The sequence below is a fragment of the Sarcophilus harrisii genome, chromosome 3 (genome assembly GCF_902635505.1).
Source record: "Sarcophilus harrisii chromosome 3, mSarHar1.11, whole genome shotgun sequence".
NCBI lineage: Eukaryota > Metazoa > Chordata > Mammalia > Dasyuromorphia > Dasyuridae > Sarcophilus > Sarcophilus harrisii.
In genome coordinates this window covers 207,148,649-207,292,827 of record NC_045428.1, presented here as the reverse complement: position 1 = coordinate 207,292,827, position 144,179 = coordinate 207,148,649, and the positions used below count along the sequence as shown (strand labels likewise).

Here is a 144,179-nt window from a genome sequence, read left to right as displayed (position 1 = left end):
ATGTAGCTTTTCCAAATCCAATAGCACCATTCCTTCTACTACCTTGCTGCCTTCCTTTCAACCCTTCAATCCATCCTACAATTCAACAACCTATTCGTTATCTATGGGGTGCAAAGCACTTTATTAGGTTCTAGGATATGTGTGGAATAAAGAAACAAAGTTTAACAAGCCAGAATAGGTCTCTAACTTACTAGAGCTTACTTATTGTCAAATAAGATAAACTCAGATAGTGATCATATACAATCTAATAAACATATTTGGAGCAGTTCTAAACCTGAACTATCCATTCATAGATTACTTCATTTATGAATGGAGATAAATTCTGAGAAGGAAGCCATAAGTTTCACCAAACTGCCAAATTTGTATAAAACTCATGCAAAAATAAAAGGTTTTTATTGAAATTCATTTTAAGTTCCATATAAGATGTTGTATGTGTGTTTATGTGTGATTTTTCCCCTCCTTCCCACCCCCTCCCCCAAGATGGCAAGCAGTCCTATACATGTTAAATAGGTTACAGTAGATCTTAGATACAATATATGTGTGCAGAACCGAACAGTTCTCTTGTTGCTCAGGGAGAATTGGATTTAGAAGATATAAATAACCCGGGAAGAAAAACAAAAATGCAAATTGTTTACATTCATTTCCTAGTGTTCTTTCTTTGGGTGTCGCTCCTTCTGTCCATCTTTGATCAATTGAAACTAAGTTAGATCTTCTCTTTGTCGAAGAAATCCACTTCCTTCAGAATACAACAGGCATGGTCTTAAAGAGGATGGGTACAAGTTTATTGCTGCTCATAACCTTGATTTAAATAAGACATAAAAGAAAAGAAAATTCATAGCACAAAAGTAATATACAATTAACAAACACAGTGACCACCATAACAAACAAACAAACAACATACAACATATATCATCACCACTCCGAGGAAGTACCAACATCTGAATACCTTGACTGGAAGGACTCATGGTCACAGCTATTCAGTCTCTAGTGGGAACCATTGTTGGGCAAGTTTGCACAATACTTCCTAATCCAAATCTTCAAAATCCCTTTCTACTAAAGATTATTTATAGACTGAGAACAAAGGAGGTACTACGTTAAGTATGACTCTGAATATGTAGCAGCCTCCCAGGTATAGGATGCTTCATCACAAGAGGCCTACTAAGGAGAGTATTTGTCCAATCTTTTAGGGAGACTATGTTTACTACAGGAACTGACCAGGTTTCCAGTGTAAACACATGGCTACTATAAAGGATATTCATGAATTAAGGTATCAGAAGGGTGGCCAACACTTCTTGTGCTTTCTGAAATTATATCAGATAACTGCAAGCACATTGCAAAGATCTCAACAAATTTATACGAAGGCATGCCTGAGACTCACTATACTTCAAGCCTCGTCTTCATTAGGACTTATTAATCAACAAGTTGCTTTGAGCCCTTCTGGCTTCTATCTTCAAGAGGGAAAATGGATGAAGGATGCTGATGGTAAATGACTCTGGAAAGATATGGGAAGATCTAGAAGGCACCATTATGTTGCTATTGTCAGTTTGCTATGCTAGAGATGGGGAAATATCTCCTTGGGTGAGAGGGAGGTGAGATTCCCTCTTTTTATAGTTGAGTTGTTACATTTCTTTCAATGAAAAAGTTATTTCACTTTTTGGTAATGAATTGGTAATGGCTTGGGATCCTCCTTCTCCTAATAATCGTAACAGTTATGAGAAGCTAGCTTGAACATAATTATATCCCTTAGAATAAAAATATTTAAGTCAGCAGATAGATATAATTTTAGCTTGGTATTATCTCTCTCTCCTTTTATCTCTTTCTATATGTATCTGTGTTTGTATCTGTATCTCTCTGTCTCTTTTTCTGTCACTCTCTGTCTTCCACTTCTTTTTCTTTCTCCGGGCATGGCTTGAAGCCTCCCTTGGAAAAGGGTGGGGGGAGAAGAGGCTAGAGATGACTATTTTGCCTTCTTTTAAGCCACAAAATAACAGCCTACATTAGATATAGACCCTTCAATATACATGGATGTCTTTTGCTCCCTATTTTTATTCCTAATTACTTAGAAGGCTTGAAGAATTCATTTTAAAACAAAGTTAACAAGGTAACGTCATGTTTTTCTTCTTTTATATATGATTTTTGCAAACATTATCCCCCTCTACATATTTTTCTCTTTTTTCTTCCTAACTGAAAGAAAAAAAAAAACTTTTAAGACAAACATGAATAACAAAACATATCCTGACAATGACTACTAGATAAAACTTTTTGAAGAGTCTGCTTGCTTTTTTTCTTGTCTAAACATTTTCAAATATTATATTAATGTATATTTATTCAGTTACTCATTGCTTCTCTCACCATCCACAACTGTTCCTCTCTTCTTCTGACTAGAAATATCAATTTTAACACAATGACATAAGAATATTTTTGTTGTTAACTGGGGATAGATAAAAGCTGAAAGAAGGCATGATTATGGATGACTTTTCCCATGAGGCTTGGGACTTTGAGGGCAAGCTTTATGGCTGTTTCTAGACATTGAATTTTCCTAGTGGATAAATGTGGTGATAGAGGTGATAGAGGTGAGTTATCTAGGTGATAGAGAAGTATGTATGGATTAGCCTTTCTCCTATCTTTCTAACCATTTCTTGTTACTCTTATTGCATAATCCTTTATTGAAAACATATAGTTCCACAATAATGAAAGTCTTAGAAACTTCCAGTAGGCTTTCTCATTTGTCCTGAAGAAACATAGAAAATACAATCCCAAATCAGATGACTTACCTTCGTTACTTCACAACACATTATGAAATATGTTTATTCTTGTTTAAACCCTATTATAGCCTCAAAAGAAGTATTTATATTGCATTTGAAGCATTACAATTAAAAGGCATGTTTCCTTCTTACTTATTTAAATTTCTTTTCATGACTTAGATGCCAGTTGTATTTATGTAAAGTGGATTTATATTTTGGATGTAGCACTGCTGCCTTGGCTCTGAAAAAAATTAAAAATTCATATTCATATATACATATATATAAACATGTACATATAAAAAGTTATAACAAATTATATGTTTATTATATATTATTATATGTGATATATATTTATAAATACATTTTTAAAAAGTCAAATAAGATTGTTAACTTGATTGTTTCCAAAGCATACCCACATCTGTTCCTAAGCCTGTGGTTAAGTTTGTATATGTCCCCACCATATAATAACTACTAGCTTTAAATAGAATTTTACTATTGGCAAGGAACGTTAGATATGTTGACTTGTTGAATTCTCACAACAATTCAGTAAGACAGATGTTATTATCATTTACATTTTACAGAAGAGGACACTTAGGCTAAAAACATTAGTCACTTAACTTCATTCATATAGCTAATAGTATCTGAGGTAGTATTTGGAACTCAGATCTTTATTATTGCTGCTTACTTTTTCCCCAATGTTTTATAGTTTGTTACTAGTATATGAGATACAACAGAAATAAATATAGTCACATTCCATAAAATGTCTTGAAACTTTTTATATATAAATTTTCAAGTTAATCTACAATCCAAATTGCATTTTGTGTAGTATTCTAAGTATACGTACATCATCTTTGGCCCCTTCCCTTTGCTTTTCTTTCTAAAAATAAATAAATCAACAGACCTGTCTTGACTCATTCTTAGATAGATATGTAGAGGAATGAGAGTATCTCTGGGGTCTTTTAAAGGTAATTTTAGTGTTAGGATTCCACTCATAAACTTTTTTTATTTTATTTTTTTCTTTTTTATTATACCTTTTTATTTACAAGAAGTATGCATGGGTAATTTTTCAGCATTGACAATTGCAAAACCTTTTGTTCTAATTTTCCCTTCCTTTTCCCCACCCCCTCCCCCAGATAGCAGGTTGACCAACACATGTTAAATATAATATATGTATACATGTCCATACAGTTATTTAACTGCACAAGAAGAATCAGAATTTGAAATAGGGTACAATTAACCTGTGAAGGACATCAAAAATAGAGGGATTGGGAATTCTATGTAGTTGTTCATACTCATTTCCCAGAGTTCTTTCGCTGGGTGTAGCTGGTTCAATTCATTACTGCTCTATTGGAACTGATTTGGTTCATCTCATTGTTGAAGAGGCCCCCGTCCATCAGAATTGATCATTATATAGTATTGTTATTGAAGTATATTATGATCTCCTGGTCCTGCTCATTTCACTCAGCATCAGTTCATGTAAGTCTCTCTAGGCCTTTCTGAAATCATGCTGTTGGTAATTTCTTACAGAACAATAATATTCCATAATATTCATATACCACAATTATTCAGCCATTCTCCAATTGATGGGCATCCACACAATTTCCAGTTTCTGGCCACTACATAGAGGGCTGCCACAAACATTCTTGCACATACAGGTCCCTTTTCCTTCTTTAAGATCTCTTTGGGATATAAACCCAGTAGTAACACTGCTGGATTAAAGGGTATGCACAGTTTGATAACTATTGAGCATAGTTCCAAATTGCCCTCCAGAATGGCTGGATGTATTCACAATTCCACCAACAATGTATCAGTGTCCCAGTTTTTCCACATCCCCTCCAACATTCCACATTATTTTTCCGTCATTCTAACCAATCTGAGAGGTATATAATAGTATCTCAGATTTGTCTTAATTTGCATTTCTCTGATTAATAATGACTTGGAGCATCTTTTCATATGGCTAGAAATAGTTTCAATTTCTTCATCTGAGAATTGTCTGTTCGTATCCTTTGACCATTTATCAATTGGAGAATGGCTTGATTTCTTATAAATTCGAGTCAATTCTCTATATATTTTGGAAATGACGCCTTTATCAGAACCTTTGACTGTAAAAATGTTTTCCCAGTTTATTACTTCCCTTCTAATCTTGTCTGCGTTAGTTTTGTTTGTACAAAAGCTTTTCAATTAGATATAATCAAAATTTTCTATTTTGTGATCAATAATAATCTCTAGTTCTTCTTTGGTCATAATTTCCTTCTTCTTCCACAGGTCTGAGAGGTAAATTATCCTATGTTCTTCTAATTTATTTATAATTTCATTCTTTATGCCTAGAATTTGAACCCATTTTGACCTTATCTTGTGTACAGTATTAAGTGTGGGTCATTTCCTAGTTTCTGCCATACTAATTTCCAATTTTCCCAGCAGTTTTTGTCAAACAGTGAATTTTTATCCCAAAAGCAGGGGTCTTTGGGTTTCTCAAACACTAGATTATTAAAGTTATTGACTATTTTGTTCTGTGAACCTAAGCTATTCCACTGATCAACTAGTCTATTTCTTAGTCAATACTAAATGCTGCTTTATAATATCATTTTAGATCTGGTATAGCGAGGCCACCTTTGTTTGATTTTTTTTTCATTAATTCCTTTGAAATTCTTGACTTTTTGTTTTTCCATATGAACTTTGTTGTTATTTTTTCTAGGTCATTAAAATAGTTTTCTGGGAGTCTGATTGGTATAGCGCTAAATAAATAGATTAGTTTAGCTAGTATTGTCATCTTTGTTATATTTGCTCTCTTTCCAAGAGCATTTAATGTTTTTCCAATTGGTTAGATCTGATTTTATTTGTGTGGAAAGTGTTTTGTAGTTTTGCTCATATAGTTCTTGATTTTCCCTTGGCAGATAGATTCCCAATTTTTTTTTTACTATTGGTAGTTACTTTAAATGGAATTTCTCTTTGTAACTCTGTTGGATTTTGTTAGTGGCATATAAGAATGCTGATAACTTATGTGGATTTATTTTGGCTTGATTTTTTTCTCTAAGTATACCTAAGTATACCTAAATATACCATCTCTAAGTATACCATCATATCATCAGCAGAGAGTGATAATCAGATTTCTTCATTACCTATTCCTTTAATATCTTTCTCAACTCTTATTGTCAAAGCTAGCATTTCTAATGCAATATTGAATAGTAATTGTGATAGTGGGCAACCTTGTTTCCCTCCTGATCTTAATGGGAATGGTTCCATTTTATCCCCATTATATATGATGCTTACTGATGGTTTTAAATAGATGCTATTTTATTGGTTTTTTCATAAAACCAACTTTTAGTTTTATTTATTAATTCAAAAGTTTTTTTTTTACTTTCAATATTATTAATCTCTCCTTTTAATTTTAGAATTTCAAGTTTAGTATTTGATTGGGGATTTTTAATTTGGTCTTTTTTCTAGCTTTTTAAGCTGTAAGCTCAATTTATTGATCTTCTTTTTCTCTATTTTATTCAAGTAAGCCTCTAAAGAAATAAAATTTCCCCTTATTACCACTTTGGCTGCATCCCACAAATTTTGGTATGATGTCTCAATGTTGTCATTTTCTTGGGAAAAATATTATGTCTATAATTTGCTGTTTTACCCAATCATTCTTTAAGATGAGATTACTTAGTTTCCAATTGCTTTTTGATCTATTTACCCGTAACTTTTTGTTGACTGTAGTTTTTATTGCAGCATGATCTGAAAAGAATACATTTACTATTTCTGCCTTACTGCATTTAATTTTGAGGTCTTTATGTCCTAATATATGGTCAGTTTTTGTATAGGTTCCATGAACTGCTGAGAAGAAAGTATACTTCTTTCTGTCTCCATTCAGTTTTCTTCAAAGATCTATCACACCTAATGCACTCATAAATTATTTGTGCTATGCATATAACATGCCCTTGATGGGAGTTGAGGTTGAAGTTGTTACCAAGTGTGATAAATATATGTATAGAAGGAATTGGGGGATGAGAGTGGAGGGCTATGAAATCTTATATTAGTGATTATTTGAGATTGTGGTGTGATGACCACGTATTTTAAAATCAGCCGGAGTCAGGAATTTAGGTTAGGGGAAAATCGTCAATCTTTATTCTCAGTGAAGAAAGATAGGAGGAGGAAGAGAATCGGCAATAGCAATGTGTGCAGCTGAGTCAAGAAGCTAGCTAGACCAGAAGCCACAAGACCAGCACCACCAGAATAGAACCCAGCCCCAATCTCTCCAGTCTCTCTTCCTCTCTCTCTGTCTCTACCCACCAAAATCGTCATTTCCTATACAACACATCAGGACTTGCACAGAGTGGTTGGGGGGCATTCTTTCTCCAAGCATGTATATTAATAGAGTATAGTCCAATTACTATTTAGCTTCACATGCTTGGGACCTCAGTGCATCAACTCAAGCCTCAGCCCATTACATTGTGGCACAGAGATTTAAATAAGCCAGTTAGCCTCTTGGCTAAGAAAGAAGTGGAAATCATGATGTAAGCTCAATTGGACTTGGGAACATGATTGATGCCATAAGACTGGGTTATATGAGAACATTCTCTGATTATTTTGATTTCCCCAAGGTACCCTAATCATGCCTAAACTCATTTCACCTATCATAGATCAGTTTCATTCTATTAGCCTTTAATAAGTCTCAATCTTGCAATTGATGCTTCAATAAATATTGGCTAAATTTAACTGATTTAAGCTTAATGACACTTACTCCATATTAAAGTGAGTGGTCATGGTCCAAAAAAAGATCTATTACTGCCAAATAATGCAGTGGATACAACCATAGCTAGAAAGATCTGAGTTCAAATACAGCCTAAGATACTTAACCGGTTGTGCAACTCTGGGCAAGTCATTTAACTTTTGTTTAACACTTACATCCCAGGTCTATTGTGAGAATTAAATGAGATATTTTTAACTTAGCATAGGGCCTTGTTTAAAGTAAGTGCCAAATAAACGTTTTTTTTTTTTTTTTTTTTTACTTCTTGACAAAATGCTGCACTTTTCACTATATCCATGACTCCATTTACCTAGTCTTTCTTTTCCTTTACCATGCATACAATTTGTTGTTGAAAATGATGATTTTGGAGATCTTTTTTTTTATTCATAAACAAAAGAGTAAATTCAGAAATTGTACATAGGATATAAAAAATTTTTTTTGCTACCAAAAAAATCAGCTCAATGTTTCTTAAGCTTCATTAATATACTCTTGTTGAGGGGTTCTTAATCTAGTGTCCACGAAGTTATACTATATTTTGATAACTATATTTCAATAGAATTGGTTTCTTAAAATATTCTGTAATATATTCTATTTTATGTATTGAAAAATCTTATTCTGAGAAATAATCTTTAGGGTCCATCAGATTTGCAACAGGGTGCAGGATACAGGAAAGGTTAAGAACCCTTGCCCTAGTCGCACTAGTTTGTATAATAAAGCACTTTCAATTAGCTTACCTTAATGGAATGAACTGGTTTCTCCTACTCCTTAGGAGCCTGGTTATCTACTGTCTTACAGAATGTTTAGTTCAGTTTAGTTTTCCTCCTTAGCACATGTACTTGCTTTGGTTTTGCCCTAATTTTCAAATCACTGATTTTAGCATAGTATTTTGTTTAGAGACATCTGCCATTAAGGTACCACAGTGAAATGGGAGAAAAAAGGCTGAATTTCAGGCCAAAAAACCTGAGTTTGAATAATCATTGTTATTTACTGCCCAAGTGACTTTAGGCAAACTGCTAGGATTCAGTTTTGTTATTTACAAAAAATTCTTTTTTGGACCCTGAGCAGATCAATTAGAGATACAGTTATGTCATACACACAAACCTCTGACTCCTAATTATGTTATCACTTCCTTCTTTAAGTAAGGAAACATGATTAACATACACAAATTAAGCAGATGATTTTTAAAAAGTAGCTTTTTAAAGAGTCCCTTTCCTTTATAAAGTTTTAGCATGATATCAGTACTTTCTAAAAGGTTTAGTTCTTATAATTCTACTTAGTCAATAAGCATTTATTAAGTCCTTCCTAATAAGTCAGGCACTATGTAAAGAGTTGGACATACAAAGCAAAATAATAATAAAATAAAACAAAAACTTGTTAAGGAATAGGTCAATTCTACTAGAGCTTCTACAGCTGTGGATCATAACATCTGAAGGAGTGGCAGGACAGCCTTTGCTGATACAGGTGTTGCAGACTGTGAATGAGATAAATTGGGAGGCAGAGGCAAGAGGAGAGAGGTCAGACAACAAACACAAGGGCCTCTCAGTCAGAGAGGTCAGAGAACAACAACTACCTGTCAATCTCCTTGTATCATCCTCTCACAAGAGGATATCCATTCTGCAGGTCTGGGTTGGATTTCCAGCAGCCAGTCAGGTGGCTCCCCTGTATTCCAACAGCTCTCCTGTGTATTCCAACAAAAACTAATACCAAAAACCAAACCAAAACAATCAGCCCCAACAGTCCCTATCCCCAATGATTATGTATTTCAATAGGGAAGACATGAATAATTAAATGCAAACTATATGTATATGTGTATACCCATATATACATCCATTATATATGTATTTGTATATAAACATGTAGAGTTACACACCTACACACACACACACACACACACACACACACACTTATAGCTAGAAATTCTAAGTCAAAATGTTTTGTGCTTTGTTGTTTTTCATAGCCAGTGTTTCACTTCCTGGCAAATAGGAGAAAAAATGTTTCCATTCCAGGTCAAATTTTACATTCTAAGGCTCAAAAATCACTGCAGACGGTGACTGCAACCATGAAATTAAAAGCCACTTGCTCCTAGAAAGGAACACTGTGATAAATTTGTACAGTACACTAAAAAGCAGAGGCATCACATTCCTGATAGTCCTTTACAGCAAAAGCTATGGTTTTTCCATTAGCAATGTATGACTGTGAGAATTGGACTATAAGGAAAAGTGAGAGCTGCAAAATCGACACTTCTGAATCGTAATACTAAAAAAGACTGCACAATTCTTTGGACATCAGAGAGATGACATCCATCAATACTTAAAGAAATTAATTCAGACTATTCATGGAAATGTCAAATACTGAAACCCAGTCTTCAATACTTTGGCTACATAATAAAAAGATAGGACTCAAAAAATGGGACACATTGGAATAGACCTTGATGATGGGAACAACTGAAGACAAAAGGCAAAGGGGGAGAGCAGAGGATGAATGGATAGATAGTGCCATGGAAACAATGAACATGAACTTGGACAAACTTTGGAGGATAGAAAAGCCTGTGTATAATGGTCCATGGGACAAAGAGTCAGACACAACTGAATAACTAAACAATAACAAATATATATATATATATATATATATTTATGTAAATATATATATATATATATATGTCAATAAATAGTGTACTTGTTTATTCTTCTTTCATGGGACTATCTACAGTATTATTCAACTAATTTCTTTTGTTTCCCACTTAATTTTTTAGAAGTTTTAAGTTTAGTGAAAATTCCAGTAAAATAACTAATAAAAATTAAAATAAAATCATTTTATAAAAATAAAGGCAGGACAAAGAAAAAATGAAGAAATTTTATAAACTCAGTTTCTTTACTATTAAAGTCATACACTGCTGATTTACTTTTCATGCAAAGCATAAAACTTTTAAGTATTGAGTGCCATCTTATTGAGTTTGTCACACCATTTCCACATGTTTAGTTCTTTGAAAATCTTGATTCGGTCTTCTACCATATCGGTTGTTTTTTCCGCTTTTATGTCACTTGAAAATTCAATAAAAATATACCTTCTCTGTCTTCATCTGAGACACTGATGATTACATTGAACAGGAAAAGGCCAGATCAGTCCTTTGGTATGGCACTAGAGATTTCTTTGCATTTTGACAATAATCCATTAATCAAAACACTTTTGGTAGAGTTGTTGAACAAGCTGTAACTAAATGAAATGTCATCCCCATCACATTTTTAAATTTTGTCTACCAGGGAGTCATAAGAGACTTTGTCAAATGCTTTTTTTTTTTTTTAAGATACAATATATTCAAAGTATGCCTCTTATGTATCAATCAAGGAGAGACTGTTTTATTTTATATCTTTGAGCAACTAGTTCTTTCTGAAGAAACTTGTGCAGATGCTTAAAAATGTTGAGTTAAATTAAAATAAGTAGAAAGGATGAAAAAATATCATAAATGTTAAGTAATCTCCTTCATTAGAATGCAGCCATCATACAGGTGCGTATTCTTTCAGTCTTTGCATTTGTATCCCCAGGGTTCTAGCATAGTACTTGGCACAAAGTAGATCTTAACAAATTCTTGTTAATTGATTACACATAACAATTGTATGAAATATTGTTTTTATTTTCCACAAAGTATTTCAGAATTGTGGTGTTTTTATAAATGGTGTTACAAACTGCTATTGTAAAAGGCGAAAGAAATAAGTTCCTAATGAAGAAATCCAACAGATATCTATAAGAGATTTTAATGACAGTGTTTATCATGATTATGTAGATGTCAGTGGTATAAGCAGATTCACAATGGAAGCAAATAAGCACAAAAGTAACATGGAAAATAGAAGTTTTAAATGAGTGCAATAATTAAGTATTTTAAAACATTATATTGGCTCTTTGGATATATAGTGCTCATTAAAATTCAGTATAAATTATTTTTCCAGCTCTCTACCTTCCCCAACAATATTGTATTGATATTCATGGATTATTTAGGAAGAGAAAGATAATAGCTATCTATTTTGGAGTACTCATCTTCATTCTAAACATTCCATCTGTCTAACTATATTTACACTGTGTAAGACACCTGTTTTTATTTTCATGGGACCAATACAGCTCAAAAGTCACAGCTGGTAGCAATCTGAATGGATGCTGGGTACTAGTTCTTCAGCAAGGACAATTGGCTTTCAAAAACACCTTCCTAGTTTTCTTTAGCATTTCCTTTAAAGAGTTTGGACAGGCATACAAGAGTGACATGTAGGCACAAAACCAACTTGTTACAATATATGAATTAAGATGGGCTTGTGAACATTCAATATTTGAGATGAATGGGTTAAAAAAAAAGATAAAATCATTGGTAGATAAGGTAATTGTATAGTTGTAATGCAATGAGATCTAGATATGAGCTCAAATCACTGCTTGGACATTTATTAGCTGTGTGACCATACCATGGGCAAGTCACTTATCACTTAAGAACTTCAGTTTCTTAACTGTTAAAAAGGGATCTTGGATTTAGTGAACTGAAAAGTCACTTTCAGTTCTAAATAAAAATCCCTATGTCAAAAAATTGACACATTAGATCTCCAGGGTTCATATTGTAAAGCTCTCATTCAATGAAGAATAAATGTCAACTATGTGCAAGAAAATGTACAAAGCAGGTTTTTGGAAATAGGGACTCTCCTAGATGATAAGCTCCTATGAGAGCAAGAACTATTATTTATTTTTGTCTTTGTGTCTCTAACACAATGATGTCTGAATTGAAATAAATGTTTAACAAAGATTGATTGATCCATCCACCTTTCCCATTCCTCTATTACTAATAAACGTTCTTTCTTTTCATTATATTCATCTGTCCACTGACCCCATATTATTCTCTCATGTCATCAGTCCTCTTGCAATTTTACTTATATCTCTACCCAGACTGGATTCTACAGTCAATGGTTTTGGTGATACTCTCTCAATCATCCTAAATATCATTTCAAAGAAAAAACATTTTTGATATGTACACTTGATATGTACTTGATATGTATTCTCTACTTCTTGACAAATATCTATAAAAAGATTTGAAAATTTTACTCAAATATGTATTTTAACACACCCACTGTTTGAAAGCAGGATGTTAGCAACCTGAATAGTTCTATGTATTTTTATTCTCTCTCTTGATTATGAGTAGGGGAGAATTCGAGAAAACATAGATTAATTTAGCAATATATTGAAATAGGAGGAAAAATTATTTAACAGTTAGTGGTCTAAAACTTTTGCAATCATTAAAAAAAAACCAGGCTTGTGCCACGGTTTTTGTTCTAAATGGGGGAGTGAGAGTGTGCTTTTTTCTCTCATTGTGTTGAAGAGCTCTACTTTGAAATCTCTCTTACATAGGAGGGAGATAAAAATGACTCCATACAGATCCTAAAAGAAACTGGAGAGCTGGTCGAAGTAATCTTCTCTAATTGCCTGTATATCCTGTTTCCTTTTTTTAAAGTATTTCAGAGTATGAGGTTTTTTACAAATCAAATCAAATCTCCGAGCTGAGATTCAAGTGTTTTGTGCTGTCACGCCATGCTGTTTCTTTACAATTATGCTACCTTGACCTTCTACTTCAAGCCAAATGTGTCCAAAACTAAAATCAACATCTTTGCTCAGCTAAAATCCATTTATTTCTGTTCCTAACTTTCCTAATTTTTCATAACATTCTAAGAATGGCACAAGTATTCTCTAAATTATTTATCCTTAAAACCTTGCAATTCTCCTTTTCCCTTCTCCCATCCGATCCACTGGCAGTGTCATTTTTAAAATTCTTATTTATATCTATCATGTCTTTGTTATCTGTCATATGAACTACTGGAATGATTCCTTAAGATTTCTAATCTCTCCATTTTCCAACTCTCCCTAGAAAGCATTCTGTCTGATCAAGTTTTTTTTTTCTTATACAAACTTCTAATCATTCAACTATTCAAAAAAAAAAAAAAAACTTCATAACTTTCTAATGCCTGCCAAACTACAAATATTTAAATTAGCACTCAAAGTTCTAATCTGACTCTAACTTTTCCAGCTTTCATTGACACTACTCAGTTATAGTGACCTATCCTTTAGGCAAACTAAAAAATTCACTTTTCCTTTTCCCATTTCATTTGTTCACATTATTTCATTTGACTGGAATATTCTCCCTGTGATCTTTTATCTATAAAATTTGTAGTAATCTTTTAAAATTTTCTTTTCAATTCCAAATTTTCTTCTTTCCATCCCTTTCCTACCCATTGAGGATGTTAAAAAGACATATTCATCACACAAATTAAGTTATGCAAAAACATATATGCATTGAGCATATTATCAGAAAAAAAATGTTTCAATTTGCACTCCAAGCCCACTAGTTATCTATCTGGAGATAATGTTTTTTTCACAATTTGGAACTGTGAATAATTATATTGATTAAAATTTATGAAATCTTTCACAGTCGATTATTTTTAGAATATTGATGCCATTATCTGAACTGTTTTGTTGATTCTGCTCCCTTTGCTTTTTATCAGTAATATGTCTTCTCATCATAACCTTAGCAATCTTTCAGAAATCAACTAAAATGTGAAAAACATAAATGCATACTTCACATGTTATTATTTACTTAAGGGCAACAAAAATATTTTTCCATGAGATATTTGGTAATCTTACCTTATAGTTATTATAAATAAAATGAAGGGTCAGGAAGAAAAATTCAATGTATGACAATAAGTCTTGTACAGTATGAGTATATAAGTCCTAAACAGAAATTTACAAAATCCTTCAAATCAAAGCAGCAGACATTGTGAGATGCCATTATTACAACATCAAAAACCAGAAAAGGATGGGGAAAATTCTATTGGAAAATAGGGTTATTAAGAACTGAAAGAGATCAAAGGTTTATAAACTAAACAGATATTTCACAATCTATATCACAGATGTTTTTCATGAGAAAAGTATTGGAAAGCAATGAATGTAGAGTGAAAAATATTTATCATCATCAAATATGAATCTGACAATGTTTTAAAGGACAGAATTATAGTAACTGCTCAATAATTTTTTGGTAAAATAGAACTCATTTCAGTATTGTTAATATGTAGTCAGATTATTGACTTGTATCTTTTGCCTTTCATTGGAGTGATAAGGAACTGTGATTCTGAGATATTACATATATTTTTAAAAGATAATGGTTTGTTTAGCTATTTTTAAAATTTTGTTATTAAAAATGGCTCATTAGGTAGTGAAGAATAAAAGTTAGATTTAAATGATTATAATATAAAATTTTTTAAATTAACTTTAAAAATTGGCTGATAAAAGCAAATATCAAGATGAACATCAAGTTAAAAAAACATATAAATATGAAAAATCACAGATCTGAAAAACTTGTTTAAATAAGTGATGAACACCTCAAACCTGGGAAAAGACAAAGTAAAAATAATAATTATATCACAAATTCTTTTTTATATTTTTAATATTTTTTTATAATTTTGAATTCCAAATTTTCTCCTCCCAACCTTTTCTCCCAACCCTTCATTGAGAATACAAGAATATCAATTATATACATGATATGCAAAAATATGCAAAAGATTTCCACATTAGTCATATTATACTTCAATTTGTACATCATTTCTTTCTGGCAGTAGACAGCATTTTTCATCATGCGTCTTTTGGACCTGTCTTGGATCATTACCTTGATTAAAGTAACTAAGTCATTCACAATTAAATTATCTTTACAATATTGCTGCTACAATGTTCCCTTAGTTCTACCCAATTCTCTTTGTATCAGTTTATATAAATCTTTCCAGGTTTTTCTGAAACCATCCTACTCATTATTTCTTATAGCACAATAGTACTATCACAATCACATCGTATAACTTAATCAACCACTCCACAGTTGATGGGCATTCCTTCACTTTTCAATTCTTTTCCATTACAAAAAAAAATGCTATAAATATTTTTGCACGTACATTTTCTTTTCCTTTGATCTTTTTGGGGTACAGATCTATTCGTGTTATTGCTGGATCAAAAGATATGTGCAATTTTATAGCTCTTTAGGCAAAGTTCCAGATTGTGAAAGTCATAAATATACTGAAGATATCTGTAGATTATCTGAAGAAGTCTGTAGATTACAAACTATCCTAAAATATTTCAAAGTGTCAGAGAGTAAACCAGAGAGTAATTCTGCAATTTCTCCAAACTTCCCTATTTCTTTTGATGGCATTAAAATCTTTCCAGAAAACTGGGCTAGAAACAACTCCCTTTTGATTTTTCTAGTTGTCAATTGCTGGCAATTCTATTTCCAATTTATATTTTAAACAGTTCTCTCTCTTTCCATTTATTGCCATCACTTTGGTTCAGGCCCTTCTTACTCTCCCCCACTTTCACTATTAAGAGTCTCTGAACTGGTCTGTACCTCCACTCTCTCCTATTACTAATACATTCTTCAAATAGCTGCCAAAATAAATTTTCTAATGCATAGGTCTAACCATATAATTCTCCTATTAAAATGCTCCATGGGCTTCCTACTGCCTACAGTATAAAAATGCAAACTCCTAATTCTAACACTTAAAGCTGACCTGCAATCTACTTTCCTGTTTTATTTCTTACACTTTCCCTTTATACTCTCCAGATTCTTGACAAACTGGACTACTAGCTGATCCCCAATCTCATGCTGCCCTCTCCTGCCTCCATGCATTTACATGGGCTGTTTCCCATGCTTAGAATTTATTTCCTTCACATCTTTGCCTATTGAGATCCTTCTCTTCCTTCAAGGTCAAGTAACCATTAACTCCCCAAATCCTTCCCTGGTACACCTAGCTAAAAATTATCTTTTTCTACTTATTTTCTTAGTTTTGTATTTTTATTTCTCTTTTGCTCTCACCATATTGTAATTTATAAATTGTTTATTTGTTTGTATGTCCCTCATTAGATCTTTCTATAGGTAGGGAGAATGTTACTTTTAATTTTTGCCTCCTTGACCTAGAATACTACCTTGCAGACTTCAATATTTTCAAAAGAATTATGATCTCAGGGCAGCTAGGTGGCACAGTGGATAGAGCACCAGTCAGGAGGACCTAAGTTCAAATCTGGCCTCAGACACTTAACATGTCCTAGCTGTGTGACCCTGGGCAAGACACTTAACCATTTAACTTCAATTGCCTCAGCAAAAAAAAAAAAAAAAAAGAATTATGATCTCACTGATGGGGTTATTACCTAATCATCACATGACAATCTCCACAACCTATTCAATTCTTGTCCATGTTTTCCCACAGATTAGCCATAGAGAATCTATCTAAAAGGTTAGAGATATTTCTCTGGGTCTGTCTTTTTTGCAGGCACCAGAGTAAAATTTAGGGCCATTCCTTTTTGAATCCCTAAATATAACCTCATTACCATAAAGAATTCATTCCCTAAATTGCCATCATCTAATAAGCCCATAAGTAAATACTCTCTTAGACTCTAAGCACTGAAATCAAATACTTTACTGTGTTGATTTGAACTAATGATGATGATGATGATGATGATTACTAAATGTATCATTTCACTCTATCCTCAGGTATATGTTGGAATAAATGAACTCTGAGGTTCTTTTCAAGTTTAATATTTTATGAGTAATGACACAGCTGGAAAACATTTCTTAGGCTTATTTGATTTGAAAATATATACCATTTTTGTGAGTATTTGTGAGAAATATTACTCTGGAGTAATAATTTGTTAAAGCAATTCCTGCCCCCTGAGTGAGATAGACAGGTGAAGCTTTCTCAGAAAGTCTATGAAACTAGGCCTAAGTCATGGGATCCCTATTTCCAGAGATCTTTAGAGCCAGAAGATCAGGTGGACCCAGGTTGCAGGAAATCCTGTGATCTCTAGACCTAGAGGTCTCTAAAGACCAAGACTGAAGTCAGTGACAGGAAGTGATGTGAGTCACAGGAAACAGACAACATTGGTGACCATTGGCTTGGGTCTTTTGCTATTTAACCAACTTTACTGTTTCCAGCTTGTCAGGTCCAGCACATGTTGGGAGCTGAGATGCTTCCCAGGCTTGCTGGGTCTCTTCCTACAGGGACTAAATAAATGCTTTTCTTTTGTATCTGAAGATGTTGCTGATTAGTTAATTTGGGGAAGGGGGTCTAGCCCCTGTCCCACACACCCCAAAGAGGGGACTTGTTTTGTTTACATTTTAAAGGGACACTCAGAGTGTATCCAGAGCAGAGGTGTCAACTTGGTGCTGTGTACACTCTAGAGTCCAACTTTAACCACATTAAAATAACATCAGGAAAAGTTTAACAAAATTTAAAAAATTACAACATAGGTAACGTTAATTTGTGATTTTCTGAATCAATATGCTAATGCAAGGATCTGTTTCTATTTGAATTTGACATCATTGTTGGAGTACTATATATTTATAGATGTATTTAAATACATATTTAGGATCTTTTTCCTATTTTGGATTTATTTCTACTCTTTGGAAATCTTTTGCAGGATTTCAAAATAATTATTTTCCCCCTGCTTTGTACAGTTTTAAGTATGTATTTTAGCCATGTTGTATTTATGAATTTAATCAGCAGTATCTATTTAATATTTTTCTTTTTTATGGAGAGACTTTATAAAGTCTGGGCTAGCTCTCCGAAAGGCCTCAGGATCAGAGTCAGGATCAGTCAAAATTCTTGGTCTTTAGGAGAAGAAGTGAAGGAGGCAGGCAAGCTGCCATGTGGCTTGTCAAAGATGGATCCTGGATTCTGGAGTCTGAAGCCTGGAGCCTGAAGTCTTCCCTGCTGAGAGACTCTGTCCTCCTCCCTCAGCCTTCCAATCCTTCCCTACCTCTCATCACACCACATTCAGCCATCCTGAGGAGAGCCAATCCATCACCATATCATCTAAGTATTTGTTTATAGAATCATTATATCACATTGAGTAGGTACTTGGCCTTAAGTACTCTGCTGTTCTGGATTAAAGTACACCTTTTCAGAGTTCCAGCCCTCTGCAATCATTCCAGCCCTCTACAGACTTGACCTTGAATGGTCATTCTCTGGAGTTAACTGGCTTATTGCTGTTTAAATAGAAAAATAAACCAAAACAACTTCTGTTCTAGGACTCTCAAAGTCTAAACTAAATGGAAAATAAGTACAATCAGCTTCTTTCCTCTTAATTTCTTAGTTATGTGGTTAAAATAAAAGGAATCCACCAAATTTTTCCTCATTATCAACAGCAAAGTGAACAGCTACAGAAAGTTCCTGGTCCATAAAATTCAAAGCAATTTAAGATATAAATATAACCCTGTTCTTTATTCAGAAACAGAAAGAAAATCCACATGGGCCTACATCAAATTGCAATGCAAATGAGACTCACTGATTTCAAACACAGAGGGTCAGAAGGAGGCTTAACTATGTGGACCCTTTATTATGTTTTGCTGTTGTATGTTTTCAAGAATAGATCTGAATAAAAGTAACAGAATTTCAAGGAAACATCTATTTACAACAATATAATAGCTGATTATTACAACAGACAACTGTCCCTCAGGCTACACCATGAATTTGCAGAAAACTTTGTGTACTTGCAGCATGCATTATTTTTCTGAGGAATGCAGCAACAGAAAAATAATTCAGGTTAATTTTGAGAACAGAATGGAAATTTTTAGATATCTACAAAGTCACTACAAATTATAAATCTGAACATTTATTATTCCATGAACTACCAGATGCCAAGATTAACACAAAAGGATTTTTATGACCCAAATGCACCCATCTCATCCTGGTAGAATCTGAATCTATCAGTATACTGTGCAGTATGAAAGAGACCATTAGTGTTCATGGGAGCTGTAGCATCTGGGACAATTCTTGTGGGAAGATAGGTATTCATCAAAGTATAGATAAGAAAAGAGTACATTTTGAATATACAAGACTGTCCAAAAGCATAGTGGCAGAAAATAGACTGTTGAGTGCAAATGTAATGTTGGAGAAACTGAGGCAAGATAGAGATTAGAGAGTATTTAATAATTTATTTAAAAAAGAGCTTTACTGGGGCCAAATGGATCCATGATTTGGTCCTAGGGCTGATTGAGACTATCATCTCCAAGAATCCAGCAAACAATGTGAGTTCTTAATGACCTATATACACATGGCTCAGATTCAGGGGGTAGACTGAGGCAGGGGCAGAGACAGGGTGCTGAGAGCAGAAAGGAACTCTGACAGTGTGGGGTGAGCCATTAGATATGGGATAACATAATGGGGGGAGGAACCCCAGAGATGGGGAGAGGCATGTTGATAAGATGGTATTTGATATTCTGATAGCTTGGGATAGGAGACATTCTGATATTCTAAAACAAGATTTTTTATCCTTATTAAATATTCTGATTCAGATGGAGAGGTGGTTTTGCAGGATTAAGCAGAACAATTATAAACTGAGGCAGAATAGGGAAACTGAGTCAGGATAATTAGGGAAACTAAGTCAGGACAATAAAAGAGAACTGTGGCATAACACAAGAGACAGCCAGCAATCCATTTTGACTTAAATAATATGAAAGGTGTAATCTGAATAGTTATAAAGGAAGATTGTGGTCAGATTGTGAAGTTTTATGACTGGGTCTTTTTTTTTTTCCTCCTAAGCTAATGGGGTCCTGAGTTACTAGATGGGGTTGGCAGAGAGAGCCTTGTGTGGGGCAATATCCACAAAAACAGACACTTTCAAAGTAAGAAAAAGCAAAAAGAGCTTTATTATGATCTTGCAAGAAAGAGCATCACCTATCTAACCAGGTGTTTGTCAAAAGGAGTACAAAGAAAAAACTGCAAAACACAAAATTTAAAAAGCCTGAACTCAGAGGGCCCCACCCCTGCCTGGTCTTTTCTTCCACTATTAGGGGGAATCTGGGTTTACATTCTAATAACAGAAATCTAACCCAGAAATAAAAGAATAAATTGCTTTTAAAAGAGGTACTTAAATGTTAATTAAGAGATGGTGGGAAACAAGAGGGGATAAACACTTGGAACTTTTTAGCTATACTTCTACTTATTATAAAGTTTCAAGTCACAATTAAATTATAGTTTAAGACTATATTTCCATGAAAGTGTCTTCACTCAGTTAGTTACACATAACCTGAATTATAAAATTACTCCCTAAAACATGCAAGGAAGGGCACTGATGGGGGTCAATTTAATCTTAACCCTCTGTGGAAGTCATGAATAGCCCAATGTGCAATAAGAAATCCAAGTTATGCCAAACCTCTTGAGGTTAAATTTTCCCCAAAATATTTGCCTTAGGGTTGCCCATTTTTAATAGCTGATGAAATTGCTTACTATATACTGAAGCAGCATAGCTTTCAAACTGAATTTTGAATCAAAAGATTTGGGTACAAATTCCAAATATGCTCCTTGCCTATGTGACAGAGTAAGACAATTAAACCTCTCTTTACTTTAGTCTTCTTGTCTAAAAACATAGGTGCTAAAACTAGATACTCTTTAAGGTTCCTTCAAGCATGAAATCTTGCAATGATGAGCACAAAAAATGTGCTACATATTTTAAACAGGAAAATATCTTTCCCTTGCTTAATTCCTCTAAAATCTATTGTCTTCACCACAATTTCTGGTCATTCTACCCCTCCCTTTTTTTGCTACATTATAACTGCTCTGGCCTCTCTTCAACATCTTGAACCTATAATTAACCAGTTCAATTTTATCCTCTGCTTTCTAATATCTTGCTCATTTACCCCTGTCCAAACCTTGATCTGTTTTTTGCTCCCACTCTTGCTGCTATGACAATGAATGTTAATGAAATCACAAGACCAAACTGGCTTGGTTCTACAAATTTACATTTCAACCAGTTCTTCACTCTTCCCTAATTGCCATTTTATCAAATTGCTCACAGCATCAGTTACAAATCATCCCTTTTCTTAAGTCACATGTAACCCTTTCCCTCTCCCTTTGAACAGTGAGTTTTGTATCATACTTGGTCAAGAAAATTGAAGACATGTTCCCTATTCTCCCCAATTCGACACTTTAATTTACTCATTATCTTTCCCTAGTTTTACTTCTTGTGTTTGTCTTGCAGAAACCCCCCCCCCTTTTGTTTTATCAAGGTCAACCATTTTATCCCCTCCCATCTCAAAGCTGCCTTTTGGTTTATCAGTGGTAGACCCCACTGACAGTCTCTTTTAAACCACTAGCTAGGTCTTTTAATTTTTCTCTACTAAATTTCCAGATTATCTCCATCCTTAAAGCACTTGACCCTATTATCATCTTTTAAGGTCATCAAAGTTCTTTGTACAACCAAATTTCTATAAAAAAGGCACTTTGCATATAGTAGATTTTCAATGTTAAACTGAAATGTAACCTATTCAAAGATAAACACATAGAGAAAACTACAAAATAATGTCATTGAAAAAGTACTGAATAAGGAATTAAAAACCTTTAAGACTTTCAGTTTTTTAGTCAGGTTAGAAATCCCCAAATGGCAACTGGTTAAAAAATGACGAAGTGATGAGGAATGAGAAGAAAGCAATATAGATAATAGTTTTTTCCTCTCCATGATATTTTTTAGTCTTGTTTGGTTTTTTAGTTGTACCGGAATCTGATAGCATTTAGAGTTTTCTTTTCAAAGTAGAGATTTGCTATTTCCTTCTTTAGATCATTTTACAGATGAGGAACTGAGGAAAATAAGTTTAAGTGACTTGACTAGTGTCACATATTAATTTTCTATGGCCAGATTTAAGCTCAGGAATATGACTCTTCCCTGACTCTAGGCCTGGCTCTCTATCTGCTGCCCTACCTACATATCCTCTGGATGATCAAATAGATATTAAATGCACAGCTACTTGGAAGGTTCAAATAGAAAATTGTGATGGCTACGTCTGTTATTCAAACAGAAGTAGATAAATTTGAGGAAGTTAATCTTTAGAATGATAATCACTAGGTGATATTCTTTAAGTCACAATAGCACATTAAGATTCTATGGAGGAGCTGTGATCTGCATTACCAAAATAAGTGGCTACATCAATGAAACCTATATCTTAGTGCTCCCAACACAATTCTCTCAGACTATAAATTGCAGAAAGTTGCTGATCTTTATTGATGAGTTCTTTAACCTGGAGTTATCAATCAGGTCCAGACTCAAAATACTAGAAATCACTAATATTATTCAATCATCATTTCTATCAACACAAAGTATATAATAAATTTGTTTAATATAGATTCTTATTTGTTCAGTTATTTAAAAGTATTTAAACAATTGAAAAGTAAAATATTGGTAAAGTGAATTTCAAAAATTATTTATTCATAGGTGATTAAATATTGATAAATCAAGCTGTAAGGCCAGTTTCATATATCGAGATTAAAACTACTCTACCACCACAAAATACCAGTAATAGGAGAGTAATAACAAGCATTGCTAGAGGAACATTTTTGACTGGGAGTTCTCTAGAAACTAGGAATCTAGAAATATGGAATTATATCAAGACTGCCAAAAAAACAATAACTAGAATTTTAGTTTTTTTTTTTTTTTTCAAGAATTAAGAACTGGATTAGGAGTCATGAGGACTGGGGCTTAATCCTATCCCTGATATATGACTTCAATTTAGTCACATGTAAAATAGATTACCTTCAATTTACCTTCCAGTTTGATTTCAAAATATTCTTATGATCTTTTGAAATCTGCACATATTTAGATTCTTGGATGTATTTCTTCTTCCTTTTGAGGACTACTGAATTTAAAACCAATTCAATTTTCTCCATAAAAATGGCAAGTTACCATGGTAACAGAGTGAAGAATGTTACTGAAAAGCAATTAAAAAACAACTAATGATATTTTAAAAGATAGATATGAAGATATTAGAAAATTATCCCAACAGGGAACCAGAAACCTATCAAACTTCGAATTATAAAAAATCATAATTATCATAATATAGTAAATAATAATCAAAATGTCTAGATCAGAAGTGATGTGTAATTAGATTTTCTATGCAATGTCATTAAAGACTTTTTGTCTCAGATATAGATAATAAAAATGCACATTTTCCATCTACATTTATCTGAGAGTATTCACAAATGTACTGAGAAATTTAAACATTCCTAGGCATGCTTCATATAATATGTTGGTATGCAGTACCTTAAAACAATGTCTCTACATGTCATTACAATGGTATTTTAGGGTTTTTTTAGGGTATATTTCCCCCTTCCCTCCCCAAAAATGGATGTAAACTGATATGCCTCTTCATACTAAAATTTCCACTTTTTCAAGAAAAAGTAATATTTACCACAATGATTAAAGATTAAATTTTCTTTGATAACCATTAATAACAGCATAAAAATATCTCACACATTTCCAAACATTTAAAGATTTAATTAAATTACAATTAAAGAGGGAAAAAAATAACAAAATATAGGCAAAATGGACCAATTTTACATAGCATGCTTAACGTAAAGATGGGCATACTACTTTTAGCCTACAAATGGTATTATTTTAATATTTTAAAAGCCATAAAATTGATTTAAAGAGGAATTTCAAATGATATAAAAATAAATGCACAACAATTAAGGATGAGCAATTCAGTTGTTTGTTTCTCACTGTCTCCTTGTAATTAAGAGTCCATGCCTGACAAAACATCATAAAACCAGATTTAAAAAACTGTTCAAATAAATGAATATAAATCAAGCAAAAGTTTTTGTTACCAAATCTGGCATTATCAAATGATTTAACACTAGAAACCTATGATTTTGTCAGTAGAAATTACTTTAAAGAAGCATTACTCATGAGGGAACCCTGAAACTGTCCTCCTTGAAACTGTCTTTCTTGACCTTTGGGATGAACCCTGAAACTCTCCTGACAGGAACCCACCCTTCAGGGCAGTTAAGTGGTTTCATTAAGATTGGCTCAGGACCACTCCCAGTAAATGGTCTCATTCAACCAGAAATCTAGACGTGGGAGCAAAGACAACATTGAAGTAATCTCTTTCAACTGAAACTTTAGTCTCAGATTTCCTATTTAAAGGGAAATTCGGGGGCTCATTTCTTTGCAGAGGCCCAAAAGCAGGACCATGCCTTGTCAAGGAACCTCCCTCTTTTCTTGGCATAGTTGCCTGTAAGGACCCCCTGGCTGCTGAGAAGACATTCTCTTCTCAGCGTTAATTCCTCTTTCTCTCTCTCTGCCAGGATTTCTCTACTAGACCTTTACCTTCCTTGACAGGACCTTGCCACTGAGGAAATCGGCCTCCTAGCAAAAGCTGACTTCTCAGTACAAATAAACTTCTTTTTGACAGTCTAAATTTTTGGGTTCATGAATTCTTTCACGTTGGATCCGTGCCAATCAGAAGGGGTTCCCACAACTCTCTGCTTTGCACCAAACCTCATTATTACCACCTGCTTTGCCACCACATCCTAAGGACCATGGGACCCTTTCCATTTGACTTACAGCTGAAACAATCTATCTATGGTGTCGTTTTTATTAGAATGTGATAAGCAGAGACTTTTCCTTGTCTTACTTTTCCTTGTAACTCCAATGCTTAGCATATGGTGCTTTTGCACATACTGCTTAATAAAATGCTTTAATCACTCAAAAATGCATGATGTAAATAAAAAAAACAACTTGGTCAAATGAAATGTATGTTTTAAGAATAACCTATAAATGGGCATTTCAGACTTGAAGATGTATGTTTATTAGGCTAATTAAGAATTATCTAATTCATTGTTCTTAGAGGTACTATAACAATTCATAGCTCCTAGGGAATGGAAACATCTCATATTTGTCTTTTTAATTGAACATTAGAATTGCAGACAGACCATTAGAACTATATAGGCTGAGAGGATTCTTTACATCTAAAAGTTCATGACAAAGGAGCCTAAGATGTTCTAGGAACTTTCAGAATTGTTTCAGAATTTGAAACAATAAAAGATGAGATTATCTTTTAAGGACTCGCTCTAGGAATTCTTGTTTGGCTTTGTTCTGATGCTCAAATAACTTCTAAACCAATGGTAATTATTGTCAGTTGTAAAACTTATTATAAAAGGCTATTTTCAACCTATAAACTTTATTTGCTTTCCTGAATCTTGTAGCTGTCATGCCTAAATCTTAAAATTTGAGCCTGTAAGTTCTATTGCTGAGGTTGTGGAGGCCAGGACAATTCAATGTAATTTAGATACTTTCTTCTATCAAAAAAATAATTTCAGTTAAGAAACAATGGAAAGAATATTTGTAAAGAAAAAAGAACAAGTCAGTTCAAGGGTCACTGTGGAATTTCAATTAGTTTCCTCTTCCCTCCTGACCTGATCCCTACTATTGAGTTACTCAAACTCACTCAATATTACATCAGAAACTGAACCAAACTTTAGTTGCTTTTTTCATCTTGATTTATAGACCTTCTCTTGAGATTATAAACCTCAACTCCTGTAATGAGAACCTGAGGTTCCTTTTTAATAAGACCAGCTCATTATGAAAGAGTATTTCTTTGAGCTGAGTAATACCATACTTATGAGGACAGGGAGATAGGAAGACATTGTACTGCAGACACAATACAGTCTACAAGACAGAAATAAGCATTGTGCTACTACAATTTCCTCAGGAGAGCTAAAATACTCCTTTTTTGTTTTTTAAACAACCCATTGTTTATTCTAGAAAATAGAATCACAGGATCAAAGCTATTAAGCTGGAAAGAACTTTAGAGATTTTTAGACAAGGAAATTTTACTAAGAAACTGAAGTCCAGAGAAAATAAGTGACATACATAGTATCACACTTTAGTAAGAAGTGGGATTCAAGTCAGTATTTTAGTAAAATATAATTAGTATTCATTTTTATAAAACATTAGTATTCTTTAAAAGGGATTATCATTTGAGTGTGCTTTTTTTTTAATGATTTACAAGTCCTAATTTTAAATATTTTGCTGTCTTTACTATTGACAAAGAAAACTGACAGATGATAGAACTTTTCAGGTTTAATTAGAATCTATTTCAGAAGTCCTTTAAATTCTGTTTTGCATAATACACTTTAAGCATTTTATTCAAACCAATTTTCTTTTAGTAAAAACTTGGTAGCATCATCAAATCCATTTTGATACAATGATTCCATTTTCCTTTGGCTTGGTGGGAAAAGAGCTTGATTTAGTCTTATCAGGTTAGCCATAGACAACTATAATGAAAAGAAACAAATTTTAATTATGAGACAAGAGATACTGAAGACAGATATGAATTTGTGAGTCTAAACTCACTACAGATCAATTTAATTAAAAATGCAGAATCCATAATAAAAATAATGTAATCTAATCTAACATTTTACATATTAATACCATAAGAATATTTATTTGATCTTATATATTTGACATGCTTTATTATCATAATCATTTTAAACAAAGGACCTAATTCAAAACTGATTTTGAAACTAGCTTCACAAAAGATGGGGAAAATAAAAAATAGTAATAAGTGAAAAGATAATAAAGTTTGTCAGGATAATGTTCAAAGTACCTAAGTAGACAGACAATATTCAGTACTCTTTATTCTGCTTGTCATAAAATAAATATTTTGAAGCAATATCCAAATTGTTTACCTGATTATGCAATTAATTTATAAACATTTTCTAAAATTAAAAACTTCTATGAAGGTTGTTAAATTCAGTGCTACTCCTGGAAGAATTACTCATTCAAATTCTCTGAATAACTAAAAAAAATCTTACCATAATATCTTGATTGGCAATAGTAACATATAAATCCAGCTGGCCTTTGTCTTCTGGAGAGATATCTAATCGACCACTAAAAGGTGAAACAGTCACTGTTCGCCCCATAGGCAAAATAGGAAGGCCATTGGTAAGCCCCCCATCAACCCATTTCTATTAAAAAAAAAAAAGTATCCATTTCAATTGTAGGGCAGCTTCATACTACATAGCATAAACATGAAATGACTTCTTAAAAAAATTACCAACCAAATAAAATGCAGTTTTAGAATATAACTTCTATTCATTAATACTTATATAGTGACCTAGTTTAGAATATATTTTAGAAAATATAACATTCCTGTATAAATATTACTTCTATTACAAATATTACTCTAGAGAAATTTAGAATTTAAGGGTGGTATTACAGATGGGATTTGTGATTTCAGTGACAGAGAAACTCTCTATATGCATTTAGCATGTGTCAAGAGAACATGAATCCAGTTCTTTTTTCTGAAATCAGTTCTCCCTCCTTTATGCTATTTTAACTCTCAAGTTGAGAAATATAAAATCTGAAAGATTTCAATTTGATTATTCTCTATAATAGTTGCCCAAATTTTAACTTACTATATTATATAAACTTCTTTGGGAACTTAGAATTATTTTATCAAAGTTGAGTGATAGCATTGCCTAATACTGGACAAAACAGTTTACCATGATAGGAAGTTCTATTGTTTTTCTTTCTTTCTCTCTCTCTGTATACACTTATAAGTATGGATATAGAGAGATCTAAAATTAACATTTTCTTTTACTTATTTTTAACTTCTGTACATATATATATATATATATATACATACATATATATATATATAATTTCCTTATGAATCATGTTAGAAGAGAAAAATCAGGACAAAAGAGAAAAAAATAAAACAAGAAAAAAAAAAGGAACATAGCATGTGTTGATTTACATTCAGTCTCCATAGTTGTCTCTCTGGGCACAGATAGCAGTTAAATGCACACAGATACCATTTTCTATCGAAAGTTTATTGGGATTACCTTGGAACAATGAAGAACCAGGTCTGTCACAGTTGATCATGGCACAATCTTGCTGTTACTGTGTACAATGCATTTCTGGTTCTATTTGTTCTACTTGTAGCATCGGTTCATATAAATCTTTATAGGGCTTTCTAAAATCAGTTTTGTTCATTTTTTATAGAACAGTAATATTTCATTACTTTCATATACCATATTTTATTCAATCATTCCCCAATATATGAAAAAAATATGAAAATATAGCAAAAGCAAGCCCCATAAGATCTGGCCCAAGCTTGTTATCTTTTCAATTTGTCTATTAGGCAAAGCTTACCAACTTATCAATGACATGTTGTCTGCCAAGAAAAAGACTCTGAAATCATCACATTTGATATTCTTTTTAGAATTTGTAAATATTGACATAAAAAGTGGCTTTCATTAGGCAAAAGATAGACATCTACTCATTTTCCAATTCTTTGCCACCACAAAAGAGCTGCTATAAACATTTTTGTACATGTGGATACTTTTCCCTCTTCTATGATTTTTTAGGAAGTTTACCCACTAGAGGCACACTGCTTTATTAAAAAAAATATGTAGTTTTATATGATTGGATCATGAAATTAGCATTTTCTACAACAAAATTACAAACTAATAGGAAAGAAAAGTGTTTTTTTTAAATCTCTGAATGCACAAAGAAATAGATAAGTAATTAAAATTATATGAAAATGAAAAAAATTACTAGTACAACCATGAATTCCTCATGAGAGTTTTTCAGTTTTCAACAGCAATCCGAAAAGATAAAATTGAGGATGAAAAAGACCAGAGAACTATATTGCAAAAAGAAATAAGAATGTCAGAAACATAGAAATTGAAAAGGATACAATGCTTATTCTGGTCTTGGTTTCAATTTCCCATGACATGCTCACAAATCTTAGAATTTAGGAAATATGATAGGGAAAATAGGTAACTCATATTCAGAGAAACACTAGTGATAGAAACAAATAAAAAAGGTGCTTCTCAAACATAAGTAAAGCTATAATTTTGTTCTCATTCTAGGTATTGTATTGACTCTCCTGATTTGAGAAAAAGCAAGTTTCCAGTTATTAAAAACACAGGAGTTATTAGACATTTTCAATAGTTGATCCACCACTGAAATCATTGAGAAACATTCATCTATGAGTTCTAAATTCTCTCTTTCTTTCTTTCACCTCCAAAGGCATAAAAGATATAGATAGATTTGATATAGGTTATACATGTGTTAATAATTTTCACTAATACATTTCTGTAAATGCATGATTATCCAATATGAGAGCAGAACATGGCATGCAGGCTAGTAAAATAAATAAATAAATAAATAAAAACAGTCATGAAGTAGTTAAGTCATCTTGATCCTTGGGGTGGTCTTTTTCTTATGGCTTTCAAAATTCTCCTAAGCAAGATGAAAGCACAATACATTACTCTTTGCAAAAGTCTTTGCAAAAAAGAGAGAGGGAATATATAAAACTAACTATTCTAGAGCTTTTCCATGGATGAAGTACCAATTTTTATTACACCTATGCCAAGTAGAAGTATAACTATAATTAAAAACCCACAAATTCACTTCACAAAGACTATTTCCTGAGGGAATATGTATATAAAATGTGTCTGGATTTCCTGCCTACTTTTCAGGTACAGTTTAGCCAATCAGAAAGCAAGCATAATAGGCTAGACTAGAGGAACTAATACAAAAAGTCAAATGAGTTTGGTGTCTTAAGGGGCCTTAACTTTTCTCTTAAGAGTACTAAGTAGAACTAATACATATTCATAATTAAATCATACTTAGTATGCATTAAAGAAAACCTTTCTTGGCAATTGTTTGATAGGAAAACAAAAATTCTTCATTATCTCCTAGTTGTCACTTGGAGGATAGAGGCTATTCTAAGTCAAAATCCCTGAAACACCACAGCATTAAAAACTGGTCAGAATATATTTCATCTTTTTTTTTTTTTGACAGAACGTATGAATGGGTAATGTTTACAGCACTGAAACTTGTACTCATTTCTGTTCTGACTTTTCCCTTCCCTCCCTCCACCCCCTCCCCTAGGTGGCAGGCAGTCTCATACATGTTAAACATGTTAAAGTATATCTTAGATACAATATATGTGTGCAAATTCGTACATTTCTCTTGTTGCACAAGAAAAATTGGATTCAGAAGGTAAAAATAACCTGGGAAGGAAAACAAAAATGCAAGTAGTCCACATTCATTTTCCAGTGTTCCTTCTCTGGGTGTAGCTGATTCTGTCTATCACTGATCAATTGGAACTGAATTGGATCTTCTCTTTTTCGAAGATATCATACAGTATTGTTGTTGAAGTGTAAAATGATCTCCTGATTCTGCTTATTTCACATAGTATCAGTTCATGTAACTCTCCAGCCTCTCTGTATTCATCTTGCTGGTCATTTCTTACAGAACAATAATATTCCATAAAATTCATATACCACAATTTACCCAATACTTCTCCAATTGATGGGCATCCATTCAATTTCCAGTTTCTAGCCATTACAAAAAAGGCTGCCACAAACATTTTGTCACATACAGGTCCCTTTCCCTTCTTGAGTATCTCTTTCGGATATGAGCCCAGTAGTAACACTGCTGGATCAAAGGGTATGCTGGATTCAAAGGGTATGCACAGTTTGAGAACTTTTTGAGCATAGTTCCAAATTGCTCTCCAGAATGACTGGATCCGTTCACAACTCCACCAACAATGCATCAGTGTCCCACTTTTCCTGTATCCCCTGCAACGTTCTTTACTATCTTTTTCCTGTCATCTTAGCCAATCTGAGAGGTATGTAGTGGTATCTCAGAGTTGTCTTAATTTGCATTTCTCTGATCAATAGTGATTTGGAACACCCTTTCATATGAGTAGGAATAGTTTCAATTTCATCATCTGAAAATTGTCTGTTCATATCCTTTGACCATTTATCAATTGGAGAATGGCTTGATTTCTTACAAATTAGAGTCAATTCTCTATATATTTTGGAAATGAGGCCTTTATCAGAACCATTACCAGTAAAAATGTTTTTTTCCAGTTTATTGGTTCCCTTCTAATCTTGTTTTATTTGTACAAATAGTTTTTATTATTTAGTTTTATTTGTACAAAAGCTTTTTACTTTGATATAATTAAAATTTCTATTTTGTGATCAATTATGATCTCTAGTTCTTCTTTAGTCATAAATTCCTTCCTTCTCCACAAGGAAAATAGTTTACTTCTCAAAGAAGTAAACTATCTTATGTTCCTCTAATCTCATTCTTTATGCCTAAATCAAGAGCCCATTTTGATTTTATCTTGGTGTATGGTATTAGGTGTGGGTCCATGCTTAGTTTCTGCGATATTAATTTCCAGTTTTCCCAGCAGTTTTTGTCAAATAGTTTTGGAATTCTTATCCCAAAACTTGGGATCTTTAGGTTTATCAAACACTAGATTACTATAGTTGTTGACCATTTTGTCCTGTGAACCTAACCTATTCCACTATTTCTTAGGCAATACCAAGTGGTTTTGGTGACTGCTGCTTTGTAATATAGTTTTAGATCAGGTACAGCTAGGCTGCCTTCATTGGATTTTTTTTTTCATTAGTTCCCCTGAAATTTTTGACCTTTTGTTCTTCCATATGAATTGTTATTTTTTCTAGGTCAATAAAATAGGTTTTTGGAAGTCCGATTATTATAGCACTAAATAAATAGATTAGTTTAGGTAGTACTGTCATCTTTATCATATTCGCTCAGCCTATCCAAGAGCACTCAGTATTTTTCCAGTTGTTTAAATCTGACTTTATTTGTGTGGAAAGTGTTGTGTAGTTTTGCTAATATAATTCCTGACTTTCCTGTGACAGATTCCCAAATATTTTATACTATCAACAATTATTTTGAATGGAATTTCTCTTTGTACTTCTTGCTGTTGGATTTTGTTGGTGATGTATCAGAATGCTTGGATTTATGTGGATTTATTTTGTATCTTGCAATTTTGCTAAATTTGTGGATTATTTCTAATAAACTTTTTAGTAGTTTCTCTGGGGTTCTCTAAGTATACCATCATAGCATCTGCAAAGAGTGATAATTTGGTTTCCTCATTACCTACTCTAATTCCTTTCATCTCTTTCTCAACTCTTATTGCCAAAGCTAGCGTTTCTAATACAATACTGAGTAGTAATGGTGATAGTGGACAGCCTTGTTTCACTTCTGATCATATTGGGAATGGTTCCAGTTTATCCCTATTACATATGATGCTTACTGATGGTTTTAAAATAGATGCTCCTGACTATTTTAAGGAAAAGTCCATTTATTCCTATTCTCTCAAGTGTTTTTTTTATTAGGAATGGATGTTGGATTTTATCAAATGCTTTTTCTGCATTTATTGAGATGATCATATGGTTTTTGTTAATTTGGTTATTGATATAGTCAAATATGCTAATAGTTTTCCTAATATTGAACCAGTCCTGTATTCCTGATATAAATCCTACTTGGTCCTGGAGATAATTTTTTGTAATCTTTGTGCTAATATTTTATTTAAGATTTTTGTATCAATATTTATTAGGGAGATTGGTCTATAATTTTCTTTCTCTGTTTTCACCCCTACCTGGTTTAGGTATCAATACCATGTCTGTATCATAAAAGGTATTTGGTAGGGCTCCTTCAATCCCTATTTTTTCAAATAGTTTATATAGAATTGGAGTTAATTGTTCTTTAAATGTTTGGCAGAATTCACATATAAATCCATCTAGTGCTCCAGATTTTTTCTTCAGAAGTTGATTAATAGCTTGTTCTATTTCTTTTTCTAAAATGGGACTGTTTAACCAATTTATTTCTTCCTCTGTTAATCTGGGCAGGTTATATTTTTGAAGGTATTCTTCCATGTCAATTTAAGTTATCAAATTTATTGGCAATAAATTGGGTAAAGTAACTCCTAATTATTGCTCTAATTTCCTCTTCATTGGTGGAGAGTTCTCCCTTTTCATTTTTTAATCAAATTTACTAAGGGTTTATCTATTTTGTTGGTTTTTTTTCATAAAACCAACTCTTAGTTTTATTTATTAATTCAACAGTTTACTTTCAATTGTATTAATCTCTCCTTTTATTTTTAGAATTTCAAGTTTAGTGTTTGACTGGGGATTTTTAATTTATCCCTATTCTAGTTTTTTAGTTGCAAGTCCAATTCATTGACCTTCTATTTCTCTATTTTATGCAAGTAGGCCTCTAGAGATATAAAATTTCCCCTTATTACAGCTTTGGCTGCATCCCACATATTTTGGTATGATGTCTCATCATTGTCATTATCTTCGGTGAAATTATTAATTGTGTCTATAATTTGCTGTTTCACCCAATCATTCTTTAAGATGAGATTATTTAGTTTCCAATTACTTTTTGATCTATTTTCTCCTCACTTTTTATTGAATGTAATTTTCATTGCATCATGATCTGAAAAGAATGCATTTACTATTTCCGCCTTTCTGCATTTGAATCATAGGTTTTTAGGTCCTAGTACACGGTCAGTTTTTGTATAGATTCCATGAAATGCTGAGAAAAAAAGTGTAAATGTCTCCATTTAGTTTTCTCCAAAGAGGTATCATATCTAACTTTTCTAGTAGTCTATTTACCTCTCTGACTTCTTTCTTTTTTTTTTTTTTTTGTGGTTTTCTTTATCTAATTCTAAGAATGCAAGGTTGAGATCTTACACTATTATATTTTTGCTGTCTGTTTCTTCTTATACCTCTCTAAATTTCTCTTTTAAGAATTTAGATGCTATACCACTTGGCACATATATGTTTAATACTGATATTGCTTCATTATCTATGCTACCCTCTAGCAAGATATTGTGCCTTTCCTTATCTCTTTGAATTTGATCAATTTCTGCTTTTGTTTGATCTGAGATCAGGATGGCTACCCCTGCTTTTTTTACTTTACCTGAAGCATAGTAGATTCTGCTCCAACCTTTTACCTTTACTCTGTGTGTATCACCCTACTTCAAGTATGCTTCCTGTAAACAATATATTGTAGGATTCTGGCTTTTAATCTAGTCTGCTATCTGCTTCCACTTTATGGGGGAGTTTACCCCATTCATATATATGGTTAAAATTACTAATTCTTTATTTCTTGCCATCTTTGTTAACCCCTGCTTATGCTTTTCTCCTTTCCTTCCCCCTTACCCCCTTTCCCAGTATTAAACTTGTGAGCAACACTTGCCTTTCACAGCCCTCCCTTTTAGGATCCCTCCCCCATCTTAGAGTTCGCCCCCTTTTCTTACCCCTTTTCCTCACAATTTCTGTATTCACTTCCGCTTAGCTTACTCCTTTCCTTTTCACTTTTCCCTTCCCATTTTTCAATGAGGTGGGAGAAGATTCTCTGTAAATCAAATATGTCTAATATTTTTTTCTTTAAGCCAATTCTGATGAGTCATATACACAACACAGTGTTCATTCCCCTCCTTTCTCTCCCTCAGATATTCCTTTGTCTCTTCATGAGATGTAGTACCCTCACTTTACCCTTTTTCTGAGACAATTTCCTTTCTACTTCTAATTTTTTTTATATTATAACTGTAAAACCAGATTATACATGTGTTCTTTATGTATATTCTTAACAGAAATATAGTTTTCCCCAGATTTCTTTAAACCTTTTTATTTTTCTCTTGAGTCCTATATTTGGAAATCAAACTTTTTGTTTAGTTCCTGTTTTTTGATCAGAAATAGATGAAATTCACCTATTTCACTGAATGTTCATCTTCTTCCCTGAAAAAAAATGCCCATTTTCACTGGGTAAGTTATTCTTGGCTGCATACCAAGTTCTTTAGCCTTTTGGAATATCAGATTCCAGTTCCTTCGATCTTTCAATGTGAATGCTGCTGAGTAATCCTTATTGTGATTCCTCTATATTTGAATTTTTTTTTTCTAGATGCTTGTAGTATTTTTAACTTGGTCCGACAGTTCTGAAATTTAGCCTCAATATTTCTTGGAGTTTTGATTTTGGGGTCTCTTTCAGTAGGTGATCGATGAATTCTTTCAATGTCTATTTTACCCTCTGTTTCCGTAACATCTGGGCAGTTCTCTGTGATGATTTCCTGGAAAACAGTGTCTAGGCTCTTTTTTTCATCATCATTTTCAGGAAGTCCAGTATTCTCAGATTCTCTCTCCTAGATCTATTTTCCAGGTTTGCTGTTTTCCCAAGTAGGTATTTAACATTTTTCTCTATTGTTTTCTTTTTTTTTTGGTTTTGTTTGACTGATTCTTGGTGTCTCCTTGAGTCATTCATTTCCACTGGTTCGATTCTGATTTTTAATTATTTTTTTCACTTACTTTTTTTTTCTTTTTGTAATTGTGCAATTGAGTTTTTAAGTAAGTTTTGTTCTATGGAATTTTTTTCCATTTCACCAATTTTATTTTTTAAAGAGCTATTTTCTTTTTCCAATTCACTTATTCTGTTTTCCTTGAAATTGTTTACCTTTTCCAATTCATTAATTCTGTTTTTCAGAGATTTGATTTCTTTATCCATTCTATCTTTAAATGACTTATCCAGACTCTCTTGCCAAACTTCCCTTTCCTTTCCCCATTTTTCTTCTAGCTCTCTTGTAATAACCTTTTTAATTTCTTCTATGAGAGCCTTATGTGATGGGGACCAGATCATATCCCCCATATCTGGGGATACTGTTTTTAGTCTTCTCACGGTTTGAAGTCTGCTCTCTATCTGTATCTAAAGTTAGAGTGTGCTTTCATCAAAGAATTAAAGAAAACAAATTAAAAAAGCAAATGCGGTTTCCTTTTTCATCTGTGTGGTGTTACCAAGCTTCCTCTACAGACTACAAGAGGTAGCAACAAAGCAGCAGTGGAACAGCAATGGCTGTGCTGTCTGCACAGCAGCCACTCTCTGAGATTCTGAGAACATACTGAGTCACTCTGAGTGTTGGGTGAGTGTGGCCAGGTTCAGAGAGTGTCCAGTGTTTCAGGATTAAGGTTTTTACCCCCTGTGTTTGTAGCTTTCTCTACTGATCTACTGGCTTGCTGCCAGGGCAAAGAAGTTCACACTGGGTAACGTTCTCCCCGCAAATTTTTCTACTATTGCAACTACACCCTGCCCTCTCCAGTCTGCTCAATGTGAACTGCTTTCCATGCTCTCACTGCCTGCCTTCAGTCTGTACCTGGTCTAACCCCACCCCTGCCTGTGAGCAAACATACCTTTTCTGGTGAATTTTGAGGATATCTTCTGTTGGTAATGTATTCATGGTTTTTTTTCCAGTTAAGCACTAATTCCAAGGCCATATCATGAAAAAAAGCATTCTGAGGGCAAGAAGGAGCCTAGAAAGATGTGTGTGTCCTCTTTGCCATCTTGGCTGGCAAATATATCTCATCTTGTAGGACCAGAATTAAGTTTTGGATTTTTTGTCTGTTTTTGTGGGAAGAAAAAGACTGGCAGTGAATTTGATTAAGGCTGAAGTAGAAATATTCTGAACCTTCAAATCACTAAATTGATTTGTGATTTAAATTACAGAATACATATTTTAAGGATGAATCAGACTCAAGACTATCTACCATTTTATGAATGAGGAAACTAACAAGGTACAGTACCATTTTCCTTAGTATAAGTTTAACCATGTTATTTTCCTACTCAAACTACAATGGTTCTCAATTACCTCTAGAATCAAATGTCAAGTCTTCCAATTGCCAATGAAAGCCCTTCACAACCTACCCCTATTCTACCTTTTAAATGTTATTATACATTACTACCTTTCATATGTATCACAGTTTAACCAAACTGATTTTATTGTTCTTTAAATATAATACTTCATTTTCTATTTTTGTGGCTTTGGATTTGCTGTTACCAATTTCTGGAATGTATATTCTCATCATCACTTCTGACGCAGAATCCCTGGTTTTCTTCAAGGCTCAGCTCAAGTACTACCTTCTGAATGAAGCCACTCATAATTCCTCCAGATCTTAATGTCTTCATCATGAAAATCACCTTATATCTATTGTCTATGGATTGTTTTATATGTGTTACATATTTATGTATAGGTATACAGAGGTACAGTGTAACTATATCTACCATGTAACATGTATGCCTACATTTCACAAGTATATACATACCCATCTTATATTCCCAATTCCCTGTTTTCAAGGACATAGCAAGGGAATATATACACATATATGCCTACATATTATACATACATAAACACACAGATGTGAACATAAAAGTAATGTTTATCTTTGTCTCTGTAAATTGAATATTTATAAATTAATATAATTTAACACATGCTTATTGAATGGCATGTATTGATGTATGTATGTTATTTGGGGTGTGTGTGTGTGTGTATGTGTGTGTGTGTGTGTGTGTGTGTGTGGTATAAAATGACAGGGTCAGAATTTAACATGTACATTTTTCTAACTTTTGAAATGACCTCTGAGTATAGAGACAGACTAAAATACATGAAAATATTGCAAAAGCAAGCCCCATAAGATCTGGCCCAAGTTTGTTATCTTTTAGATTTGCTCACTAGCAAAGCTTACTAGCTTATCAATGACATTCTACCTGCCAAGAAAAAGGCTCTGAAATCATCACATTTCATATTCAGTTTGGAATTTATAAATATTGACATAAAAAGTAGCTTTCATTAAGCAAAAGAAAGATGGTCTCATTTCATACCTTTAAATAATATGATATTTAACTTACTCAACTTAATGAAAAAATGGGCAATTATACTCATTAAATAGAAAAGTATTAAGAAGTGATGGTGCCTTTCTCCTAACACTTGGTGATATTTGTAAATATTACTCTGACTTACATATTATTACAATATGTTACTATATGATTGAGGGAAATATACAGTTAATATATTTTAGTAAATTAAATGCACAATGCTTGTAGACAGCCTGTGACATAATAATCTTTAGTAGTCCAACAGAATGAACTGAGTATATCCAACATAATTAATTATAGAGACTTATAAAATTGCTGGGAATAATAATTTCTAAATTTTAAAATTAAATTTAAGAGCATTTTAAAACTCATCATATATAGTATCTACTACATCCATAGTTTAAAGCTTTTTGCTAATTGTTATCTACAAGAAGCTTGACAATAGCATAAAACTGTTATTTATTTCCACTTAATAATTCCCATGCTTTATCAACAAGGAAAACATTGCACAGCTTCACAGACCTTTCTGCATCTATTTTCTTAAAACTTAACTATGCAATATCATTCCATTAACCTCCTTTAGAATTTTTAAACATTTAGCAATATTTCATACCTACCAAAATGTGGAGGTGTCAAAATAAAAGAATACCATATTTCACTTGATTAGCAGCACTGTAGGTCATCAATGAATATCAATATTTCTGTATTTTTTTCTAGAAGTATGATTAGCACAATGAAAACATTCTATAGTAAATCAGACTGACCATGAAGAGAATATTGGTACTAAGAAGATGGACAACTTTGTTCCAGAAAAGGGGTTTTTGAGGGCCACAAAAAATTTTTCAAGAACCATTTAATAAAGAAAAAGAAATCCCTAATTATCTCATATGTCATTTTGGTGTATTTGTCTATTTAGCTGAAATTCTTGATATGTCATATGATTAAAGAAAAGTTTAACTAAAAAAAAATCCTAAAGTGCGATTCCTGTTTAATACATACGGTGACTTACTATCTAACTATATCCATAAGCACTAACTATATTATGAAGCTATATTACTAATAATTCACAATTTGTAGCATTTTCAGGTTTCATGCTTTCCTCAAAACTGGCCAATGAAGCAGATTCTTTAACTTATTAATATCCATAAGTTTCATATTTAAAAAAAAACTAACAAACTTTGCTCCCCTCCCCACAAAAAAAATCACAGAGCAAGGAAAAAATGTTTGAGCAAAGACCGGAACCCAACATTTTTGCTTCTATGTCTTGTTCTTATACTATGATATACTGTTGCTACACTTGAGTTTTGGTAAAGTTAAAGAGGGTATATGAATGTAATTTAAATATAAAAATGTCTAGTGTTTATTTCACATGGTTTTTATGATTACCTTTAAAATCTTATTTCGTATCTTCACATTGGCAATTCGCAATGACAGGTAATACTAATAATTCAGATAATAAAAAAAACAAAGTAAATTTTGTGGTTGCCTTCATCAGAAAATCTTGTTTTCATTTAAAGCTATGCTTTTATCTACCTTTTTTTGCAATTAATTAACCCAGAAGAATCTTAATTTCCCTAAGCTTCTTGGTTAAATGTGTGACAGAAGATATGGCTTGACATGGAAATTATCTATGAAAGCCCCTCTGCAAACAAAATCAATGCAGCCAGAATTGTAAGGAAAGAATTAAACCGGGGGAAAATCTATACAGCAAGTTTCTCTGACAAAGGCTTCATTTCTAAAATATATAGGGAATTGAGCCTAATTTATAAAAATAAGAGCTGTTCCCCAGTTGATAAATGTTCATAGGATATGAACAAGCAGTTTTCAGAAGAAGAAATAAAAGCTATTAAGAGTCAGATGAGAAAAAATTCTTTAAATCATTATTGGTTAAAGAAATACAAATTAAAACAAATCTGATGTGTTATTTAACATCTATGACAATATATAATATGAGAGAAAAGGAAAATGGTAAATGCTGGAGATGTGGAAACATAGTTATATTAATGAATTGTTGGTGGAACTGTGAATTGGCTCAATCATTTTGGAGAACAATTTGAAATTGTGTCCAAAGAGGTATCAAAACTGTGAATACTCTTTAAACCAGAGAGAGATATTACTACTATGTTTCATACCAAAGAGATTGAAGAAAAGGATAAAGGAATTCATTTTATCAAAAAATGTTTAAAGAAACTCCTTTTGTGGTACCAAAATATTGGAAATTAAAAGGATGTCTATAGATTGGGAATGGCTGAACAAGTTGTAGTACACAATTGTGAAGAAATACTGCTCTGATATTAGAAATGATAAGCAGGATGGTTTTGGCAAAACATACAAAAACTTATATTAATGGATGCAAAGTAAAGTGGGCAGAACTAGGAGAACACTGTAGAATCAATATCTTAAAGATGATTAACTATGACTTAGTTACTCTACTTAAGGCAATGATGTCTTGATGATGATTGATCATCAATGTTATAATTCCTAAGGATCTGTGATTTAAAATGCTACACACCAATAGAGAAATGCTGAACTCTGACTACAAAGTGAAGCATGCTTTTTTCTACTTTATTTTATATACAAAGGGCTTTATGGCCAGACAGATCTTTTTGTATTTGATACTGGAGGACATAGGAAGCCATTGGAGTTTATTGAGCAGAGTAGTGACATTCTCAGATCAGCTCTTTAAGAAAATCGATTTGGAAGCTGAATGAAGGATGGAGTAGACTGGAGTGAACTTGAAAAGCAGGCCAACCTACCAACAGATTATTACAATAGTCCAGGAATGAAATAATAAGGATCTGCACAAGAATGGAGATTCTCGTATCAGAAGAGAAAATAGGCCTTGGCAACAATTTGGATATGGGAAAGGAGAGATGAGAAATGGTGGGTTATTGGGGATTTCTCCTATGTGAACCAAGGTAGATATAAGGGAAACAAAGTGATAAACAGACTCTTCTAATGTTGTCCCCAAATTCCAACCCAGATTTCTGCCAGACCTATTCTTAGATAGCAGTAAAGGTTCTGGTCCTAATTTTAGGTTCATTAAAAAAAAAAAAGACCCCCATGTTTTCATACAGTAGCAGCAGCAGATAGCTAGAGTGGAAATTCTTAATCTTCTCTACCATGAATTTCACTGTGTATGGTTAAAGCCTATAGTATGTATTTTGTTATCTACATTTATGCTTGAAAAATGCTAAAATTTCAGTTGGAGATTGAGGCCTTAATCATTTTTGAATCACACACTGCTCTGGTATTTTAGTCAAACTTAAGAACTCCTTTGCAGAATAAATGTATGAAATAAAATACACAGAATTACAAAATAAATTTCAATTATATATAAGTAAAGTTAACTATTACTAAGTTATTAATAACAAGAAGTTCAGAGACTCTAAACTAAAGTTTAGGAGTTAGGAGGTTACTGAAAATAAAGATGTAAATACTTTTTCCTATCCAAGTTCATACATTCTCTGAAAAACATCCCCAAATCTGGGATTTTTAATCTCATAATAAAATTGGATGATTTCTTTGCTTCTTCCCACTATGCTCTATCTTTACTACTATTACATAGGCTGCTAAATAGATTTGGAGAAAACCATGTTTATAGGGTCCATTACAAATTTATTTTACATAAGTGGGCCCTTACTACAATAAGGTAATCCTTTCAAACCTCCCTAATCACTTTGCTATCCCATTCACCATAGTGTCTATTCCAAACATTTCTATTTCCCATGACATTTCCTCTGTATACTTTTTCTCAGCTGAGGACTTCTTTTCATACTTGATGGAGGGAGGAAAAAATGAAGCAAGGGCAGCTAGTTGGTGCAATGGGTAGGGCAATGGCTGTGGAGTCAGGAAGATGTGAGTCAAAATCTGGCTTCAGACACTTAACAGTTATTAGCTGTATGCTTTATCAAAAAAAAAAAAAAAAAGAAGTCATTCACTAAAAGCTCCGAATTCCCACTGCTCTTTATGTCATATAAATTATATAACATAAATTGATTTCCATAATATTTCCTCCTTTATCCCTTTCTCACAGTAAGAGGCAGACCCTTCATCTTGGCAAGGAAAACTTTTTTATATATACTCTTGATCCCATGGATTCCTATCTTTTCCAGTAGGTTCCTTTACAATTTCAATGCTGTCTCTAATCTTCAACCTTTCCCTATCTACTTCAGGGGTCCTCAAACTACGGCCTGCGGGCCAGATGCGGCAGCTGAAGATGATTATCCCCCTCACCCAGGGCTATGAAGTTTCTTTATTTAAAGGCCCACAAAACAAAGTTTTTGTTTTTACTATAGTCTGGCCCTCCAACAGTCTGAGGGACAGTGAACTAGCCCCCTATTTAAAAAGTTTGAGGACCCACTAGATGTTTCCTTGCTACTTACTGACATATCCATGTCTTTCTCATCCTCAAAAGTTAAAAAAAAAATCCTCAATCAAATCATCCTGCTACTTATTATTCTGTCTCTCTCTCTCTCTTCTCAGCAACATTCCTTTAGAAAGTTGTCCACATTAGGTACTTCTACTTCCTCTCCTAAAACCCCTGCAGTGTAGCTTCTTACCTCTCTTCAACTGAAACCACTCTCTCTAACAGTGGTTCTCAAACTTTTGTTTTCAGTATCTTTATCCTATTAAAAATTATTGAGGACCTCTCCAAAGAGTTTTTGTTTATCTGGATTATATTTATAGACATTTACCATATTGGAAATAAAACTATTTTTGAATTTGTAGACCCTCTAAAAGGGTTTCAGAGATCCCCAGGATTCTCTAGACCATACTTTGAGAACCACTGCCTCTAGTCACAATTAATTTAAATGTTTTTTTCTTCAATCTAATTATTTCTGTCTTTATCTTTCCTGTTCAAAACAGAACCCATTATTTTTCTCTTCAAGCCCTACTTCCCTCTTTCCAACTTCCTTACTGAAGGTTCCACCACTATACAGCCATTCAAACTCACAAACCATGTGTCATTATCGATTCTTCACTTACACTCACCCCACACAATCTGTTGCTAAGTCTTGTCCTTTCTACTTTGACAACATTTCTCAAACATGAATCTTTCTCTAGTCACATAGTGTCAGTCCGGTGTAGGTCCTTATCATCTCATTGCTGGACTAATAAAATAGTCTTCTGGTTGTCTCATTGCCTTAAATTTCTCCTCACTCCAATCTATCCTTAAGCTACTTACTATAAGTGCTATAACTAAAAAATGCAGTTCTGGGCATGTCATGCTCCTACTCAATAAATTTTAGTAGCTTCCTGTTACCTCCAGAATCAAATATAAAATCTTCTGGCCTCTAAAGCTCATTCTATCTTTCCAAACTGTTTATACTTTGGTGTCTTCCACATATTCTCAAATCTAATGATACTGGCCTTTCTTTCTGTTCCTTGTACATGTCTTTGTTAATCTCTTCTCTTTTCCTCAAAGCATCTTCTCTCTAGAATTATTTCCCATTTGGCATTGTAAATATAGTATATAAAATACTGTTTCCAAGTGGTCCTTGATGTTAAAATAAATAGGGAGTAAGTAGTTAATTCCATATTGTGGGAGTTAAAAGCATGGAGGCCACTGTTTCTCCCCCCTCCCCAGGTCTAGAAAATCCACTTTAAAAAAATTATCCCTCCCTTTGTACTAGAGAAGTGCAAATTAACAATGGTATTTTAAAAATAACATATATTGATATTACACAACACTATACATATATTGCAGGCATCGATTGCCAATTCTCTAAACTTTTTTTGTCATTTGCTGGCCTTTGTGTGTCACCTGCAGCTTCTGCAAAACTCCCCCAAAATTTCTATTTAATTTCTTATGCTGACCCATGTTATATTGAAACCACAATAGGGTAAGTAGCTATGTGGAAGGCATAACTGTATTTGAATTGCTTTGTATTCTGAATACTTAGTATAGTGCCTGTGTTATATAGTAAGTATTTCACGTATCCTTAGTGATATATGAAATATAAAGCATTCACTAAGTACCAAGTACTGAGTTTAAGAACTAGGTATACAAATGGAAACAAGTAAAAGCAAAACAGTCTCTGACCACAAGAAGTTTAAATTCAAGGAGGGTGAAAACTACACATACAGGTGATGGGAGAAGATGAGAAATGGTGGCTTTAGGTGACTAGAAGGTGATGTTTGCTTCCAGAAAAAAATAAAACAAAAGCTCAATCATCTGACCCCCAGAATGGTTCTAGAGGCAGAGTCCAAAATTTTAACTGGGATAAATAAGGATGATGACCAGAGTTTAAGTGGCAAAGTCTAGAAACAGTAGCCTGAAATGAGAACAAACCAGTAGCAAATTGATACAGGAAGGCAAAGCAATTAATTATAGGAACTGTTCTTCCTGGGGAAGAAAGTAGTAAAGAATTGAACTAGAAGAATGGAAGAAACTGTGAAAACACATTTAAGAGGAAGCCAAAAGCAAGTTGAGAAATTTAGGACAATGAATGGCTGCAGAGGGTGCTTGTTTATTGAGTACCTCATGTATTCAATAGATATACTCAATAAATACTTGCTCAATGAATGAAGCAGTTTTATTTCAAAAAAACACCAAGGAATACAACCTTCTCAGCACACGTTGGTATAGAAACCTAAAGGAAAAACACATATTTATTCTAAGACAGCTAAAGGAATGTGGTCAAATAGTTTTCAGCACTTGAAGCATAATTGTTTTAGGCCTTAGTATCTCCCTTGCCCTATAAGGCACTGAACTGTTAGCTGAACAAATAAATGAGTGGATAAAAGCTATCTAAATAATGTTTCCTTAAATTTTAGAAATATTCTGAAAAAGAACAAGGAATTCAAAATAAGGTTAGATTTTCATGATAAGCACTTAATAAAACATAACCTTTTTGTTCAAGAACACCAGCAAGTATGATTTTTTTTTCTTTCTCATTTTTTTATTTTTTGATCTTTTTCTTGTAACAGCATGAGAAATATGGAAATATGTTTAGAAGAATTTCATATATTTAATCTGTACTGGATTACTTGCTGTCTAGGGGAAGAAATATGGGAGGAAGGGAGGAAGAAAAATTTGGAAAGTAAGGTTTTGCAGGGATGAATATTAAAAACGATCTTTGCCTGTATTTTGAAAATAAAAAGCTATTATCAAAAAAAATACCAGCAGATACTTATGATATAAGAAAAATAATTTCTTCTATTACAATGAGCTTACTCTTTGTGAATAAGAACTATTTTATTCTTTGTACTTGTATCCCAACTTTTTAGTACCACACCTGACTCATAATAGGTTCTTAACAAATGCTTATTGATTACTGTTGATTTAGTAGGCCAGCCTTTGTTTATTTTCTGAAAAAGAAAAATGGATCTAAAATCCAATTGAGTCCTATGCAGCTGCTATAGAAAAGGTGACAATCTGAATGCCTCTCAGCTTCTTAACCTAAAAAATGAAGATAATAGCTTTATACTGGTTTAATCAAGTTCTGTTCAATGTTTTGAAGATACATATATATCATTTGGAAATTTATCAAAGATGTTAGGTGTTTTAAATAATAGTAAGCAGAAAAAAAAAAGGGGGGGGGGCAACTAGATATCACAGGAAATAAAAAGCCAGCACTGGAGTCAGGAAGACCTAAATTCAAATCTGGCCTCAGAAATTTACTAATTGTATGATCCTGGGCAAGTCACTTAACCTTGTCTGCCTTAATTCCTCCTCTGTAAAAATGAACTGGAGAAGGAAATGGCAAACTACTCCAATATACTCTAATACTCTTTACCACTGTCAAGAAAATCCCAAATGGCATCATGGAGATTCAGATATAACTAAAATGAATCAACAACAAGCAGTAGAGTAAAAACAAGAATTTAAGCAATTTTCTGATGCCAAGTTATTTCTGAACCTTAGGATGCTTGACTCTAGATCATATACAATAATAGCAGGATCATCCAAACAACCAATAAATTTCAAACCCAAAGGCCAGAACTCCTCTTCATTTTTGTTGATCTTTTTCCAGCCTCAAAAAAAAGCAAAAATACCTTCAAGAATAGTATCATTTGTTGGAGCAGATTCCAGGATGTCTCCTGACACTTAATTTTGTGCATGATCTATTACTTACCTCCATATACTGTATTTAGGCCTACATGATTCCTAGGTGAATAAGGTGGTCGTCCTTTTCCTTTGTTATAGACTATCAGGTAAGAGCATATATAAATAACTAGGATGAACAAAATAACAGGTTATGTATGTGGAGTGGGGCATGGAAGTGAATGGAAAATTTAATTATTAGCAAGATGAGAGAATTATAAGACGATGGCAAAATAAGGCAGGAAATTACCTGATTTTCCTAAGTTCCACTAAAATAATTTAAAATAATACCTCAAAGTGAGTTCTCCTGTTGCTATCTATTCTTAATTTTATCTCCTTGTTTTTCATTATTGAGCTTTATTGTTTCCTTTCCCCAAATTTTAGATCATTCCTACTACTCCCTCTTAAATATTTTTTCTATTTTTGCCTCTTTCTTTGCTTAACCCAAATAATCATTAGAAGAAATAGAAAAGAAGATAAAAGAAGTGACACAATCTAAATGAATTTTATTCATTACCAAAGTTTGGCTTTTATGTAATATCCTCAAATGTGAAGAATAATAAACAGATTAAAGGTAATTTCTTAAAAATGTAATTTCTTGCTTACTGATTGACTTTTTTAATCCAATTCAACCAAAGAAACCACAAAGTACTATCTATATGATATTATATAATCTACATATTATATAATTTTCTGAAAAAAACTTTTTTCAGATGAAAAGTTACACAAAGTTGTCAGTCTCACTCTCTCTTCCACTGTTCAAAGTCCAAGGCAAAACAAAAATTAGAATGACTGGCAATAGCCTGGAATACAGTGAATGACCTTGGAATCTTTAATGTCTGACCAAGTTTAAAGCACTTCACAGTACCTGCTTTCAGATGCCTTCATGGCCACTGGAATAAAGAAGTCACTTCTACTAGAAGGAGAGTCTTTATATGCTTAGAGTATACATCCCTCTAACTCACACCTCAACATGGTTTTTAGCCCATCTGCCAAAACGGTTTTACTGAAGTGTGGCTTCTGTGCATGCTATAGCTTTTTGCAGCCACAGGTGAATTGGGCGACACATGAACAGCAAAGGTTGGTAAGGACATCTGAAAAGGCTTTGTTAGTGTTTTCATGCTTAAAAGTGCTAATTCTCCTGGAATGCCTCATTATTTTTTTAGAAATCCCATTTCTTGATGGCATGAAAATATACTCTGAATCTCCTTTATAAAGATTATATTACCATTAAGCAGTACATGTTATTTGAGTTTTTTTTTCCCAACATTTTCCAGCAATTTGAAATACGAATCTATATTTTATTGGCCCATCTTTTTTTTTCTGAGTTCAGATAAAATTATATTTTTATTAAGAGATATTTAGTATGCGTTAGTCAACACATCTATCAATACACAAATTTTTGATAAGAGAAACCATTAATTTTTCACTAGAAAACCACATCTGCTATCCACCTGGATTAGAGTCTGTGTTTCTTTTTAAGTTATATAATAACCTCTGAAAGTCAGGTTCTATTTTTTTTAATTTAGTATTTTATTTTTCCCCAGTTACACGTGCAAACAATTTTAAAATTTATTTTTAAGATTCTGAGTTCCAAATTCTCTCCCTTCCTCCCTCCCCATACCCTTCATTGAGAAGGCAAGCAATTTGATATAGGTTATGAAAAAAAAAACATAATCCACCAAAAAATTAAAAAAAAAATTTAATTTAACAAAGTAAGCTTCAATTTATCTTTGGACAGCACCAGTTATTTCTTTGGGGATGGAGAACAGTTTTTATCCTAAGTCCTTCAGAGTTGAATCGTGTTACTATATTGCTGATAATAGGTAAGTCATTTACAGTTGATCCTCTAAAAATATTGCTGTTTCTTTGTTCACCCACTCCCCAGTTCATGGACATCCTTTAATGACCAAATTTTTCCACCAGAAAAATAACTGTTACAAATATTTTATATAGTTTTTTCCTTTAGTTTTTTAATCTCTTTTTGGATATAGACTTGGTAGTGGTATTGCTAGGTTAAAGGCTTTTACAGTGAGTAGAGAATTTTTCTTCTGAAAATTGTTCCTATCTCTTGATAATTTATCATTTGGAAAATAGTTTTTATTTTTATAAATTTGATTCAGTTCTCTATATATATTTGAGAAATGAGAACCTTTATTCAAAGAAACTCATTTCAGAGTTTTTTCCAGCTACCATTACTAATATTATTTTTCTCTATCACATCCCCCCCCTTTTATTTTGTTCTCTCTACATTCACCCTGTGCTTCCTTAAAATGTTTTATTTCGATTATACCCTTCCCCAGTCTTCCCTCTCTTCTATCACCTTCCCCTTTTCCCATATTCTATTCCCCTTCTACTTTCCTGCAGGGTAAGAAAGATCTCCATAACCAACTGAGTGTGTTATTTCTTCTTTGAGCCAATTCTAATGAGAATAAGGTTCATTCACCTAACTCCTCCAATTTCACATCCACTATAAAATCTTTTTCTTGTCCCTTTTATTAGATACTTTGCTCTGTTCTACCTCTGCCTTTCCCTCTCATATGCATTCTTTTCTCACCCCTAAATTTTATTTTTTAGATATCATTCCTTAATATTCAACTGTGCCTTCTATCTACATATACTCCTCCAACTGCCCTAAATAATAATGAGAAAGTTCTTATGAGATATAAATAACATCTTCCCATGTAAGAATGAAAAGAGTATAACTTTAAGTTCCTATTGGTTTTCCTTTCCTATTTACTTTTTTGTGCTTCTTGAATCTTGTATGTGAAAGTCAAATTTTCTATTTAGCTCTGATCTTTTCATCAGGAATACTTGAAAGTGTTTTATTTCATTGCATATCAATTTTCCTCCTGAATGATGATACTCAGTTTTTTGGAGTAGGTAATTCTTAGCCCTTTTGCTCTCTAAAATATCATATTTCAAGCTCTCTGATCTTGCTTACTTGATAGATGATTCTTGGTTGTGATTCTAGCTTCATTGTTCTCTAGAATATTATATTTCAAGTCTTCCAGGCCTTTAATATAGAAGCTGCTAAATCTTGTGTTACCCTGTGTAGCTCCACAATCTTGAGTTGTTTCTTTCATACTGCTTGCAATATTTCTCCTTGACTTGAAAGCTCTGGAATTTGGCTGTAATTTCCTGGGAATGTTCATTTTGGGATCTCTTTCAGGTGATGGATGGATTCTTTGAATTTTTATTTTACCCACTGGTTCTAGAATATCAGGGTAGTTTTCCTTGATAATTTCTTGAAAGATGATGTCTAGACTCATTTTGTGATCATAAGATTTCAGGTAGTCCAATAAATTTCAAAGCAACTCTCTTAGTTCTATATTCCATTGTCAATTATTTTTCCAATCAGATATTTCAAATTGTCTGACTTTTTCATCTTTTTGCTATTTTTTTTCCTTGATTTCTCATAGAGTCACAAGCTTCCATTTGCTCAATTCAAATTTTTAAGGAATTTATTTTTTTTTCTAAGTGAGGTTTTAAACCTCCTTTTCCATTTGGCCAATTTTACTTTTTAAGGAGTATTTTTCCCCCAGTGATTTATTTGTGTCTTTTTTTTTTTTTTTCATTTGGCCAGTTCTGCTTTTCAAGGTATTCTTGCCATCATTTGGCTTTTTGAACCTCTCCTACCATTTGAATGGCCTAGTCTGTTTTTTAAGGTATTATTTTCTTCAGTACTTTTTTGTTTCCTTTACCAAGCTGTTCATTCATGTTTCATAGTTTTCTTGCATCTCATTTCTCTCCCAATTTTTCTTCTACTTCTTGTGTTCAATTTTCAAATCCTCTTCCATGATCAGAAACCAAATTCATATTTTCTTGGAGGCTCTGTGTGTTATGAACTTCCTTGTCACCATGGTAACTTTATAGTCAGAATTTTTTTTCTGTTGTTTGCTCATTTTTCTTTACTAAAGTGGGGTTCTGGTTCCAGGGTAAAGTATGCACAGCCCCAAGTTTCAGGGATTTTGTGCAGCTGTTTTTAGACGACTTCTAAGGACTTGTAATTTTCAGTTCTTTCAAAGTAGTGTGATGTAAAAAGAGGTGAGTTTATTACTCTCCTAGCCTATGCTTTGGTCTGTGAACAATCACAAGTACTCTCTTCTACCCTGGATCTGTGAGGAAGATCTCTTATCTGCTAGTGTTCCTCTGACCCTGGGACTGCCAACCAAAACTGCAATCCAGTTCTGAGTATGAGCTACACAACGAAATCCTGCCCCCAATGCTAGCAAAAAGATCCTTGTAATCTCTTTCTGACCATTTTTTTTTTTTTTTTACTCCTTTATTCCTTTGTGAACTGAGAACTCTGGAAGCAGCCACTGCCACAGCTGATTCAGTGGTTCTGAAGGCCTGCTCATGGATTGCTGGGGCCTGATTTGTGCTGTCAAGTGTGACAGACCTTTTCTTCTGACCTTGATTCTAAGTTGTCTTTGGCTAGGAAATTATTTCACCACTATCTTTTTGTGAATTCTGTTGCTCCAAGAATTATTCTATAGCATTATTTAAAAGTGTTAAAAAATATTTTAAGGAGAATTCAGGCAAGTCACTGTTTTTTCTCTACTCTCTTGTCTCTGCCTCTTTTTCCCCCAGCTTATGACAAATTGCATGTACTTTATAAATTGCAGGAAGAGTTAAGGCATAAAGAATTTGAAATTCCTATGGAACACAGTCGTACAAAATAACCTCTTTAAAGATGAAACTCAAGATATGACTTCAGGAGAATCAATTAAGTTAAACTTTAAGATATTTAAAGCACTGATATACTTATAAACTATGAGCACAAAAAATAGAAGAAAATAAACAATATCCAAATGTTTGACATATAAATTTTGTTAATATCTTTTAGGTAAATGCACTATTTATTTTAAAACATGTATTTCAGGCAGACACTAATATTAAATAAAATATTTTAACTTAACATTTTTTTTAATCTTTATACAAAGATGTACAATGTGACTGTCTTAGGATTTGAATTTTCTTTTCTTAAAGGAAGAAAGCAAAACCATTTATGAATTAATTCATAGAATTGTTTTTTTTTTTCTTATGCCTTCTTCAAGACATTTCTAAAATTGAATGTTTCAGGAAAAATTATTAATATAAGAAATATCTTTGAATATATAAAAACATTACCTCTCCTTTATATTCCACTGCTTTCAGGCCTGCATAAACTGGTACAAAACTGCTAGCCAAGAGAACCTAAATTTATGATAAAGAAACACATTGTTAATAAAGACAAGTATTTTCCTTTCCTATAAAGATTATATTGTTCAGTCAATATGTTACATTTATTTGAAAAGGACTGTAGAAAAATACTATATTTTGAGAAAAGTGTGTAATTAAAATAAATCTGATGCTTTTTGAATACTTACAAATACTCTAAAGGTAATTTAATTTTGAATTTAACTTTAACCAACTCTGTTTAAGTAAAATCAGTGTAAAATAATATTTTCAAATCTAAATTTAAGTTCTAAGTTCATACCATACTTGCAATGCACTGTGCATTTATTTTAAAAGGAACAATTACTTATTGCAATAGAAATTATCCCAGCCTCCCAACTAAATCGGATTTATACAAGGGACTCTAATCTACAGACTGAGATATTCTGTTTTCAGACTGTTACCTGGGGAACAGGTTCTTGTAATTTGACCAGATTACATTATAAAGTGGTCACTATATATACAAAGTTAGTTTTGGGTTTTATTTAGATAGTTGAAAAAGGTTATACTTTAGAAGGTTAAAATAAAAGATAAACAATTTAGAAGTTTTATGTTAACATGTTTAACAAGTTAAAATATGTTTAATATGTAGTTATGTGTTCATATATATGTTACTATAAGCAATTTATATGTTTTAAGCATCAATTTTTATGTTTAATGAATGTATTTTCAAAAGAGCAGTGTCCCCATTTTTCATTTCTCAGGATATCCTATTAGAATTTATTTAACCCAAAATATAAACAAACTCTGAACTTAACCAACATTTATAACATTTTTTTCTAGGAAGAAATATATTACAAATTTCAATTTATGAACTACCAATTTGGCTTTTAAACTTTGATAATTTATTACTCTTTATCATTTTTATGTATATATCTTCTTCCCAACAATATTATTGTGGATTTTTTGATCCAGACCTGTGACTTCATTAGTGTATAGACCAGTGGGTAAAGAAATTTCTTCTACTGATGCAAACAGGAATTGCTCTGTGATTTTAAGGCTTATAGGGAATTTCCAGGAGTTAAGTAACTTGCTCAAGGTTATACTTCTGAACTTGAACTCAACTCTTCCTGGTTATGTGTCTGTCTATCCACTATATAATACTAACTTTACCTAGAGTATTATTAATAAACACTTTCCCTCATCATAACCCCATTACAAAATCTTCTCAATCCGAAAATAGAAGCAAGACTCCCTTGGATTCTATATACAGCTTTGAAGGCCTTCAATTTTTGAGTAGGAAGAGCAAAAGATTCATATGGGGGTTTCTTCATAGGGCATTGCAAGGTCAAAGGGAGGACCATGGCTGCAGGACTAAAGGCAGTTCCTATGGAGAATCCTACTCTATTAGAAAGTGACTGCTTCAGAAAGTTAAAATTCTAGCACTAACAAGTTTCTTTATTAATATTTTTAAATACCATGAATATAGGGAACAGCCAATCATATAAGTAGATTGTTTATAAGGCAGATATTAATAAGGTAACGACTATCAGAATACAGTTATTTTATAATTTTAGACAATTTGTTTACTAACCTATATGTTCACTACGATAACAAAAATGTTTTAATCTGAAACTACATTTCCAGTGCAACAGTATTTACTTTTTTTTTTTTGCTGTACTGCAAATATAGTGCCAGATGTTACAGCAATCTAATGTAAGATTGGTAAATTTTACACAAAATGAAGCAAATGCAGCAAGTCTTTAAAGAGTTTTACATTTAAATGTTTCAACATTAATTCTGAAATATATCATAGTATGACATATTACCTATACTAATTTTAAAAATAAATAACATGTATTATATGTTATTATTATTACATATTATATATGTCATTACTATTATTATATATTATAAACACATCTAAAATTTACAATTAATTTAATGATAGTCAGGAATCAATTATAGGTATAGTCAATTCGAACTATACCTTTATTAATTAAGGCAACACAGGTCCTCTACTTGCCATTACTTTAACTGAATTTTCTCTATTATGAACTGGTTACTCTTAAAAAAAAATTATTGACCTCAAGCACACTTTTATGGCTAATAACAGGTAACTGTTATATTTCACAATAGTAGTTGAAGAAATATGTGGGTAGCAAAAATATTAGAGTGAAATCATCATGTCAAGATTAGAAACTAAAGATTCTATGCAAATACTTTATCTCACAATGATAAGAAATTTATACTTTGAAAAAAGGAAATACTTTTTCCATGTCCTCCTATATATATTATGAAGTTCATGAGTTAATGCTTGAAAACTGCTTTGAAGTGGTCGGATGAAAAATGCTAGTTACTTTTAATAAAACAGATATTAAGGGCAAGAATTCACATAAGTGATAGGGAAAATACAATGAACTATAAATACTTGTCACTTCTGTAAATCAAACAATATATTTTTGTCACAGCTTACTATCTTTTCATAAATACTAATAATCGGCTCATCAAAGTAAATTAGCTTTAAAAAAGAATCAGCAAGTAAGCTGCTTTTCTCAACCAAAATCAGCATACCATAATAAGAGTATGTGTAAAAGGAATTTTCCAGAGCAAAAATAATGGGATTAGGAAATTCCCACACCATAAGGAATTGAATCTAAGTACATATTTTCAGATCCTAATATACTCATAGGTCTCAAAGAAATTTGTCTTCCTATTTAAAAGTGAAACTTCTTGATAGCAGAGAAGTTTTCAGTCTTATGAATGATTAGAGGCTAAAATTCATCTTTTACAGATGAAAAATAATTTACTCAGAAAGTTAACTTTGACAAGGTAATGTGCAAATACTAAGTGACACAATCACAATAAGAATCCACAGTGTGCATGTATTAGCTCAGTAAGTTTTATTCTGTAGATAGATATTCATCACATACATAAATATTGAACTAAGAGCAAAACTCAAGTTAGAGTATAATCATCTAAACCTACTGTTCCTTCAATAAATTGGGAAAGAAACAAACAAAAATGTTCCCTTCTGCTCTCTTAATTTTGTAGCTAATAAAGAGAAAAGGTACCAATAAAACTGTCTTAAGGCTTCATTCACCTTTGAAGTTTACTGTGGAGCTTAATGAGTCTGGCTGTTTATACAAGTTAATGGTGCAGTTATAATTCAATGACAGCTTCAAATTTATCTTCAATTCTTCTCAATATAATGATCAATAATATACTAAATGTTATTTTACCTACAAAATGCTAAATATTAGAAGATTTTGCTTTAACAGCATTATGAGCAAATTCAGTAGATCATTCAAATAGTCTCACATGCTGTTATTAGAGATAAATTAATTCTTTTTCATGCACATACTCTGAAAATTGCAACTTCAGGAACAAACCAATGGGAATCTAAATTGTATTTAAGACTTGGTATTCACATCTTTTCATCCATGACAGTACACACAAAAACTTGTCACTACGGTCAAATGCATGTTTTATATGACTAGACACTCTAAGTACATAGAACCACTAATATAAATCGTGAAGAAGATTACTATCTCTATCCCATTCTATCACTTAGAGAATAATACTGAAGTGTTAATCAGCATCAAGCTACATATACAGTTTTCACCGACTACTGGTACATCTCTAACTGTTCTGATACCAAATGACAGTTTAGTCAAAATGTAATAGGTGATGCAGGAAAAGTAAATAACATGTTGTCTCCCCCCCTCCCATTTCATTCAATTGAATAAACACAAAAATTTTTCAGACAGGAGTCAGAAAGCAGAAAACATGCAATGCTACTCTTGATTCACCCAGCTTTTCTTAAGTAATTGTTGTTCAGTTGTTCAGTAATATCAACTTTATATGACCCCATGAACCACAGAAAGTCAAGCCCTTCTATACTCTATTACTTCCTAAGTCTTTCCAAGCTCATGTTCATTACTTCCATAACACTATCTATTCATCTTAATTTCTTCATCCCCTTTTGTGCTTTCAATCTTTCTCACAATAGTCTTTTCCAAAGAGTCTTGTTTTTTCATTATGTGGCCAAAGTATTTAAGCTTCAGCTTCCATATTGGTCCTTCCAAAGAAGTAAAAGCAGGTACTACCAAAAACTTATACTACACTTATACCTCATGACCAGTTTGATAACTCTAAGAGTAAGGAGTCCTTCAAAATTAGCCATGGATATCTCCAAATGGGTAAGTTTAACAAGTGCTGAACACTTCTAGTAAGGCTATTTATTTTATATCAGAAGAAATGGATGCAAAGTGTACACAGGTAAGTAAAATAACAGGCTGGTAGTAAGAGAGGTGAAGTCAGCGAACTTCCAGACTATTTTAAGTGGGAAGAGAGTACTTTCAACTGGAGGGATTAAGGGACATAAAAATAGAAGGTTGAACCTGAGCTAAATTGTGAAGGAAGGTAAGTATTCAGAAAGGCATTTCTACTTGAGCATTAAATAAGTATAAAAAAGTTTCATAGGATTAAATATCTAGAGTTGTTTGAACTATTCTATTCATAATGTTAAAAATATATGAAGTTTTAATAACCCTTCGAGTCAGTGGTTAAACCAGACTTCCTTTGTTTCCCACAATAGGAATGTTTTTCTTAAAAAGAAACAAAAATGTCCCTGGGACTTGATTGTCTAGAGAAGCTAAATGCCACTGAATCCTTGGTTGCATATTTTACTGTGGAATGGCGGATGAATGTGATAAATAGTGTTTGGGGTAGGAAATGTCATAAAGTTTGTTTCTGAAAACAAGTCAGTTTTCTGAGGCTTTCCTGTTTGTATTCAAAATGCCCCCTAATGTCCAAACAGAATTATGTCCCTGCTCTATCCTCACAGACTTAAAAGAATTTTAGAGCTACCTCTATCTTTAAAAGTTTAAGAATCTTCATCATCTGTATTAATGCATTAAAGTAATGTCAAAATAATATAGTACTTGTTAATTCAAAAATCATCTTAGTTTTAGAATGCACTAAATGATTTAAAAAATTCACTTTATCTAGTTAAATTTTACATAAGACTGCTATTAAATCTAAATATTAAAATTAATATTAGGCAGAATTCCCTGAAAGCAAATTGATGAAAAGCAGCCCAGAATTATCTAAGATTTAAAGCTGATTATAATTAACTCCCAGAATAAAGGGAAGTTCCTCAGCATTCCTGGACTTGGGTAGAGGAATTTACAAGAATTTTTACAAGAATAAAGTAAAAGACAAAAAAAAAAAAAAAATGTAACTTAAGGAATTCAAAGGAAAAAAATTTTAGTTGAGAGGAACCTGAAATAGTATGACTTGCTCCAGCATGGAATCTCCTTCTCTTGTTCCCAGAGGCCTGAGGCTTCTCTTTTGTATTGATCAGTATTGATCTAATGAATATATCTACTACAATGTTATTTCATCTCTTAAACCTAAAATTACAAGATTAATTGCATCCAAAATCAAGAAATGGTTATTTTTTTTCCTGAGGCTTTGAAACTAATGGGCTATCATTTTATTGATAGAAAAAAGAATTTATTACACAACAGGGTTTTTTTTTTTTTTTCATGCTCACTAATTTCACAGAATAACCTGGGTTAAAATTCATTTACTTATACATATTTAAAATGAATATTTCACGGATTATAGTGATATAAATTCTCAAAATTAATCTCATAGAAAATCTCTTTTCCATACATGGACATATTTGTAAATGAGCAAGATAATAAGCAATCTGATATAGATTATAAATGTACAATTATTTTAAGCATATTTCTATATTAATCATGTTGTGAAAGAATAATCTGAACAAAAAAGAAAAACCATGAGAAAGAAAAGGATCATTGAATTGCTGAGAAGAGCTATGTCTCTCGTAGTTGATCATCACATAATCTTCCTTTTATTGTGTGCAATGTTTTCCTGGTTCTGCTCACCTCACTCTGTATCAGTTCAGATAACTCTTTCCAGGCTTCTCTGAAATCATCCTGTTCACCAAAAAAATGGCTAATTTAAATTAATCTCAAGTTAATGAGATTACATATGAAGGAAAATATTATGAAGTTGTCTAGAGCACCTTTTGTTGCTCTTTGCTTACTCTTGGCACATGTCTAATTTATCTTGCTTAAACTTTAAAGTTTTTTTAAAAAATGAACTTAGCTAAAAGGCAGTTCCATAAAACTCATGTCCTTTATCTCACATTCGAAATGGACCAGCACTTCAGGGGATTTAGTTTAAAAATAAAAGTCAGTATTGGGGGGGGGGGGAAAGAGGGAAGAAAATATGGTAAAGCAAAGAAAATATTTTATACTACGTAGAATGCCAAAATCTAGAAGGGTTCCTGTAAATACCATGTAAGTAAAGGAGAACTTAACTAGACCTAAATCATGAAAACAAAATAACAAATAAAAGATCCAAATTTTCATTTTAGAATCTCACGAAGATGTATTAAGCACCAATTGATGCAAGGCACTAAGAATAAAATACAGAGCCAATAAAAAACAAAAAACAAAAAACTAATGGGATAGGGTAAGTAAGAAAAACACTGTGCACAAATAATAAGGATACAAAGTACAGTGTGAAAAGTCCAAAATGAAATGATGTTAATCTGAGGAAGTCAAGAAATGCTTCATAGAAGGATAGGAATTGAGATGGGCATTAAAAGAAAGATTTCAATAAGTAGATGTAGAGGTGGGAGAAGGAATGAAAGAAGGTAAAAAGCAAAGAGTAGTCCATTTTGGCTAAAAAACAAAACCAGGCAAAGTGAAATAATGTGAAATAATGCTAAAAATGTATATTGGAGTCAGACTTATGTAGACCTTGAATGTAAAAATTAAGCATTTATATTGGATTCAACAAGTCCTGAGAAGTCACTGCTTGTTTTTAGTACTGGGCTAGCATGTTCAGTGCAGTACCACAGGACCATTTCTTGGGCAATATTATTAAAAATTAAAGAGAAGATAGACTTGTGCCAAGAAGTCCAGTTATTATATTATTACAATAATAAACAACATGAGGGCCCAACTAGGATATCTGGAGAGGAAAGGAAGGGATAAATGTAAAACATAAGGATGAGTTGGACTTAGTTATTACAGACAGTTCTCACTTTGTATCTGTAGCATACAATAATTTTACGTAATATGAATTTGTCCCTAACCATTCACTTTAGCACAGACGTACACAAAATAATATTTTAAGTCATAAAAAGTACAAAAATACAGACACATTAAATACTATATCATGATAATAAACAGAATTATGAAAGAAAAGTTAATGAAAAAGCATACATAGTACTGTGCAGTTAAGTTAACAAAAGCTATATTGTCCCTTCTCCACCTACTGCTCCTAGCCTTTATAATTGGTGGTTATCAGCACAACTTTTTTATGAGGCTGTTGAGAAAAGTTTGGACAGTGGTGCTTTTTTTCCCCTTATATATCTGACAATAGCAAGCAATATCATCCTCAATTAGTTTTTGAACTTTTAAAAATCTTGATGCATTTGGATCCATCTTTTCAATACAAGAAAAAAAATTGCTCAAATGATGAAAATCTTTTACCAATTGTTGCATTGTGAAACTTTTTGGTTAAGCCTCAGATCCTGAAGCTTCCCTTTCTTCTAAAATCTTTGTAGCTTACATGTTAGATTCTCATTCAAAAATTTCATCGGAATTTCTTTCAAAATTCTTTATGTAAAATCAAATTTATATATAATGTGAATTTATGTAAAACAAGAAGGAGGAAAGGCAAAGAAGCATCAGAGATGATTGATTTCAAGAATATCAATCTAAAATTGTGATATCATCAATAAAAATAGAAATGTTAGGGGAAAAGATAGGTTTCAAAGATAAGATGAGTTCAGGTTTTGACATTATTGAATCTAAAATTCCAGCAGAAATCTAGGAAGTGATGGTTATCATACCACTGGAGATATAGGATTAGGAAGATAGAAAATTAAGAGTTGTAAAAATAGGTTTAGAGTAATAAAACTGAGTAAGTTCACATCAAATGGCCTCAAACAAAGTTGAAAGAGAGATCATCTGCTAGGAGTAAAGATAGTTTTATGAAGTAAGGAACCTTAAAAAAGAAAACAGGATTTTGAACAGTTGTTGTAGAGATTCTGAAACACAGAAATTCAGAGCTGGAAGGAATCTTAGTGGTCATGTGAACCAAATGATGCCTAAAAAAGAATCTCTTCAACATCATACCTGAAAAAGTAGTTCCCCAATATGTACCTAAAGAGTATCACTGAAAGAATACCAGTTGCCTGATGAGGCAGTCTATTCCACTTTTAGCCAACTCTAATTTTAAGGATTTTTTTTATTAAAACCTAAATGTGTGTGTGTAATACACACAAACAGACACACACACACATATTTTTGCCTATACTGGTTTTGCCCCTGGTGCTAGAAAGATAAATTCTTATCTCTATGCCTTCTGACAGCTATAGATTATCCAGAATGGAAAGATAGTCAATAGATTAGAAACAGGACTACTATACAGCAGTGAAAGTTCAGATAAATGAATTTGCAGTGAGCCAAGTAAGAATAATTTCATGACTTCCTAAAGCAGCATATGATCCCTCAAGAATTGGGAAATAGAGAAGTAAATGATGGATGCTACCTGAAGTAAAGTGTAGTTTAAGAATGGCATTAAGAGTAGAGAGCTCAAACATGGAAGAGAAGGAATAATTATAATGACTGATCATAAGATCAAAACTGGGAAAGCAAGGAAAATTAGATCAGGGCATTTGATGGATTAGAACAACAGAGACGGAAGATACAGAATGACAACTAAAGCAGGGAAGTGAAAGGACAAGATATTGTAAACAGAGAAAAGAATTTCAGAGTTCTGGATTTTGTAAGTAAAGAAGTTTTCAGTGACAGTCAAGTCTAAGATATAATTGCTCTAGTGAATAATTAAAACAGCATAGAGAACACAGAATTTAAAGAATTTAGTGAATTACAACAAGTAACTCTTTATTGAAGTCTCTGAAGGTGCAAGATAGCAGGAGAGCAATGAGATACAATGGAAAGATATCAGATTCAAACTACATACCTCCCTCCCCACCAGGTTTTAGTCCCAACTTCTACCATTTCCTGTGTATGATCATAAGCAGATCCCTTTGCCTCCACCAATCTAAGTTTTCCATGTCTAAAGTAAAGTAAAAGCACTGCAGTCTATACATGTGAGGTTTCAAGCTCTAAATCTTTTGGTCTTTACTGTTATTTCTAGTAATCAGGCTATATATATATACTTAAATGACACTAATTTTAAGGAGAAAAGAGTAATTGATTACCAATGATGAGATTCAAAGCATGAGTTGAGAAAACTCCACCTTCAATTCCTGTGGGATACACACACATCATGCAGAGATATAGAGAATTTAGCAGAAAACCAAGTATCAGTGTTAATGTGATTTGCAGGACTTAGATATAAGAGGAAGTTACTAGCAATGGAATAGAGATTCCAAAAATATAGGAGAAGAGGAAACCAGGGGAATTTATTGGCTTAATGATTGGAATTGGGTAAGCATGCAGGTAGGAGGATGGGCTTGACTATTCATCAAGAATATTAAGAAAATTACAAGTTATAAAGACAGCATGGTATAAGGGTAAGAGTGTTGAAACTGGAGTAGAGAAACTTAGATTCAAATCCTGCCTTTGAAACCAAACATATTTTAACTTCAGTTTCCATATCAGTAAAAGGGGTATAATACTGTAATTTGTTTACAGGTTGTTACATGGATACAACTGAATGATGTATGTATAAAAAAAGCCTTTGAAACATTAGAATACCATATAAACCTTAGTTATGGGATAGTAAAGATGATAATGATGGAATACCAAAACAATGAGTATGTATGGCAAAAACACATATAAATGGCATTCTTTTGGAATATTAATACAGTAGGAAAGTACAAGGGATTGGGAATCAGGGGACCCATATTTGGTCCCAATGTTGTCATTAACTAGCTGTTTATTTTGGGGTCAATCACAAATTTTAAAATCTCAACTTTTTAAGATCTCTAAAGTAATTTTACAGATGAACAAACCGAGACTGGTTAGAGTAGATGACCTCTAAAGCATTTTCAGTTTACAATTTAGATAAATTAACAGCATTGTCAGCTTTTATAGATTACGAAACTAGAGATGTACATGTATTTATGTGTATATTGCTCATTAATTGGTTGGCAAAATGTTAACCTATTTGGATTCCATATTCAAAGGCTGTAATACTCTGGGCCTGGGATGAACTTAAACATACCTTTGTAATATGAGGGAAATAATTTGCTAGAGAAATTAATGATATAAATAAGATTATAAGTGTTTACTTTCAAGCACTTTAGAAGTATTCATTTACATATAAATGATTATCCATGCTAATAAGTCCCAAGGGAATACTATTCAGCAATGCTTTACTAATCTGGTGCAAATCTGAGATCCAAAGATCCCCTTTCTTAAGTAAAAAGAATCAATAATGATAATAATTCTCATTTTTCAATTATAAAAACTGAGGTCACAGAATTTAAGTGACTCACCCCAAATCATATGTGAATAACACAATTAGTACTAGAAAGTTGGTATCCTCAGTCTAGTTCTCTTTCTATAAATTATATCACTTTGCTTCCCTTCCTTGCCCATTGTTCGATATTAAAAAAAAAAAAAAAGATAATCTTATCAATGCAGGTAATTTTAAAAAAGTGTTTCCCCCCCCCCATCTTGTAGAATGCTTGTTTGTGGACTTTCATATATTGTGCACAACTTATATTGTCCACTTCCAATATGCTGATGGATTTCCTCTATTTTTTCAAACGTTTCATTGTCTTCAGTGAAGTTGATCATCAGATGATAAAATGTCTTTTTCCTAATCATACAATTTTCTCATTGATAGCTTTTTTGCCACTTTAGCACAGGTCATTATTGAAAAATGTCACAGCCCGACTGTTTCCCCTTAATAATAATAATAATAGGTATCACATGATAGGCACTTTACAAATTATACATCACTTGTTTCTCCCAATTACCCTGGGAAGGAGCTGTTATTATTTCCATTTTATAGACAACAAAATTGAGGGAAATTGAAATTAAATGATTTGCTTAAGATCACACAGATTTTAAGTGTCTGAGGCTATATTTGAACTTAGGTCTTCCTGACACAAGGCCCAGTGCTCTAACAATGAGTACCTAACTGTTTCTTGCAACTAATCCATCTTTCTATTACTGTTTGGCTCACCTACAACTTTGATTCCTTAGGAATTTTACTTCGTTCAAGACTTTTAAACATAAAGCATTATAAGGGGAAAAAATGTCCAAAAAATATACCAGGGGCAGCTATTTGGCACAGAGGATAGAGAATCAGCCCTGAAGTCAGGATGACCTGAATTCAAATCTAGTCTCAGACACTTAACACATTCTAGCTGTGTGACCTTGGGCAAGTCACTTTATCCCAATTATCTCAGAGAGAAAAAAAACAAAACCAGAAAACAGCTTGAGACAGTTAAAATTACTGTATTATTTTCTAAGCCATTATATTCACATACCACAATTTGTTTAGACACTCCCTAATTAAAGGTCATTCAGTTTATTTCCAGTTCTTTGCTACTATAAAAAGATATAGATGAGGCTCTTCTTTTTGAGACTGAACTTTTTAAGGTATATGCCTAGCAAATCTCTGGATCAAAGAAAGTATGGACATTTTAGTCATTTTCTTCTCATAATTCCAAGTTTCTTGATCAATTCACAGCTTCACTAATAGACCTTGTGCTCATCTTTACACAATCTCTTGCACACTGATCACTATCATCTTATATAATATTTTCCAATTTGTTAGCTTTTAGGCTCAAACAGGTAGTGAGGTGGCTCAGAGAATAGATGTTCCATGGGATCATAAAGACTTAGAACAAGAAGATGATCAAATCTCAGGATTGACTGTTATTAGCAATGATAGTATGCTTTCATATGTTTCTTAGTAGTTTTCAATTCTTCTAAGAACAGGTTCTTAAACCACTTATCTATTGAGGAATTTTTTATGTCTGTTAATTGCCAACATGCAATATGTTTTTAAGTAATCATTAATCTCTTAGAGGAGGCTCAGTAATATTCTGGGAATGGATGAAATTGCAATATAATCTATCAAGGGGAGCAACATTATCTACAAGGAATCTCTTTTCCATTTGGCTCCTATGAAAGATATTCTACATGAAAATGACAAATTGCTTTAGGCAAGCATACTTTTTTATTTTGTCTGACTTGACCTCAATAATCCAATGTTTGCAGGACAAAGTTATTGAGGTGAATGGATTATCAAGGAATCTCTTCTATGCTTAGCATATAATTAGGAGATTTATTGCTACAAGATTCCCTTTATGGCTGAATTTTTCTTTAGCAAAAGAAAGACTTTTTTTGTTTTTTTGTAATCAATAATAAATACCAAGTTCTTATCTTCTAAGCACATTTTAGTCGAATGTGTGACTTTAAAAATATAGGTTACAGAGAATCATTTGTAAAGCTTGAATGTTTCATTCTCATATCTTCATCAAAGACACCTTCAATAATGATTTCACTAAATTTGAAAAAAAACAGACAGTAGTTACTTATGTTCTCATAATTATGGAGGGGGGAGAGAAGGATTGATAGATACATCATCAGTATTTTTTGTACTTTTTTGTTATCTTTCTTTCCTTTACATGTATTATGTAGATATATTCATACATATTTTTAACATGATCACCTCAATATTCTCAAGACTGTATTTCTTACAGCATGGATTTTCTTATTGTGTATTTGTTTGATCCAGTTACTCTTCCCTATTTCATCTTTCTAGTGACATTTCTACTCCTTTGAATAGTACATGGGGAACTGGGAAAGAGTCGACCCAAATAATAGTTTCTCTGTTGCTAATGATAAAAATAAAATATTGAAAAAACACTTATTTAAAAAAACAAATTCTATTTGTCCTGTTTTCATGTAATTTTCTGGGATGATGTAGTTTATTTGGATTTCTTTGAAAGGCAATACTACTTGTAATCTTTTCTATTTTTTTCTGTTGGGTTTACAAATAATTTTATATTTTAAATGTGTTGCCATTGGCTACCATCTCCTTTCATTTAGTGAGATCAAGTGCCTTCTGGCTATCACATATTCTGTGCTCTTTTGGATCCTTCCTTGTAATGTTTGTTCTATATTGGTTAAACTTTAAGAAGAAATGATAATCAATATCCTTGTCTTTTTAAATTTCCCATTTTTAGCCTTAGTTTATTTATAGAGATCATGTTGAAGCTGTTTTAATTCTTCTTACTGTTACTTCTTATTTTTGAGATTAATTTTGGTCTTTACTCCCCGTAGTGGGTAGTCTATCTGTCCATAGTTTATTTTGATATATCTCCCATTAAGAGAAATAAGCTATTTACTTCTATTAGAATATGTTCAAATTCAAATTTATGGTGATAGAAGATATTAACAATGCTTAAAACCTTTCAACTCACTTGTGTATGTGTATTCATATATATACATATATACACACATACATAGCATTAATTATATATAAGCAATATGCACATTTATATAAAAATAAATATAGTTGAATAAAGCATTCATTTACTAATTATATGGAGAGGTGATACCCCTCGGTATTAAAAACTTTTGTCTTTTTAACATTTTTTACCCCATTCATCTTTGCTCTTCATGTTAAAGTTAGCAAGTTTGGGGAACCTTGTCAAGGTTCTTCATAGAATTCTTTTACCTCTTCATCCTTCATAACAGACATTGATAAATGATAAAAATTATTTTAATGTTTGTCTTTTTATAACTATGAATTGATGTTTTTGTTGCCTTTGGGTGAAGGTTGAAAATAATTCTTTCAATTTCTTTTTTTTAAAACTTTAAAGAAAGCCTGTGACTTATTCTACTTTGCTATAATTTTCTTCTCTCTTCTCATGGCTGGTTCCTCCTACACAGGAATTTCTTCCTCAGATGATGGCTGTGAAGGCTGACGCATAGCAAGACTTTTGGTCTGAGAAATATTGCCACTCCTAGATCTCTTTTGTCTATTTGTTCATTGATGTGAAAAAATCAGCTGGTAGTGATGAGAAAGGTGGGCCCCTTTTCTATAGTGACCTCTTCCCTATATCACTCTACCTAAAATTGTGCTTTTATTTTCTTTAGTTTAAAGCAATAGATATACTTTCCAATAGACAAATAGTTCTTACTGCTAATCCTTTCATCTTCTTCTTACATTACAAAAAATATAGGAAATGGAGTCAAAGGAGCTAGGTTTATACCAACACTGTGTTATCAACATGCCTGATACTTATTCCTTCTCCATGGCTTCTCTAACCCATCAGTATTCTATGAAAATAGAAGAGGACTAAGGACTAAGTATCTTTTTTTGGTTGTTGTTTCATGGGTTCCCATAGTCAAAGAATCCATCACCTACTAGTCAACTAATTGTGCTATTATAAACATCTGAAGAATAATTCTGGAATTTGGACTTTTAACCAAATAAAAATGGCACTCCTTTCATTTAGCCCAAATAAATGATGTTTTAAATCACAGAATATATATCTGCTTGCTTTAATTGCAAAAAAATCCTCAGGTTACCCAAAACACTAAAAGATGGAATTTGCCTATTTTCCATTTATAGTCATCATCTCCCTTAACCCATTATCTTAGGAAGCATATTGTTAATTGTAAATTAGCTAGTCAGGGAATCTCCCATGCATATTTAATTCTCATGCTACTAATTTTCAAGCTCACTCAACAGAATCAGTGAACAGTTTCAAAGAATAAACATAAAACTGAAAATGATTTGAAATAAGTAAGAAAATTACATAGGTTTGGGGAACCAATTTTTTCAGGGGAAATCTGTAAGAAGTGTAAAAGATCATCTACAATTTAAAAAAATTATATCTTTAGGCTCTGCAAAGTGGACAAAAGAAAAAAAAAATCACTACTCTGCTTTATTTCTTATAGGATGACATGCAACTTCCTTACCTTAATGAGGTCTTCCCTGGAGGAAAAATGTGAAACTAAGTAATTTTCTCTGGTTTTTGTGTTAGTGATAGATACATGAAGTCGATTCTCTGCTATCTCATGAGCGTTAGAAGGAAGAATGGTCTCCATGCCTTCTCTAAAGAAGAGAAAACGATAAGCATTATTCACCTTTAATTATTAAACACCTTGTAAATATTTTAAAAGAGAGAGTGCTGAGTATGCCATAGTTTGTACAGAAAGTATTCAATACTTTGTCTTCATATATTCTTGGTTTTACATAAGACACAATACATAGGAAATATAAATAAGTACCTTAGACGTGCCATAAAATCATAACCTGGTGTTATGGCACCCAAGTACTGCTTTCTAATTTCTTCAGCAAATTTGTATGTAAATTCATTACATTCCTGAAAAATAAGATATTCACTAGAATTAAACAAAATCTTAACCACAAATCATTTTGGGGAAAGTGTTTGTCAACCAAGTATTAAATATATCAAGGACTTAATTTGCCCTGCAATTAAAAGATAACTGGTGTCAGCTGCTTCTGGCTCAATTATACATGTATAAAATGTGAATTCATTAATTTTGCACAGCAATGAAAATATTTGGGTGTGTATATATATCAGTTTGAAACTGATCTGACAAGGAATTATGGAAGCATAATATAGCTAATGAGATGAATACCAATCCTCTAAGTGGGACATTTTTATGCAATATTTATTTCATGGACAACTAGCTAAAGGCATCTCTGGTAAATGAGGAGGAAAAGGTAGTTGTAAACATAATACAAGAAGATAGAAATGATGAGAACCAATTTAAATTCATAGGTTCACAGATCTACACTTGAAAGGTGCCTGAAAGATCATTTATAGAGTCCAATTCTTTCATTTTATACATTAGGAAACTCTGACCTAAGGAGGCTAAGCTATTTATCCAAAGTAAGATAGGTAGAAAGCAATAAAGATGGGATTCTGATGCAATTCAATAAGCATTATTAAGTACCTATTATGTATGAGCCAGGCACTAGGCTCGGTTCTAGAGATACAAAGTAAAAATAAAATAGCCCATGCCTTCAAAGAGTTCATAGTCTTAACAGAAAAGATCCTTAATCTAGAAAATTAAAAACAAAATAAAGACCAAATTTTTAAAAAATTGGGGGCAAGAGATGTGTTCCAGGACTAGCTAACACACAGGACACCCTGTGAAAAGGCATGGAGATGTTCCCATCAACAAGAAATGTTGTGTACAAGGAACCCCCAGCAGACCACATTGCCCCTATACAATTATCCTAATTTCACAGTAATTCAATGATATAGGTTTGTCCAGTGTTAATTACAAAAAGTACCAAAAAACAGATTAATGAGTTATTCTACTGAATTTTGAATGTCCTAGTTATTTGGCAAAAATAACTAGAAAATAGGGATGCTACAGCAATCCCCACCAACTGGCAAACTATTACTCACAGGGCTAGCAGGCCACCCTAGCTTAGGCAACAAAGCATCCTGAAGAAGAGACAGGAGACAGTTTGTTCCAGACAAGTCCAAACACCACTAGCACTATGCTGACAATCATCCCCCAACCCCAGTACCCTAAAACCTAAGAACCTCTGGTGTAGCAATTACTGCCTGCAACCATCCTGGGAAGCATCTTCTGTGGAAATGCAGCCTGACAATCACTCTTGCAGGTGCCTATAGCCAGTTACTGAAGACCCAGAAAAGAAAAGTTCTTGCTACCAAAGTCTTTGGCACTGTCAAATAGTTAAATATCAGAAAATATATGATTTTATAAAGGGAAATGACATAAATAAGCATTGGTATCCATTTTGTATCCTAAGGATCTTTCTGTTTGACTTATACCTAAAACCATTTATGTGCTTTCTCCCCCATTAGAATGTGAGCTCTTTGAAAGTTTACTTTTTAATTTGTACCCCTATCACTTAGCACAGTGCTTTGTCCATAGTAAATGTTTCAATCGGCAGGCAGGCAGCTTGACATAAACTGGCTACTGAGCTGACCTAGAGTCATAAGACTTGGATTCAAAACTCTTTTCTGGTACATCTTGGCCAAATGACACAAACTCTCAAGGAAACATTTTAAGATTCTAAGTTACAGAATGACTACTGATCTACTAGGATTAAGGGAGTTTTTTCAACGGAATTCTACAAAAACAGAATCACAGGTTCCCTTCTTTCCTTCCTTTGTCTCACAAGAAAAACAAATTATATCATATACCTACTACTCTGGTAGTTTCAGTGAAGAATACAAAAAATGACTTAGGGAGATGTTCTCATGGGTCTTCACATATTTGCTTTGCTGTGACACAGAAGGAAAATCTTACCAATCTATCTGGGAACTGTTGCTGGTCACAGGATCATAGATTTAGAGGCAAGAGGGATTTCAAGGGTCAATTAGTCCAAGTCCTCACTTAAGTGATGAGGACCAGACAAGTTAATTCATTTCTCCAAGGTCATACAGGTAGCAGATCTCTAATTCAAATCTATGTCCCTTAATTCAAAATTTATCATTCTTCCATTGTATCATGTAGATAGTGTAAGAGTAACATCTCCAATTATATATCTTGGATTGTATCTACAATATAGCAAAAACAAAATGGATGGGGAATTAGATACTTGAGAACATCTGATTTGCTATATTCTCATAAATTCTTTTACTCTGCAGTTGTGGTTTCCAGTTTTATCTTTCCTATTTAATTCTGCACTGATCAATATTAAGGGGAGGAGAGCATATGTTTTTGGGACAAAATATAATGGCTTTAAAATGCTAGCCTCCACTGTTTTCTCCTAAATAAGAGACTAGGCTTTATAACTGGTATTTACGCAAGGCTTTATGGCCTTTCACATACATTACATAATCTAGAGTTTGTATCTTACTCAGGTATTTGTTAATTCAAGATGTAATTCAATTTACATCAAACATGTAAACAATTACATGTTTAATATTTTCTTAATCTGCATTGATTTGAATGGAAAACTTTATTCTTATTCATTTTCAATGTTTCTAAAATGTCCTCTTTTCACATTTTTAAGATACCAGTGTTGAACAGATAAATGCACTAATATTTGTTTAAATAATGGTAAAAATAACCCTACAAAGAAAACAGGTGACAATTTCTCTTACTTGGGGAGGCAGGGGGGGTGGGAGGGGGAGGAGGAGGAGATGCTGCATGAGAAAGGGGAGAGAAAAATATAAATGCACTAATATTTGTTTAAACAGTGGTAAAAATGACCCCACAAAGAAAACAGGTGACAAAGAATTTCCCTTACATGGAGGATAGGAGAAAAGGAAGAGGAAAAAATCAAAGGAAAACAGTAAAAAGAACCTAGGGAATTGGCTCTATAAATGAGACAAATGAAGTGAAAATATTCCGGCTTCATCAAAAGCGAGATTATTTCACTCTTTGTCACTGGATCCGAAGTCAGGAATTTTGTTCTTATATTTGAAAGGGGAATTTTTTTTTTCTGAAAACGAGGAACAGAGATTGCTCAATTGTTTAAAAAAATTATCTATCTATATGCTTATAAAAGAATTTCCCTTTGGAAAAAAAAAAGCTGATTTGGAATCCAAGAACAAATAAACAAAAATAAAATATTTCCTTTCCCTCAGCTTCTCTTCAATGCAATATAATCTTTTAAAAAATGTATATGGGGGAGGGGAAAATGCAGAGATTCCAAATTAACTCAAATTTTAAGTTTCTAATATTTTTATTTCCCTATAAAGCCTATTTTTCAAATCTAATATTTGGTAAAGCTAAAAGTCTTGGTATTTTATCCTAATTTCTCCACATAGTACATATTTTAGTTACCACTTAATTACCTCTATTTTTCCTGGTGCAGTTAACAGAACACTTGCAACCAAAGATCCTGCAGAAGCTCCAGCAAAGGCCTTTACAACTTTTAATAATTGCTTGCCATGTTTACAAAGTGCAGATGCTGCCCCCAAGTGGTATATTCCCAGAAATCCACAAGCTGCAAAGGATAGGTTGATATGCTTCATTCTTGCTGTGAAATAAGACATTGAAGTCAGGAAAAAAAAAAAAATTTCCCAAGACGCTGTGTTTTACCCTCAATATTTAAATTATCTTTGTTATTTATTATATTAGTTGTTATATTTGTTTAGTAGATTATCATCACCTAATCCCTTCCTTTTTAAAAGAAAAAAACTTTTACTACCTCAGATACAATATTTGGACTTTTTCTGAATTTTAGAAGAAATGGAACATTTTTACTAAAAATCGAGTAGTGTTAAAATGAACAGTGATTATACCTAGTTACAAGTGGGATCCATATTCCCTTTACACATGCAACACTGAACCTAGATATATATTATCTTTGGTTTCTTTTTCCCTAATTCATCATTAGAATTCAAATTAAAATGCTGCCACAATTACCCAACAATTTGGTGAGCCTCATATATTTTAAAATAAAAACAAAGATCATACAACCTTCGCTCAAAAAAAAGTTCAAATTTAACTTTTTTTTCATATTTAGTATCAACATTTCACTGACAAAATTATTCCCTTAAGAGATTTAAGTTGAAGTCGTTACTAGACAGAATCTAAGCCTATTGTTAAAGACTAAATGAATTTGTTCCCCACACCTAGAAATTCTCATGCCTTAAGAAAGTATATTTGGAATAGGTCACTTAAAATACCTCTCCAGCCTTCTTGTACAGAACTTTTGCTCTTGATATAGAGCCTCTTCCCTCTCCTTCCCCTCCCCCCCCCATAAGCCTTCCCTTCTTTTTTTTTTCCTTTTTTCCCTTCCCTTTTTTTTCCCATAAGCCTTCCCTTCTTTTCTTAGGAAAATGAATGAGTCCCACGAATGGGGCAGGGAAGCAGTACAATTGAGCTAATGTGGCCCCTCAGAGCTCCATTTCCTGCGAGATCTAACAGAGGCCCGTATTCATTGCCCTGAAGAGGAAAATGCATTCCCCAAAGAGCTTCCACAGAAAGAATCTTTAAAAATTCGAGTTATTTTTCTTATGATGGATCTCACTTCATAACACAGCAACCCATCATCAATTTCGAATTTAAAAAAAAGTGTTTGTTGTGGTGGAAGGATGGAGGTTTCAACCCCGGAAAAACTGCTTTTATATTGACTAAGAGTCCTTTTCCCAGAACTCAATTTGGCGGGCTTTTATTTTGTAAAGGGTGAATGAAGAGGGGAGTGCCGGCTGAAGGTCAAGTTCAGTCTTCAGATGCTCTACCGTGAGGGACTCGGGACTCGGTCCCAACCATGAGGGCGGTAGGGGGAGGCAAATGATATAAACAGGTGCAATCCTTGGACGAGCCTCCGGCCGAAGTCTAAGGAGGGTCCCACACGGCAGGATTGGGGTTGAGGGAGGTTCTAAAGAAAGGAAACTTCTAACTTGATCCCTATTTCACCTCCCTCCCCTTTTCTTCTCCCTTTTCTCCGTCATACCAATTCTGGCCTGGGGTACATCCATGTTGAATTATTTCCCCCCTTGACACACATAAAGTGGATCCGCCCGGTCACTCAACTCCCGCCCTCTTAGTCGCGCCGCCACCTCCGGGCGGGCTCCGGGGACGCGCTGGGTTCCCCGCCGGGGACGTTCTTTTTCCGGAACTCGAAGGGCGTAATGCCGGGGGAGGGGCGAACCCGGGTAGAAGAAAGGAGTGGAGTAGAGAGAAAGGATTAGAAGATCCGGGAAGGAGTAACAGCTCCCCCACTCCCAAAGACATCAAGCCCCGCCCCTTAATATGGCGTCTTATTCACGTCATCGTGCCGAGGCGGACTTCGCGCAAGGTTTCTGTGTACATCGAAAACAAACCCTTAAAAAGTGAAATTAACCTGAGAGAGGGGGTTACGGAGAAGTAGAGGATAAGAGAGGATGAAGTGAAAGAGAAGCTTTGCGCAGGCGCGGGTGCCACCCTCCTAAAAGTTGGAGCGCGCACCACTGCTACGCATGCGTAAACGAAAACAAACCCTTAAAAAGTGAAATTAACCTGAGAGAGGGGGTTACGGAGAAGTAGAGGATAAGAGAGGATGACGTGAAAGAGAAGCTTTGCGCATGCGCGGGTGCCACCCTCCTTAAAGTTGGAGCGCGCACCACTGATACGCATGCGTAAACGAAAACAAACCCTTAAAAAGTGAAATTAACCTGAGAGAGGGGGTTACGGAGAAGTAGAGGATAAGAGAGGATGAAGTGAAAGAGAAGCGTTGCGCAGGCGCGGGTGCCACCCTCCTAAAAGTTGGAGCGCGCACCACTGCTACGCATGCGTAAAATTCGCCCCACCCCCACCCCCCCATGTGGTACCCGTGTTTCAGGTACTGACAGTATTTTTTTTTTTTTCTAATTCATGTGAATGTTTGATAACCCAGACTTTCAGTACATCTCACCTTGCAGTGCTCTCTCTGTTATCCCTTTAATCTCTTAGTCTGTAGACTCGTAAAACAAACCTGCCGGCTTGTATATATGTACCTTAGTGTGTGTACTGTGTGTGTGTCAGGTACTGGTGATTCCAGGAAGGATTCGGACTTTTAACTGTCTTATGCTCTTTTCCATCCTTCCTCACACTACTTTCTCTGTCTGCACTGCTTCCTCTCCTCTCCTCACCCCCTCTTATCCTATGGAAATTAGGGCTTCTTGCATTTCTGCAGCGGCTCTTCCACCCACCCACTGTGCCAGCCGGAATAGGCAAGAGCGGGGAGGAGGGGAGGAAGCACGAAGCGCGAGCATCTTTTTGTGTCACGACTCTAATTTTCAGGGATCAGATGCTCATTGATTCCTCCCCGCCTCTTCCAAGACCTTCTTCAAGGTCGCAGTCATAGAAGCAGCCCATGAGATGGGATGATGCTCTTTGTTCCCAACAAGATCGTCTAAAGTGTTCACATATTTGCCTCTCCACTTCTACTCCTCAGCTTTAGGATATCTTAATTCTCTATATTGACGTTAAAAAGCAAAGCAAAAAGGAGAAAAGGGAGGGCGGGGGAAAAAAAAAAGTACCTGCAAGCATAATTGACCTAGTTTTGTGATTTTTTTTTTTTAACATCCTTTATTGTGACGCAAATCTAGGTATTTTGAGACCATGATTTCAGGAAATAATACAGACATTGTGACGTTTTCTAGGCTTTGCTAACTCCCAACTGTTCCAGGAGCTGGAATTCACAACGTTATTTACTCATCCTCTATCTTCATCCCCCTTTTCTTTTTACCATTTAGTGTTTTTGTATTGTTTGTAGGTTTGTTTCTGTTTTTCTTTTTTTTGTCTGTGACTCAGCCTCTCCGTTGATGTCTCTAGGCTTAAGATTGTTGTTGGTATGCTTGAAGGCTTAGCCAATCACGATTTTTTGTTTTTCAGTTCAAATATAGTCCTGTTAATGAGTTGCTGTTGATCCTTGAGATGTCCTAGAGCCTATCTTGGCACTCAATAGGGCTTATGAGCCTGTTATGGAACAGTAAATCCACTCTTCAAAACGTAATGCTTTACTCAATAAAGTTTACTGTCTTATGCTTAAACTATTAGTTAATCTATAAATGCTAATGACAATAACTATCCTCTAGATTCCAAATGGTAATGTCTAAATGGCTCAGTAGAAAAGGAAATAATAAAATGCCATCCTTCCTCAACTGAGAAACTTTGGAACCTAATTATCACTACTAAAAGACTCAGAGAATAGGGAAATATAGGTCTAGAGCTCCAGGTTTAGTGGAAATAATATTAGGATCTAGTCTTGACAATGCAATCTTGCTAATCACATTTCCTTTGGAAAATTCAATTTGACCTGTTAAGGCCAGGGATTTCTCTTCTGTCAAAGTAGGGGATTAAATTATACCTCTAACAAATTTTCTATTTCTTACAGGGTTTGATTCAGGATTGCTGGACCTTCTGTCTCTTTTTCAAAAAACTTTCCTTTAACTTATTCTATAACCTCAATTTGAAGCTGTTGAATAGTATTGAAAATTTAAGCAATCCAAATTAAAAACTGCCTTGGGATCTAGGAATGGCAAAATAAAACAGTCTTGGAGGGAGTGATAGCAGTAACAGCTGTTGTTGCACTCCTAGATTTTTAGCAGGTTTGCCCAGACACCAGATGGAAACCTTGATTTCTAGACTGTCTGGACAAATACCAGACATATGGCAACCTTAATTTAACCATGAAAGAAATTATCTAAAATGAGCCTACATTTGACATTCTGACATTTTACCCATTAGATTCTAAATCCTCAAGTAAATTTTTCCAAATTTAGATCATTGTGTGAAGCCCTTCTTTCCAGATTTTCCCCTCACATTTTATTTCTAGCTCATTAATTAAACAAAAAAATCATAGAATAACTTTGAACCATCTACATTAGGTCCAGATAAGATACAAGTGACTCCCATGAACTATGTGTGTAAAAAGCTTGAAAGGCCACTTAAGAAATGTTATCATTCCCATTGTACAGATGAGGAAACAATTTCAACAAAGTGATTCAGACAATATCAGAGGAGGGATCTCCTACTATTAGTGTGTTGCTATTAATGTCTTTTTGCAGTTTGCCTTCATTTTAAGATCTTAGGTATTATGCCATTTGTCATGTATATACATTTAATCTTCTCTTGGCCATGGTGCTATTAAGAATATAGTAGTTCCATATTTATATCTCTTGAGTTTACTAGCTTTAATTATTTCCTTACCTGGAATCATTATTGGTAAAAAAATTTTTTCGAATTTTTTTGAAGTTCATTGAAACATAATCAGTTTTGTTCCATCTATTGATTTTAACTCTATACAACTATCAAATAAGTTTATGGATTTCATTATCCTATATATGCATATATATATACATATGAATTATTTAGAATGAAGAGTTTAATCTACTGATGGTTATAAATATTAAATTTATATTTTCTTCCACTAATTATATGCCCATGTACAAACATTTATGTCACATGTGTGCATATATTTAAGCAATCAACCAATAAGCCTTTATTAATGTATTAGTTTGCTATGTAAGGAGGATACAAGTACAAGAGTGAAATAGCTTCTGTCACCAATAAATTTAGATTATATTAGAGCAGATTTTTAACTGAGGCCTATACATTTAAAAAAAATTGATAGCTATTTCAATATAATTAGTTTCCTTTACAATTCAATATAGTTTACTTTATTCATCTCATAACATTACAATATCCTACGAAGGGAACTAGAAGCCTAGAAGCTTCATCAGAATGCCAAAGGGGAACAATGTCCCAAAAACATTAAGAAGCCCTGTACTAGGAACATAGTTTACTTTCAGATAAATAACATATATAGAAAATAAATGGACAGTGATGAAGGATGGACTAGAAGAATAAGGGAAGAACTGAAAAAAAATTTCTTGAAGGAGGTGACAATTCAACTGAATCTTCAAGTTGCTAGAGATTGTGAGGATGGAGAGAATTCTAGTTATAAGATAAAACCTATGAAAGGTATGGGGTCAACTTACAACATTATGTATGGGGGAATAGCATGTACAACTAGGCTAGAATATAGAGTAATAGATAATCAACCAAAAAAAGAACTTTGAATGCCAAACAGGAGAGTTTATACTATGCGGTGATTAAGTATATGAAGTACTTAAAGGCAAGGAGCTATATCAAATTGGATTGTCTGCATCCATTTTGAACTCAATATATATATTGAGTTCACCTTTCCTTGGCCAAAGAATTAGAAGCAGGAAAGCTGCAGGTAGAGGGGTTCCAGTTATGTTTAGGTGTCCTGACTTTAGAGAAATAAGAAGCCAGGCAATCAAGAAAGAGGTTTGGACTCCAATGCAAATAAGAGACATAAGATAATTGAATTAAATGAAAAGAATTAGATTGATTAAAAGTAAATTATTAAATTAAAATTAAAAGAATTAATTAATTAAGAGAATTAATTAAAATTAAAAGAATTATTTAATTAAAATTAAAAGAAAATACATTGAGTATAAAGCCACAGAGAGTGATACCTGAAATTTAGCAACTAATTTATTATTTTTTTTAATTGAAGCTTTTTATTTTCAAAACATATGCAAGGATAATTTTTCACCATTGACTCTTGCAAAACCTTGTATTCCAATTTCCTCCCCTTCCCCCCACCTCCTCTCTTAGAAGGCAAATAATCCAATATATGTTAAACATGGCAAAAATATATGTAAATCCAACATAGACATACATATTTATACAATTATCTCGCTACACAAGGCAGATCAAAAAAGAAAAAAAATCGGAAAGAAAATAAAATGCAAGCAAACAACAGCAAAAGAAGTGAAAATGCTATGTTGTGATCCACTCAGTTCCCACAGTCGCCTCTCTAAGTGTAGATGGTTCTCATCATCACAAGATTATTGGAACTGGACTAAATCGTCTCATTGTTGAGAAAAGCCAAGTCCATCAGAATTGATCATCATATAATCTTAGCAATTAATAGTTCTACAAAATGATATCCATTAATGTTTTCCCCCAAATTTATTCTTCTTTCCAACTTTCCTATTTTCTGCCAAATTTACCTATATCCTGTTCACTCTGTTTTCTGCCCTAGGTGAATCACTTACTTTCTATCACCCTATATATTTAAACAATTGTTATAGTTTTATATTATCTCTATTTTTTAAATGGAAATCGATATATTTATTAAGTATTGTGCTTTGTGAACTAGAAATTTATTAATTTCCTAATTTTAAGTTGGATACAGAAAATAAAAAAGAATAGTGAAAATAAAATTTTCAAATTTTAGAACATTTAGATGTAATTCATAGGGAGATCAAGCTGAAGAATATATTCAGTAGATATTCTGTGAATTATGCTGTGTCATTCAAACACCAGGTATGCTTATGTTAGGAGACTTTCTCTTGAAATATGTTCATAAGACATATTGAAGTTGAGAAATGAGAGGCTTTCACAAAAAATTATGACTGCAAGGTAATTAAAGGAAATATTTGGATTAGAATGTAACAGTTTATCCGGGAGTAGGCAGAAACTAGGGGTCTTATATATATAAAACAAAAAAGATAGCTTACCAATGGGTTGATCAGAAAGTAGGTTCCCTCAACTAAACAGTGAAACCACTAGAAACATAACTTGGGAGCAAGATTGAGGTCACAAAAGGCAGCAAAGGAGTGTTATCAATAGATTAAATTCATTGTTTATGAAGATGAAGAGACTAAGAGTTCCAAGATTCTGTTCAGTATGTATCAATTAGCATAGTCTAATCAAAGAATCAGAATTGTCTGCTATAAATATTGAATAAAATATGAGTGATGAATGCACTTTAAAATTTATGCAGAATTGTATGAAGTTTAAATGATCAGAATCAAGAAACAAATAAAAACTTGTAGAGGGAAGTCTGTTCCAAAGTCTGAAAATACTAAGAATGAATGATCATCATCCTTAAAACACCACAATTTGATGCAAGAATATTACCATCAAGGAAATCAAGGAAACAAGTACTATTATAAATTTAGAGTAAATGTGTGTAAATATGTCAACTATGTCCTAAGAAGAGAATATTTGTTTTGTTTGAAGAAAGCAGATGGCCAAATAAATAAATAAATAAATAAGGGAATGTTGCGAAATAAGCAAAAGATATGAGTCCCTTGTTTCATATTTTGAGTGAAAGCAATATGACAGAGTCTTGGTGAAAGATTTTGGTGTTCATAGAATATTAGGGAATTTGAAATAGAAAATAAACAGAAGTTTTCTAATCAGATGCAAATATTTGTATGTGACAACTTTCAGATAAAGAAGAAATGGTGGGGAAAGGAGGCCTAAAAAATGAAATAAATTATCAGCTCGAAACAAAGGAAAAACACAGAAACACTAGCTGGACAATGCTGAAAATAGCTTGTTTCCCAGAAAGCACAGAGAATCCTGGGGAAAAAAGTTGCACCAAAGATAGCCAATACTGAAAACAGAAACTTGTATCTAAGACTGCGGGGGCACTTGGGAAGGGGAGAATAGAGGATAAATATAGAGAAAGGACATTTCTTGCCTGTGATTTTAGTTGTAGAATTTGCTAGGGTAAAAAAATTAAAAAATAAAAATAAAAAAGACAAACCATAGAATTTTGAAACACTGGTAGTGAACTCATAATATTACTTAATTTATGAACATGTGTAGAAAGATTAATAGATCACAATAGAAATTAGGAATATTCACCCTATAAACTGACTAAATTTATTATTATGTAGATTTAATTTATTACTGAATTATACAAAATGTTTTTATATTTTTGATATATAATTTTATTATTAGTATTATAATATTTTAATTTTTATTTCAATATTATAAATATATTTTTCTCATGTCAGATGTTGCTTTGCAAGATATTTGCTTTATATTTTAATTCGATATATCCCAAACTTTTCATATAATAATTTTTTTGACAATGGGAAGAAATATATCTTTTTCAAATATTGCTGAACTTTGAAGAAACAGGGAAACATGAAGAGTAACAATTTTAAGTTATTTGTGAAAATTTTGTCATAGTTTTTAAGAGGCTGAAAGAATTAATAGAAATAACTTGAAGGCAAACAAAAAACTTGAGAAAACAAAAAAAAAGATGGAATGATTTTCTTGATGAAATAATTTTGGCTTTTATCTTTCAATGAAAAAAAAGAATTCTTGAGAACAGACTTTACTAGATATCTTGAGTAAACTAAATTGTGCAATTGATTTCATTAGTCATCTGCAGTAATAATAGTGGTAGTTTGAAATGAGTGACCATAGTTCTCTTAGCTAAAACATATAATTTTTTTTTAAATTTTAATTATGTTTATTTAACACCTAAATACAAACTAGAAAAAAAAAATTGTCATGTTCACAGCAGAACAGACGAGAGAATTAAAAATATGAAATAATACATTTCCATTTCAAGAAAGCTTATAAATTGTGTTCATACCCAACCATCTTTTCTTTGCTTCCTTATAAGTTTTCTTTTGTTCTGTGCTGTGCACTTTTTACTTTTCTTCCTCTCCTTCCATCTGTAGCAAGTATGCTACAATTAATTCTTAAAATTTCCACACACAAAAAAGTGAACACAGCATGTGTTGATTTACATTCAATCTCCATAGTTCTTTTTTTGGATGCAGATGGTATTTTCTATCCAAGTTTATTGAGATTGCCTTGGATCGTTGAAGTACTGAGAAGAACCAAGTCTTTTATAGTTGATCACTATACATTCTTGCTATTATTGTGTACAATGTATTCCTGGTTCTACTTGTTTTGCTCAGCATCAGTTCTGACCCAGATGAGCAAATGCAGTGCTGTACACCAAATTTCTGAAAGCTGCCCACTCCTTTATTGCTCCATTGATGCCAATTGTATGTTGGCTCAACTTGCTCTCCAAGTTGGCAACAAATTTCCCTCTCAGAGAAGCACTCTAATCTGGTAACACTGATTCTTCTAATAGTCTTTTTGCCTTGGGGACAACAATTTTTGTTGAATGTGAATATACAGCTTGGAAAAGATAAATCTATGATCAGTCCAGCACTCTGCACCACACATTGCCTTGGTCACTTTCACATCCTGTCTTTCTCTTTTTACAATCATATAGTTTATTAAATGCTAAGGTTTGCTGTGAGGGTACAGCTTCAAAGTTTTATTGCACTTAGGGAAATGGAATACAATGTTGATGATGAGAAGATCATGAGATGCACAAGTTTTCAGTATATGACCATTGTTCTGGCTGTTTCCAATTCCATTCTTCCCTGGACTCCCTGCCATGTCTGGTAGTCTGAGCCTACTCTAGTATTAAAATTGCTCAGAATCATAAACTTGTCCTTTTTGGGGGGGCACATTGATGATAAGGCTCTCCAGTTTTTCTCTAACCTCATCAGTATTTGTCCTGGTGGGAGCATAGACACTGATGATGGTGGCATAGCATTTTCCTGAAATGCATTGTCATGATTCTGCCATTCACTACTTTTGGATGACAAGGAAGCTTGTTTCCTAGATTAGTTTTGATTGCAAAGCCTATACCAGCTTCAGGTGTTTGCTTTCACTGTGGCCACTCCAGAAAAAAATGTGTATCTAGTTCCTATTTCAATAAGGAGGACTTCATTTGCCAACCTTGTTTCACTCATTGCTGCTATTTGGCTGTAATACCAGTTGAGTTTTCTTACAAGAGCTGTTCTTTCAGGTCTACTAGATTTTGTCTTGTCTATAAGTATAGACACATTCCTTGTACCAATAGTGAGAAGAATCAGCTTTTCAGAAGCTTCTGTACATTTTTAGTGTCTCTATCATAGAGTAGGACCCTGCCTGCTGAGTAATTGGATCAGAGTTGGGTAAGCAGACAATTTTTAGGGCACCTTTTCTAGCCTCTTCCTGGAGAGAAGCAGTGTGATCCTTAAAAGGGGCTGCTGAATCCCACTGTTGCTTCCAGTGACAATCAAGGTTGCCTGTGTGCAGGGTTGTAACTATATCTCTCAGTCTATCAGCACTTGCTGCTTTGTCACTCATCTGTTGCTATAAGACTTTGAGATCATTTGGGAATGGAAAAATGGCATGTGATAATCTTTTGATCCATGCATAAATTGGAAAGTAAGTGCATGAAGTTGTCAACCTCACATTCTCTTACTCCAAAGGTGCTAGTCTTTCTTACATACTCCCTACACCCTTGGTTTCTTTTAACTTTGCTGGCTTTCCCTTTCCAAATTCTAGTTTAAATATGTGTGTATGATACACACATATGTATGTATGTATGTACATATATAGAGATATCTATAATCATAAACTCTTATACATTCATATATATCTAATAGTAAAGTTACTACTTTTGCTTTCTCTGTTTTTCTGTAGGTGAATAGAACCACCCTTCATAAGACCAAGTCTTTCCATACTTTTCTAAATCCACCAACCCATCACTTCTGATAGCACAGTAATATTCCAATCTTATACTATCTAGTTTTTTTAAATAGTCTAAAACAATATAGATTAATATGGCTGGCAAATAATGTAGTGTCCTTATTTTTTCTCTTTTGATTAAATCTGTTTTAGTGGGCGGGACCAAGATGGTAGAGAGTATTTCTCTATCTGAGCTCCTAGGGTTCCTCACATCAAAACCAGATCAAGCATCTGAACTGATTTGGGATTTGTGACTTACAGAACCCACAAATATTTGGAGTACAACAAATTTCCATAAGAAGATTCTTTCAAAGAACTTCAGAAAAGGTCTGTTCAATAGTGCAGAAGGAAGAGGCTGCTGAGCCAGACAGCAGGACAGGGAGCTGGGGCAGGGAACTAGGGTGGGGAACCAGGACTTTACTGCATCTATGCACTGGAGAATCTACTGCAATACTCTTAGGCAGTAGCCTAAGAAAAAATGGACATTCAATGAAACAGGTGAATTTCATTTATTTCTTATGAAAAGACCAGAGCTGAACAGAAAATTTGATCTTCAAATATGGAACTCAAGAGAAGCATAAAAAGGTAAAAAGGAAAGAAAAAAATATTTTTTTGAAAAATTAAAAAGTTTATATCCCTTATGGGAAGATTTGTTTAACTCTTGAGATCTGTATCTATGTAATGAATATACTTAGATGGTGCAGGTATAATTTGATTTTTTTGTAATGATATAAAAAAAGAAACTAGACAAGGAAAGGAGATTCTACTGGAAGAAGAAGAAAATGGAGTTAAAATGGGGTAAATTACATCTCATGAGGAGGCAAAAAAGACCTTTTGAAATTGAGAGAAGGAGGAGAGGGGAATGAGCATTGGGTGAATCTTAATCTCATTAGATTTGGCTCAAAAGAGAGAATATCAGAAACATTTAGTTTCTCAGAGAAGCTTGTCTCACCCCATAGGAAAGGAAAAGGGGAAGCTAATAGAAGGGAGAACAAAAATGGAAGGGAAAAGATATAAGAAAGGGAGAGGGGCTGAAAAAGGGGAGAGTTATTTGAGGGAAAGGGGAGTCAGTAACAAAATACTGGGGAAGAGGAAAATGGGAAAAGGTAAGAGAAAAGTATAAATGGGGGAAACAAGCTGGCAGGAAATACAGTTAGTAATTTTATCTGTGAATGGAATGGGATGAACTCTCCCTTAAAATAGAAGCAAATAGCAGACTGGATTAAAAGACAGAATCCTACAATATATTGTTTACAAGAAGCATATTTAAAGCAGAGTGATACATTTAGAGTAAAAGTAAAAGGATGGAGTAGAATCTTTTATGCTTCAGCTGAAAAAAGCAGGGGTAGCAACCCTGATCTCACATCTAGCAAAAGCAAAAATACATCTAATTAAAAGAGATAAAATTTTCCATACAAATCAGATCTAATCAATTGGAAAAATATGTTCATGGGTAGGCTAAGCGAATATAATAAAAATGACAATATTACTTAAATTAATCTACTTGTTCAGTGCCATACCAATCAAATTCCCAAGAAATTATTTTACAGATCCAGAAAAAATAAGTTCATCTGGAAGAATAAAAGGTCAAGAATTTCAAGGGAATTAATGAAAAAAATGCAAATGAAGGTGGCCTAGCTATGTCAGATCTAAAACTATGTTATAAAGCAGCAGTGGTCATCAAAACTATTTGGCACTGGCTAAGGAATAGAGTAGCCAATCAGTGGAATAAGTTAGGTACACAGGACAAAATAGCCAATGAGTATAAGTAATCTAGCATTTGAAAAACCCAAAGACCCCAGATTCTGGGATAAGAACTCACTATTTGACAAAACGGGGAAATTTGGAAACTAGTATGGCAGAAACGAGACATTGATCCACACCTAACACCATATATCAAGATAAGATCAAAATGGGTTCATGATTTAGACATAAAGGGTGATATTATAAGCAAGTTAGAAGAATAAAAGATACTTTACCTCTCAGATTTGGGGAGAAAGAATTTATGACTAAAGAAGAATTGTGGCTAAACACAAAAATATGTAATTTTGGTTATATTATGTTAAAGTTTTTGTACAAACAAAACTAATGCACATAAGAGTAGAAGGGAAGCAATAAACTGGGAAAACATTTTATAGTCAAGGGTTCTGATAAAGGCCTCATTTCTAAAATATGTAGAGAATTCACTCAAATTTATAAGAATTCAAGCCATTCTCCACTGGATAATTGGTCAAAGTGTTATTTCTTGGTCTCATAACTTTGCTGGCTTTTCCTTTCCCAATTCTAGTTTTCAAGGAGTCATTTTTTTCTTTAATATTTTGGATCTCCTTTTCTGTTTGGTTGATTTTTTTTCAAAATCTTGTTTTTCTTATATTATCTTTTCTTCTTTTCTCTTTTCTCTTTTTAGTTTTTCCTCAATCTTTCTCATTTGATTTTTAAAGTCTTTTTTTAGTTTTTCTATGAATTTTTTTGGGGGCCATGTGTCCATTTATTATTACTCTTTGATGTAGAAGAGGCCTTTTCTTCTTCAGTATTCTCTGAAGGTGAACCTAATCCTACCTCTTTTCATAGTTAATTTTCCATGATTGGGTTCTTAATCCTTTGCTTTTTTTTTTTTTTTTTTTAAATTTATAGCAAATTGTTGTAATCACCTCTAATACTCACCTGTAGTACTGGGATACTGGGATATGGAGGATGGTACCTCTAGCTTCAGATCTTCCTTCAGTTCTCTCCTCTTAATTGGAACTGAAACCAAGAACTCCACCCTCTCGCAGGTGTCCACAGCCAGCAGCCTAGTCTCCCTGTCCCACTGCTTCTGCAGTCATCATGTGTGTGTTGCTTCCTTCTCATGCAGGGCTGTCGTTTCTGTTCCCTCAGTTTTCCCCCAACTCTGACTCCCTATAGTGTCTGGAAGATGAAAATTCCTCTGGCTGGAGCTAAGGCTACTACTCCCTAACCCAGCAAGGCCCAGGACTTGATGTTTGTTGGATTAGGGAAATTCGCGGGGACCAAACCTCTGTCCTAATAGCTTTCTTTAGATATGTTTTGGTTGTCTCCAGAGGACCACTGTTCTGCTCCCTCTTGCTTGTTTTTATCACTCAACCTTCTCCTTAAGGTGTTATTTTGTCTTGTTTGTGAGAGAAACTTGGAGAGCTTGATATTTTCTGACCTATTCTGTCATCTTCCCAGAATTCTTTCCTCTAAAATATTGTAAATCATAATTTTTATGTTTGTGTTTATTCTTAATAAATTGTTTAGCGAGTCAGTATACTACTTAATCTCAGGAGATTGCGGACTTTGATTTGTAGAGAAATATGAGCAATTATTTATGGGGGAAAAGTTTCTCTGGCTTATTAAATGCAAATTGTGGTTATACTTATTGATTGACTGATTGTTAGAAATCACAGTCCTTCCTTGACTTACACACTGGTTATAATTTATGTCTGTGACCAAAAATATTAATCACCTATTAACTATTTTTGAGTGATGAGCCTCTCTATATTTTACTAGGTTGGTCTTCAAATATTACACCTGTAGGCTATTGCCAATTCTATTCTCAACGCTTTTTCAATTTGGCAGAACCTGCCAGAACTAAATGCCCACTGGCATAGTCTTTGAAGGCCCAGGATTTTCATTTTACTATCTAATAAGTCATTTTGTTGTACCATCTGTTTGAAAAATATGAATTCATATACCCATATACTGAAATCGTTTTTATTAAAGTCAAACAATTTCACTTTTTATGTCAAAAGTGAGAAAGCCTTGTTATTCTATAAATCACTTCTCTTTGAACTTCCCTGATATTTTTGATTGGCAAAACCTTATTGAAGACAATCAAGTGGGTCTTTTCACCTGAAAGATCAGATATAAAATCCACAATTCAAAGCAAACACTTTTAAATTGTCTCATACAAATGAAAAATAGGAATTTTGTTTGGAAAAACAAAAAATGTAAGTTTTATGGTATTTTTGTTATGTTTTAAAAAAAATTTCATTTGGTATATCTGTTTATATGTAAATACATTTATATATCTTCCTAATATAAAAATAAACCAAAATCTTAAGAGGTCTGTGACTCACATATAAACAAATAATATTTTGGGTAGTAGAAAGTATTTTGATTATTGAGTTTTGACAAAAACAAATTTAAAAAACTAAACCCCAAGAAGCAATAATTCACAAAGTATGAAAATATCACTTCATGAATTTTGCAGTTTACTGATGATCATACTTAATTGTATCATTTATAAATTTAAAATTATAGATATTATTAATATAATAGTATTATTATATTGGGTTGAGACTTGGACTGTGATTGTAAATATGTTTACAGATAGTTGGATGAAAAATTTGTGGCTCACAGAATATTTCCCACAATTTCAGTTTGAGAAATGATACATAAGATGGCAGAGAGGATGGAGTCCTTGAAATAAGATGTTGCTGTTTTGCATTTCATTTTAAATTCTTATTACTGTTTTATTTTTACTGATATTTTTACTGATATACTGATAACCTAGGGAAATTTCCTGAAACCCTTAGATCAAATATAAATTTTAGTGTCTATTTTTAGATTTGTGTTTTTCCAGTCCCTGCTAACATATTCCTGGATTTCTTTTGACAGTTTAGCAAGTCATTTATTCCTTAAAATAAGACGACTAACTTTGTTTCAGGATTCAAGAGGTCTCACTGGCTTATTTTTTTTATTTTAGCACTAGTAATTAGATTTCTTTACTGAGGATAGCTGAATAATTTAAATATTTTAGTGAATCTTAACATTATTTGTTGAAACATCTTTGAAGAATAGTAAAAGTTTATATGTGTGTCTTTATTGTATACATAAATATAAATGTAGTAGGTAACTGAAAACACTGTCCTTGGGCAGATATAATATTCTCTTGTTCATCTTACTTGATGCCTGGAAACTTAAGAGTCTGTGACCATTTTAAAGACAGGTGGGTTTGTTGTTGTTGTTGTTGTCATTTTGGAGGTGAAAATGGAGCAAAGTGCTTGAAAAAATTATAATAGAGCCCTTGGGAGGGAGTAGGCAAGTAAAGCGGAGAGACAATGGAAGACTTCCTAAAAGCAAAGATAACAATGAGCTTGGATTGTTGATAGATTTCCATTGGGCAAAGAATTAAGTAACTAATGGCGGGGATTGAGGAAGGAATGGGGAGGTAGACTTGGTGAACAGGGTACTGGAGTTATTTCCCTCAGAAGCAGTTGCATTAGTGGTCTCAAACTTTTCTTATCCATATTGAACCATTTCCTGAGGCAGATCCAGGGAAGCATTTCCCAATGCAGGAAGAGACAGGGGCTGGGCTGAATAATTGGAATAGAGCCATCCAAGAAAAAATCTAATTTTTGTTTTGTAGTTGTGTGTATAAATACACAAATGCACACATATATATGTATGTATATATTTTTCTATACACACATATGTATATGATTGCTCTCTCTATATATATGTTTATATAATGCTTTAAAGTTTGCAAAGCACATTACAAATATTTCATTTTTATCCTTACAACACTAACAACAATATTATTATGATTTCATAAATAAAAAAATTGAGGTTGACAGAAGTTAAATGACTTACCCACAGGGTCACATGAATATAGAAATATCTGAACCAAGCAAGAATTTATGTCTTACTGACTTCAGGTTCAACATTCTCTAACATGTATGATAGACATATAAATGTGTTTATGTATGTATGTATTTGTGAATATATATACATACATGTATGTGTGTATATATGCACCCACATATGAATATATCACTGCTTGTATAAAGGTAACATAAAATATACAGGATTATAAAAGTGGATGGTTTAGAACCATAATGAAAATAAGAGATGAGATGCAGAAGTGTATCAAGTACTGTACTGATGTCCTCAAAATATTAAAAAGGAATCCTCTAGCTTGTGAGGTTGATCATCTGTGGAAGATTTTCAGAAGGGCATAGTAGAATCATGCAGCATTAGAAAGTTATGATGAATGATAAGCTCTGTGAGAGATGCACTGCTGAGACCATAGAATAGTAGATTTAGAGACTGAAGGGACTTTAAAGGTCATTTTGTCGAACCTTCATTTTGCAAATATGGAAACTGAGTCTCATAAGGGAAAAAGTATTGGCTCAAGGTCACAAGGTTGTAAATGGAACAGCTAGACTATCTAGCCAGGTCCTTAGATTAGGTCAGCATTCTTTCCATTGCATCAAAGCTGCCTCCCATAGATATTTGAGCACACTGAATTGAGAATTGTAGGAAGAAATCTATAAACTATACCTTTACTAGCTTAAGCATAACATTCCATTAGAAAGAAGACATAATAGAGATAATGTAATAGATATAATAGATATAGAATGAATAATATAAAATAATATATCTTTGCTTCAGGTGCAAAATTAACTCATTTTTGACTTAATATATGCTAATGTGTTATTCATTAATAGATATTAACTGAGAATTGACTGTGACCATATTTTACTTGAAGTTTAGCTCACGATGAAATCAAAGAATTAATATATTCCCTACTTTCACATGGATACATCACAAAGAATCATGGAATATTAGAGCTAGAAAGGACCTTTGAAATAATTTAGTCCAACATAATCATTTGGATGATGAGGGAATTGAACACAACATAACATCTGGTTTGCCCAGGGCAGAGAGCAATGACACTTATCATTCCTCTCATTGTAGACCCTGTGTTTCATTAAAGTAACCAAATTTTGTATTTGCCTTTCAGCTGCCATGTCACCTTGCTGACATAAACTTGTATCTCTGATTCTTTTCATATGTATCATTGTCTAACCATGTCTTCCTCATCCTATAATTATAATATTGACTTTTTTAACCTTAAGGGTAAGATATTATGAGATATTGTCAATTGCCTATCCAAAATTCACACATGCTATGTTTACAGCAATCTCCTGATTTAGTAGACTAACAACACCATAAAAAAATAGATTACTTTGTATGATGTATAATTAATCCATGATGTTTTTTAGTGGTTACTGCTTCCCTTTCTACATGATAACAAACCATCTTTTAAGATGCTTTCCTCAGTTTTACCTGGAATTAAAGTCAAACTCATAAATTTGAAGAATCTACTCCATTCTTCATTATTAAAAACAAACCATTAGGGCATGTAGGTAGCTTAGTGGATAGGGTATTGGTCCAAGAGTCAGGAGAATCTGAGTTCAAATTTAGCTCCAGATGCTTAGTAGCTATGTTTTCCTTGCCTACAGTTTCATATGGGTAACAGATATCTAAGATAGGAGAGGAAGACCCATTTTAAATTATAATGTGTCCTTGAAAGCTAGTTTCCCTAAAGTCAAACATTTTTTTCATAAGTATTATAAAAAGTTACATCTCTCACTTAAAGAGTTATCAAATAAATCATACCAATAATGTATCATAAATGATTGAACAGCTCTAAATTCTTATCTTTATACATATTAAATTATTTCCTAAGGATTGGATTGTGAGAGAGATTTAGAAAGGAAAAAAACAAGGAAAAAAAGAGAAACTTTCTTCATTGTCCCAACCTATATTTGTATTTTTCTTTCTAATTGGCATCTCCTTTAGTAGCAGCAGCTCTACTAAAAAAGAAATTGTGCCAATATTTTCTGGATTTTGAACATTCAGTCTAAATAACTTGGCTAATATCAACTATAAGTTCTTATTCTTTTAGTTATAGCTGGAATTTAGATGATAGAGGAGGACCATGTTCTAAGTCTTATCTAGAGAACAAAAAGATATCCAGAGGAGAAAGAAAAAAGGAATACTGTTAGGGAATCTAAGAGATGAGTTTTTCTAAATTAATCTCAGTTAATCTAAGAGGCTAGATGAGTTTTTTATAAACAAAGTAGCAGGTGTTCAGGACATTTTTGTTAATACCTGGTATGTATCAGACCAAAAAAGATGTCACCCAGAAGCAGTAAGTGTTATGTTATCTTTTTCATTATTCACCGTCTATCTGAAATTTTTAAACATACCATCAAAACATTTCATATTTAGGAATGAAATAATAAAACACACAGAGATCTTACAGATTATCTACTCAGATGAGGAAACTGAGGTTTAATGTATCTTTAGTTCACCTGGAAACGTAGCAAAATTGGTATTCAACTCCAGATCTCCTGACTTGAAATCCATTTCTCCTATCATTAGAACAAACTGTGAATTTATTGATATCTTCCATTTTTGGAGCACCTTCATTTCCAAATATAGCCATCCTGCTGTCTCCTCAAAGAATCATCTCTTTAAACTGCTTTTTCCCTCTATTTCTTTTTTATCAAAACTAATTAATATCTCATACTATCTCTGATAGCATATGCAATATTCTACACTTATAATCTTCCACTTATGCAAAGAAAATAAATACATTCTCATATCTCTCTTTTAATTTCAATTATATAATGTTCAATTTTGATCACTGGTGCTGTTCTTTACATCTACATTGCTGTGCTTATTGATTATGTGGAATGTTTTTCTGATTTCTCTTATTTCATTCTGTCTTATTTCATATGCCTTCCCTGTATTCTTCATATTTTCCTGTATTTATTTCTTATAGTACACTAATATCCTAATACATTCACATATCACAATTTGTTGATCCATTTTGTATTCAAGGGTCAACTATTTTGTTTCCAGTTTTTATTGCACAAACTTTTAAAAACAATTGTTAAAACATCTCTCATTTGAGTGGTAAAACATGTCTTTTAAAAGTATGTCTTTTAGCCTCCGCAGATTTACTATAATGTTCAATTCTGTTCAACTCAACTCAACAAGTATTAAGTAGTTGCTATGTAAAAGGTACTATGCTAACCACTGAGGATACAAATAAATTCAACTTAAAATCTTGCTATCAGGGAACTTAAAATCTAATAGGATTCAATCAACTAGAATTCCTGTTTTTAAGGAGTTCATAAACTAATGGGGGAGACAACATTCAAACATTTATGTCCAAGCAGACTATTTACAGGATTAATAAGAGATGGTCTTAGAGGGAAGGCACCAAAACAAAAGAAGACTAGGAAATACTTCTTTGAGGAAAAGATATGTATACAAATAGTTATCATTTAAGAGAAAATACGATGAGTGTGAAGGTCAAAAAATTACCCAAAGTCTCCAGAAAGTTAGATTAGATACAAGTTGCTTTGTGGGTCAGTATTCACTCAAAAGAATATGTTTCTTTTACTAGATAGACCATAGGCTATTAGTTCAAAGTAAAGCGAAATAGCAATAAAAAATAATTTTTTAAATCATGCAACATGGAAAAATAAGTAAGAGAGCACCCAGACATGCAAGGTTACATTGCTCCACAGGCTACCACTTCACCAGAAAACACATGCAGAGAATTTGGGTGGTCACACTATTTGTGTGAGGAAAATCCTTCTCCTTTGATATCGTTGGTGCCCTAATGTTCTTCGGTGATGTCATCAGATTCTGCTGTGTTCAGGGAATGTTCTCCACTGAACCAGAGTTCTCAGCTGCACTTTTTTGCTGCACCACTCTGTGCAGCAGGTTCCCAGTTCCTTTATGCTGGTCTCTGCTGCCATCGTCTGATCTCTGGCTGCAGTGCAGACTCCTTGGGTCCTCTACTACAAGTCCTATCCTATATTGCAGCTTGTCTGCCATACTTCTCTTGGGGAGTGAGTTAAACTCCTTCCGTCTGACATCTGGGCTATTGCAGCTGACAAAAATCAGCCTGAGAAGCCCTCAGGCTAAGATTGTCCTTTTTTCTGCTGCCTCTGGAAGTTCCTCAGATTAAATTTTTATCTGAGCTATTGTCCAACCTTGCTTTTAACTATTGTTTCATCTCTTGGTCTCTAGTTTGTGCTCAGGAGCTGGGTGGAGTGGGGATAAGAGGATTCCTTTTACACTCCCCTAAAATATGCTATTCAAAGCAATCAAGAAACAAGACTAAAACTGCACTAGTGGGGCTTTAGGAGAGCTGTTAAAGATGACATCTGCTCAGTTTTCTACCAACAATGAAAATGTCATAGCAAGATCTATGAGAAATATTCAGAGCAAGAGAGGCAGAAACAGAGAGAAGCAGAATTCTACAATGTTAAAAAATTTTCTTTACAATAATCCTATAGATGTCTTCCTGTAAATTTAGATTTTCACTGAGGAAGTAATATCAAATTGATTAGACTCATCAAGGGAACATGCAAGACATGAAGTGAAACAAAAGTTTTATCTAAGAAGCAATTAATGACTGGAATTGGGTAATGGAATTGGGTCAGGGATCAACTGTATATGAATGCCTGGTATAAGTAAATCTTTTACACTGGAAGAAGAAATAAACAGGCAAGATAAAAATGTATTAGTTGATTTAACTGTTTATGACATTGAACCTATAACATTATCTTTTATGCTAGAACAATAAAGGAAATGCCCTCCCTCCCCACTCCACTTAAGATAAGGTGATCACTTGAAATCTCATTACCAAGAAGAGTCAATGTATTTATTCTATTCTTTCCAGCTCACTCTCAGTTCCCTCACCTTTTTGATTGGAGAGCTGGAAGGAGAAACTACACATTTCTCCTAAAGCCTTTATAGAGAAGATATTCACTTCCATCAGAATATATCCTCATACAGTATTTTTGTTGAAGTGTATAATGATCTCCTGGTTCTGCTCATTTCACTCAGCCTCTTTGTATTCATCCTGCTGGTCATTTCTTACAGAACAATAATATTCCATAACATTTATATACCACAATTTAACCAACTATTCTCCAATTGATGGGCATCCATTCATTTTCCAATTTCTAGCCAGCCACAAACATTTTGGCACATACAGGTCCCTTTATCTTCTTTAAGATCTCTTTGGGATAAAAAACCCAGTAGTAACACTGATGGATCAAAGGGTATGCACAGTTTGATAACTTTTGGGGCATAATTCCAAATTCAGAGCCATTAGTTTTACCTTGTTTATTCAACCGTAGGAGTACACTATTGCTTATGAAACTGAGACCTAACTGTCTCAGTTTTTGAATTATAAATTCCATTTAGACAAAATTCCACGAAAATATGCTTTCCCTCAAAGATAACTATAATTTTCTATTTTTGCTCTGGGATAAAAAAAATTTTGTAATATCTGAATTGATTAATGTTTTGCTTAAAGATAAAAGTTATAGTGGCTGAACTTCATTTATTCCTCCATATTATTTCTGGTTTTATAAAAGTGTTACTTCATTTTGTATTTCTCAGAATGGAAACCAAAGTGATATTTTTGCTAAACTATAACCTGATCGGAATTCATCTAAAAATGGAGTATCAAGTGAGTGTGGGTGTATATATATATATATATATATATATATAAGCATATGTCTATATCCACACATATCCACACGTGTGTGTGTGTGTGTGTGTGTGTGCTCTTCAGAGCCCAGGGTTAATCTATGGACAGCTCTATTTTTCCTTTTTTGTTCTTTTCCCTCTCTTTCTTTGATAGAATGGTGGTAATGGAAGAGCAAGAAGCAATAGCTTTCCTATCAAAGCCAAAGATAACTCCATTCTTGTCCTCTTTCATCACCATTAAACAGAAAAAGTTCAAGAAAAAAGTAACCAGAAGATGAGTTGCAAACTGGCCACTGAAAGTCTAGCAGGGGACATATACCTCCTCCTTTGGTAGTTCTTTATTTTCCAATAGGACCAAAGGGATCTCATTATAGTAGAGTCTAGTTATAGTGTGTCCGACTGTGGCTAATCAGACCAATAGGAGCTCAGAAAGCTCTGCCACAGGTCAGGTGCAAATAGTTCCTATGAACATTTGGAGTGACTTCTTTGACTTTGTGCATCTCACATTTCTTCTGAGCTAATTCAGTTCTGTTTTGCTCATAGAGTCCAGCACTCTCTCTGATGAGGGCCCACCATGCTGGATGATCCTGTGCCAGTGTCTCCCATGTCACACAATCATTTCTGAAGTTCTTAAGAGACCTTAAGAGTGTCCCTGTATTGATTTTTTTGACCACCTTGTGAGTCCTTGCCTGTGTGAGCCATAAAATAATCTTTTTGGTAAGTGCACATTTGGCATTAGAACAATGTGGCTAGTACAATGGAGTTGTGCTCTCTATAGCAGAGTTAGAATACTTGGCAGTTTAATTTGGAAAAAGGATCTCATTGTCTGGTTTCTTGTCCTGCCAGATGATCTTCAGAATGTTCCTAAAACAATTCAAAGGGAAGCAATTCGTTTTTCTAACATGGCACTGGTTTCCTATTCAGGTTTCATAGGTATACAACATAAAATTTTTTTATAAAGATCTGAAGATACTTATCATCAATGTATCAAAAGAAGACAAGGTGAAATTGTGGTTTGGAGGAGCCTGAGTGAAAATAGGGAGATAAATAGGAAGGAAGGAGAGAAAGGGAGGAAAAAGGAAAGATGTGACATAAGCAAATTCAAAGAATTTGTGATTAGACAAAAATGTGGAGAAGAGAGGGACAAGAGACCTAGTAGAAATAGATCAATATCTAAGTAATATAAATAACACTAAGCCTAAGGACAAAAAAAAGAAAATCGAAATAGGAAAAGTGATAAAAATACAAAATAAATAAAAGGAGGAAAAAAAAAAACGCTTGACAATCAAAACTTTAAATATTAATATTAAAGATCAGATAATCTAATAAAATAAAAGTGAATGGCAATAAGACAAAAGAATAATCAGTTGTATATAGGTAATATATCTATAATGTAACAGTATAATATATATAATACATGTACTGTAATATATGTAACAATATAAAATGTACTATGGTAATAATATAAAGACATATAGAGAATGAAAATGAGATACTAAAATATTCAGTTCATTAGGGAATTCATAAAACCCCAGAATTGTAAAAATGCTATCAGAAGTAGCAAAAATGAAAAATTCATAATATCAAGTAATGTTTATTACAGGTATACTACATCATACACAAAAGAACAACAGATTAATAAAATCAAGAACTCATATCATTATTCAACAAATACCCCCTAAAAGACCTAGAACTTAAGTTCTAGTTAATAAAACAAGTTAATTGAATTGTAAGATATAGATAGTAACATAATTGTGGGTAACACTGACATTCCTTTCTTTAAGTTGGATGAAGAAAATAAAAAATTGAATAAACAGTAAAAGCTAGAGCTGAAATAAAGAAATTTTTGAATGGGCATAGTAATTTGTATGTATATTTTTTAGAACCTATGTGACAGAAATTACAAATCAGTGTTAAAAAAATAAGCATTAAACACTTTTTAAAAATAACCGCTTATACAATAAGTGGTAGTTAAGAAAGAAAACGAAAGCAAAAATATGGATTTAAATGGAGACCTAATAATAATATCCTAAAGTATCTATCAAATAATATTATAGAAATAACTATTATAGAGAATTATAATAATAAAAAAATTATAGCAAAATTTTTGAGATGTAGCCAAAGCAGTTCTTTTAAGGAAAGAAAGGTCTTGAGGAACAATACATTTTGAAATTCTCCAAAAGGCTGAATTTAGAATTTAGATCCTAAATCTTTTAGTGAATATATATTTAACAATAATATTATCCTTTGATTCTATTAAGTATAATGTAGTATACTTACTTAGCTCTCAGTGTTATGAATTTTCATTTTTGTTTCTTGTTAGCATTATTATAATTCTGACTCTTATGGAGTCATCTAATGAACTGAATATTTTATTCATACCTTTCATTTTCATTCTCTATATGTCTATTTTTAATATGTAAATTTCTTATATACAACTAATTGTTATGTTTTGATATGAAAAAGATAAATTAACATTAGCTAAATGAACTGTGATTGTTTGGCATGGGGAGGAGAAAATTTAAGATTGACTATAACTTTCCATGTGAAAGTTAAGGATGGTTGTATGGTAGAGGGACTTATTTAACTTATCCTCTCAGAACAGGAAATTAGAAAAAATGAGCAAATGTTACAGAGAGATGGATTTAGTATCCATATGAAATAAGATTCCCTAAAAATTAAGCTTCATTTGTAAAATATATGAAGAACTGAGTCAAATCTATTAGAATATATGTCATCCCCCAAATGATAAGTGGGCAAAGAATATGAACAGCCAATTTTCAGATGAAGAAATTAAAGCCATATAATCATGGGAAAAATGCTCTAACTCACTATTTAAAGGAATACAAATTAAAATAACTTTGAGGCACTGTCTCATATCTCTCAGATTGGCTAAGATGAAAGGAAGAGATGATAAATGTTGGAGGAGGGGATGTGGGAAAACTGAGACACTAATGCGTTGTTGATGGAGTTGTGAACTGATCCAACTGTTTTGGAGAGCAATTGGGAACTATGCCCAAAAGACTATTAAACTGTGCATATCTATTGATCTAATAGTGTCTTTACTGGGTCTGTTTTCCAAAGAAATAAAGAAAGAGGGAAAAGGGACCCATAAAGAAAAAGAGGGAAAAGGACCCACATATGCAAAAAGTTTGTAGCAGTTCTTTTTGTGGTGGCAAAGAATTGGAAAATGAATAGATGCCCATTAATTGGTAAATGGCTGAATAAGTTATGGTATGTGAAAGTAATGGAATATTGTTGTTCTATAAAAAACGATGAAGGCTAATTTTAGAAAGGGCTGGAAAGATTTACATGAATTAATGCTGAGCAAAGCAAGCAGAACCAGGAAACCCATTTTACACACCGCAATATCAAGATTGTACGATGATGAACTATAATTTGGTTCTTCTTTACGTGGTTCTTCTCAGCCATTCAGTGACCTTAGGCAATCCCAGTAAATCTAGGAATGGAAAATACCATCCAAATACAAAGAAAGCTGTGGAGATTGAATGCAAATCAGCACATGCTATGTTCACTTTTTTTTTTTTTCTGTTCTTTTCCCCTCTCATGATTTTTCCCTTTTCTTTTGATTTTTCTCTCCCAACATGATTCATAAGGAATTACATTTAAAAAAGTACACTATAAATCCTTCCCAAAATATGTTGTTTCTACATATAATGGGGGAAATAAATTTTAAAAAATAAATTAAATAAATAAAATTAAATTTTTAAAAAAAGAAAGCTCACAGACTAGAAAAAGGCAATTTCTAAGTTACTTTTATTTTTTTTTTCATTTGTTGTTATTTTTATTATTTTGAGAGGTTACTTGAGGTTGTGACTTGCCCAGGGTCACATGACTGGTATATGTTAAATATCTGAGGACAGACCACTGCACCATCTAGCTGCCTCTCTAACTTACTTTTAACACTTTTTCATATTACATGTAGACTTGTATTTAACATTTTCAATAAAAATGACAATTTTTTTGTTGTTAAAATAAATCACACTACTCCTTAAAGAAACTTATGATATAGTATACCCAAACATCAAATGACAAAACTTGAAATGGTACTACATATGGCCTCTAGGAAATGAAAGGCCTTGGGGGATCTGTTAGGTCCAAAAATTATAACTGAAATTTTAAGGTGGCCAATAGGATAAAGTAATTTTAACATTTTCAATTTGCAAACTTTTTGTGTCTAAAAGGAAAGTATGTAGGAAATCTTAGCATAGAAAAACAATTTTTATTGTGAATTTTTGCTGTCATCTAAAAAAGAAAAATATCTATAGATTTCAATATGATTTTGGGGGAGGAAACATTATCTTCAGGGCACATTGTTTTTAGCCTCTTTGAATTTATTATATACAAGTTTCATTACTGGCAGAGAGATTGCTTATATAGATACAATATAATTTAAACCTTTTAAAAACTATTGCAGACATAACATTATAAAACACTGTTCCAGATGGGAATCCATGCCTGGGATTAAATTATGTATTTAAAAGTTCATGTCACACTTAGAAAATATTTGTTAAAGGCAAATTGTTTTTAAGATAAAGCTTTCATTCAATCAATACTGTCAACAAATGTTTTTTAGAAAATACTTGATTAACTTTTTCCATCACATTGTTTCAAAACAATGATGAATAGTTATGACTGATTCTGTTTGATGTAATTTTGATTAAGAAAATACCTTCACTAATTTCAGAATTACTTTAACATTAGATAAAAGCCCAACTTGTCCTAATACTTAAATTTATTTTCAGTTCAGTATATTCATATAAGTATTCCCTAACAGTGCCTTAGTGGAAGCATATTTGAAGACTTAATCAATGTCTAAAATATTTTCTGATTCTATTTATACCTTCTTTTTGGAGGCAAGTTAACTATAAAATATGTCCAACATGGAAAATAAAATCTTTCTTTTTTGGCTTTTCCTCATAATCATTTTTATGTGCATCAATGTAAAATATGGCTTCCTCACTGTTAAAAATCAATAAATACTCTTTTTTTATATTACCAACAATAACTTGTAAACCAGTATTGCCCAATAGAAAGGGAGTCAGCCACAGAGCCAGGAAGACTAGTTGTCTGAGAAACAAATGAGGTAATATATAAATCATTCAAGCTATCCAAAAGTTAGTTGGAAATGTGAAACTGGAGGTTAAGAGGAAATAAATCTATGAATCATCAATAAAGAGATGATAATTTTATGCCATACAAATTTCCAGATTTCCCAGCAATTGGGTCTTTAGGTTACTTCAGTACTGTTGCTGTTTGTTTCCTTTGTACCTAATTCTGTACCTAATCTTTTCTCATGATCAACTTTCCTATTTTTCAATTGGTATTAAATAATTTTGATGATTATTATTTTTTAATAGAGTTTGAGAACTTGAATGAAGTTCTCAATATATTTCTAGTTTACTTTTGAGAATTTTCTATACAAATTATTATATCATCTCTAAAAGAAAGTTTTGTTTCCTCTAGGCCTTTGTTTTCTCAATTTCATTTTATTTTCTTATTGCTTGTAGGTAGCATTTCTATCAATATATAAAATAACTTTGCTAACAGTGTAGATCTCCTCCTTACCAACTTTATTTTTATTTGTTCCTTTAAGATTTTTGACTTTTTCCCCTCTTCTAATTGTATTAGCATTAATATTATTATTCTCCCTATGTAAAGTAACCCTTTAGTAAATTGATTGCCATAACACTAAATAACTTAAATAATTGATGTGATTATAATTTTTATTTTATTGCCAAAACTTAACTATGGATAATTAATATTTTTTAATTGTTTAATTCTATTCTATAGTGTTTTGTACTTGAGTATTTGATGTTGTCATATAATTCTGTGTGTATCTTAGTAGATAGACTTCCAAATATTTTATATATTGTGTAATTATTTATTTAAATTTTCTTTATATCTTCCTTTTGGGTTTTGTTAATAATACACACAAATTTTGGCAATTTTTATAGACTTATTTCACATTCTGAAGCTTTGCTGAAGTTAATGCTTTAATAATTTTCTAGTTGACTTCAGTGTTTTTTAGATAATCATTATCTCTAAAAAGTAGTAGTTTTGTTTCTTCTTCACTTATGCTTATTCACTCAATTTCTTTTTCTTTTCTAATTTCCTATAGCTAGCATTTCAAAATATGATGGTGACAACAGACATCTATATTTTTATGCTTATATTATTAGAAAGTCTGTCAGCCTTTCTCTATTATATATAATGTTGGGTTATTGTTTTTCTATAGATAACGTTTACCAAATTGTGGAAAAGTCCATTTATTCCTATGCTTTTAAGTATTTTCAATAGAAATGAGTGATAAAAAAATCTTTTCCAAGACCAATTTTTATATTTACATGATTTTTATTTTGTTATTAATAAGATCTGTTATTTGTATTATTTTCTTTGTATTGAATCTGCCTCTGAATTCTTGAGATAAATCCAATCAAGTATTATTATTATTATATCATTGTTTCTAAAATTTCATAGACTCTTTGCTAATATTCTATTAATATTTTATATCATATTTATTGGGGATGTTGACCTTGTTGACCTTCAGTTTTTCTCTGCTTTATCTCCCTGGGGTTTGTGTATCAAACCTATTTTGTATTATAGGAGCAATGTTTTAAAAATCTGTCTTTCTACGTTTTTGGAAATGGTTTATGCTATTTGGAAATTATGGTATTTGGAATATTTGATACATTTTACTTTCTAAAGTTTGTCATATTTGTTTGTCATATTTTTATATTTGACCTGTAGTGAGAATGTGGGGAAATGCTTTCAAGTTTATCAATGACAGATATTTTTAGTCATTTAACTGGGGATTTTTTAATTTGTTCCTTTTTATTATTTTATCTTAATTTAGTTGCAGACTTAATTTATTGATTTCCTTCATTCTGTTGTCAGTGGAATGAATAGTTTAAAAATATAAAACTTCCCCTACAGACTGCTTTAATTGCATTCTAAAACTTTTGGTGTATTTTATCATTGTTGTAATTTTCTTGTATGATTTTTTCTATTGTTTCTATGATATTTTTTCATTTAACAGTTCTTCAGAATACAGTTAGTTTAGAATGAATATTTAATTCTTTTTTTTTAGGTGCTCTTGAGTAACATTTTAATTGTATTGTAGTCAGGAAAAGATATGTTCAATTTTTATTAATATTTAATATGAATATTTATGTTTAAATATTAACTCAATATTTATTTATGAGGTTTTTATTGTCTTAATGCATGATTAATTTTTGTGAAAGTACCATCTACCTTTATGTATGCATGCTCCCTAATTTTTAGAAACTGATATATCAAACTTTTCTAAAACTAATCAGGTGCTTTCTTGTTTTCCTTTTATATTAATTTGTTTAGGTCTGAAAGGGACAGCTAGGTGGTACAGTGGATAGAATGCCAGGCCTGTGGAGAGACTTACACGAACTGATGCTGAGCGAAATGAGCAGGACCAGGAGATCATTATATACTTCAACAACAATACTAGATGATGACCAGTTCTGATGGATCAGGCCATCCTCAGCAACGAGATCAACCAAATCATTTCTAATGGAGCAGTAATGAACTGAACTAGCTATGCCAGAAAAATAACTCTGGGAGATGACTAAAACCATTACATTAAATTCCCAATCCCTATATTTATGCACACATGCATTTTTGATTTCCTTCACAGGCTAATTGTACAATAATTCAGAGTTTGATTCTTTTTGTACAGCAAAATAATGTTCTGGTCATGTATACTTATTGTGTATCTAAGTTATATTTTAATATATTTAACATCTACTGGTCATCCTGCCATCTAGGGAGGGGTGGGGGGGAAGAGGTGAAAAATTGGAACAAGAGGTTTGGCAATTGTTAATGCTGTAAAGTTACCCATATATATATCCTGTAAATAAAAGGCTATTAAATAAAAAAAAAAAAAAAAATGCCAGGCCTGGAGTTAGGAAAAGAAGAGTGGGCTTAATACAGTAATCTATAAATGAAACAATTTCTTTTTACTCTGCTTTGTTCTTCCCTCTGCCTCTTATCACAGTTGTTGTTTTCCCCTTTTTTCTTTCCTTGTAATAATATTTCATTCTAAGGTCTTTTTTTTTTTTTTTCATGATCTGGATTGTGACCCCTTGTTAAACTGAGTTCTTTCCAGCTACTTATATTTTTTTCTTTGACTTGAAAGTTTTGTATTTTGGCTTTGATTTTCCTCGGAGTTTTCATTTTGTGATTTTTCAGGTAATTAGTGTGTTCTTTCTATTTTTAATTTACTTTCTAGTCCTAGTAAGTCTGTTCACTTTTAGTTAACTCTTTCTTACAATATGTTTTCTTGATCAACAGGATGATTTCAGAGAGGTCTGGAGAGACTTAGAGGAACTGATGCTAAGTGAACAGCAATGGCAAGGTTATATGATGATCAATTCTGCTTAACAATGAGACGATTCAGGCCAGTTCCAATGATCTTGTGATGATGAGAGCTATCTACACTCAGAGAGAGGCCTGTGGGAACTGAGTGTGGATCACAACATAGTATTTTCATTTCTTTTGTTGTTGTTTACTTGCATTTTATTTTCTTTCTCATTTTTCTTCCTTTTTGATCAGATTTTTCTTGTGCAGCAAAATAATTATATAAATATGTATACCTGTATTTGATTTACATATATTTTACCATGTTTAACATATATTGGATTATTTGCCATCTGGAGAGGGGGGTGGGGGAAAGAGGAAAAAATTGGAACATAGGTTTTGCAAGGGTCAATGTTGAAAAATTATCCTTGCCTATGTTTTGAAAATTTAAAAAAAATCAATAAAAAGCAATTTGGTTTCTTAGTTTTATTATTATCATGATGATGATCATGATTTTCAAGTAACTTTCATCATTGTTATATTCTATCTATGTTTTTAGGGCCATTGTTTTTGATGGTATATGCCTTGATTTTCTTTTGTTGGTGTTCCTTCTGCTACTCCTAAATCTTTTGGTTTTGTTTTAATATTTCTTGATTTTTCATAATCATTGATTTCTATTTGATCTATTCTAAATTTTTAGTGAATCTTATTTTTTGGTAAGATTTACCACCTTTTGTTCTAAGCTCTAGATCTCTTGTATATAATATTATATTTTGTTTCTCTTGCTCAATTTATTCTGGGTATTATTGTATGCCTTATATCTACAGCATTCTTTTGGTTTGAGATAACTGCTACACTTTGTGTAGTTACTCTCTTTCCCTGGGTTTAACTCTTGGGTTTTTCTCAATCCAAAATTTTTCTTCATTGAGTTTGGCATTTTTGTCTGTTTACTTACATCTTTAGGCTCAGTTTCTAAATCAGGGCTTATCTTTGGCTCACTTTGCTTTTCTTTGTGCTACTGGATGAACTGAGCAGGTCCTGTTTAGTCTTAAATGAGAGTAAGTGACTAAGAATGGACCTTGTTCTTTGCAGAAATTCCTTAATTTTGACTTGGTGCTTTGGTGCTTCAGCTTAATTTTTAGCCTCTGCCTCCTCTTCTTTGCACAGACCAAAACCCAAGGGATGGCTTCATTCCTTGTTGTAATCCAGGAAGAACCCAATTAGCTGACCCTTTCTCTTACTGTGATTTGGGTATTGGATGCTTTGTAACTGTCTCTTGATTTGGCTGTAGACTGCCTGATTTATGGGGTGGACCCTGGATACCTGGGTGCTGATCTGGCCCTTTGTTCAATTGTGGCTAAAACAGCTTTTTGAAAGGTGCTCTGCTCCAGTCTTGACTCTGTCTCTTTCTTTGACTTATTTAGGCTGCTTGAATTCTGGGCACAGGTACAACTCTGAATTCTTGCTCTGGCTTGGGCAAGGTGACCTGGGAATTGTGCTGCCTGAATGTTAGTCCAGTTACTTCTCCTGTGTTGACTAATCTTTCTCTGCTATTACTCCTGACTGCTTGGAAGCCATGTTTTCTGTCTGACCTGGCTAGTCTATTCTCACTCTCTCTTTGCATATTGCTGGTAGTTCTGATTTTGCAATTTTGGACTGGATGAAAAAACTTATACCTGTTTATTATTAGTTTTCTTTAAGATTGTTGCTAGTGGTGAACTTTTAGAGATTTATTGGTATGTTTATGGGAGAACTAGGCTTCTCTAGGTACTAACTGCTGATATTTTAACTAGAAATCCAGTACCATATAAAATATGTTAATATAGAGCACAAGAAGTATATGAGACAAGTACTAAAATTCTGCTATTAGATTTCAGAAGATGGAAATAGTTGCATATAGATCATGGAAAACTTCATGGTTCTTCTAATGTGCCTTGATGTTTAAGTTGGATTCTGAGAGGTAAATATGGGATGGAAAAGATTCTCATAGATGTAGAAAATTGGCCAGGAAAAGGCAATGAGGTGTAGAAGTGTGGAATATAGACAAAGAACAACAAATGGTGGTACAGTAGAGAGAGCACTAGATTGGGAAAGAAGATTCAGTGCCCAACTTTGCTCTGTATGAATGATCTTGCATAAGTCATTGTTTTGGAGGAGCTTTGGGTCTTCCTTTGAAAAGTGAAAGGCTTGGATTGGAAAAAAAAAAATTGAGATTTGTGAGGGACAGTGGTTAATGGAGTATAGGACATGGGAAAATGATATAAAATAGATCTGGGAAGAGAGAATGGACTGGATTACAGAGAATGCCAAACCAAGAAGTATAGACTTCACTCTTAAAAATATATGTGTATGTGTATACACATACTGATGATATATATTAACCACAATTAACATTCATGGTAAAGTTTATTTTATTTTATTTTTTACTGAGGCAATTGGGGTCATACAGCTAGGAAGTTTATATGTTTTTTACATGAAATAACTGGGGCAGTTAATAGTACAATGCATATAACAACAGACCTGGAGTCAGGAAGATTCATCTTTCTGAATTCAAATCTGGCCTCAGACACTTAGAGTTATGTGATGCTAGACAACTCATTTCACCCTGTTTGCTTCAGTTTCTTCATCTGTAAAATGAGCTGGAGAAGGAAATATTAAAGGACTCCTGGATCTTTGCCAAGAAAACCCCAAAAGAGTTCATGAAGAGTTGGAGATAATTGAAAAATGACTGAACAACAAATACAAAATAACATTTAATTAAAATAATAAAATTTAGTTATACATTTTTTTAGTTTTTATATACTTTCTTGGAAAATGAAGTGTGCTGTTTCTAAACTGTACCACCTGATTCCTAAAAGACATATAAAATTCTTATTTAATAGATAAGGAGAGGCCTATGTTAAATTACCCCAAATCAGGAAAAAAAAAATCCACTGAACACTTAGCTTTGCAAACTTGACCCTTGGCCCAGGGAGGGGGGTGAGCAAAAAGGAAAAAAAAAAGTAACTGAAAATGTTTAAAAATAAATATTAAAACTTTTCTTTACATGTAGTTGGGAAAATATTATTTAAAAAAAAAAACTGGCTTTATTGAAAGACAGAATTTTGGAGTCCCTAAAATATTTCCCTGGATACTTTGAAATATTTTAACTCCTACTCTGCTGTTCCTATTGATTCCTGTACCCAGGATAGATTTATAGGTAGACAAACTAGTTAGCACCCAAAACAAAACCACTAATATTTTGAGATTTGAATTATTTTTAATGTAAGTTTGAAGTCAAAGTGAGGAATTTTCAGATCTTTCCTTCATTAAGTGTTTAATCTTTAAGCCAAGAATAAATATAGAATCATGCCAAGATGCTATAGCCAAGAATAATGTCCCTAAAACATTAAAATATTATATTAGACTCAGACTGACTAGCAGAAACTTGTCAAAGTCAGTTGAGTAGAGAAAGACAAAGCCAGGAAGTATAGAGGGCAGCATTGCTACAGTGCAGAAGGATGTGGTCCATTCTCTAGAGTACAGGAAGGAAAGATGAAAAAGCAGCCTTTGTGGAAAGAAGCATTCTATACAACCCCCTTCCCCCACCCCCCCAAAAAAAAACCTAAATATTTCAGAGTGAATATCTATTTGTATTTGTTAGTTACATCTTAGACTATTTTACATATAATTTTTTTTTTCAGTAATCCATGTGAAATGTATGATTTTTTTTCTTGACATTGACATCATAGGATGAGGTTCTAATTTTTCAGTAAATTCTCTTTGAAGAGATGCCTAATGTTACATATCTTGTCAATTCATTGCAGAGGTATTTTCAGTGACTTCTAGACAGTAGGTACTTAATAAAGTTTTATTAAACTGACTTGGATTGAGTTGAAAACAAATATATGATAGTGCCACTGGCATTTCTGTGGAGAAATAAAAACGTACATATACGTGATCATGTTCATTCTGTTTCTGTCTCTGTCTCTCCTCCCTCTTTCTCTCCTCCATCTTTTCCCCATCTTCCCCCCCCCCCCCCCCCCCCCCCCCCCCCCCCCCCCCCGCCCCCCCCCCCCCCCCCCCCCCCCCCCCCCGACACACACACCCTACAACATATTCTACCAGTTTACTGGCTGTGTTCATTATAGTCTCAAAGATTTAATCCCAAGGAGAGAAGAACCACCACTATCTCCCTGTGAAATTAGTTTCCTTGGTCTACTGACTCCAGATGATATACAACTGAAGCCTGGGCAAGGAGCAAAAACACCATCAATGACCCTAGAGAGTAATAAAAAGCTTATAATTGTCGAATCTTTCTAAATGGCTCTTTAGAGACTTTTTCTTTTCTGGGCTTTTTTACTTGTATATTTTTACAAAATACACACACATACACACACACACACACACAATACACTTCATTCCTGTATAAATAACAATTTCATTTGATATGTATCAAAAATAGCTATGGTTATACCTTTCTGAAATGAAATGAATGACGGAGAAAAAAAGTTGACAAGTAATTCCATAAACCTCAGTAATAGGTTTTGAAGTTTTTTTAATATGATCATTTTTATTAGAGGCAAGTATGAGGAAGAATAGTCAAGCCAATTATTACTTATGCTCATTTGAATCTATTTTATTCTCTTTCTTTTTAATTCCATTTCTTACTGGATTCAGAAAAAAGCAGTCCTGGCAGTAGGTGGCACTGCTGTTTGTCTTGTCTTGATCTAAGGAAAAGAAATTACCTCATTAACTAAAATGATTCAACTCTATCCATCAACCACTACCTAAATAACTGAATTAATGCTTCTTAGGTAACATATTATTTGAAGCAAAATTTAAAAATCGTATTGAACTTCAATAAACATCAATTTATTGTTAAGCTTGGATTTTTTGTATAAAGAATTCCATTTACTAAATTGACTTCTCCATTCAGCAACCTTTCTTCAGATCTTCTAGTTATTTAGCAATGTGATAAATTGCAGCATGTCATGCAATGAATTGTTAAAGTCTATCTTAAAATTTATTTGGTAAGTTTGATTTTGTAACTCATAATTTTCTTTAAAATGATAAAGTGTGGAGAGGTTTGTTATAACTGTGCTTCAAATATTGTGTTATCAAGTGTGAAACCATATAAAATGTTAACAGAATTAAAGCAAGACAGAATTTTGATGTATTTTGTCCATTGAAATTCCAGACATCAATTAGGAAAAGTTAAACTAAATAGAATTAAAACATGAAAAAGAAAAATAATTGATTTGGGGAAATGACTATTTCTAATATTAAAAAAAAAACTTAAAGAAACCAATGGTTTCTAAATTATTATATGATGTATTTTGAAAACAGCCTATTTTTATACATCTTCTCATTAAGTTCTGTACCCCTCAGTAGACATAACAATAAACTGCTAGGCTCCAACAGAGTGCCCTCAATTCATTTTTTCCTTATTTTCTTTTGGCTGAGTGTGTACATTTCTAACTTCAGCAAATTAAATAGAAAAGGGCAATAAAGGAAAAAGAATGCCTGCTGAAATACCATTAACCAGGGAATGGGTTTTTTTTAATCACTATTTCCATAGCCACAGACATGGTAAAAAGACCCCTCATTTTAGAGTTAAAAGCCAACTTCAAATCCCAGTTATGACACTAGATATTTATCTTCTTAGAGGCACAGTTTTCTCATCTACAAAATGGGGATTACAAAATTTAAACAAGGAGGTTGTGAAGGGAAAAAAAGAAACTGTATTGTAGATTTTAAAATAGTATATGAATATGAACAAACTTCATGTTCATATACTATTTAATCTTTTCCTTAACCAAACTATTTCCTTAATCAAACTATTTAATCTTTTCCTTAACCACTCCTTCAATCTTCTGGCTCACTCTGAGACCCGGTTCCCTCTTGATATCACAACCTTCCTAACCACCTTTTTCAGCATTGGCTGCCCTTATAGTCGTCCCTCCAGACTCGCTTGCTACTTGCTCCCCATTACCAATTTGTTTCTCTCCCTATCATCATTACAATTACACAAAAACAATCAACATTTATTATCCAAAAAAAAATCTGAAAGCCTGCTCTTGATACTTCTCTTCACGATACTTCTCTTCTTTCTCCAGTGAATTCAGAATCTGACTTTACAATCTTTTTTTTTTCTCCCTAATTCCTGTTCTTACACAAGAGGACTCAACATATTTATGTATCTATCTAGATCAATATAGATCTACATAAAGATATTCCTTCCACACCTTAATCCATCAGTTAATCAACTTACTCATTTCCCATGATTTACTCCTCTATCTCCTGTTAGCCACACTCCAAGATACCCTTCATATTACCATCACCCACAAAAGTACCATTTTAATATTCATGAACTATGAAAAATCCTTTATCTGAGCACAATAACTTGAGATTCCACTTCTCCCTCTGGCTTTTTTGTTTGTTTGTTTGGCTTTTTTTGAAGGTGACCTTCACAATCTGCTCCCCTTTTTCATCTACATGTACTGTTGAATATAGGTTTAGAAAATCATCCAATGATTTTGAACATCCAATGAGTTCATCTCAAACTTATGTTATATAACTTTAGTGAGCCCCTCACTGCTGCTAACCAAGCCTTAATTAGCTCACCACAGGGGCTTTTCCAAACCTTTTCCTATCTCCTTATCACAATTACAGGAACTTCTTGAATAACTGACCTCTTCCTACCACTCTTTCAGCTGAGTAACTTGCCTCATATTTTTACTTTAAAATACTTGAGATCATTTGTCAGAGATTCCGCTTCTCTTTTCCTCTTCATCTTGCATCACCCAGATGCTTTCTGTCACTATCTCCTTTTTCATTATTGTTCTCATATAATGAGACAACATTTCTCCTTACCAAATCCAACCCTTCTAACGTGCCCAAGTGATCTCATTCCATCCTGGGATTTTTTAGTTCTTGTTATTGTTTGTTTGTTTGTTTTAGCAGAGTGCCCTATCATTCTCATTCCTTCACTTACTTTTAAGCATTCTCAATATGGTTACTTCCCTGCCACTTACGAACATGTCCACATTTTCCCCATTAAAACAAACAAACAAAAAAACATCTTTTCACCTTCATGATTATTCCATATTTCTATTCTTTTTGTGGCTAACCATCTTGAGAAAGCTATCTACAATAGGGGTCCACATTTCTTTCATTCTCATTTTCTTCTTATGTCTCTATTTCTACTACCTTAATTCTGACACTTATCATCTATCACCTACATTTTAATAATCTTTTATATATATTTTTTCTACCTCCATTCTCTCTTTATATTTTGTCCTTCAGATAGCTTCCAACATTATCTTACTAACATATAAATCTGAGCAGGTCATTTTCCTGATTAATATATGAAGGAATATATAAATGAATGAATAAATAAATAGATAAAAGAATTGATAAAAAAATTTTAAAACAAAGCAAACCATTTCAGGTTAAAATATAATATTTAGTGGCATTTAAAGCCTTGTGAGTTCTGAGTCAGACAAATGTCTCCAGACTTATTTCACGTTACTTCTCTTATGTACTGTGTGTTCCAGTAATTGGATAAACAAAGATTGTACAAACAGCTGTTTCCTATTCTTGATTTCTGACTCTTCTTTTCATATCCTTTTAGGTAGGCTGTTCCCATTCCTATAATATACTCTCTCTGAGTGTACAGAAAGGGACATATTCTTTTATCAGTTGTTATGCCCTGGTTACAACTCAAATCAGACAAGTAATTCATGCACCTTGGGTAAAGTTTGAACTGGGACACCTCTCTCTCTCCAAATCTCTTTCCTCCACAGTCATTGTTCTCTACTGTGATGCTTTTCCCATAGATTCAGGCTAAAAGGGCATCTGAAAGGTCATTATCCAATTTCCTTATTTTATAGATGAGAATTTGAAGTCCAGAGAGATTAAATAACTTCTTCAAAGTCACAGTTCCTCATAATATTTCTTCTAGGGAACTTCACTGAGCTGCTTCTACTGCCATCTGATACTTCTTAATTTAATTGCTATTTCCTCCAGAGAATGTTTATAGATCTTTATGAGCCACGGCCACACATCCTAGAAGCTTTTCCAGCTCTCTTCTAAGTAAGGTCAGGCCTGTTTTTTGGAGTAAATTGCTTTCTCTTCAAGAAGAATTCCCATATTCAGGACTAAGAGATATTTGGGTTTAAGATTGGTAAATTCCCTTATTCTCATCAAACTTCACTCCTTTTACCACTAGAATGTCAGAGTGCAGCAGCTGGACTTTGTTCTGTAATCCTGAAGCTACATAATCACTGACCACACTTCCCTCCATCCCTTTTAATTAATATGCTCTTCTCTTTTTAAAACTCACATCTCCTATTATCACTATCACTTTAATCCATATCTTTCCTCCATCTGAAAATCATCTCTCTCTCTCCTCTAATTTTATTATTGTACTGTCTGAAGTTCTCCACTACCTCAATTTTATCCAACTTTTTTTTTACATGTATGTCATATTTTTGTTGGTAGACTGTAAAGTTCTATAATTCAGTACTTATCCATAGATATTAGCACAATTCTTTGCACACAGTGGGAACATGATAAATATTTGTTGAATTAAAATACTTTTGTCCAATGAAAAATAAATTGACATATGTGGAGAATTAAGTTACATATTGGCATTCTTTATATATGTAAAACTAGAACATATGATAATATCATAACTAATATAGATATATGTATACATGCACATGTATATATATATTCCATATGTATATTGTATATATGTATACAGTTTGTTAAATTAAGTGATGAAATTTATATTTATATCTGTATCTATGTTTTTACCTATATTTGTTTTCAGTGCTGGAGAAGTTTTATGAATCACATCATGGATAGTTTCAACTGAAAATGTAGGGGTGGGAGAAAAATCCTATACATGCACAGATATATATATATATATACACACACACACATACATACACACTCACAAACATCAAGAAAATCACACATACAGATATACACATACACATACATACATGCATATAGCCAATAACAGGAAATAGCAAGTATAACTATATCAGAAAAGACTAATTCATAGGATACATGATTCATAGAGACAATTATGGTTTTAGATTTCATATATAAACAAAGAGTATAGATAATAAACAAAATAAATTTGAGATTACCAAGCCTGGATGGGTTAGTGCTCATGATTGGAATTTGGCTGTAGGAGGTATGTCTAATTCAAAGAGCAAAAGGAACAAAATATATAGAACGGTAGTTGATTACAATTGTAAAAGTAGGTAGAAGTTATAACCAGGAAATTTAGGATATGAAGCAGATAATCATGGTCAAGTGTATTTGGATTGATAAAAACAGTGAGCAATAGAAGTAGATATTATTTATTCTAAGTTATCTAGATAAAAGAAGGAATTAGGAATCTGGAAACTCATCCCAAGACTGGCATAGAGGCCTTGTATATAGTAAAGATGAGGAACTTAAACTACTAGGATAACTGTTCTAGTTCTCTCTTAGGTAAAAGCAGCATTTTTCAAAAAAGCAGTAAAAATGTGGTGGGCCGGCACTATTTTTGTTTGTTATTGTGAGCTGATTAACTTAGAAAGAACTTGTTGGTGAAATGATGCATTTAGGAACTTGATAGACAAGTGACTTTTCCATCTGAGCATCTATGATAGAGAAAAAGAAAGCCAAGAAAAATATGATTTTTGTCCTAGATTTTGAGAGTGTAAGCCCCACTGCCTCTGCACTCATTGAGTATGCTGGCTCCTTCTCTCTCTGGGCCATGTCTCAACTTGGCCTAGCCCTGGGAAATGAAATTCTCCATTGAAAAGGAAAAGGGTAGCTATTTAAAATTGCTGATGTAGCGCTACAGTGAGCATATAAACCAAAATAAATATTTTAAAAAATGTTTTAAAAATGGAAGCAAGGATGAATACAAAAAAGTTAACACAGTCATATAATTTTATATTAGTTAATTTTATATTAATTTAAAATTAGTGTCAGGAAGAATAAAGCTTAGAATTGCACTGAAACTGATGGCAAAGGATAAGGACAATGAAACAAACATTTTTTTAGTTTTTGAAATTCGATAGGCAGTTCAAAAAAGGAATAAATAAAATGTCTTGATTTTTTTAAAATTTTCTCTTCTATGGCACATTATCTTTGGATTAAAAGGAAAGAAATGCAAATCGTTATTAAGGAATTAATACCAAGAAAAGTGAAGACATATCATCAGACTGTTGTCACTGAGTTCAATCTACCATGTGGAAAGAAACTACATTCTAGGATGTTGAAATAACTGGAAGATGTGAATGTTTATATGCTTTCTTCATAAAATCATCGAATATAGTGAAGATTGGACATATATAGCAAAACTGAAGAAGGAAAATATTCTGATTTTGTGAAAAGAAAGGGATATAAATAGTTGGACACATCAGAAACAACTAACAAAAACAAAAAAACTATGAACTAATAAGTTTGACTCCAATTTAAGTGTATATTATAAATAATATGATTTATGAGCATTTAGAAAAGGAGGTAATGATCAATAATAATCTTCATAGTTTTCTCCAAAGCAAGTAACCTTATTTTTTGACAAGATAAGTAGATTGGAGAATGCTACAGACATGGTGTGTCTCAATTTTTGCAAAATATTTGACAAAGCATTTGTTTTTATGAATAATCTGAAGAGATATGATCCAGGTGGTACTATTGTTTAATAGATTCTCATTTTAGTTGAATGAATAAGCCTCGAAAGTCAGTGTTGGCTTAGAGAGAGGTCTCTAGATTGTCCTTTGATTCTGTTCTTTGTTCTATAGCTGCTATTCAACATTTTAATCAATTATTTGGATCTAAGTACAAGTTTAATTTCAATTCAACAAACATTTATTAAGCATCTATTACTTGAAAACAATAGTTTGTCATGTTGATGTTAGATGACAACACTCATGTAAGATTTGGAGCTATAAAGGGAAGTGAGCCAATGATCTGTTGACAACTGTGGGCTTTAGGCATCATTGGTAGCTTTGCATGACCTATATTCATGTCTTTGAAGGGCATTTTTTTAGGTATATCTGGTATGTCTACCATCTCTGCAGTATCACTAGGCATAATAAGAAAAATGGGAAATAAACAAGAAAGTTTTTTCAAAGCATAAGAATAGTGTGTCCTTTGTCCCAGCTTCAGTGCTACTGGGAATTTTTAGAGACAAGTTTCACATAATGAGAGCAATATCTGCAAATAGTCTGTGTTAGGGTTTTGTTTTTCTTTTCTTTTCTTTTTTAAAATCCTATTGGGCTTTTTGTCTATTGGGACAGACTTAAAGGCCCAATTTAGTAATAGTTTTGGCCTTGGAAATGAAGTTTTTATTTATATTAATGGTTTGCTATTATGTTTTATTTAGGGAGAAAAAAACTCTATCGTAATGGATTGAAGTCATTGGGATTGCAGTCCTGTTAGAAAAGGTAACCATGTCCTGTATATACCCCATATCTGTCTTGTGCCCTCATACTACAAACAAAGGAATAAGAAGACATGAAAAGGAAAGATTTAACAATGGATGCTTCTGAGAAAAAGGATTTGATTGGTCAGATGAAATCTTTAATAGAATTTTTAAAAAATGTGCTTAGAAATTAGGGTCATTTGTAACAATAAAAAATAAAGGAAAGGAAAAGGGATGATACTAATTCCTAGTTTAAGTATCACATTAAGAGTTTTTAAAGGAATCTATATGTTTTTAGTTTTTGGTAGGTGATGTGTTGTCTCTTCACTTTTCTTGATATTAATTTTTAGTAACCATTTGCATTTCTTTCCTTTTAATCCAAAGGTAATGTACCATGGAAGAGAAAAAAATTTTAAAATTGAGACATTCTATTTATTCCTTCTTTGAACTGCCTCTTGAATTTCAAAAACTAAATATGTTTTACTTCATTTGATTTTCATGACAGCCCACTGAAGTGAGTGTTATTATTCTTTCCATTTTCCAGGTGAAGAAATTGAGACTCATGGAGCATAAATGATTTACCTATGGTTACATAGCTATTAAGTATCCAAAACAGCATTTAAATTCTGATCTTCCTGATTTCCAATCTATGCATTATATTTTTGCCTTCTCCTCCTTCCTCCCCAAGAGGCGAGCATCAGTAATTCTTCACAATATCATGGCTTTTTTGTTTCTATAATATTTTTATGAGAATGATCTATACTACCAATACTCTAGTAGATTTCAATCCAAGCCATAAGTTAAGAATTATGTTCTTATGGAGGTAATTTTGATAAGAATAAAATGAGACAGAAACAAGCAGACATTCCAAGATTATTTCCTGGAACAAACAACATCATAATAATTATACAATGGCTAAAAAATGTAAAGGATACAAGATCAAGCTGTGTTTATTGTTTTTGATAACATGCTAAAATGAAGTATAGTTTTGAAAATCATTTTCATGCAATTTTTTTCAAATATATATCAAAATCATTTAACCTTCTATGACAGAAATGACTATAGAAACAATAACTGCTCAGTGAGCAACTGAACATTGATACCAAGTGAAGTAAAATACATAGCATTAGTACTAATCATCTACATGGAAAAATTTGAAATGATAGATAATTTTCTAAATTGAATAGATTCTGCATATGTACAATTGACTGGACCTAAAATAGAAAAGTAGGAAATCAGTTAGGATTAAATTTTGGAAGCTTCACAGTAATTTCAATGATCTCAAGCTGTTCACAAGTATAAAAGTTCATTTCTCTTAACACCAGTGGGTTTTTTTGAGTTCTATGGATGAAAATCATGGGACAATACAATTAAGGTAATATCATAATATATAATAGTGGTAAGATGCATGATAGATATAATTATATAGTTTTTACCAATTATGACTTGTAAAGTATTGTTAAAATGAAAAGTATTGTAAAAGAAAGGAAGTGTATGACTAGAAAAATTGTTGGACTAGACATAAAAAAAACTGAGTTACAATAGATGGCCATTCTCATGATGTTGATATTGAATATTTCCCGAGAGTATTTATGGAAAGACAGACAATAATGACAAAGTATGAGAAGGCACTGATCAGTCATTTTCACAATTCTTATGGCACATTGATGGGGTAATAGTTTGGAAGATCTCTGATTTCTTTGGTATAGTGAATCCACATTAAAGAAACTCATTCTAGACTTACATGAACTGATTCTAAGTGAAATGAGCAGAACCAGAAGATCATTATATACTTCAACAATGATACTGTATGAGGATGTATTCTGATGGAAGTGGATTTATTCGACAAAGAGAAGATCTCATTCAGTTCTAGTTGATCAATGATGGACAGAAGCAGCAGAACACTGGGAAATGAGTGTAAACTGCATTTTTGTTTTTCTTCCCAGGTTATTTTTACCTTCTGAATCCAATTCTTCCTGTACAACAAGAGAACTGTTCCGTTCTGCACACATATATTGTATCTAGGATATACTATAACATATTTAACATATATAAAAGACTGCTTGCCATCTAGGGAAGGGGGTGGAGAGAGGGAAGGGAAAAGTCGGAATAGAAGTGAGTGCAAGGGATAATGTTGTAAAAAATTACCCAGGCATATGTTCTGTCAATAAAAAGTTACAATTAAAAAAAAAAAAAAAAGAAAGAAACTCATTCTATTAATGCAAATAAACAATTATTCTGTCACTAATCTTAAAATCAATCAGATGAAAACCAGTTTGGTATGGCTATAGCCTCCAAGGGATGAGTGGATGCTAAAGCTAAATTGACCCATCTGTTCCATTAAAAAAAATTATTTTAAACGTTCCTCCCCCCCCACCCCAGTATCAGTCTGCTTTTTGTAGGAATTAATTTTTAGCCTACAAATAATAAAATTAACTTCTACCCAAAGAAAGAAAGCCAAAGAGTTGGTGTTGATTATTAAACCTTAAGATTTCATTTATTAAGGAAAGTTCATAGGCTTCCCCCTCTCCATTTAACATATGTTAGAGAAATTAATTGATTAACAGCACTTAAAATGAATGTTCACAGAAAAAGAAAATGATAAATATACCATATAAATATACCAATGATTTCCCTTCCCTTCATTTTTATAATCTGGTAATTTTTGACACTTTTGAAGCAAAGTGTTATACATGGAGCAACACCCCTATCTAGCTCCTTACTATATAATTAATCCTTCAGAAAGGAACATTGTTTTCATACTGGCTTGATTTTTATTTATTCACTTCATTCCAGTTTCATGATTTATTTTACAGTTCATTTTGCATGAGAGAACTGCCTTACCATATGTTTTTAACTTTGTTATTTTTACAGATGACTTTTTTCTTTTATTTTCTATGAAACTAACACATACTATGCATTTTCATGTTCACCTCATTGTTTTTGGTGTCACATCATAAACCACAATTTATGTCATTCTCTGAGCAGAATCATTTAGGTTGACTTTCTAGATCTGCTTCTTGAATCATACACGTGCATCCACATGGGAATGCTATGGAATGCTGAAACTGACAAAAGTTTAGTTTTTTAGTTATGCATCCACCTTAATATTGCTTTCCAAACTTTTTCTAAGTGTTTCCAAATGGTCATAAACACACACACACACACACACACACATTGTGTAACTTTTTTTCTGTTTTAAAAAATTTGTTTCTTTGAACATTGCCTCTTAGAATCATAATTGCCTCTGAGGGTTCATGTCCTTTGTAATATTTGTTTGAAAATGAAATATATGTTCACAAGTATTTTTTAGAGAAATGCTTTGAGCAAAAGATGCAGTAGTGTGTTTTGCTTTTTAAAAATATGGAGCTACTTATATCCTAGGCATTAATAATATAAAAAGATTCTTGATAACAAAGACAAACAGCTCAAGAATTTGCTGATTGCTTGACAATATTACTAAAGTCTGTACTTAAAATATTTAAGTTTTGATTAGGTATATACTGAGATGGCTACTGAGGATTAAAAGACAAGAAGAAAACTTATGATGCACTGAGAATATATTTTATCTTTTTAGCACTAGGTGCTAAACCACCATTTTGGTGGAACCACCAACTGAACTTAAAGTTTGAGTGAGTCATTAACTTCCTAGTATGAGTACATTGTAAACAGTTTTCCATTTATCCATGTGATTTAACAAGCACAGGATACAAATAATTCCATATTATTTTCCTTGTCTATCACTACCTGTATAGGATGGCAAAAGTGTTTGTGAACATAGTAATTTCCAGCACTTCTGAAATTATGATAACATGTCATTTTTGTTAGATTTCATGACAACTCCACATAACCTTTTCAGCCAAGTTTCCTTATTTGCAAAAATGAAGAGGTTTGAACTTATGACTTCTTAAGGCCCCTATTAGCTCTCAAATTATGATCCTTAATTTGTTTTTTATCATTAAAATCTCACATCATGTATTTAATAATAGCAATAATAATAGGCATTTATACTTCACTTTAAGATTTACAAGGCACTTTATAATTGTTATCAGATTTGATTCTCATAACAACTATGGAAAATAGGTACTGTTATTATACTTGTAGAAACTGAAGCAACTTGATCAGCATCACATAGCTATCTGAGGCTGAATTTCTTGACTTGAAGTCCAGGACTCTATTTACTTCACCAAGTAGCTACCTAGAAAATGTATTAAAATAAAGTAAATTTAAAGTCTCTTAAAGTAAATTTAAAATTTTACTTTGGGAATTTGGCAACACATGACAAAACTGAGACTCAGAAAGGTCAAGATAGACTATCCAGAGTTACAATTAGTAAGCATGATTCAAATCCAGGTCCTTTGCCTCTAAGTTCAAAACTCTATCCACGATCTAACCAATTGGAAAAATATTAAATGCTCTTGGATAGGGCGAGCAAATATAATAAAGATGACAATATTACTTAAACTAATCTATTTATTTAGCGCTATACCAATCAGACTCCCAAAAAACTATTTTAATGACCTAGAAAAAATAACAACAAAGTTCATATGGAAAAACAAAAGGTCAAGAATTTCAAGGGAATTAATGAAAAAAAAATCAAATGATGGTGGCTTAGCTGTGCCAGATCTAAAATTATATTATAGAGCAGCAGTTACCAAAACTATTTGGTATTGGCTAAGGAATAGATTAGTTGATCAGTGGAATAGATTAGGTTCAAGGGATAAAACAGTCAACAAATATAGCAACCTAGTCTTTGACAAACCCAAAGATCCCAGCTTTTGGGATAAGAACTTACTGTTTGATAAAAATTGCTAGGAAAATTGGAAACTAATATGGCAGAAACTAGGCATTGATCCATACTTAACGCCGTACACCAAGATAAGGTCAAAATGGGTTCATGACCTAGGCATAAAGAATGAAATTATTAATAAATTAGAGGAACACAGGATAGTTTACCTCTCAGACCTGTGGAAGGGAAAGGTCTTTATGACCAAAGTAGAACTAGAGATCATTACTGATCACAAAATAGAAAATTTCGATTATACCAAACTGAAAAGTTTTTGTACAAACAAAACTAATGCAGACAAGATTAGAAGGGAAGCAATCAACTGGGAAAATATTTTTACAGTCAAAGGTTCTGATAAAGGCCTCATTTCCAAAATATATAGAGAATTAACTCTAATTTATAAAAAATCAAGCCATTCTCCAATTGAAAAATGGTCAAAGGATATGAACAGACAATTCTCAGATGAAGAAATTGAAACTATTTCTAGTCATATGAAAAGATGCTCCAAGTCATTATTAATCAGAGAAATGCAAATTAAGACAACTCTAAGATACCACTACACACCTGTCAGATTGGCTAAGATGACAGGAAAAAATAATGATGATTGTTGGAGGGGATGCGGGAAAACTGGGACATTGATGCATTGTTGGTGGAGTTGTGAACGAATCCAACCATTTTGGAGCATAGTTTGAACTATGCTCAAAAGTTATCAAACTGTGCATACCCTTTGATCCAGCAGTGTTACTACTGGGATTATATCCCAAAGAGATTATAAAGAAGGGAAAGGGACCTGTATGTGCACGAATGTTTGTGGCAGCCCTTTTTGTAGTGGCTAAAAACTGGAAACTGAATGGATCTCCATCAGTTGGAGAATGGTTGAATAAATTGTGGTATATGAAAATTATGGAATATTACTGTTCTGTAAGAAATGACCAACAGGATGATTTCAGAAAGGCCTGGAAAGACTTACATGAACTGATGCTGAGTGAAATGAGCAGGACCAGGAGATCAATATATACTTCAACAACAATACTATATGATGACCAGTTCTGATGGATCAGGCCATCCTCAGCAACGAGATCAACCAAATCATTTCTAATGGAGTAGTAATGAACTGAACTAGCTATGCCCAGAAAAGAACTCTGGGAGATGACTAAAAACCATTACATTGAATTCCTCAATCCCTATATTTATGCACACCTGCATTTTGATTTCCTTCACAAGCTAATTGTACAATATTTCAGAGTCTGATTCTTTTTCTACAGCAAAATAACGTTTTGGTCAGGTATACTTATTGTGTATCTAATTTATATTTTAATATATTTAACATCTACTGGTCATCCTGCCATCTAGGGAGGGGGGGGGTAAGAGGTGAAAAATTGGAACAAGAGGTTTGGCAATTGTTAATGCTGTAAAGTTACCCATGTATATATCCTGTAAATAAAAGGCTATTAAATAAAATAAAAAAAAATGTATATAAAAAAAAAACTCTATCCACTATTCTTCCTAACTTTCAAATGCTTTTATTAAATATAACATATGTATGTTTGTTAGTTGAGAGAAATAACACAGAAATTCTGGAAGATTTCAAGAATAAATAGATGTCTTACTACAAAGCTAAGATGTCCACTTTATTTGGAAAATGGCAGGTATAAGTAATAGAGGAAGGAGATTTTTTTTTTGCTGTTTACATTGTTCTTTTCTTTTGGATGCATCTCTTCACTGTGCATCATGCAAGGCTTCTAATGTTTCACTATAATTGTGATATTTGATCCTGACTGAGAAATTATAGTCATTGCTTTCATATACCATAATATTTTGGGCTATTTTCTAACCACTTGAATCATATTTTGTTTATAGGTTTTGGTAATTTAATATTGCTATGAGTATTTGTGTGTATATAGATTTTCTTTTCTTCTCATTAGACTTCTTGGAGTATGCACTGGAGTAGTAATTCTTCTTGCATAATTCCAAATTGCTTTTCAAAAATGTTATAATAATTTGCAGCTCTATTATTCAACATTAAATAAGTATTACAGCCTTTTCATAGCTCTTTAAACATTGCTGTTTTTTTATTTTTTCTCCCAATCCTTGTCCCAATTTGATGGACCAGAAGTGAAAATTTAGAATTCTATGAATTTGCATATCTTTAATTATTAATTAAAGGTGTTCAGGGGTGGTCTGTAACTTACATTTCTCCTTTTGAAAGCTATTTGTAGATATTATTTGAGCATTTATCTTTCAGTGACTGACTTAATGCAATATATTTGTGTCTGCTCAGTAGATTTTGGATGTCAGAATTTTATTAAAGTTGCTTAATATAGAACCTTTATGCCATTCCCCATATTTTTTTTTTTTTTGATTCTAAGTGGAATTAGTTTTTCTGCAAAAATTTTCAATTTAATTTAATCAAAATTACCTATTTTTTTCTTTTATGATATTTTTGTTTTCCTTCATACTCCAAAAATTACATGGAGTTGAAGTTTTTAAAATTTCATCTGAATTGTCATATCCTGCCCTATTTCAGGAACATTCTTTCATAAGTAAGTGAAAGGAGTGGCATCTACCCTAGCTACATGCTACTTGGACATCATTATCATCTTAAGCTTGGTAAATCTCATTCTGGTGATAGTTGAATGAATGACTTATAAGTGTCTCATTTAAATTCCAGCACAAAATTTAAATGAACAGTGACTTGATCTTTGTCATACTCATACATTATATATTCCATGTAATTAAAAAAATCTGGAAAAACAAGACACCAAAAACCTCAACTCGAAGAAAATACTAAAAAAAAAAAATTAAATGATTAATAAAATTGAAAGCAAAACACTACTGAATTAATAAATGACATTAAGAGTTGTTTTATTTATAAAACTACCTAATAAAGTCACATTTTAAAGGAAGATGAAAATCATTATCAATATGAAAAAATGAAAAAGAATTCACAATAAAGCCACAAGAAATTGTTTGAAAACATTTTGTTCAATTATAAAACATCAAAACTGAAAACTTAGATGAAATATATGGATATTCACAACAATGTAAAATAGCAAAATGAATAATAACTATTATTGCTTTATGTATGACTCTTTGTGTCTCTATTTGGGTTTTCTTGGCAAAGGTACTGGAGTGGTTTGCTATTTCCATTTCTAGCTCATTTTCCAGTTGAAGAAACTGAGGCAAACAGGGTTAAGTGACTTGTCCAGGGGGAAAGAAATGGTCTAAGCTCAGATTTGTATTCAGAACATGAAGTCTTCCTAACATAAGGCTAAGCACTTTTTCCACTATGTCACCTAACAACCCAAGCATGTGCACAATATCAGCAATAATAGGCAATAATATAAATATAAGGTAATAAAATAATAGTGTTTGTAATATAGTTGTTTGTTCAGTCATATCCAACTCATCATGATCCCATGGACTTTTTCAGTTTCCATTTCCTTCTGAAGTGTATCCCCATTTTATAGATGAGGAACTAAGACAAATAAAGTGACTTTCTCACAACTAATATGTGCCTGAAGCCAGGGTTGAACTCAGATTTTCCCTACTCCAGGCTTGTGAATGTTCTACTGTACCACCTAGCTGCCCTATAAACCAATGGAAGAAAAAAGAAAACACAAAAAGAGTTCAATAAATGGGGAGAAAGTGTAGCAAAGGGGACATCTTGCTTCGTGGAGTTGCAACCAAGTAATGCAGCAAAAACAGAGTGGATCTTATGGAATTCTCCTTTTCCTCTATTTATAGCAGTTAAAATTTGCAGGAGATGGTGATTTTTATGATCACTATCTTTCCCTTTTTACATTTCTCAATATTTGTCACTGACATCTTATTTGAGGCTTTTGCCATAGTATCATCTCATCTAATCTTTCTTCTAATTTGATATTATGATCTTTGTTCTAACTGATCAATAGACTAGATATTTCTTATGTGTTAAGATAGAATCAATTTCATTTTATTTATGCTGCTGTTTTATAAATCTAATGTCTAGCTTCTTTGTTGAAAGAAAAATACTTACATAGGCAAAAGGATCCTGATTTGAATAAAAGCTTTTGACCTTTTTTGTTTCTCAAGGGAGTGCTATGTTTTAATTATGTTATAGGCTCATGGATTTTGAGCTATTAGAAACTTAAATGCCATGTGATTTGAGACCCCACATTTTTCAAGTGAGGAGGATGAAATTAAGTTCTTTATCTACAATCACAAAACTATTAAATGTCCAAAGCAGATTTTGAGCTTAGTTCTTCCTGAGTCAAACTCCAGCACTCTTCCAACTACAGCATGATGCCTCTCAATATTTTGTGCCCTCTTCTCTTGTTCAAAATAATGACTAATTTGGAGTATCTTGTAAAAGTTCTCAGAAACTTTTTTTCTGCTTCTTTAACAGATGTTGATGCATGAGCTGCAGCTGTTTGCTTGTCATTTTCCTTATATTCATCTTAGCAAGATGACTAATATTCAAATGCAATAATGTTTCAAGTGTCCTTTGGGCAGACAATGAATCAAACTCTGTCAACTCCTTTGATTGCCTTCCCCAAAAGAACCTGTGAGTCATCTTTTAATTGCAATTTCCATTTTCTCCTGCTTTCATTTATTGAAAAATTAATGCCATTCATTGATGAGGTTCTTTTCTTCCAATAGTTGATCAATTTCTTGATTATTGAATTATCTGGAAAATCTCACATTTTAGCGTTATTCTAGTTAATGTTTCTCTGTCATCTAAAAACTGTCTCTTATTATAGCCCATTTTCTAACAACATTTATCATAATTCTAAGAATATTTATTAATTTGAATTTAAGATTTTTTTGTTTTTAGTTTGTTTAGTTGTAGTTTTGTTTCTAGTTTTTAGTTATGCAATATTATTTTCAGTAATAATGCTGCCTAGTAAAAAAAATAGCAAAATACATTTGAACTTAAATTTTTATTTTCCTGAAAGTAAAGGAAGTAAAACTAGAAAAGTATGTTTAATTGACATCAAGGCTATTTTTAGTGCAACACTTTCAAGATATTTGGCTTGTTTACTGGAAACATCAAAGGTCTGGCACCTTATTGAGAAGAGTGATTTTAGTACTGAACATGTAAAGAAAAATATTTTAACTAAATTAGTGTCAAATTTGAATATTTGCATGCTCAGCTTTTAGTGTAATCAGCTTGATTGACTGTCATATCTCATAATCAATAGTTAGGTATTCTGGGAAGTGTTCAGTTGTAGCAAATAGTCAAGAGTCAATATTACAAAGTTGATTAAACATCTAACTACTTAATGCATGCAGAGCAATCTACAAAGGATTGAAGAAGGAGATGCAAAAACAAAGGTTTGGTTCACAGCGTAGTAGATAGACTACTTTTCCCTTTTGTGAATGATAATGACCAAATATCTTCATTATTCTATTTTATATGATTCAAAGCTAAATGAGTAGAACTCCAAAATATCAGAAGTTTATTTTTCAAAATAATTTTTTTTAAGTTTGAAAAGGTCACCCAGACTCATGTATACACTTAATATTTTGATGAAATGAACTGAATATTTTAACTTTATAATTATTTTTGCATAGCACGAAATATAAGTATACAAACACAAATATACTCCCATATAAATATACATAGAGCACATATTTATACATTCTATATTAATTCCCTAATAAGTTTATGATTATTTTCTGTTTAAGAAACTTTTCAAATGGGAAAGTTCACTTACAGTGAGATAAATAACAATAAATAATATCAAGTACTTACTAAAGTTTTTTATATATAAGCAACATTTTTAATAGCTGAATCAATAATGATCATAGTATAGAAAAACTGCATATTTTATAAAGCATAGTATATCTATGAACAATTTAGAAAGTTAAGAACCATAGAAAAGATGTTAAAGCTCCTTAATTTGAGTAATACAAATGAAGGACAATTTTTTGGAATCACACATATATATGTATGCATATACATGATAAAATTCAGTTTTGTCAATATGGAGAAGAGATAAAAACACCAATTCATTATTGGTTAGATTACAGATTTTTGCAAAGGTTTTAGAGAGCAATATGGTAATATGTATTCATTTATTCATTCAAAAGCATTTAATAAGCTACTACTATATGTCAGGAACTGTACTAGGCACTGGGGTTACAAAAACAAATTTATTATTAAGAATCTACCTATTTTTCTGACTATTTTTTGAAACTAATTTAATTTTTTAAATTACATTTAAGTTCCAAATTTTCTCCCCAACTTCCACCCTACATTAGCAAAAACTACCACTTCTCACATACATGTATGTATCTGTATGGATGTAAAACAATGCTATGCATATTTCTATTTATAAGTTCTTTCTCTGGAAGTAGATAGCATTTTCCTTCATAAGTCCTTTGTAGTTGATTTGAATACTTATAATATTTATAATACTCTTCAGAGTTATTCTTCAAAAATATTGCTATTACTGTATATGGCATTCTCTTGATTCTGCTCATTTTATTCTTCATTATTTCATGCATATCTTTCCATGTTTTTTTCCTGAAATCAACATGTTCATTATTTCTTACAGCACAGTAGTATCCCATTACAATCATATATCACAACTTGTCCAGCCATTCTCCAATTAATGGACATCCCTTGATTTCTACTTCTTTGCCACTACAAAGTGAGGGACTATAAATATTTTAGAAAGTATAGGTTCTTTTTCTTTTTCCCTGATCACTTTGGGAAACAGACCTATTAGTGATATTTCTGGGTTAAAGGGTATGCACAATTTATAACTCTTTAAGCAGAATTTCAAACTATTCTCCAAAATGGTTGTATCAGTTCAGAGCTCATCCTCTTCAACATTTGTCATTTTTATTTTCTATAATTTTTCCCATGAGGCAATTGGGGTTAATTGACTTGCCCAGGGTCACACAGCTAGGAAATATTAATTGTCTTAGTCCAGATTTGAACTCAGGTCCTCCGGACTTTAGGGCTGATACTCTATCCATTGAGCCACCTAGCTGTCCCTATCTTCTATCATTTTAGCCAGTATGATAGATGTGAAATTATATCTCAAAGTGTTTTAATTTGTATTTTTCTAATCAATAATGATTTAGAACATTTTTCATATGACTATTTAATCTTGAATTCTTCATCCAAAAATTAAGTATTCCCATCTTTTGACTACTTATCAATTGGGGAATGACTCATATTCTTATAAATTTGACAAATTTCTCTCTATATTTGAAATATGAGACCTTTATCTGAGTAACAATAAATAATTTCCTGTCCCTCCCCCCAATTTTGTGCTTTTCTTTTAATCTTGGCTATTTTAGTTTTATTTGTACAAAACTTTTTTACTTTAATGTAAAGTATACATTTTATATCTTACAATGATCCTTATCTCTTTTTATTCATAAATTCTTCTCCTATCGATGAATCTGATGGGTAATACGCTCTAATTTACTTACTATATCTCCCTTTGAATCTATGTCATGTATCTAGTTTGATTTTTTTCTTGGTAAATTGTATAAAATACTGGTGTATACCTAGTTTCTGCCAAGTTGCTTTCCAGTTTTCCCAATAATTTTAATCGAATAGAGAATTATTATTTTAAGTTTAAATCTTTATAGTTGTCACATATAAGATTACTATAATGACTTACTACTGTTTATTTTATTTATATTTCATTCCACTGACACATCTTTCTATTTTTTAGCAATTATCACATAGTTTTTGATAATTACTACCTTATAACACAGTACCACACCTGGTACTACTAACTTTCCCTTCTTTTCATTAAAAAAATCAATTCCTTTGATATTCTTGACCTTTTGTTCTTCCAAATGAATTCTGTTCTATTTTCTAAATATTTTTGATGACTTAATTGGGATATTTTTGAATAAGTAGATTAATTCAAGTAGATTTATAATTTTTATTAGATTGATTTTGTTCAATCATGAACAATTAATATTTTCCAATTATTTAAATCTAAATATTTAAATTATTTAATTATTTAAATATTAAACTTTATTTGTATAAAATTGTTTATCCTTATGTTCATGAAATTCCTGAATTTGTCTTGACTGGTATACTCTCAGGTATTTATGCTGTCTATGCCTATGAAACTATATTTTTATAATGCCATTAAAGGAAGGGGAAGACTCATTTTATAAAAACTAAACTTCATAATTTGTAATAGCAAAACTGGAAATAAACTATGTGGCAAATATGAACCATATAAGAAAACATGTGGATGATATGAAATGATACAGAATGAAATCAGAAGACATGCAGTGTGTACACACCAACTGCAGTAAACTTTGTTTAAAAAAAAACCTATGAAAAAAAAGACAAATAAGTAGAAATAAAAAAGGTGGTAGAATTTTTAACAAGCCTGGAAGGGGACATAGAACAAAGGCATCCTACTTGCTTATTTGTTGTCCCTTAAATGGATCTTTGCTTCTATCCTGTTGAAGACTAGAGTTTGGATTTTGTTTTTCTTTTTTTCATATTTATTTGATTGTTTTTGTTTGTGTTTATATAGTTTATAATAAGAAAGATATTCACAGAGTAGTTAAGAGACCTGTTAGTTCTGGTACTTTGTTAACCTTAACTCAAGAAAATCTTCCCCTATCTTTCACTTAATTTTCTCATCTATAAAATGAAGTGATACCAGAATAAGAGTTGGTATCAAGTCCAAACTTTTCATTTTACAGAGGAGGAAACTAATTCTGAGAAAGTTTAAGTGTTCTATTCAAGGTAATACAAGCTGGTAAGTATCAGAAGTAGGATTTGAATTCTGTTTCCTGATTCAATTCCCAGTACTCTATACATGACAACTGTTCTGCTTAGCTGCCAAAAATGTTGGCTTATATATTTTAATTTCTCTTTCCTCATCTAAATTGCTGTAAGTCTATGATTTCACAATTTATGATCAGCATTTTATTTAGATATTTATTCCGTAATAAGTAACTTTGATTTTTGAATCAATAAATTGGAAAAAATTCAAAAGAAAAAATTATTTTATTAAATGCCATATTAGAAATAATAGTGATATACTATACAGAAATTAATAGATTTTGTTTGTACTGGGTCTAATGGGGCAAGAATTTGAATGTTAATGAGCATCAATAAAATCAAAATGATCATCACTAAGTTTCTAGATTAAGGAAATGTTTCAGCATGAAGGAAGAAATAACAGTAAAATAAAAATAAATAGTGTTTACTATGCCAAAAATCTTTATAATTGTTATCTCATTGATTCTCAAGACAACCTATGATGTAAAAGCTATTATTATCCCCCATTTTACAATTATGCAACTGAGATAAAAAGAGTTGAAGTGAGTTACACAGACTCACACAAGTAATGGGTTTCTGAGGCTGAAGATGAGCATGAGTTTTCCTGATACCAGTGCTCATTTCACAGTGCCTCCTACTACCGTGGCAGCTCCTTAGTTTAAAATGAAAGCTAATTAATCTATACAATCTATCCTTAAACCCTACATATTTTCTTGAAGCAAAATATGTAGGTGTAGATAAAAATATTATACAGAATAGATGAAAACAGAAGAGAAAATTCTTCTAGATTTCAAAAGATCTCAAAAAGATCACTTTCTTTTAATCAAAAGTAGAAAAATCTCAGAAGGCTACTCTATCTGCTACAGATATTACAATCCTTTCATTTACCTGAAGTTCAGAATGTATGTGTATGTGTGTGTGTGTGTGTGTGTGTGTGTGTGTGATTGATCATCAATTCTTTTCTCTATCTTTTTACTTCTCCCCCTTATATCTTTTGCCACATCTTTTCTTCTTTCTATCTATATAGCAGCAACTAACCTAATCAACCCCTTCATCAGCTTTTGCCTAGATTTTTGCAATTGGCTCATAATTTGTTTTCTTGCCAATTTATCCACTCTTTAATTTATTCTCCACATAATTTGCCAAAATAATCTTCCTAAAGCACAAGTCTGACCATGTAACTCTTTTCTTCTAGAAACTTCAATGACTTCCTATTGTTTTGGGAACTGAAATAGAAACTTCTCAACTTAGTATTTAAAACTCTTAACAATGTAGCTACACTCTATCCATTTTTTCCTCCTCTTTCCTCCCCTATCTTCTCTTCTTTCCTCCCCTGCCCTCTTTTTTCATCCCCTGCTTTCCCCTTTCCTCTCTTTCTTTCCTTCCTCTCTCCTCTGCCTTCCTTGGTCCTTTCCTTTTGTCTCTTCCTTTCTCCTTTTCTTCTCTTTTCTTTTTTAAAATTTCTCCCATTAATAGAGGGCTGTAACTCTGAAAAGATGTACTTGAACCTAAGACAGCAGAGCACTTAAGGTTAATTACTTATTCAATGTGAGATAATGGTTCTATATACATATACTTAAATGATATGGTGATATTATTGCTCTCCTCAAGATTGATGCTAGCTGGATGTGTTATGATGACGTAATTGGAGGCAAGAATTGGAGAGCTGAGGGAGAGGGTCAGAGTCTCTCTGCCGCAGCACGCTCAGGAGGGAAGACTTCAGACTAGAAGCCATAAATATAACCTGTAGTTTATTCAGGTAAATGCCTACTATTTGTAAAGTAAATATAGCCCTTGGGATGACATAAAAGTAAATGATTAAACATGATTTCTGATTTTTACAATCTACCAGGGGAAGATGTGTTACACATTTTCAATATTATGTGATCCTTGTAATACATGATAGAATATGATGATTGCCTGAGAAAGATATGAAGTCTAAAGAAGAAAAGATAATTTTTAACTAAGAGCTAAGAGGAAGGTTTATGAATATAATTTCAAAACATGGTCATAGGAACTGGGTAGGAAAGACTTTTGAGGCATATGAAACAGCATAGAAAAAGTCACAGAAATGAAGAAGATGCTGGAGTAACCCAGTTACCATTAAAATACTATAAGTTGAAATTTTAAAAATATAGAATAAGCCAAGGAAACAATTCTCCCCATGTATCTCAATACTGTCACATCTTTATTTCACAAAGGGTTAAGAAGAAATAAATAAATGATCCACTAGAATCAATGATACAGCTTGAAATTCTATGGCTCTTGTAAGGGGCTTCAGTTAGTTTAATATCAGATAATGGAGGTGGAGGAGAAAGAAAGGTACTTGCTTGGATAGATGCTAGAAAATATTGCAAAACATTCTGTAAATATATACCATCTTTTAATCATTTTCAAGTCCTGGAAATGATCCTCTCAAGGTCCTTTCCAGTGTATTCTCTGTATGACTGTTGTTTTGGCAAGGTTAAAAACTAAGCCTATAGTGTCTGAATAAAGCTGAATGTTGCGATGTTTGGCTGCCAGTAAGTCATTGGCAAGCACCCATTTTTCATTTGTTTTCAGATTTGATGCTTGACTAATTCCCAAACTTGCTTCCCTGCCAGAAAATTTGGATTGCACAAACCACAACTGGAATCCATTGCTGGGACAATGCTGAACCGACATATACTGATGATAAATTGTGTTCCATTAAATAATCACATTTAATTATTTAGAATATAAGTGTGGCTCTTTATAATTCTAAGTGTGAAATTGTACATCTGAACTTCACTTGGAAGTTAAAAAAAAAGACAAGTTCTAAAATTTAAAATTCAAGTGTATTTCTAAGCAATCACTTAAAATAATATATAAAATTATTAAAGGAAATGGTGGATCTATTTAAAAAAAATAATTTGTGGAGAGAGCTGAATGGAATGGATAGAACAATGAAATTGAAGTCAGGATGACTTGACCTCAAATCTACCTCCCTTGCCTGGGGCAAGTTTCAGTCAATTTCTCTCAGCCTCACCCCTTTTCAATGGACAATGGGGTAATAATTTATTTCTCAAAGTTATGATGAGATTCAAATCCAATAGCATATGGAAGCATTATATAAGTGGGAAGTTTTATATTGCCAATTATTGTATGCACAAACTCCATGAAAGGCAGTGTGATATGGTAGAAGGAGCTCTGGATTTAGAATCTAAATTCCAGTTTAGCCACTTTACACTTGTATGGCCTTGAGTAGGTTCCTTAAATTCTTTGTGTCTCAATTTTTATATCTATAAAATGAAGGTACTTGATTCAATTGTATCAAACTCATATAGAAACAGGATATGTAGAGGTAACATTTTGACTTAGTTTTAAAATGTTGGTAATATCTCTATTTTGTTTTGTTCTATTTTTATTTATATTACTAAATATTTCCAGATTATATTTTAATCTGCTTCAGGCCCAGTTGGGAGTGTGGTAGTGACCACATGCTCCCATAGGTTGTATCTTAGATACATCTGAACAAGATGATCTAGAAGATGTATCCCAACTCTAAACCATGTTCCTATGATTGTATGGGATAGCCAGATGTTGCAGCAGAACTGGAATCAGAAAGACTCATCTTTCTGAGTTCAAATCCAGCTTTCGGCACCTCTTAGCTGTGTGACCCTGTCTGCTTCAGTTTTCATCTGTAAAATGAGCCAAAGAAGGAAATAGCAAACTACTCTAATATCTTTGCCAAGAAAACCTCAAATGGCACCATGAAGAATGAGACATCACTGCAATAACTGAATAAAAATAACAAAATGATTTCAGATGATACTTGAGAGAGGAAAGATTCTTCCTAATTTGAAGAAATTTTCTTTGGTTTTCTACAATAGAGGTGTCAAATTCAGAGCCCTATGTGACCAACAAAACTTCAAGGTATAGAAAAAGTCCCATTAAAACCTAATTAGAAAATGTTTAATAAGTAAAAATAAAACACAATGTATCCAGTGTCCATTGGACAGATATTCAAAGTGTAGAGAATTTGATGAAGTAGACTATCAAAAGATGTGAAATGTCAGCTAGTCTAGACTCTGGTGGGATAGCTTTGGTGGTAAAACTAGAGAGGAGTAAAAAGTCAGCATTCTCCAGGCTGTACCTTTTGTAAAGAGGGTATTCAGTGACGATCTTTGTAGTGTTCTCTAGTTTAGCACAGCATTTGTAAAATATAAGTATTTAATAAATGCTTATGGACTTGTTGACTTGACTGGCTTCAAGTTGTGAAGAAAAACTTCCTGATTTAATGAGTTTCCTAGTGTTTTTCATTGAGAGAACTTAAAGGTTGCTGTACTGCTGTGTTTGGATCATAGAATCAGATACTTTGAGACAGAAGATAGAAATTATTTCATAAAATAAATCACCTTATTTTATAGGTAAGGAAACTCAAGCTCAGAGAGAGAAAATAATTGCTCACCTGATATCATATAGGTAGTAAGTGGCAAAGGTGGGATTCAACTCAGTGCCTCTGACTAAATCCAGCATGTATTTCAAGTTAATATGAGAAGTTAAGTAGGAATCAGCAACAGATCTCAAGAGACACATTGAATAGGACAGCTATTTGAAAGACATAAAAAGAACATTTAATAACTGATTAGATTCACTGTTAAAAAGACCTTCAGTCTTTCACTAAATGATTTTGCCTTAAATTCACATGTCATCTGAGTTGACATATTATTAAGAGAAAAGCTGTGGAAACTTAGGATTGTGAATGTGAATGGATTATTACCCCAATAGTGCTAGGAATCTGGGGAGAGTCAAGAGAAAGTCATACTAGGGGAGCGGGAGAGAAAGAAAGGTGCCTATGGTAAAATAGAATTTTACTTTTAGGATAAAAGAAAAAAGTGTTATTCTGTTTGATAATAGCTTTGGTATAGTTATGTGAATAATCATAGCTCTCACTGAAAATGATGAAATGTATTTTCAACAAATAACATCATTCTAAAAAATTTGTGAAACACATGCTATATTTCTATATATTTCTGTCCACATCTGTGTATCTTGTGTTTTGCTACCTGAAATATTGATAATCATAAACATGTCAATGAAAATAATCTGATGTCTAATTTTTGTTTCAAAGAAATCTTTATAGTCATCAGAATTACATGATGAATGAATATGGAAATCTATTTTTTAGTAAGGTGGCTTCTAGATGATGCAATAGGTAGAGCACCAAGCCTGGTCTCAGGAAGATCTGACTTCAAATGCTGCCTTAGACACTTAATAGTTGTGTGACCCTTAGCAAATTACTTAACCCTATTTGCCTTAATTTCCTCAACTGCAAAAAGAGTTGGAGAAAAAAATGGCAAATCATTCCAGTATCTTTGCAAAGAAAATTGGAAATGGAGTCACAAAGGGTCAGATCCAACTAAAATGACTCAGCAATAACAACTTATTAGGAAAAATGTGTCAAAGTATTCTGTGTGAAAGTACTCATGACACCACAATCAGTGGGTGTTGGAATATAACTCTCTTCTTTATTGTGAACTTTTTCCCAACATAAAAAGTAGAAATCCATTCCCTTCCCAGAAGAAGATTTTATAAATGCTTTTTATATAGTTATGAAAGCATTGTTATATAATGTTCCACTTAATAATTCAATAGAAATAGGAAACAGAGGTCTTCAAAAGAAGAATAGCATGGCTATTAGAGAAGTGGGCTGGGATTTATGAAGTCTGGGTTCTAAAACTTTTGTCTGAGATGATTAAATCTTCATATTTTGTATATCTAGTCACTGAGATTATTTTCTTTCCAATTTCATACTAGAAGTCAAAAAGACATGGGGAAAAAATTAAAAGGGAATATATATAAGTAAACTTCATTCAAGAAGCTAGAAATTAAAAATTTTAAAATATATAATCAATTAGAGAACAGTCATTTAAATAATTATTTGTTACTGATATTAGGATAAAAACCAATATTGTTATGCTTGCATTAGGAATCTACTTTTAAGAACAGTGCAAATTTAGGTTCAATGTGTTGTAACATATAAAGAGGAAATTAATGATCAAAGAAAAGACTATTTCACAGCCTGATCATTTGGTAGATGAAATGAAACTTTAATGTTAACAAATCAATCATACCAAAATGAAAATTCATCGTAATCACTTCTTTTCAAGCTGAGTTTTAATGGAGTTTTATATTTATAAAGAAAGATCCTTTCACAGGTTGGGGAGAAGCTTCTCTTCTGGAGAAACTAACCTCTATAGTAACTTATTAAAGACAGATTCTAATGAAAAGTTAACGTTTAAAAAGTAAAATTTATGAAAAATATTGTTTTCATAATGTTTGATACCCTGACATGGAGAACACTCACCATAACACATATAAAAATAGTTGGTAAATTAAATAAATGCTGAATCTGTAATTTAGACTAAAAAATGAGCTTAAATGGACAAAGCATATCAGATTAAATTTAAATGGTCAGATTGCAAGTAGATGATATCTACCTTTGTATCAAAGGATTTGAACTTGTTAATGAATCTCATAGATCATCTAATTTAATCTTTTTTCATGTTAAAGATAGGAAAACTATTCAGAAAATGATAGAATTCTCTGACTTTATCCAACCCTTATTCAAAGAGTACCCTCTTCAAGACATATGATTGTGACCTCAAAAATGGTGATACCTTCCAGTATCCAAGAGGCTAAAAGTAGCCCCTTCCATTTTTTGGAAGTTTTTCCTTAATCCAAACCTAAATCTGTCTTTACAGTTACTATATTCCATCTTTTGTAGCTAAAAAAGAATAAATTAACTCACCTTTTGTATATTCAAATAGCAATTATATTATACAATGTATTATATATATATATATATGTAGCAAGTTTTGCAAAGCACTTTATAAATGTTATTTCATTTTATCCTCACCTTTGAAGATAGATGCTATTATCCTCATTTTATAGATGAGGAAAATGAGCCAGAGGTTAAATGACCCTCATAGGGTCACAGAACTAACTATCTGAGGTTGAAATTGAGTCCAGACTCTGGGTTCAGTTCCTAATCCAATGTGCTACCTAGCTCTTTCATTGAACATAACTATGATGTCCCCTCCTAAGATTTTGCTCTGTAAATGGTTCCTGTTTCTCTAAATGATCCACATATGGTATCTATTTGGAGTAATTTCAGCAATCTGATTATGCTTCTCTAGATACTCTCCAGATTCTAAATCTTTCCTAAAATGGGCACCTGAGTCATTCACTGAATCCAATCTTCTGCATATGATTTGATGAATTCAGAATGTAACTACTATGGCCCCTATTCTGAGGTGTGCTTCTTGTTAATGTATTATATCCTAACCCAGATGAAATGCCAGGTATTATAAGACTTTATCATAAGCTATATTTAATCTTTTATCTCTTATGATCTCTAGTTAGATGATTCTAAGATATATGCACTTCACTTAGTCCTGACCATAGAAGAAGGAAAGATGACAGAGTAAAGGCAAAAGGAAATAGTTCATGCTATCCAGTCCATAAAAGTTTGATGACTTGGGACATAGAAATCATGTAAGGACATGAAAGGCATTTGTCTGACCTCATATAAAAATCAATATAACTAAGAAGTGTGAAACTTAATGAGTGAAAATAAAATACTTGAAAAGCATGCTGAATATTTAAAGGACACAAATTCTCAAGATTTTGGAATTTTGCTAAGTGACTTTTGTAATGTATGGGCTGACTTAGACTAGTACCCTATTTTAGTTTTAGTTTATTAATGAAACAAAATGAAGCATTTCTAGAATATACAATCTTTTTTTTAGACTCCTTAATCATGTGACCAATGGAAATGGAGAACTATTTTTATTCATTTTTTATAATTTTCCAAGGCTTTTTAAAATTCACAAGAGATAAAGCAATTCAACTGTCTCCATGCTTTAAGACATCAGGAACCCAAACAAGAAACAAGATGAGCTCTCAACGAACTAAGGACTGAGAAGAATTCCTAATATGTTTATTCAGCACACCCTTCCCAATCATTCACTATGTTGAGCCTGAAGGGATGCATAATCTAATCCAAGAGCTTGCAGTAGAATTCATTTTTAACACATCAATAACCCTTCTAGTTCTAGTACCTTGAAGATCCTGTGAAAATTTTTACAGATTGATCTGAAGAACTCTATCCTCCTCAAAATTCATTCAGTGAATGAAAGAGCAGAGGGAATAGGGACAGGATGCATATATATGGTTATGAGACACTCAAAAAGCCTGAAAGAGAAATATCAGATCCATCTGGGGCCAGTTCTGTCATCCCAGAAACCACTTGGAGCAGAGATTGAGGTTGGTAAATCATGAATGTTTTATTGTGTGAGAACATTGAGACATTTTGAAATCCAGTCTCTAAGGAAACTTCCATCAAATATGCAATAAGACAGAAAGTGACCAATAGGGAAAAATGGTTTGTGGTTGGTTATGGTTGTTGTCTTTCATTTTCAAAGAGGGCCAAAATAACTAGAATCAAGTTACAGTGTGTCCATGTCTAACCGTGACCAATTAGACCAATATAAGCTTGGAATACTCTGCCATAGGTCAGGCACAAATAGTTGATGAGAATATTTGAGGTGGATTCTCTAATTTTGTGCATCTCACATTTCTTCTGAGCTAATTTACTTCTGTTTTGCTCATAGAGCACGGCATCTTCTCAGTTGGGTTTTTATCTATTTCTTCTCAATTTTTTTATACAAACTATTATATTTTATTTTATCTATTATGTTTTATCTATTTTATCTATTTTATATTTTATCTATTTTTATCTATTATATTTAATCTATTTCTTCTCTATTTTTTTGTACAAACTAAAATTTGGTTCCTTGAAATGACTAATTTATAAACCTTTTAAGTCATTTGATTAAAAAGATAGAAAATGAGATCAGCAAAACAGCAAGTGATCAAGTTAAACAAAGCCTCCAGTAGAAATAAAAATAAACAAAACCTATTATACATAATTAAATATAAACAAAACAGAATGCAAAAGAAAAAGAGGAATATCATCAAATATAATTAAAAATGGGGGAAGCTATTAAACTTTTAAGGAACAATTAGTGCTCATACTACAAAAATTACTTTCAAAAACTGCCTAAAACTAATGAAGAATAAAAAAAAGAAGTTTAGAACAATATAATTGATGTTTAACAATTTAAATGTCTTAAATATAATTAATTGCTCCAGAGGTCTACAGCAATTATCCAAGAAATCATTCATTATGACCAATTTAAACTTATAACAGATGCAAGAATTATTTCATTAGTCAACATAATTAACCTTATTAAAAACTAAAATATTCAAAATCACATGATTTTCTGAATAGACACAGAAAAAAGTTTTTGACAAAACTTCCCATTCATTTGAAAAAGTATTCCATCCAACAATATATATAAAGAAACTTCATAAGATTATTAAATGAATCTAAAATCACTATGTATCCATTGATTTAAATTTTTCCATGTTTTTCTGAAATCTACCTGTTCAATATTATGATATTCCATTATATTCATATACCAGTCATTCCCCAATTTCTTTTATTTATTTATTTTTGGTGAGGCAATTGGGGGGTAAATATTAAGTGTATAAGGCCAAATTTGAACTCAGGTTCTCCTGACTTCAGGACTCTATCCATTGTGCCATCTAGCTGCCCTGCCATTCCTCAATTAATGGGCATTCCTTCAGTTTCCAATTCTTTGCCACTACAAAAAGAGTTGCTATAAATATTTTTTACAAATAAGTCCTTCCCACTTTTCCCTTTTTTGATATCTTTGGGATACAGACCTAGTAGTGGTATTGCTGCATCAAAAAGTTATATACAGTTTTATAACTATTTGAGCATAGGTCCAAATTGTTCTCCAGAATGGGTTGGATCATTTCATTACTCTACCAACAGTGCATTAATACACCAGTTTTCCCACATTACTTCCAACATCCAATGCTTTTCTTTTTTGTTTTATTAGCCAATCTGATAGGTATGAGGTGGTACCTCAGAGTTGCTTTAATTTGCATTTCTCTAATCAATAGTGATTTAGAGAATTTTTTATATGATTATAGAGAGCTTTTGTTATGGGCCAGAACTCTGTACTTAAAACAAGAATTCTTACAAAGTGCTAATTCAGTGGAATTGATGAGACAATGGTTATTTAGTTTAGCATGGTAATTAATAGTTCTCTAGTTCTGTATGATTGATTTAATTTTACAACAAATAATTGTTTCCTAGTGATATAATGATTGGTTTATATTCAAAATAGAACATATAAAGCTGCGACAAACTCAGCCAGTCAGAGCCAGAGACAGACTCAGAAGTGCCAGACACAGATTTGGAAGGGACTCAGAAACACATTCATTCCATTGTCCACCTTTGTGGTGTCTGGAGGCTGAAGCACAAGCCTAGGAACTCAGAGCCAGATTCATTCACTTCATCTCACACTACCATGGTGGCTGGCCTCCTGCACTTCCCCCAGTGAGACTAAGACTGGTCTGAAAGGCTCTCCAGAAAGTTGGCTTGGGTCCCAGCCAAGGAAACTAGATTGTGAAGGACATAATAAAGGATTTGGACTTTAACACCTGGCTATTCTCATAATGATTACTGAAACAAAGGCTGCTCCAAGACCTCCAGAAAACCAAACAAGAACATTACAAGCTTTGATTTCTTTATCTGAAAAAACGCCATTCATATTTTTGGCCATTTGCCAATCAGGAAGTGATTTGTATTTTTTTTTTTTCATTTGACTCTATTTTCCGTATATTTAAGAGATGAACCCTTTTATCAAAGATACTTGTTGCAAAATCCCTCCCTCACTCAGTTTTCTGTTTTCCTTCTAATTTTGGTTCTAATTTGGTCTCTAAATTTCATTTTATTTGTATTAAAATCTTTTTAATTTTATATAATCAAAATTTTGTAATGCTCTCTATGTCTTCTTTAGTTCTAAATTCTTTCTTTATTCACAAGTCTGAAAGATAAACTATTCCACACTCTTTTAATATGCTTTAGGTATCATCCTTTACGTATAAATCATGTATCCACTTTAAGATTATCTTGTTATACAGTATGTGATGTTCTTTTATACCTAGTTTCTGTAGTACTGTTTTCCAGTTTTCCCAGCAGTTTTAGTCAAACAATGACTTTTTGTCCAAAAGCTTGGATCTTTGGATTTATCATATTTTATGTTGCTATGGTCATTTACTATATTGTAATTTGTTCCTAATTTATTCCACTGTCTCTATTTCTTAGCCAGGACTAGATTGTTTTGATAATTACTGCTTTATAATACAGTTTGTTATCTGATATGGCTAAGCTTCTTTCTTTTGCATTTTTGTTTTCATTGATCCCCTTGATATGCTTGAGCTTTTAGTCTTCCAGATGAATTTTGTTATTTTTTTCTAGTTCTATAAAATGATTTTCTGATAGTTTGGTTGATATGGCATTGAATAAATAGATTGATGTAGGTAGAATTGTCATTTTTATTATATTAGTTCTGTCTTCCTGTGAGCAATTAATATTTTGTCAGTTGGTTAGATCTGGCATTATATGTATGAAAAGTGTTTCACAGTTGTGGTTTTATAGTTCCTGGGTTTGTCTTTACAGGCAGACTTCATATATTTTAATTTGTTTACAGTTATTTTAAATGGAATTTCTTTTTATCACTTACTGCTGGAAGTTTTTGGTAATATATAGAAATGCTGATGATTTATATGTCGATTTACTATATATTCTGAATTTGTTCTAAATTTGTTAATTTCAGATAGTTTTTTTAGTTGGTTCTCTATGATTTTCTAAGTATACATTACATTATCTGCAAAGTATAATAACTTTGTTTCCTCATTGACTATTCTAATTCCTTTACTTTGTCTTATTATTGCTGTAACTAATATTTTTGGTACAATATTAAATAATAAAGATGAGAATGGGCACCTTTGCTTCACTCCTGAGTGTACTGGGAAGGCTCTGAGTATATCCCCATTACAGATAATGCTTCCTTGTCATTAATAGGCAAGCTACATTTATTCCTATACTCTCTACTGTTTTTAATAGAAATGGGTACTGTATTTTGTCAAAGGCTTTTCCTATAACTCTTGAAATAATCATATGATTTTTCTTGGTTTTATTGTTGATATGATTAATCATGATGATAGTTTTCCTAATATTGAACCAGCTCTATATTCCTGGTATAAACCCTACCTTTTCATAGTGTATGCTCCCTGTGATATATTGCTATAATATCTTTGCTACTATTTTATTTAAAATTTTGGTACCAGTATTATTCAATAGGGAATTTAGTCTGCAATTTTCTTTCTGTGCTTTGGCTCTTTCTGGTTTGGATATAAGCATCATATTTATGTCAAAGTAATTTAGTTGTACTCTTTCTTTATCTGTTTTTCCAAATCATTTATATGGTATTGGTATTAATTGTTCTTTAAATGTTTGGTTGAATTCACTTGTGAATCCATATGATTCTGGAGAGTTTGGTTTAGGAAGGTCACTGATGACTTACTCAATTTCTTTTTCTAAGATTGCTTTATTTAAATATTTTATTCTGTTAATCTAGATAATTTACATTTTTGTAGATATTCATCCATTTCACTTATATTATCAAATTTATTGGCATCTTATTGGGCAAAATAGCTTTTAACACTTGTTCTGATTTTCTCCTCATGTGGTGGCAATTTCAGTCCTTTTATTTTCAATACTAGTAATTTGGCTTTCTTCTTTGTTTTTTCAAAACCAAATTAATCAAATGTTTATGCATATTATTGTTTTCCCCCATAAAACCAACTACTAGTTTTATTTATTACTTCAATGGTTTTCTTTTAATTTTATTAATATCTCTTTTGATTTTCATGATTTCTAATTTTGTGTTCATTGGGGATTTTTAATTTGTTCTTTTTCTAGAATTTTTTTTTTTAGCTGCATGCCCAAATTTTTTCTCTAACAACCAGTTTCCCTTAAGTACCATTCTGGTTGCATCTTATAAATTTTGATATATTATCTCCTTGTAATATTTTTAATGATATAGATTATTTCTATGACTTATTTTTTGACTCATTTGGTTTTTTATCTTTTTGGATGAATTATTTAATTTCTCTTTCTATTATTCATTATTGAATGTGATTTTTATTATATTATGATTTGAAAAGGATTCATTTACTATTTCTGTTTTTCTACATTTGGTTGTGAGATTTTTGCATCCTTAATCTTGACCTTGACCATTCTTGACCAATAAATACATAGTCAAATTTTGTGTGGATACCATATATCACTGAGAAAAGGATAATTTTTTTCATTCTCCCTTTGTTTCCTCCAGAAATCTCTAAATATCTAACTTTCCCAAAATTTTATTTCCTTCCTTAACTTGTTATTTATTTAGATTTATTAAATTTAAAACTAGATTTATTTAGTTCTGAGAGGGGAAAGTTGAGATCCCCACTAGTGTAGTTTTAGTTTCTATTTCCTCCTGTAACTTGTTCAACTTTTTCTTAAAAAATTAGATACTTTACTATTTAGTGCATATGTTTTGTATTGACATTATTTTACTATTTATGGTACCTTTAGCAAGATAATAGTTTCTTTCTTTTTATATTTTTAATTAGATCTATTTTTCCTTCTATTTGATCTGAGATTGTGATCATTACTTTTGCTTTCTTTGCTTGAGGTGAATTATAATAGATTCTGCTCTATCCTCTTACCTTTACCCTGTGTGTGTCTGTGAAACCTGGACAGTATACCAGCTCCATGTCAGGAAAATAGAATCACTTCCATTTGAATTGTCTTGGGAACATTCTAAAGATCATCTGGCAGGATAAAATACCAGACACCAAAGTCCTTTTTTGAACTAAACTGCCAAGCATTCCAACACCACTGTAGAGATTACAACTCTGTTGGGTAGCCACATTGTACAAATTCCAAAGGTACACTTCAAAAAAAAATATTTTATGAATAACACACACATAGCAAGCACTCACAAGGTGGTCAGAAAAAATAATACACAAGGACACTCTCAAGGTTTCTCTTAAGAACTTTAGAATCAATTATGTGACATTGGAGACCATTTAGGTCAGCATGTTCTGCTCTCATCAGAGAAGATGCTGTACTCTATGAGCAATCTATGAGCAAAGACAAATGTAATTAGCCCAAAAGAAATGTGACACAGGCAAAATTAGAGAAGCCACCCAAATGTTCATAGGGACTATTTGTGATTGATCTGTTGCATAGCATTCTGGGCTTGTATTGGTCTGATCAGTCACAATTGGACACACTACAATTTGACTCTTAACATTTTGATGTTTTTTTGGTCCTCTTCCAATACGAAGGACAACAATGATCACCACCATATCTGTGTATCTCTTGCTACAAATATAATTCTTCTAAACAACATATTATAAGATTCTAGTTCTTAATCCATTTTGCTATCCACTTCCATTTTAGTGTGAAAGTTGGGCTCTGGTCCTGCACTATCTGGAGTTGGGCTCTGGTTCTGCACTATTTGAAACTTATTTGTTCTAGGACTATGGGTCTTACTGCTGGCTTTCATTAGGCTTCAGGGCTTAGCTGCTAGCTTTCTGTGGAAGGGAGGCTTCCCTTCTTGTAGAGGACCACAAATAATGGTGAACCCTGGGCGAGGTATAAAATCCTTTAGTTCAGTAAAAGGAATACTGTTGACAGTGTCTGATTCAATTCCCCTAAGGGCTCTCTGCCTTCCTGAGGTGTCAGTAGGCATCACAGCCTGTGTTGTACTTAAAGCAGAGTGATAGTAAGTAGCAAAGAGACATTGTACACAGTAGCAAGTTGTTTATGTGGTCCCACATGCCCAGTATATAGTTAGTGCATGCACAGTTGCTATAGTTATGTAAGAATATTAGGGTATATAAGTCTGAGAGAATTTGGAATAAACAAACTCCATGTTTGACCATTCATGTGAGTCCCACCTCTTCACTCCTCACCTACGATTAAGGACTCGGGCTGGTACCAAGGTCCTCCAGAGAGGTAGTCCGGACATGGCTTGTCTTGGGGATCAGTGGGAAAGCCTCCCTGTTGTTCTCCTCATGTGGAGTTTTGCTGCTGGTCTGCTCCAGGGATTGAACCTTGACACTGGGTTGCTATAGAAACAGAGTTTTTCTGCTGGTAAGGTCCAGGGACAGGTCTACCTCAGGGAAACGTTTCACTACTGGTCAGTAATGGGGTCAAGATCTACTGGTGGCTTGTGCTGGGATGGGGCCTCACTAAACTGCACAGACTGCTCACTTGCCTAGGGGTCTTGGTTTGCAGAAGGGTATGATATCATTGATGGATTGCTGCAGGCCTGGAGCCCTGCTGCAGGGTCCCTGCTCTTCTTAATGTGATTGTGAGATGTTGTGTTATCCATTGTTATTATATTAATGTCTTCATATAATATATTAATATTGAGGTACATACAATATGATGTTATGTTGTATAATGCCAGATAATGCTTTCATTTCAGATGTTTCAAGGGACTGCAAAATTACAAACCCCTGGGAGAAATGTAGACTCTTGTTGGCAAAGGAGCTGATAGAAACAGTGTGTTGTTGTTGTTGTTGTTGTTGTTGTTGTTTTTTCCTAGAGAGTAGAAGCAACTGAAAGATCATGAGAGGTGGGAGCTGTATGGGACAGAAGTTCAGGTGCTTCTTAATTGTGTGAAGAGGATAAGACTAGGGTGTCTACACATGTCAGTAGGAAGCTGATTGTAAATGAAGAGACACTGAACTGAAGATAATCATGAGCAGAGTATTTTTGGCTCATTTATCTACTTAAGGGGTGATAAGCTTGGGAAATTTTTTCTAATTGCTTGGTTGTGTCTGCCATTTCAATACTGGCACATGGTTAATTCTTTACTTCTTTCCTTTGCCGTTTTTTTATCATGCTGTAGTTAATCATCATTGCTTACCTTCAGTAATTCCTTCTTTCTTTATGCCTTATTTATTTTCTGCTTATCTTTTATAATGACTTCTCCTCTAAGTAAAGGAAACCAGTTATTTATGACTTTCTGAGAGAGTTCTTCTTTTTTTTTTTTTTTTTTTTACATCCAAAGAAAATGCAGTGGTGAAGGATTAAAAAAAAAAGTTGTAAGCCCCATTGTCATCGATTTTATTACAAACTTATATTCAACTTTTTCTGATGACAAGAAAGGGCTTCATTAAAATGTAATTTTGGTATACTACTATATTTTCTAATTCTATAAAAATATGAAAACTTTATGGTAAGGAAGAGTTTTTAATGTTTCATTATATACATCAGTATATTTACTATTCAGCTTTCTCCATAAATCGTTGTTCACATGTGTGTAATTAGATAAACAGATTCCTTAAGTTAGAGTGACCTTGAAAATTCTTCAAGGGTGGTGTCATTCATTTTTGTATTTTTTAACACCTAGCCCAGGGCCTTGCATGTGGCAGGTGTTTAATAAATGTTTGTAGAATTCTATTGAAAGTCCCAAACATTCCTTAAACTTGAAATATCCTGCAGTAGATTTACCAAAAACCTTCAGTCTATCTTCTGGGTAAGAAATAAATCTATTTTTCTTGGCTCATTATATAAGGTTGTGGTGCATTAACAGTTGTAGGAAAAAATGCTATTCTGGAAGCATTTTTCAACCACCTGTTCCATATAAATGATCTCAGTCTATCCTTCAAAGTACTCCCAAGGAAAATTGTTGATTTTTGCATCAGTATTGAATAGACAAAATAATCAAAAGAAAAATTATTGTCTTTTTAGGTAAATTTATTCCATTTAAAATTATATCCATCAAAGGAAAAACTATTAAAATCATTTTGGCACAGAAGAAACAATATATATAAAGCCTGTCCTCATGATAAAAATTGAAATTCAATGTAATATATAAATATAGAAGTTCTTGACCTGATTTCTCTGATTTAACATAATTTCATAAATTATTTTTGAGTTTTAGGGATGTGGATATAATGTACCAAATCCATTTTAATATCAAAATACTAATGTATTCATTCACACTTGTTTCTATTTGGTGTTAACAGCTACTAGGTTAAAAGGCACTAAAATGTTTGTACTTTATAACAATAGCAACAAAGGGAGAGTAATAATGCCCTTTTAATGGGAAAAAAATATATAAATGATCATTATGTAATACTGCATTCATCAGAATTTCCTGGGAACTACAATGTATTTGTATACTGAGCAGATGCATTTAAAGTAAATGTTATTCATATTGATAACTCTGCATGTATGTGCAAATATACATATATACATCCATATATGTGTGTGTATACACACACATACACATTTGCATATGACTATATTCTTATTTATGTGTCTGTCATTATAACTATTCAATTATCCATCTGCTCAACCTCTTTCCCCATAGAAATACATGCATATAATTATCACATTTTAGAGGATTTTTAAGATAATTTATATAAATATATATGCACACTTTTAAAAAAATATATCCATCAATAAGTTACTATTTTGGAAAAACGTTTTAGATATTTAATAAAACAACAAAATGTGCAAAGGTTAATTAGTAAACTTTAGTACTTTAAAAAATCTCCAGGATCACCAACTTAACCATCATCTTGCAGTAAACAAGTATATAATGTGATTAAAAGATACAAAGATTGAAAGATATTTAAAAGAATCTTTAAAACCAATTAGTCCTTTTCAATTTTCTCACTGACAAGGATATGGGTAACAGAAAAATGACTTCTTATTTGTCATACTTTCAAAGATAAGAACTTTAGGACCTCTTGAGAAATAAACATGCTGACCTACCTAATGAAGAAAATGATAATGGATTAAGGAAATGGAAATCTACTCCTTTGAGAGATACAAATATACACTTTCCCTATTAGAAAGGATCCTATTTTTCTTATATAAAGTAACTACACATGTGTCTACCTAAAGTTTGTTTTCAATATTTCCCTGGGATTTTATTCTTGAGTTAGGGACAAAGACTCATTGAAATCAATCCACATGAGTCAAGAATTCTTTAGGGAAACATCCTAGGTTAATGGATGATACATGGGACATTTAAAGAATAATTGAGCTAAGCATGGATTTGACTATAAGTGCAATGAAAATTCATAGAAAGAAAAAAAAAGAGGTCATTGTAAGTTGAAGTAATCACAGAAGGCTTTCTAGAGTAGTTAAGATAAACTTAGACTTGATGGATATATAGAATTTGGATACATAAAACAGAGAAGAAAGAATATTCCAGGAAGATCAACAAAGTTAAGTTGAATCAACTTATCAGAAATAGGGGCTATATGCTGAGAAATCATACAAGAAAAAAAAATCAGTATGTAAGGTAAGATCAGGTTAAGCTCTGAAGGCTGGAACAAATGAAAGGATCACAAAATCTCAAAATATAAGTCACTTAATTGAACCTATATCTAAAAATGTCCTCTCTCCTCCTTGGCTGATAAGCCTATGCAAAGTTTCCCGTTGAAAAATTCCAGTGATAGAGAATTCACCTTTTTTTAGGCCTTGGCATCCACTTACAGAGATATCTAACTATTAAAATATTTCCTCTTATATCAAGCCAAAATTTGCCTCTGCAAATACCCAGTATAGCTATTAATTCTGAAGCAGAACAGAACAAGGTGTCAACCCCTTGTTCTCTGCCTCTCTAAGGTGAAATTTGGGGGGATACCATACTTTTTGGAAGTGTCTTAAGTGATGTCAAGTATAAGAGGGTTATATATAAGAGCTTGGCTCCAGTGCCATCAAGTACAAGTAACTATTCAAGTGGAATTTTGCAATACTT

The 144,179-nt window shown here is 32.6% G+C and overlaps 1 protein-coding gene across 4 annotated transcripts; it reads right to left on the bottom strand.

Annotated features, from left to right (window-relative positions):
- Positions 1-26,365: 26,365 nt before the first annotated feature.
- PNPLA4 (patatin like phospholipase domain containing 4) lies at positions 26,366-140,489 on the bottom strand. Of its 4 annotated transcripts, none has more exons than XM_031959023.1 (7): positions 140,365-140,489; positions 69,804-69,988; positions 66,280-66,374; positions 65,968-66,103; positions 50,969-51,034; positions 27,120-27,272; positions 26,366-26,579 (listed from the first exon to the last, which is right to left on the bottom strand). In XM_031959023.1, the coding sequence occupies exons 2-7, from the start codon at positions 69,981-69,983 to the stop codon at positions 26,448-26,450; spliced, it is 762 nt and encodes a 253-aa protein (XP_031814883.1). In that variant the 5' UTR covers positions 69,984-69,988; positions 140,365-140,489; the 3' UTR covers positions 26,366-26,447. The 4 variants fall into 4 exon arrangements, with proteins under 4 accessions (XP_031814883.1, XP_031814882.1, XP_031814884.1 ...); XM_031959022.1 differs by lacking the exon at positions 140,365-140,489 and adding an exon at positions 72,350-72,961; XM_031959024.1 differs by lacking the exon at positions 140,365-140,489 and adding an exon at positions 71,801-72,232.
- Between the last annotated feature and the right edge of the window lie 3,690 nt (positions 140,490-144,179).

Coding starts and splice junctions, on each gene's coding strand:
- PNPLA4 (XM_031959021.1), bottom strand. CDS start 71,435: ATGGATGTACCCCAGGCCAGAATTG. Junction 66,375..69,803: donor CTGCACCAGGAAAAATAGAG/GTAATTAAGTGG, acceptor CTTATTTTTCAG/GAATGTAATGAATTTACATA. Junction 26,580..27,119: donor TTGCCAATCAAGATATTATG/GTAAGATTTTTT, acceptor TTTTCATTATAG/TTGTCTATGGCTAACCTGAT.